At 47.4% G+C, this 142274-nt stretch overlaps 4 protein-coding genes across 24 annotated transcripts; 2 read left to right on the top strand and 2 right to left on the bottom strand.

Annotated features, from left to right (window-relative positions):
- Positions 1–27469: 27469 nt before the first annotated feature.
- Positions 27470–49325, top strand: Wnt8b (Wnt family member 8B). The gene is made up of 6 exons (NM_001106359.2): positions 27470–27665; positions 43815–43848; positions 44545–44683; positions 45501–45626; positions 46292–46434; positions 46599–49325. The coding sequence occupies exons 1-6, from the start codon at positions 27601–27603 to the stop codon at positions 47142–47144; spliced, it is 1053 nt and encodes a 350-aa protein (NP_001099829.2). The 5' UTR covers positions 27470–27600; the 3' UTR covers positions 47145–49325.
- Positions 48182–77880, bottom strand: Sec31b (SEC31 homolog B, COPII coat complex component). 20 transcript variants are annotated; one of them, XM_063264782.1, is made up of 26 exons: positions 77298–77442; positions 75770–75856; positions 75363–75486; positions 70924–71119; positions 70630–70725; positions 69590–69733; positions 69140–69282; positions 67498–67597; positions 67209–67373; positions 66595–66729; positions 63985–64215; positions 62402–62476; positions 62077–62175; positions 61727–61826; positions 60696–60874; positions 60356–60482; positions 59731–59876; positions 58942–59115; positions 58296–58457; positions 55291–55462; positions 54159–54473; positions 53868–53926; positions 53484–53633; positions 53151–53267; positions 52699–52770; positions 48185–49774 (listed from the first exon to the last, which is right to left on the bottom strand). In XM_063264782.1, the coding sequence occupies exons 1-26, from the start codon at positions 77350–77352 to the stop codon at positions 49631–49633; spliced, it is 3567 nt and encodes a 1188-aa protein (XP_063120852.1). In that variant the 5' UTR covers positions 77353–77442; the 3' UTR covers positions 48185–49630. The 20 variants fall into 20 exon arrangements, 19 of the variants coding, with proteins under 19 accessions (XP_063120873.1, XP_063120852.1, XP_038936271.1 ...); XM_039080338.2 differs by having other exon boundaries at positions 49710–49821; positions 77298–77441; XM_017589280.3 differs by lacking the exons at positions 48185–49774; positions 77298–77442 and adding exons at positions 51609–52513; positions 77686–77794.
- A 4098-nt stretch (positions 77881–81978) lies between these two features.
- Ndufb8 (NADH:ubiquinone oxidoreductase subunit B8) lies at positions 81979–87037 on the bottom strand. The gene is made up of 5 exons (NM_001106360.3): positions 86929–87037; positions 86548–86674; positions 85203–85302; positions 84256–84411; positions 81979–82156 (listed from the first exon to the last, which is right to left on the bottom strand). Exons 1-5 carry the CDS (start codon positions 87011–87013, stop codon positions 82064–82066), a joined length of 561 nt encoding a protein of 186 aa, NP_001099830.1. The 5' UTR covers positions 87014–87037; the 3' UTR covers positions 81979–82063.
- Positions 87038–92500: 5463 nt separating this feature from the next.
- On the top strand, positions 92501–109596 carry Hif1an (hypoxia inducible factor 1 subunit alpha inhibitor). Of its 2 annotated transcripts, NM_001113749.1 has the most exons (8): positions 92525–92712; positions 92946–93196; positions 95634–95782; positions 98392–98537; positions 99407–99513; positions 99907–99970; positions 100319–100429; positions 104443–104766. In NM_001113749.1, exons 1-8 carry the CDS (start codon positions 92536–92538, stop codon positions 104485–104487), a joined length of 1050 nt encoding a protein of 349 aa, NP_001107221.1. In that variant the 5' UTR covers positions 92525–92535; the 3' UTR covers positions 104488–104766. The 2 variants fall into 2 exon arrangements, with proteins under 2 accessions (XP_038936292.1, NP_001107221.1); XM_039080364.2 differs by lacking the exon at positions 100319–100429 and having other exon boundaries at positions 92501–92712; positions 104443–109596.
- Positions 109597–142274: the final 32678 nt, after the last annotated feature.

Genomic DNA, 142274 nt, shown 5'->3' on the forward strand with positions numbered 1-142274 from the left:
ATGGGACACAGACACACTGAGTGTAGAGAAAGCAACCTAGGCAATGATGCTATGATGAGTGAGAATAGAAACAAAACCACTAAAGAGCACTAGAAAGTGAAAACTAGGGGTCAGACAGGGGCATAGAGCCAAGACAGGAAGGCCAGTGTTGTGGGTTAGAGAAAGTGAACAGTTGTGGGGCTTAAAAGAAGAATAGAGGAGGGGCTGGGAGACGGTTAAGGGGGTAAGAGTAATAGCTGTTTAAGCTTCAAGAGGACACAGGTTCATCTCAGTGAGTTAAGAGTGCTTGCTGTACAAGCACGAGGACCTGAGTTCGAATCTTTCCTGCCCATGAAAAAGAGCAAGACCTGGCTGTGAGTGTCAGTCAACATCAGTAAGGTGGGTGGAGACAGGTGGGTCTCCTGGAGCTTGCTGGCCATTTTGGCTGAAAAGGCAAGCTTTCAATTGAGCAAGAGGGCCTGCCTCAGTAGAGTAAGGGACAGGGGCAAATGATTTAGGCAAACTCGAAAAGAAGAGGAGTGAATTTAGCACACCTGAGCAGCTCACTCATTCAATGGTCGGTTAGCAAGGTGATCCCCCCCGCCCCCATGCTAAAGATTTGAGATGGTAATGTGCCAGGCAAGACCTCTGACTGAGCCACGACCTAACTTTCAACTCTTACTTTAAAAGATTTTCTTCAGGGCTGGAAAGATGGCTCAGTAGGTTATTCAGTGAACTTTGGCAACTGGGAACATGGTCTGGAGTGACCGAGTTTTCACAGAGCTCTGTTCAGTAAGAACATTTGTGATCATGAGGATTAAGGGATTTAGAGACAGGCTCGAAAGTGTCCACATGCCTGCAACTTGGACAAAAAGACAAGTCTTCTTTCCCCCCACCCTTAGTCATTTCTTTTACCCAGAGATGGGTTTCTGAGCCCCATATAATCCTTGCGTTACACTTGAATGGATCACCTCCATGAAGCACATGGCCATTGGGCATGTCCCTGAAATGCATCTATTCAACAATTCTTACACTGTCTAGCTTCTCAGCTCACACTGCACACACAGTTGTGAACCAAACACATTTTTTTGTTGTTGTTGTTGGTTTTTAATTTGGTGGGGTTTTTTTTGTTTTGTTTTTGTTTGTTTGTTTGTTTTGTTTTGTTTTGTTTTATTTTTTTGAGACAGGGTCTCTTTGTGTAACAGAGCCCCTGGCTGTTCTGGAGCTCAGTTTTGTAGACCGGGCTGGCCTTGAACTCACAGAGATAGGCCTGCCTCCTGAGTGCTTGGCTTCTTGACTTCAGACAGCTTATGGTTTAGTCATGGTAAAAGGGAAAGATTTTTTTTTTTTTCGGAGCTGGGGACCGAACCCAGGGCCTTGCGCTTCCTAGGTAAGCGCTCTACCACTGAGCTAAATCCCCAGCCCCAAAGGGAAAGATTTAAAGGATCTGGAGACCTGGAATTTTCTGGAAGAGGAAGGTGAGTGCACTTCTGTAGGTGAGCGCCATCTTTGGTCTGCATGGTTGAAACCAAGAGTCTGTCCAAACACAGCAGCCGTACAACCTTAGATGCCTGCGCTGATGGGTTTAGACTGGTCCCTTAGGGGAGCGCTTTTGCAGGTTCCTGCTTCCCTGTCTGTGTCTGAGGTATTTCCTCAGAGGAGGGTACTCTAAGCACACTTGCCAATCATGAGGGTGAAGGGCACAACTTGTGCCTTATCTCTGTTTCCATGTTTTGATGGCTCTACTGGCTTTCCTGAAGGACTGTGCTAATTCTGCAGATGATGCATTGAAAAATTGCTGTCTGAGCTGGAGAGATGGCTCAACAGTTAAGAGCACTGACTGTTCTTCCAGAGGTCCTGAGTTTAAGTCCCAGCAACCACATGGTGGCTCACAACCATCTGCAGTGGGATCTGATGTCCTCTTCTGGTGTGTCTGAAGACAGCTACGGTGTACTCATATGCATAAAATAAATAATTCCTATTTTTAAAAAAAAAGAAGTAAGAAAAGAAAAACAGCTTTATAAGCTGAATTTTGCATTTTCTGTCTACTGTATTCTTGTGTGAATATCGCCAGAGTAACTTTGGTGGTGATGGTTGTTCGAAATTTGTTTGTAGACAGAGTCTTAAACCCAATGTTCTTGCCTCAGTATCCAACATGCTGGGATTGTATACATGTATCACCATGTCAAGCCTCCATCAAGTGCATTTGCCACTTACTATCTGGGTTCCTAATTAAAACCACTTGGTCCTTGAGTCTAACACACAGAAAGGTTTAAGATGCTTTACTGTAGCATTTACTTAGTATCTCTTTCTTTTTATAACTCTATCCTCAGAGTTTGAGGGCCCTAATTTTAGGTTTAGGAGCCTGTGTGTGTGTGTGTGTGTGTGTGTGTGTGTGTGTGTGTGTGTGTGTGTGTGTGTATGTGTTTGCTTTCTTTTCAATGCTGGGACACAAACCTAGGGCCTGGCACGAGCTAGACAAATGTTCTACCATTGAACTGTATTCCCAGCTCAGATATCGATTTGTATCTGTATTACCAATCTTGATGAATGTCCCATAAGTTACCATAGAGCTACGCGTCGTAAAACACAGGCTACAGGTTTCATTTGTTACACGCTCTAAAGTCAAGCTGCCTTGTGCATAATAAAAATCCAATCTCCATTTCATTCTTTCATGCACTTAGCATTTGTTAGGGGCTACTAAGGGGTAGGTCATTTCAGGAGCCAAGAGTACATCCCTGAGTGAGGTAGACACAAGCCCCGCCCAGTGGAGCGCTCGTTTTACTTATATCGATGGTCAGTGGCAGCTCAACACAGGGACAAGGCTTCTGGGTTTTTGGTCAGCGGACTCCTTTGTAGCTCCGGCTGTAGAGATTCCCTTTGCTATTTGTTGGCCTTGGGTTTTAAACTTTTTTTTTAAATGTTTTATGCAATGGTGTTAAATTTCATAAATTTGAAAGTCCCTGTGGGATGAAGGAATGGTCTGTTTTTTCAGACTATGTAACAGGCATTTGTTTGTCTATGACAAATTTACATACATTGAAAGGCACAAGTCATGTAGACTCATTCATTTAATATTTGTTAGCTTGTACCATGCTGAGCTTGCCAGCCAAGTGTTCTACAGCTGAGCCCCATCCCTAGCATGCACTAACATTTTAAAGTAGGGAAATGTGGAGGAACTGCCCGTAATTCCGGTCCCTTCTGCAGCTACAGTGCAGGGTAGAATCACACGTCGTGTTCAGGGCGATGATCCTGAGGCTCTGCGGGATGCAGAATCGGTGCGAGGAGATTTAATTACGTTCATTAGGCTACTTATTAAAGCAAGGAAATGGACCGAGGCGATCTAGAGAGATTTCAGACAAAAGTGTCTTCTCATTAACCCGTAGTTAATCAGAAACCCAATTAACCAATGCGTTCTGCTCCAGGATCTCACTCCTTCCAGACTTACTTCTTCTTCTTTACAACTGTGACTGAATCGCTGATCCAGATCCCACCCTCTCCCACTTATGCCATGGAAATCAATGGATTATTTTGCTCCCAACAGTATGAAAAGCTCCCGGAGAGAAACATTCACTTCAGAGGCTGAGGATTGTTCTCCTTAGAAACAGACATGACTGACACATAAGTGTCTGGATTTTGCTTTAAGACACTGTGAAAGTAGCATGTTGAGTCCTAGTCAGGGCTGCTGATGCTGTGATGAAACGTGATGACCAAAGCAACCTGGGGAGGAGAGGTTTGTTTGGCTTATGATTCACATCACCGTTCGCCCCTGAAGGAAGACAGGACAGGAACTCAAACAGGGCAGGAAGCTGGAGGCAGAACATTCTCCTGACAGGCTTGCTCAGCCTGCTTTCTGTCAGAACCCAGGAACACCAGTCCACAGATGGCAGCACCCACAATGGGCTGAGCCCTCCCCCATTCATCACTAATTAAGAAAATGCCTACGAATGATCTTAAGGAGACATTTTCTCAATAGAGTTTCCCTCCTTCAGATTGACTCCAGCGTGTGTTGAGTTTGACACAAAAATAGTCAGCACAATGTATGTGTACAAATACAAGTTAAACAGGCATTTTCCAAGTGCGTTTTTACGTTGGCATAAAATGGGGTTGCAATGTGCACCTGTACGTAATGCATTTGGCTCAGACTCACTCCCTGTAAACTACCCTCCTTGTGTTCCCTTGGCTTTCATATCCTTCCCCTTCTACTCCTACCCATATGAGAGAACAATGTGATAATTATCTTTCTGTTTGGCTTCCCTTACTTAACATGGTGATCTTTAGTTCCAGTTGTCTTCCTGAAAAATTACATAATTTCATTCTTTTTTTTAAAGAATTATTTATTTTATTTATGTGAGTACACTGTAGCTGTCTTCAGACACACCAGAAGAGGGCATTCTATTGCAGATGGTTGTGAGCCACCATGTGGGTGCTGGGAATTGAACTCAGGACCTCTGGAAGAGCAGTCAGTGCTCCTAACCTCTGAGCCATCTCTCCAGCCCCCTCATTCTTTTTTTTTAAACTGGACATTAAGTTTATATACCACATTTACTTTGTTAATGTTGTATTAACATTAACATGCATTCTGCTCCAGGATCTCACTCCTTCCAGACTTACTTCTTCTTCTTTACAACTGTGACCGAATCGCTCATTCCATTGTATCCAGCTATTGTAACTAGTACTGTAATGAGCAGAGTGTGTAGGTATGTTGGTAGAAAGCTGTGATTCTTGCGAGCATACCCAGTAGTGATATTGCTGGATCACCTGAAAGTTCTAGTTTAAGTTTCTAGAAGTTTCCATATAGCATTTTCTTGTGGCCAGACTTACTTACTGCAGCTTAAGATGTGTTCCCTCAGCTTCTGCTTCAGCCACCATGTTTGCTTGATGCTAGCTTCTCTACCATGATGGGCTCTTACCTCTCTGGAATTGTAAGCCCAATAAACCCTGCCTTCTATAAGTTGCCAGAGTCATGGTATCTTGTCACAGCAAAAGAAAACTAAGACAGAAGTTGGTACCAGGAATGGGGTGTTGCTGTGGCAGACCTGACTGTGCTGTGTTTTGGAGGAATATGGAAAATTTGGAATTTTGGATTAGGAAGGTGGTTGAACATTGTAAGTAGAGATTAATGGGCCATTCTAGTAGGAGTTTGGAAAACACTAGGGCTGTTAGCTTCATGGACTGAAAAGGCCAGCTCAAAAGGTTTCAGAAGGAAGACTACCCTAAACTCACCTATAGACCATTCTTATGATACTTCAACAAAACCTGTGTATAGACTTTTATTTTTCAAAACCTACTTTAATAGGGTTTCTTATACCCTCCAACTTCCCTTATAACCTACCAACCAAAGGTAGGGGAGGAAGATGGCTAATAAGACAATGGGGACATGGACCTGTTTAGAATAGTTCTTTGGGGGCAATCCAATCTTCATGGTCAGCGGTCTAGTCCACTAGCAAAACACCAAACAAGAATCAGCAGCAGCGACCTCAGTGTTTCTCCCTGTGAAGTCACAACAAGTAAAGATCAGAGAAGAAATAAAGGGGAACCAATGCAAGAGTGATGTCAGGGAAGGCCAGCACCAACAAAGCCCAAGGAAGACCAGCAAGAGGAACCAATGCCAAAGCACCATCCACTGTAGGCTGGTTTATTTTTACACTCTTTCCAAACATCACGTGTCCTCTCAAGCATCTGCTCCAGCAAAACATCGAATGCCCTTTCACCAGGAAGCTATTAGAAGAACACCAGGTGTCTGTTCTCAGGAAAACATCCTCTCAAGTACCTGTTTTAGCAAAACATCCTCTCATTAGACAGAAAAACTCACATGACACAACTGAGTCTCCAACAGAACTGGAAATTTCCACTCCGACGGTGGCTGCTTTCTGCTCTTATCCTAAGAACTTTCCTGGGGCTAAGTTTAAAAACAAAAGACCAATTTCTTTGGCAGAGGAGTTTTCAAGACAGCCTAATATCGACTCTGTTGCATGTTTATCAGTCGTCATTCCTATAGTTTACAATGGAAAAAAAGCAAGTAAGGCAGGAAATAACGTGCAATTTAAAAAGGAAATTGAATAAGGAGATGTTTAATCTGCACTGGCGTAAAGGGAGGGCTACCCTCAGGGAAAGACCTCACTTAGCCAGGCCTCCAACTTGGGAAAGGAAAAGGCCTAAGAACTTTCCTGACCCTAAATACAAAGCATCTAAAGACAGCTGCTAATGTGGTTCCATGGGGTGAGGATCCATTCCACACTGGCCATCAAACTGGGCAGTGTCATCTATGTGACAAAGATTTAAGAAAAAAAAAAAGGTTATGGATTCTTTCTTCATGGTTTTAGAGAGCTGCTGAGGCCAGGAAATGTGTGGTAGGGAAGTCCCTGTGTGAAAGACTTGAGAGGACTAGAGACTCTAGGAGGAATTGCATAAAGCTCTGGATGTGAAGCTTGGGTTGTGTTTGAAATAGTAACCAAGACCCTAAGATGCTGGAGATTTATTAAGGAAAGCTGCACATAAGGAGTGGACTCAGCTCAAGGTAGAGAAAGATATTTCAGGCAGCAGAGTTGGAAGACAAGGCCATCTAAGCCCTTTTCCATTGGACATAAAGCTATGGGATTTGGTGTTTACATTGCTGGGTTTTAGTCTTGTTTTGGTTCAATACTTCCTCACCATACCTCCATTCCTCCTTTTTGGAATGAATGTGTCTTATGTGCCATTGTATGGTGGAAGTTATAATTTACTTTTTGGTATTTTACATGGGCTTACAATGAAGATATTACCTTGACTCTCAGAGGAGACTTGGGCTGTGGACTCTCAAATGGTGTTGGGACCGAGAATTAGTAGAGGGACGGACTTTAGTAATTGAACTAAATGCGTTTTGCATTGAAAGATATTGCTACAAACCTGTGAGGGCCTAGGAAGGTGGTGGTTTGGATGAGGATGACTGCTTTGAATACTTGTCACCAATTGGCAAAACTGTTTGGAAAGGATTAGAAGGTGTGTCCTTGGTGGAGTAGAAGTGTCACTGGCTTTGAGGTTTCAAGAAACTCATCTGATTCTCAGTTCTCTCCCTCTTTCCCTCTCTCCCTCTCTCCCTCTCTCCCTCTCTCCCTCAGTTTTCTTTCACTTCTCATGGTTCTAAAATATCTTTCTTCCTCATTCAAATACCAACCTTAATATTTATATTGTGCAGGCAGAACAAGATCCACAATGTGAGTCAGGCCACGCAATGTGTGTTCTGAAGGTGTGAGACCTAGGCATGAGACCTGCAGTACAAAAGTTCAATCTGAATCAGAAGAAGCCAGTCAATGCAGCAGCTGTTACAGGAGCCCACAGGATCTTGGCTTTGAGGGTTCTTCTGCAGATCTGAGCAGCTAGAAGTGAGAACAGAGAAGCTGACTCACTGGCCCTCTGCCAGAAAAACATTCCAAGATTGAAAAACAATGACAGCCTTTTTAGCGCTTGTATTAGTCAGGGTTCTCTAGAGTCACAGAACTTATGGAATGCCTCTATATATTAATGGAATGTAGAGGCATGACTTACAGTCTGCAGTCCAACTAACCCAACAATGGGTAGCTGTGAAAGGGTCTAGTAGTTGTTCAGTCCTATGAGGCTAGTTGTTTCAGCTGGTCTTCTGTAGAAGTAGATTCCAACAGATGTGCTGACTAGTAAGTGCAAGCAGCTGAAGAAGAGTGAGCCCTCATTTTTTCCAATGTTCCTATATAGGCCTCCAGCAGAAGTTGTGGCCCAAATTACCACCATGCCTGGATCTGGAACTTGCTTTGTCCTATGCTGGCTTTGAACTCAAAGATCTGCTTGCCTCAGTCTCTTGGGATTAAAGGCATGTACTAACTTGCCTGGGCCTGAGCTTTTCATGGTCACTATGCCTCAAGATCTCCATGACAAGAACCAGGTCAGAAACTTGTATCTTTCAGCCTCAAGATCTGGATCACAGGTGTGCCCTCCATTTCTGGATTATAGTTCATTCCAGATGTAGTCAAGAAGAGAACCAGGAATAGCCATCACTGTGCTCTTCCCAAAGTATAGCCCAAGTACATCTATTAGAAATAAGGGCCTTGGGCTGGAGAGAAGGCTCAACGGTTAAGAGCACTGACTGCACTTCCAGAGGTCCTGAGTTCAATTCCTAGGAATCACATGGTGGCTCACAACCATCTGTAATGGGATCTGATGCCCTCTTCTGGTGTGTCTGAAGACAGCCACAGTGTACTCATATGCATTAAATAAATAATAATCAAAAAATGATAGTCTAGAGATACAGGTCAATGGTCCAATCTCATCTGAAATAGAGTTATAAAATAGGATCATTGATAGTGAAAATGAAAATTAGTGAGGTGCTAGGAAAATATTTTGGAGGTTCCTCAAAATTAAAAGCTAGGGGAAGGGTACTGGGGAGAAGGCTCAGTGGGTAAGAGGAGCATTTACTGCACAAATCTGAGAGCCTGAGTTTGGACTCCAAGTTGTCCTATAAAGAGCTGGGCATGCTTAGCACTGGAGTGTAGAGACAGGCAGATCAGCCGGGGGAAAACACTGGACACGGGCACACGAGCTTGTAACTCTCTTCAGTGTTATTACTGGGCAGAGACAGGTGGGTTCTTAGAGCTTGCTGGACAACCAGCCTAATCAAAATAGCAAGTTCCTTGTTCAGTGAGAGACTAAGACAGAGGTAAGGAAGATACCCAGCATCCTTCACCGGTTTCCACATGTACATGCACAGATGGGCTCATCAGCACACATGTACACACATGTGCACGTCATGCAATACATACACACAATTAAAAGCAGGCCAGCAATCCCAGCACTAGGCAGATAGAGGCAGGAGGATGAGAAGTTAAACGTCATTCTCAGCTATGTAGTAAGTTTGAGGCCAGTCAGGGGTCACAAGACCCTGTCTCAATAAAACAGACTAACAGACCAATGTACTGAAAGGCTCGACTGGGCTCTATCCAAATGAGAAAAACTTGGTTTGTCAAAGAGTCGCCTGCACTCTCATGTTGATAACATCATCCAAGCAACCCAAATGCCCATCAAGAGATAAATGGCTAAAACATTCAATCAGTCCAGTCAAAGAAACAAACCCAAACCCCTCCGGTAGCAATGAACTGTGGGATAACATTCAACTGAAAAAGGGTGAGATCCTGCCTTTTGTAACATGTGTGGGCCTGAAGGCCTTTATTCCACTCAGAATTGATTACTGTATATGGAGACCTAATTGCATTCTTCTGCTTGTGACTGATATGCACAATGTATAATGAATTCAAAAGCTGAACAACAAGAACTGGAGAGATGGCTCAGTGGTTAAGAGTACTTGTTACTCTTCCAGAGGACCCAGGTTCAACTCCCAACTCCCACATTATGCAGTTTACAACTCCCTGTAACTGGCTCCAGGGTACCCTCCACACTCCCTGGTCTTCTAGCCTCTGCAAGAGTCTATACAGCACACACACACACACACACACACACACACACACACACACACAGCATACACAAACACATATGCATGCATATAGGTGAAATAAACACACATAACTAAAAAATTCACCTCATCCAGTTATGATGGCCATTATCAAAAATACAACAAAACAAACAACTCCCCCTCCACAAACAATAAGAAGGTTGTTAAAGTTAGCATAAACTATAACAGTCATAAAAACAATCTAGAAACTTCTCACAAAACTGAAAATAGAAGCCACAGGAGTCAGCGACCCCACAACTGCTGTAAGTTCAAAGATGATGGCATTGTTACCCAAAAGACACCTGTGGTGCCATGGTCGTTGCAACGCTGTTCACAATAGTAAAACTATGAAATCACCCACATGCCTTCCAGATGAAGAATGGAGTTTGAAATGTGGTATATGCAATGGCGTATTAGTCAGTCACAAAAAAAGAATAAAGTCCTGTGACTTGTAGCAACATGGGTGGAACTGGAGGTCACTATGTCAAAGGCAATAAGCCAGGTACAAAAAGTTCAAATACAGTGCTCATGGAAACTATTGAGTTAATCTTTTATAGGATGGGATCATATTGACTAAAGGAGAAAATTTCTAACACACAAAAATAGCCAGCATTTGGGTCGACCAGATGGCTCAGTGGTGCTAAGTTCTTACTGTTTATGATCAATGACCTGAATTTGACCCCTCAGGTCACACAGAATGGAAGGAGAGAACCAACTCCCACATGAGCCTCTGATCTTCACTCATGTGCCATGGCTCATACATGCCACACACATACACACAAGAGATAAATTAATGTAATCACTCTAAAGGATAAGTTACACTTGAAGAGAAGGAAATGCTTATTATCCTGATTGGCCGTTATGCATTGTATGTATTGAATAAATTACCAGTTGTACTGTATTCAGATGTACAGCTATTATGCAGCTTTGAAGTATCTTGAGTTAGTTTAAAAAAAAAAAAAAACAACCGAGCCGTTGAATGGATAGATTTATGTATGTTTACTATGTAGTCGTTCTGGGTGTATTGATTTAGCCGAGTCACCAGGCGTGCCACTGAAGAGCTGTCCAGGTACAAACATCAGAAATGTAAAATGGGAGAGGAAAGGGGAGGGAGAGAACTTAACCAGGTGGGAACCAATAAAAACATGTATATTTCAGCCAGATGTGGTGGGGCTTGCCTTTAATCCCAGCGGAGGCAGGTGGATCTCTGAATTCAAGGCTAGCCTGGTCTATATAGTAAGTCCCTGGGACAGCCAGAGCTACACAAGGAAGAGGCGGCTTTCCTGGAGCTGGAGAGGTGGCCCAGTGGTTAAGTGTATCGCTGCTCTTGCAGAGAACTGGGGTTCAGTCCCCCCATTCATAAGCACTCACGAGCAGTTACCACACTCATACAGCAGCTCACAACTGTAACACCAGTCCCAGGGTATGTGAGCGTTTTGGCTTCTGTGGGCACACATATGCATTTGATACTCATAAACTCGTGTGTCCTCTTCACGCACATACAAATGAGTAAAGGCAATAATAAGCCTTAGACCAAAAAAAACCTCAACAACAACAACAGAACCAGTACTATTATGACCCAGCCCTGTCCCGCCAACACAGACCTACTAAGAGAAGCCTAGCGTGTTAATGTCTAACTCATGTACATATTTTTTAAAAAGTCTCTCTGAAGAAGTGTCTTTCAGTGGGCATGTCAGACCTGTATTTAGAAAGCCACCCAGAACGTTGGTGGTACATGGTGTCACACCAGCCACGACAGTCATACATGTTAAGTTCAAGACAAGGTTAGCTCCTGCCTCTGCACTTACTCTCTTCCAAGTTTAATCTAGTTTCACAACTTGGATGACTGAGGTTTCTGATCTAGCAGACATCTCCAACTCCATGTTCTCACCATGGACTTCCCTTGAAACCACACACCCATGCCCTCCATCCAGACAGCCTCTACGTAAACACGTAGGGACGTGCTGCCCCCTGCAGGACACCTAGGCACCTGCAGCCCCTGGCTCTACTGAAGCACCTTCCTGCGAGGTGCTTAGCGCTGTAGTACTTGTTCCTTTCCACTGTGAGGCGCTGCTGTTTCAAGTGTCACTGTCCTGCCTGCAAGGGACAGAAAAACTCCAAGACTGCAGGAACCAGGAATAAAGGGAGATGACAGGAGGTAAGAGAAGAGGGAGGTCGAGGAAGGAACCTAGCAGGCTTTCTGCCCACGGACCTTCCTTAGAATTCCCCTAACCTGACCTTTTCCATGAGGAAAGCCACTCCCACTCCCAACAACCCATTCTTGGGATGCTTGCAACAGTTCCCAAACCTGGCTTCCAACACTATCGCCAGGGAAACTGTCTTACAGACTTCCAGATTGCATCCTAAGGAAGCCTGGTTCCTAAATGTGGGGAGACACCTGGTCACCTCTTCATAAAATCTCACCAGATGATGTTGATGTGTGGTTTACAAAGAAATGGGAGAGCAGAGGCCATCTTAAGGGACTTGGTCCTTGCGGTGCTCTGTGAACACAGCTCCCTTTTCTCAGGTCAGGAACAACCAACAGAATTCTACTGTATCCTCTCAGGATCTGCATACTGAAGACAGCCTGTTCAGTTTCCCGAAGCCCAGATAGTGAGTGGCCCTGTGACTCACCTTGTCACTGATTCCAAGAACCAAGCTGCACTGTCCCCTTCAGTGTGCTGAGCGTCCTAGGGAGGGAAACAGGACAGGACATGGCTGTCCTCGGGTGTCATTCATATCTGGGTTTGTGTCCTGACTTAACGGTTTCCTCACTGTGTGATGATTTAAAATGACTTAATCCTGACTGCAAGAGATCAATCACCTGCCTCCGAGGCTGCTGCAAGCCTCAGATGTGATCCTGGGCTGTACTGGGCGCCCAGGCTGCCTGTGGTGTCTAGTGAGTGTCAGCTCTTCCCAGCATGAGAACAGCCTTACTACCCCTGTGATGCCTGATCAATACTCTCCACTCCCGTGAGCCCACTGTGCTTGTGGGTTTTTTTATGCTCCTCTCTGAAGACAGCTTCTTGGCCTTAGCACCACCATCCTGTGAAGAAAAGAAAGCAATGAAGTGTCCATCCTCTGGAGAGTCAGGCTCTTGGACAAGCTCACAGGGTCACTAGGCACTTCTCCATAGCAGGTCTTAAGCCAAATGGCCCACACTTGTTCCTGTGACGTAAGGGAAAAGTCACAACTATGACTCTCTTCCCTCCAGCCCGTTGTTGCTAACACAACAGCCAGATGTTACCACACAATTCTTTGCCCACTGCATCCTTCTTTTCTTCATAAAAAACACAATGTACTTTGTATCACCTTAGCCACTTTAAGTGCTATATATCCACATAGTTGTGAAACAAATGTATCTCCTACTTCTTTTACCCCCACCTTCTCCTTTTCAGAATCTTACTTCCTTGTGACAGAGCCTGGCATTCAGACTCAGCACCTCAGTGTCCATCCTTGAGCACTTCTGTCCCTCTGACTAACACTCATTGGTGCCATGGCACTCTGTGGTTGACCCGTTACTCCTTGTGCATTTCCAGCTCCACCATTCTAATCTAGACCCTTGTTATTTCTGGTTTGAGGGGTGCAAGAGTTTTCACAGTGATTTTCCTATCTCACTCTTCGTTCGATCTTTATTTTATACTGGGGCAGGGAACGAGGCATGACAGGAATCGATCCCAAGACCTCACCAACTTAAGTTAACTTCGTCCATACATACTTTTTATTGTGACATCCCTTCATTCATAAACATCTTCATTGAAGCTGGGCATGGTGGCCCTGCTATCTCGGCACCCAGGAGATTGAGGCAGGACAAACAAAAGTTCAAGAACAAGCTATCCTACACAAGGCCATCCTTGGCTACATGGCGAGACTGGGTCTCAATGGGACAAGGAGGTGGCTCAAAAATTAAAGGCACCTTCTGTTCTTCCAGAGGACCTGGATTCTATTCCCAGCACCCACGTGGTGGCTCACAACCATCTGTAACTCTAGTATAACACTGCGCATAAAATCATGCAGGGGTGTGTGGGGGGAGAGAGAGAGAGAGAGAGAGAGAGAGAGAGAGAGAGAGAGAGAGAGAGAGAGAGACTTAATCGTGTTGTTTTTAAAGCTTCATTTTTATTTGGTGTGTGAGTGCTTTCCCTACATAGATGTCTATGATTCATATGCATATGCATGCCTGGCGTGCACAGAGGCCAGAAGAGGGCATTGGATAGCTCGGTGGCAGAGTGCTTAGCTTGTACAAGGCTCTGGATTTCATGCCAACACTGCAAGGACACACTTTTAGTGACATGAAAAGCCTGGCACACAAGCTTCTTTTTGATGTACCCTAATGCATCCTTCTGACATTATTTCCAATAAGCATGGGATGACGTCAAGGAAATGACCAAAAGAGGGAGCCATTGCTGATGTAAACAGTGTAAACACAGCTTCAACAAAACTTTGCCCAACACCACAGAGGCACTGCTTTGATTAGAGCTCTCATTTCTAAGAATGTCCTTCCAAGCCTCCGATGATGGACAAACACATACCATTGGAAAACATTGATAAATATGGTTCTCACAAAAGCCTGATCTGGTGGCACATGCCTTTCATCTCAGGAGGCAGTGATGGGGAATTTCTGTGTGTTCGAGGCCAGCCTGGTCTACAAACCAAGTGTCAGGATTGAAATAAATTGGACAGTGTGGTCTGATCAGGCTTTCCCCTCCCCCAGCTCCTCCCAGCTCCTCCCAGCTCCTCCCAGCTCCTCCCAGCTCCTCCCAGCTCCTCTGGACTTCCACACTCACCCAACTCAAAGCCACCTTCTCTCTCTCTTTCTTTAGAAAACCAAGAAGCAAACAAACAAACAAAAAATACAACAAACAAGACAAAATAACTCCCCCCCCAAAAAAAACCAAAGGAAATTCACACACACAACATATACACAACAACTCAAACACTAAACTGGAAACCATAATGTACAAGCAAAAGACCAGCAAGACCGAAAAGAAAATGCTCAATCAAAGCAATGAACCCAAAAGTCTACAACAGAATCACTGAGTTTGTTTTGTGTTGGCCAGTGCTGCTGGCTGGCTGGCTGGCTAGCTGGCTGGCTTGCTTGTTTCACTGGTTCTAGAATGTGATAACATTCTTTTCTTTTGTATTTTATTGAAATAGGTCTGTCAGAAATAGTCAGTGTGTCTATCCAGTCTGAGGTGTTTTTTTTTTGTTTTGTTTTGTTTTGTTTTGTTTTGGTGTTGTTGTTGTTGTTGTTGTTGTTAGGAGCCTGTTCCTGTTTAAATTTCCATTGTTTAGATCCTTTATGATATAAACCCTATATCCTCCTCATTTAAGTTTGGTAGGTTATATGTGTCTAGGAATTTATCCACTTCTTCCAAACGCCTTTTCCCCCTGTTTTCAAACTGTCCTGTGAAGGTCCTCGGGGTTTCGCTAGGATTGATTGTAGCAAACCTTTTCTCTCCACTATTCTATACATTTCCCAACCCCTGCCCCAGAGTGGCAAGGGATTGTTTTTAAATCACAAGACAGGCATGAGGTAATTGCCCACTAAGGGGCATGAAACAAACTACCTGACCAGTCCTTCTGAAAATTGTCATAGTTATCCAAGACAAGGAAAGTCTGAGAAACGATGGGAACCAAATGTCTCAAAAGGAGGCATTCCCAGGCAGTGTCCTGTGATGAGCTGGATGGATCCAAACAAACAAACAAACAAACAAACAAACAAGATGTTAAACAAAAACTAGTCCTGTGGACTCCAGATAAATATTGTACCGTTATTGACTGGTCAAGCGCTTCCTATAAACTTAAGGTGTTTGTAACAGGGATGAGGGACTGCGGGGAATTTGAGGACTCTATACTACTTATGAATTTCTCCTATAAACTACATCTATCCTAAAAATAAAATCTATTTTTAAAAGCGAAAGACTTATATGGGGCCAAAGGGGTGGCTCGGTGCTTAAGAACATTGGCCGGTCTTTCAGAGGACCCAGGTCTGATTCCCAGCACCTACACAGTGGCTCACATCTGTCTGTAACTCCAGTTCCAGACTGGAGACCCTCCAGTATGATTCCCTCTGGTCCTCTGAGGGCACTGCATGCATATAGCACTCAGACTCTAGGCAAAACACTCTGTCAGACAAAGATGAGTGAATCTTTAAAAGAAAAACAATCTAAACACAAAAGTGCACGGAAGACCAGAAATGCAGCAACACATTTAAGAAGCGAGACCCGACTCTCATTTCTTTAGCACACGCAAACACTAACGTGAACAAGGACCCCACGGAGAACATCTGGAAATTGTGGATAAAATGTTTGCATCTTCTTATGAAGTGGGTAATCAACTGGAGGAGTAGTCTGAAGAAGAGGAGTCGAGTATAAAACCAGCATTTGGGCTATGAGATGGCTCAGCAGATAAAGATGCTGGCCACTGAGTTTGGCAACCAGAATTAGATCTTTGGGCTCCAGGTAGTGCAAAGGGTGGACTTCTGATCTCTACACATGTGCCCCGAGGTGTACTCCTCAAAAAACAAATAAATGAATGTAATAAAAATCTAAGGGCTGGAGAGAGGGCTCAACAGTTAAGAGCACTTGCTGCTCTTCAAGAGGACCTGAGTTTAGTTTCCAGGAACTGTTTCAGGTGGCTCACGACCAACTGTAGACCCAGCGCCAGGGATGCAATACCTTACTCCGGCCTTAAAGGCGCCCACACACATGTGGACACCCCCCCCACACACACACACGATCATTTTAGGAGGAGGGACTGGGGAGATGGCTCAGAGGTTAATAGCACTGACTGCTCTTCCAGAGGACTCAGGTTCGATTCCCAGCACCAACATGGTGGCTCACAATTGTCTGTAACTCCGGTTCCAGGGGATCCGATGTTCTTTTCCCACCTCTGCAGGCACCATGCATGCACGTGGTGCACAGATGTATGTTATACAAACAAAATAAGTTAATTATATTAATTTTTTTAAAAAGGCCATCGGAGGCCAGCGGCCAGTGTGGAAATGTGTGGGTGGATTAATCTTGTTCCTGCATCAGCTTCCACTTTCCAGGAGCTCTGTTTTGATACTTACTCTCAGAAATGAGGCCAAGGAACAAGTGATTGACAGCACTAAGTCCATTCCTTTTTAAAGTTGCTTCTCTCCAGTGTTCCATAAGAGGTATAGAAAGCTGACAGACATACAGTGGGCATTCAGAAAGCTGACAGACACACAGTGGGCGTTCAGAAAACCCAAACACAAAGGCAACAGGTGGCCATGAGTGAGAGCTAGGAAATGGAATGATAAAAATAAAAAAATTTAGATAGTTGAGGACTGGCAAGATGGCCCACTGGTTAGAGACCCTTGAGCACTGGCCTGATGATGTAAATTATTTTTAATTCCAGTTAACACTTTCTCTAACACTGGAAAAGTCCAATACAATCCATCAATTTACATATTAAAGAGAGATAATCTACTCCGTGAGTAAACTGAATAAAACAGAAAATTAATTCTTTTTTATTTTAATTTTTTAAATCACTATTTTGTTTTATGTATATGGGTGCTTTTTCTACGTGTAGGTCTGTGTCTCCAGACAGCGAGAGATCCCCTGGAACTCGAGTTTCAGACGCTTGGGAGCCATCATACTGGTGCTGGGAATTGGTGCTCAGGTCCTCTGCAAAAGCAAGTGCTTTCAATGACTGAGCTTTCTCGCTAATTCCAACTCATTAAGAGATATTTCTTGTAATGCTGGACACAGACGTGAACATCTTTAACCTGACACAGTATCTGCAAACCTCCTTGTACTGGTTACCCACTGGTGCATAGCAAATCGCTCTATAGCTTAACGGAGTAACTCAATGATAAACATCTGGGTCTGTCCCAGTTTTTATGGGATGGGATTAGGGCAGCCTAGCATGGCCTTAGCTCAAAGGTTCTCATGAAATCATGGTTGATAATGCTTGCCAGTATTGTAGTCACCTGAAGGTGTGGCTGAGGCTAGCCCCAAGGTGACTTCTGTTTGCTGCCAGCACATTGATGCTATCACGAGGCATCCTGCCTTGCAGTCACGTTTCCTGCTGTCTCCCCCTTAAATGAACAACTTCAGATTCAATACACTGAACACGACTATACGAATGAGTACAGACGGGGAAGCAAGAATTTTTGTACAACCCAGGAGAAAATAAACTGAGTAAGTAAACTACAATAGTCAAATACAAAAATAAACTCTCGTAAAAAAAAATCTGCTAAACCTAGTAAAACTAAAGGGCACATTTTAGAGAATTCCATCTGTAGTTATCTAGTCCGAAGCTTGAGGTCATTTGACAAGAACACGAGTAAAAGAAAACTAAATAGTCACCAAAAGATAAAACATTATGCATAGTACATTTTACACATAAGCAGAATGCAATGTTGTAGTCTAGAAAAGGGACCTGGGACTGGAGAGCGGGCTGAGCAGTTAACAATGCTCCCTGTACTTCCAGAGTTCGGTTCCCAGCACCCACATCAGGCTGTCCACATGATCTGACACCCTCTCTGGCCTCTGTGGTTAATACACACACACACACACACACACACACACACACACACACACAAACAGAGAGAGAGAGAGAGAAACAGACAGACAGACAGACAGAGAAATGTAAACAGAGAGAAAGAAACACACACAGAAGCACATACACAAAGAAAAACAGAAGCATGCACACACACACATACACAGAGAGAAATATACACACACACAGGAAAACACACACAGGAGCACATACACACACACACACACACAGAAACACATAGAAGCACACACACAGAGAAACACATAGAAGGACACACACAGAGAAACACACAGCACACACAAACAGACACACACACAAAGAGAAACACACAGAATCACACATAGAAGAACACACAGAGAGAAACACACAAAAGCACACACAGACACACACACAGAGAAACACATAGAAGCACACACAGAGAGAGAAAAAGACAGACACACACACAAAGAGAAACACACAGAAGCACACACAAACACACGCAGAAGCACACACACAGAAACACACACAGAGAAACACACAAACACACAAAGAAACACATAGGAGCACACATAGACACACACACAAACACACAGAAGCACACAGACAAACACACACACAAACACGCAGAAGCACACACAGACACACACATACACAAACACACACACAGGTTAAAATCAGAGAAACACTGAAATGAAGAAGCTGGGATATAATATGAGAAACTGACGAAGCAGAGCTAGGTAGGAATATGACTATGTATGTTTCAGAACAGACAGTGCTATACATTGGTTATTGGTACACATGTAAATTTGGACCATGCATGGGAATTATAGGCATCAAACTCAAGATGGCAATACATCTGGGGAGTGCATGACAGGAAGAGAACTGAGAGGAAAATGGCTGGGACTTCAAGTAAGCCTGGAACATCTATTTAGTTTTAGATAAGATGAAAACACACAAGTGTTGGGATTTAATGGAGCAGAGTAATGCATACAAGTATTTTATGCCACAGTTCTAAATGTGTTGTAATTTAAAATACTTAATACTGTGTAGAAAATCTGAAAAGGTTGATAGAGAAAGAATGTCAAGGTAGCGAAGACTCTTCCCCTCCCAACAATGGCCCGTGACCCAGATAACTTCATGTAAGAGTTCTCCAAGCACAAGTGTAGAGGTCAGAGGACAACTTTGTGGAGCTGGTTCTTTCTCTCCAGCGTCTGTGGGCCCCAGGGTTTGAACTCTGGTCTCCAGGCCTATGCAGCAAGCATCTTTAGCCACTTGCTGGCCCACCCTAGTGGGTTTTAATAGCTCTTTGTAGTTGATATTTCTTTTTAACACTATACATTGAATATATTCCCATTTCTGTTAGTCTTTGATTTGGTTTGTAAGAAGGGTTTTTTTGTTTTACAGGGAGTTATAAGGCCTGATTAATTTTTTATTTTTATTTTAATATTTTATTGAAAAATTAAAAAGAGACCATGGTACATCTCGGTGAATTCTTCTCCTCCTCCTCCTCGTCCTCCTCCTCCTCCTCATCCTCTTCCTCCTCCTCCTTCTCCCCACTTCTTTTTTACTTTTAATTGATTCTCTCTGCGATTTTCACATCATGCTCCTCAATCCCTCTCATCTCCCCGTCCTTCTGTATCTGCCCTCTGCTCTTGCAACCTCCCCCCCAAAAGGAAAAAAACTAAAAATAACAAAATAACAAAACGAAGCATAGAAGTATCTCATCGTGGCTGAAGGCCTCTGGCTTCTGCTGCACCAGCGACACTGGATCCTCACCGGACTCCGCTGGGATACCGCATTGTTGTCCTGAGTCATGGAGATCCTGCAGCTTCGGATCTGCTGGACTCATCCCTTCATGTGCTCCAGCAGCTCATGGATACGGTAGATAGTGGGGTGGGCCAACTCAAAAGCCCTGGGTCTGGGCCTGGGTGGTAGCTGAGTTGGTTCGCTCCCTAGCTCTTCCACACCCACACCACCAGGGTGCGCTCTTCCGCATCGTCCCAGCTAGTACACCCAATGCCACTGCAGCCAGGGGCGTGATCAGCTCTTCCACTCTCATGCGCTGGGCCAGCTCACCCGCACCACCGGAGCCAACTCTACTGTGGGGCCCACTCACAAGTGCTGCAGCCAGAGAGGGGCTGGGCCAACTCTCCCAGGCTCACGCCGTCTGGGTCAGCTCACCCACAGTCCTTGCCACTAGGACCAGCTCTATGGTGCTGCCCAAGTGAGTGAGGTTCAGGGCTTGCTTTGTGCCCATGCGCGTGCATGTGTGTGAGCCGTGTTCCTGTGTGCTCCTGTGTGTGCATGTGTGTGAGAGCATTCCTGCGTGTGCCTGTGTGTTCCTGTGTGTACATATGTGTGCATGTGTGTGAGAGTGTTCCTGTGTGTACATGTCTGTTCATGTGTGTGAGAGTGTTCCTGTGTGTGCATATGGGTGCATGTGTGTGAGAGTGTTCCTGTGTGTGCCTGTGTACTCCTGTGTGTACATGTGCATGCATGTGTGTGAGAGTGTTCCTGTGTGTGCATGTGCGTACATGTGTGTGCGAGTGTTCCTGTGTGTGCCTGTGTACTCCTGTGTGCCCATGTGCATGCATGTGTGTGAGAGTGTTCCTGTGTGTACATGTCTGTTCATGTGTGTGAGAGTGCTCCTGTGTGTACATGTCTGTTCATGTGTGTGAGAGTGTTCCTGTGTGTACATGTCTGTTCATGTGTGTGAGAGTGTTCCTGTGTGTGCATGTGCGTGCATGTGTGTGAGAGTGTTCCTGTGTGTACATGTCTGTTCATGTGTGTGAGAGTGTTCCTGTGTGTGCATGTGCGTGCATGTGTGTGAGAGTGTTCCTGTGTGTACATGTCTGTTCATGTGTGTGAGAGTGTTCCTGTGTGTGCATATGGGTGCATGTGTGTGAGAGTGTTCCTGTGTGTGCCTGTGTACTCCTGTGTGTACATGTGCATGCATGTGTGTGAGAGTGTTCCTGTCTGTGCCTGTGTACTCCTGTGTGTACATGTGCTTGCATGTGTGTGAGAGTGTTCCTGTGTGTGCATGTGCGTGCATGTGTGTGAGAGTGTTCCTGTGTGTGCATGTGTGTACATGTGTGTGAGAGTGTTCCTGTGTGTGCATGTGCGTGCATGTGTGTGAGAGTGTTCCTGTGTGTGCATGTGCGTGCATGTGTGTGAGTGTTCCTGTGTGTGCATGTGCGTACATGTGTGTGAGAGTGTTCCTGTGTGTGCTTGTGCGTACATGTGTGTGAGAGTGTTCCTGTGTGTGCATGTGCGTGCATGTGTGTGAGTGTTCCTGTGTGTGCATGTGTGTGCATGTGTGTGAGAGTGTTCCTGTGTGTGCATGTGTGTACATGTGTGTGAGAGTGTTCCTGTGTGTGCATGTGCGTGCATGTGTGTGAGAGTGTTCCTGTGTGTGCATGTGCGTGCATGTGTGTGAGTGTTCCTGTGTGTGCATGTGCGTGCATGTGTGTGAGAGTGTTCCTGTGTGTGCATGTGCGTACATGTGTGTGAGAGTGTTCCTGTGTGTGCATTTGCGTGCATGTGTGTGAGAGTGTTCCTGTGTGTGCATGTGCGTGCATGTGTGTGAGAGTGTTCCTGTGTGTGCATGTGTGTATGCATTTCTCTGGGTTTCCAGTTGTCTCAGTGATGATGAACGAAGCACAGGGCCCTCCCACCCCTGCACCCTACCTAGTGTTTCAGCCCACTCCTACGTGACACATACTTCAGTCACAGTGACTCACACAGCTGACCAAGAGCACTACTGTGTCACAGAGTTTATCCTCTTTCTACAAAGCCTTTTTCTCTTCTCTTCTTTTCTTTTCTTTTCTTTTCTTTTAAAATTTATTTATTCCATGTATGGGAGTACACAGTCGCTGACTTCAGACACACCAGAAGAGGGCATCGGATCCCATTACAGATGGTTGTGAGCCATCAAGTGGCTGCTGGGAATTGAACTCAGGACCTCTGGAAGAGCAGTCAGTGCTCTTAACTACTGAGCCATCTCTCCAGCCGCCCCCCCCCCCAAAGCCTTTTTCTTTATCACTGTCATTGAGCTCACATTCAATGTTTTTCTCTTAGACTCATTGAAACCTTTGCATCTTTTAGGCAGACATTCTGCCCTATGTCTCTGTTCCTTTAGGGAACCACTTCCAAGTCCCTTATTCTCCATGTAGCCCCTCCTTTGACTCTTCACTTGTTTGTTGTTTCTTTTTGTTTTTAAGATGGACTCTACAAGGGCCAAGCTGACCTTGAACTTGAGCTCTCCTGCCTCAGCTCCCGGAGTGCACCATCAAAGCTGGCATGCCCCTGCCTCAGCTCCCTGACTGCTCTGTGGTTAGGAGAGCTTGCTGAACAATCAGGAAGACCAGAGTTTAGATCCCCCAAACCACATAAAAACCTGCAAATACCTGTCGCTCCAGCTCCAAGGGACCTGACATCATCTTTTGGCAAACACACACACATATGAATAATTAAGATAAATCTGAGCAAAAACTTAGAACCAGGCACAAAGCATGCCTTCGACCCTGGCAGAGGCAGGTGGCTTTCTGGGAGTTTGAAAGCAGCCTGGTCTAGATGGTGGGTTGCAGGCCAGCCAGGGCTACACATTAAGATCCTGTCTTAAAAGAAGGAGAAACCAAACAATGTAGCCCAGTGTCAAGTATCAGTAATTTAAGAGTGACGTCACTAGGTGGGGTAGGATTTTTTTTTTTTTTTTGCTGTCTACCTTGTCATATTTTAAAGTCTAAACTACTTTGAAGAAAATATCTAAGGAAAGTAAACTAAAATAGACAAAGATTGAGAAAGCTGGTCATAGGGCACTAGGAAAAGAATCTGATACAGCACCCATTATACATGTTAGGGGATGTCTGAATGAAGCCCACTCTAGGCAACTACACAGTAATTACAATGCCTAAGTAAAAAAAAATGGATGGTAAACTATCTTAATGCATCGACTTCTGTATATCGCAGGAGATTAAAGAACATCTATGTTCTGAGCCAGGCGTGGTGGCCACGCCTTTAATCCCAGCACCTGGGAGGCAGAGACAGGCGGATCTCCGGGAGTTTGAGGCCAGCTTGGTCTATAGAGCTCCAGGACAGTCAGGGCTACACAGGGAAAACCTGTCTCAAGACAAAACAAAACAAAAAACAAAATGCAGCAACCTCAAAGAGGATATCTAATCTCTGTAATAGTGAAAACAATCAAGTGGGGTCACCACCGATGAATTATACAAATGGTTGTACTTCACTGTGGTATGAAGTCTGCCTTGAAGCAGCAAGGAGAATCTCCAGGTCCAGGACCAGGAAATGATGAGAGGAAATGTATGGGGTTATAAAGTCGGAACGAAAGTGCAGTGGTTCTCAGACCTTTATTGATAATCTATCATATCTAATCCACTGAGGTAGGAACCCTATCTCAATAGATTAGCATCTTTTTTTAAAAGAATTTATTTATTTTTATTGGATTTTTTTATTTACATTTTAAATGTTATTCCCTTTCCTGGTTTCCCGTCCATAAGCCTTCATCCCATCCCCCTCCCCTACTTCTATAAGTGTGTTCCTCCTCCCCAACCTGCCCCCCTTCCTACCTCCCCGCCCTGACATTCCCCTACACTGGTGGGGTCCAACCTTGGCAGGACCAAGGGCTGCTCCTCCCATTGGTTCCCAAAAAGGCCATCCTCTGCTACATATGCAGCTGGAGCTATGAGTCTGTCCATGTGTACTCTTTGGGTAGTGGTTTAGTCTCTGGGCGTTCTGGTTGGCTCGTATTGTTGCTCTTATGGGGTTGCAAACCCCTTCAGCTCCTTCAATCCTTTCTCTAATTCCTCCAACGGGGACCCCATTTTCAGTTCAATGGTTTGCTGCTAGCATTCGCTTCTGTATTTGTCACACTCTGGCCAAGCCTCTCAGGAAACGGCTCTATCAGGCTCCTGTCAACATGCACTTCTTGGCTTCATCAATATTGTCTAGTTTTTGGTGACTATATTTATTTGGGCTGGATCCCCAGGTAGGGCAGGCTCTGAATGGCCATTCCTTCAGTCTCTGCTCCAAACTTTGTTTCCATATCTCCTCCTATGAATATTTTTGTTCCCCCTTTTAAGAAGGACTGAATAGCTCAGTGGTTAAGAGCACTCACTGCTCTTCCAGAGGTCCTAAGTTCAATTCCCAGCAACCACATGGTGGCTCACAACCATCTGTAATGGGATCAGATGCCCTCTTCTGGTGTGTCTGAAGACAGCTACAGTGTACTCATCATATATAAAAAATGAAAAGATAAAACCTTTAAAAAGAGTACAAGGCCAAATTAGCAACATAGTACACGTACATAGATTGGCATCTTGTATTCTCCTACGACAAACTGATTGAGGAAGCAACACCTTAAACTGAAATGAGTTTAAAAGTCACCAAGTCCTTTATTAAATGAAAACGAGCCAAATATTCAGCAAAATAAGATTGCTTACACATGACGGTATCTGTGCATTCAATGTCCCAGCCTTAAAACACAAGGACACATGGACGCTGACCTCAAACAGTCAGCAAAATAAGATTATTTATGTGCTATGCTGGCTTGGACCTGTATCCTAGTGCTGAGGGGGCTGAGGTAGGAGGGTTCTGTGAATTCAAGGATAGCCTGAACTACAGTGGGAGACACTATCTCAAGAAGGAGGAGGAAGAGGGGGAGGGGGAGGAGGAGGATGGGGAGGAGAAGGGGGAGGAGGAGGAGGATGGGGGGAGGAGGAGGGGGAAGAGGAGGAGGGGGAGGAGGAGGGGGAGGAGGATGGGGAGGGGGAGAATGGGGAGGGGGAGGAGGATGGGGAGGAGGAGGGGGAGGGGGAGGATGGGGAGGGGGGGGAGGATGGGGAGAGGGAGGATGGGGAGGGGGAGGATGGGGAGGAGGATGGGGAGGAGGAGGGGGAGGGGGAAAAGGGGGGGGAGGAGGGGGAGGAGGAGGGGGATGGGGAGGAGGAGGGGGAGGAGGAGGGGGATGGGGAGGAGGAGGGGGAGGAGGAGGAGGATGGGGAGGAGGGGGAGGAGGAGGAGGAAAGAAGGAAGGAAGGAAGGAAGGAAAGAAAGAAAGAAAGAAAGAAAGAAAGAAAGAAAGAAAGAAAGAAAGAAAGAAAGAAAAAAAGAAGGAAGGAAGGAAGGGGATGGGGATAGGGAAGGGAAAGGGAAAGGGAAAGGAAAGGGCTGAGGAAGGAAAACAATCTAGTATTACTTGTAAATTTAGCCATTTAGATTAAAAAAATCAGCCAACAGAGAAGAGAGGCAGACATTAACCCCCCAGTATGGCTGCCTTCTTGAACAGGGACAGACAAACAGAGCCAAAGTTGTTAAGGTGCCTGAGCTCACTGCGATGTCAAGTGAAGACCTGGCTGGAAGCCTCCAAGGGGTCAAGAAATTTACAGAATATCCAGGACGGGACCTCCAAATCACGTGGCCCGAGGAACAGAGATAACAATTCAGCTCAACAACTCTTAGGTTTGCCAGGATCGATGTGGTCAGAGAGCTCAGAGGCAAGAGGAATAGGAATAAAAGAGGAGCGTAGGGTCTGGGGAGCCAGAGTGGCAGGATCACTCAGACAGAGAGCCCTCTGAGGAGCATCACACTAACACTGAGGTTGGCTCTTCCTCCCCAGAAGAGCACTCAGAGCAGTGTGAGCCAGAGGAAACCCCCTGGTCCCAGGGGAGCACTCAGAGCAGTGTGAGCCAGGGGAGCACTCAGAGCAGTGTGAGCCAGAGGAACACTCCTTGCCCCAGGGGAGCACTCAGAGCAGTGTGAGCCAGAGGAACCCCCCTGGCCCCAGGAGAGCACTCAGAGCAGTGTGAGCCAGGGGAGCACTCAGAGCAGTGTGAGCCAGGGGAGCACTCAGAGCAGTGTGAGCCAGGGGAGCACTCAGAGCAGTGTGAGCCAGAGGAACACCCCTGGCCCCAGGAGAGCACTCAGAGCAGTGTGAGCCAGAGGAAACCCCCTGGCCCCAGGAGAGCACTCAGAGCAGTGTGAGCCAGAGGAAACCCCCTGGCCCCAGGAGAGCACTCAGAGCAGTGTGAGCCAGAGGAAACCCCCTGGCCCCAGGAGAGCACTCAGAGCAGTGTGAGCCAGAGGAAACCCCCTGGCCCCAGGAGAGCACTCAGAGCAGTGTGAGCCAGGGGAGCACTCAGAGCAGTGTGAGCCAGAGGAAACCCCCTGGCCCCAGGGGAGCACTCAGAGGAGTGTGAGCCAGAGGAAACCCCCTGGCCCCAGGAGAGCACTCAGAGTAGTGTGAGCCAGAGGAAACCCCCTGGCCCCAGGAGAGCACTCAGAGCAGTGTGAGCCAGAGGAAACCCCCTGGCCCCAGGAGAGCACTCAGAGCAGTGTGAGCCAGGGGAGCACTCAGAGCAGTGTGAGCCAGAGGAACACCCCTGGCCCCAGGGGAGCACTCAGAGCAGTGTGAGCCAGAGGAACACCCCTGGCCCCAGGGGAGCACTCAGAGCAGTGTGAGCCAGAGGAACACACCTGGCCCCAGGAGAGCACTCAGAGGAGTGTGAGCCAGGGGAGCACTCAGAGCAGTGTGAGCCAGGGGAGCACTCAGAGCAGTGTGAGCCAGAGGAACCCTCTTGGCCCCAGGAGAGCACCCAGAGCAGAGCAGTTGAGCCAGATGAGCCTGGCACCAGCACCTGAGTTAAGAAGCTGGGAACTCTGGGGTCACTTCCACATATTTGTCGCAATCTCTCCTCTTACTTGAAACGCATGTTTTATGTTCTTCAAAAACACTTTCGCGTGTGATTTACAAGCCATCTGTGGCTGTGAACTTCTTCACTCACACAGCCTTTTATTATCTCGGGACTATGCATAAATATATTTTAGGTCGAAATCATGTGTATGTTTGGGTGTGTGTATGCATGTGTATGTGTGTGTGTATGCATGTGTATGTGTGTGTGTGTGTGCACGTGTATGTGTGTGCACATGCATATGTAATTTTCACAGTGTGCAGTACTGGGCTGAAAATGTAGCAGGTACTCAGTAAAGGAGCTCTCCCAACACTGACATCCCAAAGTTCCCAAACTTTCTTTCCAGCATACAAAGCTACAGAGCCAGCAACCCCTAGATCAGAGGGCCTGTGGCTCCCCAGGACAAGAGGAAACTAGCTATCCCAAATGCAAATCCAGTCTCAAAGTGCTACAAAGACTAATCAGGAAAGCACGACCTCCTCTAAATCCCTCTTGGGGACCAGTCTCTCCCTGTGTGGATGTGTCTGTGTGTGCATGTGCTTGGGAAGGGGGTCGGTTGTGGGGTGGTGGGCAGAGAAAAGCAAGAGAGGGGCCACTCCACGCAGTGAATCTGTGGAGGGGATTTGCTATGTCTCTTTCTCCCCCTCCCTCCTTTGTCCCCATTCTCCTCGTCCCCTTCTGCGTTTGTCGGTCCGGGAGGACCCTGGAGTGTTCTTTTGATCAGCTCAATCTTTGGCTGGCACTTGAGTTCTGATTGGCTGAAGGACTTAGAGGGAAAAACTTTAATTAAGTAGATAATCTCTTCTTTGGATGTAAGGTAGCTCCATTTCACCACCCCTTAACTCTGTTTGGGATCGCTTACACACCAAGGTAGCCATCCCTCTGCCTCTGAGGAGAATGCTTCCCATCTCTCAGTTTCTCAGATGTCCGCCCTGCGTTTCTCAGAAGACCATGTTTCTCATGAAGCCTGTGTGCGTTCTTCTAGTCACCTGTGTCCTTCACCGCAGTCACGCCTGGTAAGTAACCTGCTTGTGTGTGGGATATGCTGGAGAAAGCAAGGAGGCCTTGGGCTCTGTCTTGGGAAAAGACATTCTGTTCAGTAGGGCTGTCCCTAAGTGTGCGGCTGGCCTCAGCAAATCTCTAGGATTCTTGCCAATAAAAAAAAAATGGACTTAAGAGTGAGGGACTTTGTAAATTTTTTATAAATGATTGTACCACCAATTTCAAAGTGTTCTGGGGAGAAAGAGACAAGTAGCCTGGAGCATTAACTCCTGACCCTACTGTGGCCGGAGAGATGTTTCAGGACAAGCCCCCTGCTCCCTGTGCTCACGCTGCTGGAGACAGGATGGGCAGAACCTGATTCTACACTCTCTGACTTTTCATCAGGATTCTCTAAGAAATGACCCATATTAGCATCCCCTAGACCCTCTAAGTGCATTGTGGCTATTGGCACTGGGTTAAACAATCAGGTTTGCAAGCAAACATTCCGGCCGGTGCCTCTCTACAAACATTTAAGTTGTTCAATGTGCAGAAATTCCTATCGCGATTTCTCTGATAAATCAGATAACGTGCAAAGGCGACTGGCCAACTCTAGGACAAACGCTAGGTGATAGTGCCCTTGTTCTTGGAGCCACGGAAGCATCTGCATGTGCAAGTGTTAATAATTGAGAATATAATGATATAAGGCCAGACCTGAGGAGTGAATGTCGCTGGGCATTCGGGGCTTCTCCTCAATTCTGAGGCTATGTCAATCCACACCCCCACACACACCCCACCTTCAGTTTTTACTTCTCTACTCCAGATACAAACCCACCTGCTTCACAGCCTATCCAGGAAACCAGAATAGAAGTGGCTTTGCAGGAACCTGCTTCCTGTGCTAATTGAGACTATTCTTGTCGTAAATGAACCTAACGATCACTATTAAATTGCTGATTTCAACGTCCGCCAACTTAGCACAACTGCTCGAAACCAAACATAACGGGTTCGCAACATTCCTGATTATGAGCAAATCCACCAAGTAATTGGTCGGTTTTAATTGGCCCTTTAATTGAATATTTCAACATGAAAAGAGGAGAAGAGAGTGAGAGAAAAAAAAAAGCCATCTCCCGAGAACAAAACGACAAAAGGTCTGGGAGGCTATTGCAGGACGTTTCTACTGGTATCTCTCCTGCTCACCAGCTGATTCAATATCAGCAAAAGAGAAACACGAGATGCCTCTCCCTAGTCACCAGGGCAATGCGAAGAATTGTTCCATTAAAAAATACCTTTACTGTGTGTCTCCCTCCCCGCTGAAGGGGGTCATGTGCACTTCATTCTGACACTGACACAGACACACTGCTTGTCTGTCCAAATTCAAGAGTCTGGATTCAAAAAGAAAACAAGAGAAAAGAAATGTGAAAGTTCGTCCTAATTTAAACACGGGACTTAAGACCGTCTCTTTGCCTGGTCTGGTTTGGAGCGGGGGGAAATGCCCAATGCTCCAGCATTCCGCACTCAGACTTTAATTGCTTCTCCTTAAAAGTCTTGATTAGAATTCAAACTTACACTCCGCCACGATTCTGCTTTTGGGTAACGTCCAAAAGTGATTTTTTAAAAATTTAACGTTAAATGTTGATTATTCCATTGTGGGTTTTGTATAAGGTCGTCATCTTCATTGTCCCGGGCAGAGAAATTTGACCAACCACAGCCTTTGACACGTTTCTCTTAATACTTCATTATCAACCTTTTATGTAAGACCTCAAAAGCATTTAACAAACAGAGAAGCACAATTTCTGCTTGGCTGTTCAATTGTAGGGCCGCTTGAAATTACTGTCTGAGGGAGTCCGGCAACAAACATTCCTTGGCTTGAAAACAGATAATAGTGACTTTAGTGACTTTCACCTACCCACAAGCAGCTTTACTGAGGAAGCAGGAGAAGAGGAGTTTTTTAAAACCAGGACTTGCCACCATCTTTCAGTGGCAGAACGATCCTGAGGGGCGTTACTCCTCAGTAACTTGAGAAATGGTTTCTTTTGCTTTTTCCTAATCTTTATGGCTCCTTAAAACTGGAGAATAGGGATATGAGACAGGGGTAATGCCAAGGAGAAAGATGATGCAGCCGTGGTGGGGCAAGACGACCTGGTCCTGATACACCTTCTCATCAGAGAGAAACAGGCAGAACATACTTTCTTAACGGTTTGTCCTATTTCACTCCAAGCGAATGTCCCATAATAGCAGTGGGTGTGCTCCGGTCCCTTCCCCCCACCTCCCCTCTTCCTTTGCCTGGTCCTCCAAGGCCCGCATATATACACACACAGAGTCCGTTTCTATTCTGAACAGGGCAAGAGTTTATATGAAATTATTGGGTCGTAAGACAAACAAACACATTACCCCTTGGGTCTCAATATTTGGGTTTTTACAGTAACGTTTTAATGGATATTGGATCTGATGCTGGAGTCCTGGAGCCCTGACTAGGAAATGAACCAATTTGGAGTTTTGCTTTTAGTGATTAAACCCAGAGTCCCCTTGTGCTTGGTGGCGATTCCACCACTGAAGTCGGGCACAGGGCAGTCAGCTATTGTCAGAGAATCTTTACATGGATAGTCTCACCAAACACTGTATGTATGTAACTGATTTTATTGGTCTTTAAATACATGTCACCATTTTTAAATGGGTGTTATAGAAAGTAAAAATTCATGCTAGGTGTGATGGCCCATGCCTCAAATCCCAGGGCTCAGGAGTCAGAAGCCGGTGGATCTGTGAGCGTGAGCCCAGTCTGCTCTATATGAGTTCTAGGACAGCCAGGACTACATAAAGAGACCCTGTCTGAAAACAAAAATAAGAACTAAAAAATTCAAACATTTAAAATTGTTGAACTCTTAATGTTCTCCTAGTTGTATTATGTGTTAATCACGGTGAGTTTTCCCACTACCAGACCTGAAAAGAGGAAGTTCAGTCAAAGTTAGGCCTAGCTGGTCACGTCAGCAAGCTGTGCCCTTCCTCAGAGAGCTTGGAGATCTCTCAAGTCACAGAAAGAAGTGAGGTATGGGGAGCTGCTTTGGAATCTAGAAAACAGTGTTAACCTGAAACCTGCCCTCACTAGTAGCTTCCCTGGCCCGTCAATATATACATGGTTCAAAACCCGCTGGGATGCTGGAGCAGCCAGAGGTGGCCTTAGCTGAGTAGGCGAATGGCAGGGAACCTGGCTAGAGACAGGACCAGCAAAGACCAGCTTCCACTTACCCCTAATCTCCTCCACACTGGATGTCTTCTTTTACTACCTTTATCTCTCCTACTATGAGTGACAACAGTGATATTACTATTAGAATAACCTTGGCAAAGCTCATGAGGTCCTAAGAAAAGACAGGACTATTATTTTCCTTGTAATGAGTGTGTGTGTGTGTGTGTGTGTGTGTGTGTGTGTGTCTTTGTGTATAAGGAGGACCTTAAAAAGGAGCAGAAACAAAGGCCTTTCATCCAAGTCTGCTCTCTTCCATGGGAGGAGACTGTTGTTTCTTTCCTCTGGATGGACAGCTGGTTCGATTCCACTCTCTGTCAGTTAGTGAGTTTTCTCTTAGGGTGATTAATAAAGTCCCTTTTCTTGGGCTTTAATGACCCTTTCCTAGTCTCATCAGAAAATGGAGAATTCATATAGCTTAGAAGGTGAGACCCAGGCAATATTTTTTAGGATATACCCTTCTTTTTCCTGAAAGCAGATTTTTCTTACTGAGCAAAAGCCAGGGGGACCACTATCTAACTACTCCCCACTCACTGTTTTGAACAGTTTGTGTTTCTAGTGTCCCCATCTTCAGCCCCAACAGGACTCCATAAAAATGGCAGTCATTAGTCTTTCTGCCACACTCTGGGATGACATTCTTACCTTCTCTGGGCCAGACTTAAACCATTCCACAGAAGGAAGAATTTTCCCTCCATTCAGTCTCTTGACCACCTTCTGCTGTACTAAATCCCAGTCTTCTCTTCCCCCTCCTCCTCCTCTTCCTCCTCCTCCCCCTCCTCCTCTTCTTCCTCCTCCTCCTCTCCTCCTCCTCCTCCCCATCCTCTTCCTCCTCCTCGTCCTCCTCCTCCTCTCCTTCTCCTCCTCCTTCTGCTTTTTCTGCTTCTTCTACATCTCCTCCTCCCCCTCTTCTTCACACTCAGACTCCCTGGTTCCCTGTCAGACCCTGAGTTTCTTACCCTGCTAATTCATGACAACAGCAGGCTGTTTGCACTGTCCTGTCAGGAATTAACTGAGCTTCATCGGGGTGTTTGCAGAGCTCAGACTCCATAGTTGTTAGCAGTCAGGGGAGCTCTGCCTAACTGTAAGTTTATAATAATGGACTTTTCCTCCTCCTCCTCCTCCCCCTCCTCCTCCTCCTCTTCCTCTTCCTCCTCTTCCTCCTCCCCCTCTCCCTCCCCCTCCTCCTCCCACTCCTCCTCCTCTCCCCCTCACCCTCCTCTTCCTCCTCTCCCCCTTCTCCTCCATAATAGCAGAGTGAGCAGATATGAAGAAACCCCTATAACTCAGATTCAACCAGGGTCCACTCCTGTCCATGCTGTTTTACCTACACTTTCTATAGCATTTCCTGCTACATATGTTTCTCGCACTGAATCTTCCAAAACAGTTCAAAACGGGAGAAGAAAGGGCTTACATCTGAGAGATCGAGAGACAACAGGAAGAATGAATCTTGGGGAACCGTATACAGTTATGGTTGTCCTTGGGGGGAGGACGACCCAGTACAGTCATTAACAAAGCCAGGGATGTCATTCAGATACAGGCTTGTGTTTGTTTGCACTTTGAGTGGTTGGGGCAGACTGGGCAGGGTGTGTGTGTGTGTGTGTGTGTGTGTGTGTGTGTTTCACTATCCACTTGAATTTAGTCCCATTAGTTAGTGAAAGTGGTCCTCAGGTGCCTATTGGTTCTGCTACCTTGAACGGCTCAGCTGCTGGTTTAGGGGGTGGGGAGTAATTCCTACGGTTACACGGGACTTCTGGCTTTGGAAAGCGGTGGGCTTGTGTCCATCTATGCAATGGACAGGAATCATTTTAAATCTAGTCCACAGAGACCTAGGTGACCAAATCAGAAAACATCAAATGCCTGCACAGCAACTGGAAACGGAGCTGGCATAAATGCTAGGCTTCACAGGGACAGTGGCCTGGACTACCCTTTGGTGACTTTCCCTTAGAGGCCAGGGTGAAGGCTGCTGCTGGGTTCCTTCCCTCCTCCAAGTGCTGAGGGCTTTCCTGCAGCTTGGCCCTCTCAGCAGAGCTTGCAGCAATGCACAAAGAAGGGTGGAAAGGAGAGAGGACAGCCCTGGCTTTGTAAGGTCTCCTGGACTAACAGCATGTCCCTTGGCAGGGAAAAGAACTCCTTTGCAAACTGGTGACTTCCTCCGGGGAGGTGGGAAGAAATCCTCCTGAGCCTGCTTGGCTGAGCTTCATGGCTTGATGCTGTCCCAAAGCTGATCGCTGGCCTCTGCCAAGAATTATTTGGCAAGGCCTGGATTTGAACTGAGCTGGCGCTTTAGGGATCTTTACCGTAAGGATGAACTTTAAAATGGACACGCCTGCTTGGCATTTTGTTTTAGCCAACTGGTTTGTAGGACTAACATTCCTATACAAATATGTTCCGGTATCATATACAGTATTTGCATATTCATTAAAAATATTTTTAGACTTAATTACAGGGCTGAAGTGTATTTTAAGAGCATTTTAAGCCCTGAAATGGCTATGAGAACAGGACCCAAAGCTGTGAGCTCCCCAGTTCTGCCTTCAGACCCATCTTGAAAACAACAAAATTACACAACAACAACAACAACAACAACAACAACAACAACAACAGCTATAACAAGCCCTTCCTCTGTCCACGGTATCTGCCACAGTTCCGTCTCCTTTCTCTCATCTCTTCCGGCATTTCACTGCTCCCTGGAGTCCACACTTGCTGCTCTGAATCCAGGCCAGTGTCCTTTACCCCTGAACAAGACCTTGTCCCTATTAGCTCTCCCTTACCTCTGCCTCCTCCCCCTGCCTCCGCTGCCCAGTGGAGGGGGTGGAGCCTAGGGCTTGCACACTAGGCAAGTGCTCCACCATGGAGTTACATCCCCAGCCCTCTTACGATTTTTAAAAAATTTCTTCCCGCCACATTTGAAAGTAAGAGGAAATTGACCTTTGAAATTCTACATACTTTCTCCCCTCTAAGAGTTCAGATGTGTGTGCCTTCTCCTTTCCTACTCCCTTCTCCTGACTATAATGGGATCAATTTCCAGGATTTATATAGCTTACAGTGCATAAGAATTAGTCACCCAATTGATCTGTGGAAACCTTTTACTTTTTTTTTTAGCTCCTTGTGCAGCTTGGGGCTCCTGGATTAAATATCCCCAGGAATTGTCAGGGAAAGAAACTTCTGGAACTTTTGGTCCAGTTTCACAGTTATCAGTGAGACTCTGTAATTGTGTGAGCTGTTGGGGAACACAGAATCATAAGGAGAATCCCAAAAGCAATCAGTTCCCCAGAGCCTTCTCAGGCAACCTGTGAACTCCATGAAAAAGTTGCAAATGAGGCCCTCGGGCTGGAGCCCAGGGCGACGTTCTACTGTGGAGTCTCTGACCATCTTCTCTTAAACACCTCTGTGTCTGAGTGAGAGCTGTGATGGACACCATCGTGCTCCCTTCCCCTGGCCTGCTTTAATAGAACCCCAAAGTCTGAACCAAGAGAGACCAATGGGAACCTCATGACCTTCAGATGTTTGTGGCTGTTAAGAGTCGAAATTGAAGATGGTGGGAGTGGAGTCAAAGACTTAGGAGGAAATGGAAGGGAGGGTGCCTAAGGACAGTGGAAGGACAGGACCAAAGTGAGGCAGCATTATCGGACAGAGCAATGGAGGTCTGGTCTAAGCTGCTTCAACCATCAGACTAAAAAGCAGTTCAGCATAGCAGCCTCTCCCGGAAGCACCTGTGGGGAGCTCACTGAACCAGACGGAGTGGCCCGGAGTGGCCGCATGGGTAGGAGCATGGACAGGAAGGGGAGAGGGAGCAGACACCTGGAATTAGCCCAGTTGCAAGGCCCTAAGAGAAGAATGCCACCAGAGCTTCTACTCGAACACTTCCGGTCCAGGTCCATCAGTCCCACAGTGAGGCAGTATTCAGACCATGGCTGAGAACCTGCTGACCACAAAATGATGCTGTTACACACACCGCTTTGTATACTCTGCCAAGTGTGAAGACATCATCCTCAAAGGGGTGAGGGGATAGTGGCTTAACCCCTGCCCAGGAGAAGCTCTGATCCACAGAGACAGAAGTTTGCAGTTATCTCTTAACTCCTGAGATATTGAAAAAGCATCAGGTAGAGAAGGACTTTCAGTGTGTGTGTGTGTGTGTGTGTGTGTGTGTGTGTGTGTGTGCCCGTGTGCATGCGCGCGCGCGTGCATGAGAGTGATAATATCGGGGAAGGAAACATACATTCTTAGGAAAAACTACTTTAGAGACTTTGAGGCACTGACAGAGCAGCAGAGGTATTTGTATTTGAATTGCTCCAGAGTCTTCCCCTGCAATTCCACCTCCTTGAGAAAAACTTCCCACTGGGAACAGGCTGATTGTGGACTGGAAAGTCCAGTGGGTGAGCCAAGTTTCAAGTGTGGTGCTGTAGATAAAAGCCTCATGAACCATGTGGCTAGACCTGGCTACTGTCTAGTCTCTGAGATTGCTCCAGGCAAGAAGGTCCCTGAGCAGAGAAGCAATGGAAAGAGGGTAAACTTGGCAGGTCTCTGCTGTGAAGACCACCCACCCAGCCTCAGGTGAGAGGCACAGCCAGGATCCCAGATGGACCTTAAATGATAGATAATTAACTTGAGGAGCGCAGTGAAGACATGGAGGAGAGCCTCTTCTTCAGAGGCTGTGACAGGGGCTCTATAGCGGAAGGCAGTGCAGTCAAGAATGAGAAGACCGGACCAGGCTAAGGAGCTGGGCTTGGAAGCCTGTGTTAGCACAGTGACTCTGTGAGAACTGTGGAGAACAGGGTAGGGAGAGCTGCCTGCCCTCCCTAATTCTTGCTGCAAATTAACTTATAGAAACAAGGTGGCGGTAGGTGGGCATAAGAACAATGAAAAAGCAAATTTCGGGTTCAAGGTTCACCCCAAGAATGGTTACCGGAGTGCAGACATGTCCGGGGACATAATTGAGTAGCCACTGTATTAAAAGACTTTTAGATGCAGAGGCAGTGAGTGGAGACCAGAAGAGGGACGCGCCTTGGCCTCTGCAAACATTTTGTTGTGCTAAGAGGAAGAGGGCATGAGTCGGCCATGATATGAGGTACTAGGAGAGAGAGAAGCCGAGAATGGGAACAGAGCAGACAGTCCTCAGCCAGGCACTTCAGCCTCCCAGCAGCCTATGGGAGTTGGTGAAGAGCAGTGTTTGCTCATGCCCTCCTGCCCTCAGGTGCAGTGAAACAGTGGGGCTATCTGGGAAGATGCTGTCACCAAAGCCACCTCAGGCACCAGGCACTGACAGAGCTAGAATCTCTTGAGGAATTATCATGCAAATCTGGGAGACCCAGGAATCCATGGGTGAACTTTGAAGTCAGTGGATACTGTCAAGGTAGAGTCTTCTCTAGTCAGGTGGTCTTTGGGTGCCTGGGTTGGGTGAGGACAAGTGCAGATGAGTTAATAGGCTACGTGCCAAGGCTGACTGGGCATTGCTCATGCTGAGGAAGCCCCTGCTGTCCCAGGAAGGAAACAGCCATCACCACACGCTCCAATCACACCATATTCGGGATTCCCCCTACCCCCGTAAGAACAGCCATCTTTGAAAGGACTGCCCTTTGCGGGGGCTCTGAGGTGACTGAGGCACCGCTTGGCTAAACTGCAGAGCAAAGGAGCAAACCTCCTTAATACCCTCCTGCAGAAATGCCAGTATACAAACTCACACGGGAACATTAAGCTCCAGGAAGGATAAAAGATACTTGTCCTTACCTTTAAAAATCAACACAACAATTTTTTAGCAGTTTTGTGTTTATAGAGAAAGCTCGAGCAAGAAGTGTAGTTTCCGTAGAGCTCCATATCTTCTCCCATACAACCACTTGTTCATTTCTACTTTGTCTACACCAGAGCCGGTGTGAACAGTATCAGTTATGAGGAGGGTCTGGTAGTTCCCAGAACCAGTGGGTATGGAAGCTTCTAGAAAGGAGGGCCAGCCTGGACTACAAAGTGAGATCCTATCTTAGAAAAGAGAAAAGGCAGGCAAGGCCTGGGGTACAGTCTGTGGCACAGAAGTTGCTCTGGGTCATTAAAATTAGTAACTAGTTTTGTGGGTTCAATACCCACCCTAACTCCTCAAAAACACTTGCAGTGAGGCTTCGGGGGAATGCTGGCCACAGAGGCTGGAGAGATGGCTCAGAGAGTTTACTACTCTCACAGAGGACTCACCTTTGATCTCTGGCACCAATACAGCAGCTCACACCTACCTGTAACCCTAATTCCAGGGCATCGTGTGTCTTCTGCCTTTCCCGGGCTCCTGCATGCACGTGGTGCACAAAAGTTACCCAGGCACACACACGTGGACAGACATAAAATAAGTACACAAAATGTTTAAAAGAAGTGCTGGGCATGGCTTTTGAGTTAGATATTTACCCAAAAATAAGAAAGACTTCTAAATGGTGGCTTTTTTGAAATAGAATCCACACCATAAAATTCCCCCACAGAGGAGTAACTCCGCATACCTGTGCAACCCTCAACATGATTCATTTCTGATTTTTATCAATCCTGAAAGAAACTCCCTCTTCGTTAGCAGTCATACCCCAGTGTTCACCCCTGTTCCCCTGATAACTGGCAATCTAACTTCAGTTCCTACAGACCAGTCTTTTCTAGGGGCTGGAGAGATGGCTCAGTGGTTAACAACACCGGCTTCTCTTTCACCAGGTTCAATTCCCAGCACCCACACGACAGCACACAACTGTCCGTAGTTCCAATTCCAGGGGATCGGGCGCCCTCACAGACATTCATACAGGCAAACACTGATGCACATAAAAAGGTGAAATATTAAAAACATAAAATAAAACAAAGGCCCTTTGTGGCACATCTTGTAAAAATCAAGAGGAAGAAGCTATATAGTTGGCCTTTTGTGTCTGGGTTCTTTCACTTAGAGAGTTTATCTGGGTCGGAGCATGCTCAGTACTTCATTTACTTCTACGGTCAGCTAACATTCTACCGTGGATATAGCTGCTAGACATTTGGGCGGTTTTAGTTTGGGGTATTCTAATCAATGCTGTGTGAGCAAAGTGTATATGTTTTGTTGCATATATGTCTGACTAGGAGATCTGCTGTGTCATATTTAACCTGCGGAGAAATTGCTAAACAATTTTCAAAAGTGCATGCACTTTTTTTTTTAAATACTCTAACTGGCAGCATATGAGGATTCTGGCTGCTTCCCGGTTTTAATCAGTATTTCACTCACTCACTCATTCATTCATTCACCCATTCATTTTCGAGACAGAGTCACTTTCTGCAGCCCTGGCTGCCTGGAACTCACTATGTACTGCAGGCTGCCCCGAACTCAGAGAGGTCATGAGCATCTGCCTCCTGAGTGTGGGCTACCACATTGTCTTCTTATTTCAGCCTAGCTTCCCTAGGGGCCATGCATTCTCCTGATTCATGTTCTTAGATGACTAAGGATGCTGAGAATCTTTCTGTGTGTTCATTGGCCATTTGCACATCTGTAGTGGTGAATTAGTTAAACTGCTTTGGCTCCAGAGGGTCTTGCCAGTGCTGCACCCACCTAGGAGCCCTCTGGATTTGTGAAGGACAACACACACACACTCACACACATATACACACATTCACACACACACCACACACTCATGCATACACACACTCACACATATATACACACAGTCACACACACATACACACACTCACATACACGTACACACACTCACACACATACACACACTCACATACACATACACACACTCACACACACATACACACACTCACACACATGCACACACTCACACACACACTCACACACACTCACACACATACACACACACTCATACACACACTCATACACACATACACACTCACACATACACACATACACACACACTCACACACACACTCATGCACACATACACTCACACACATATACACACACTCATACAGACTTACACTCACACATCCACACAAATCTACACACCATACATACACACATACACACACACTCACACACACACACTCATGAACACATACACTCACACTCATACACACATACACACACACTCACACACACTCACGCACACATACACTCACACACACACATATACACACACACACTCACACATACACACTCACACATACACACACATCTACACACTCACACACACTACACACTCACACACACTACACACTCACACACACACACACACACACACACACACCAGCTAATTTACCTTGACTAGCTCAATGACTGTGCATTTTTTTTTTCCGGAACTGGGGACCGAACCCAGGGCCTTGCCTAGCAAGCGCTCTACCACTGAGCTAAATCCCCAACCCTATGACTGTGCATTTCTAAACCTCCCTACTGCTAGTACACATATCCCTCAGATATTCCTGGCTTAATACCTTCTATATTTATGTTCTATCTTTGCTGTCCTGTTACCTTCTGGGCAGCCCCCGCTCCCCCCATAGGGCCATTTTCTCTTTCCACCTACATTGCTGGATGATTTTCTTCTGAAGCTTCTAAATCCCATCCCTCTCCCTCCAAATCATGGCAATCCTCCTCTTCCTCCCCTCTCTCCCCTACCCTTGCACCCACAATCTAAAAGTCCCACCTCTGTCTCCCAGCCCAGCCATTTTATTATCAGTCAAAACCAGCTGGGGGCAGGGACCCTCGGGTCTAGAAGCACAGCTTTGGGAGCTGAATTAAGACAAAGCCTTAGAACCAACTCCCAACACACATCTTCTTTGGGAAAATGTGTGTTCAAGTCCTTTGTCTGTTTTTAAGCTGAGTTGTTCTGTTGTTGCTAAACTTAAGGGGTCTTTCATATAAACTTAAACTCAAAATCCTTCAGACTCACCCTCACCAGGGCTGGGAATATCAGTGTGTACCACCATAGCCAAGTAATTAAGGGACTTTCCCAGTAATTCAGACACGAGTTGGCGATGGTTCGAGCCAGAGTACAATTAGAGGAGATGTTGAGACTGCCTACATTATGAGCTACATGCACTCAAGAGATTTGAGGATACAGGATACGAGGAGGAAATCCAAGATGATCTGTGGGGTCTTTTATCTGAGCGAGGAGGGACTGCCCTGCTCTGAGGTGGAGAGAACGCAGACGGAGTAGGTTGAGGTAGCAACAGAGCGAGGGTTCATTTTGAGGCAAGTTAAGCCGGAAGCCTACCAGATCAAGAATGCAGTTGAAGGTGCGAGTCTGGAGATTGAACAGAAAGGTCTGGGAGTAGTTGGGAAGGTCCAGGAAGGTGTAAAACCCTTTGGCTGGTACTCAGTCTGGGCAGTGGCAGCAGCAAACGTATATCCCTGTGGGAATGGGAAAGTGTGCCCCCATCTGAGAGAATGCATCATGCCCCGCCCGTAGAAAAGGCGCCATTTATAAAGCAGACATTGCATCTTCCACATATGCTAGAAGCAGTGTCTTCTCTTCAATCCTGTGGCTGTCGCTAGATGGCACCCAGCCCATAGCAACACTAAAATGCTCTCTCCCCATTCTCTCCATCTCAGAGCCCTCCCGGTGTCATCTGCAGTCTTTATTTCTACAGACTCAAAGGTCATTACATCACTGTCTCATCAGTCAAAACTAGACTTTCCTGGTTTGGTGCTTGCCCCAAGGACACAGTTGGATATTTTACATACAAGTAAAGCAGTCATGTGGACCACTACAAATAACAGCATAATCATGGGAATGTCCAATAAGATCCACAGTCTTGTCCCATGACAGCTGTTCAGTTAAACCTGTCACTTTAACTGGCTCAATTGATGTGCATGTCATGCAATCTCCCCATATTATAGGTTCTCTAAGAAGGGAAATCCTCCAGGTCCTCTGTCACTCGCTCCCCCGTTGTCCTACCTTAGACTCTTTCATGGAGAGAGTCTTGACCCAGACTCAGCCTTGGCAAAGCTCTGCTTACTGTCATCATATGCTGCTTCACTGTCTTCTCTCCCAGTAATGTCTGCTCTGTAAAATGGTAATCATTCAATCTGGTCTGGTCTGGTGCCGTCTAGCTTTCGAGTTATTCCAAATGGAAAGATTGCTCTGTTGAGTCCGAGTAAGCGCCTTGCCTTTTCTGTTGTCTCTGGCACCAGGTTTTAAGGATCAGAAACTTATCACCTGAACCAAGCATGGCTTTGACAATTGTGAACGCATTCAAATCGTCTTGAATTGCTTTGTGAGTTCTTAGGTACAGCACCCTCAGTAGAGCGCTGGTTTTAGTTGAGCTGACTCTGTTTGCCAAGTTCCAATAGGCAGGCTTTCCTTTTGCTGGATTCTGTAAGTTCTGTGGTTTGTCTGTCTGTCTGTCTGTCTGTTTTCCTCTTTCAAAATCTCCATCTTTTCATATGGAAGCATTCCAATCTGCTAATACTGTTTCTCAAAATCACCCACATGTTGGATGTTGTGTCTCATGTGGAGAGTCCACCAAGTCCTTTTGGCCACCAACAAGAGAAAGACTCTCCTTATCTCTTTAGCTCACTACCTTCCCAGCCTTCAGACTTGCAAGGGGACGCCCACCTTTCAGGGTAAATCCATGAGCTCCCATGTTATTTTCCTCTGTTGGGAAGCTAATAGATAAAAATACTTCGACTATTATGTCTACCTTGAACTCATTTTCTGAGTCTCCAAGATTTCAGATCATAGATGTATTTAACTTTAAATTTTTATTTAACTATAGATTTGCAAAAGTTGCAAAGAAACAGTCAGGAAGCTTCTGCGTTCTTTCCCCCAATGTTCTACAATGTTTCCCTCTTATAATTCTTGTATAGTAACCTAAGAGCTCATTCAGACACCAGTTTACTGCACCTCCAACCTCAAATATTCGTGTGTGTGTGTTTGTGTGTGTGTTTGTGTGTGTGTTTGTGTGTGTGTTTGTGTGTGTGTGTTTGTGTGTGTGTTTGTGTGAGTGTTTGTGTGTGTTTGTGTGTGTGTTTGTGTGTGTGTTTGTGTGTGTGTATTTGTGTGTGTTTGTGTGTGTTTGTGTGTGTGTTTGTGTGTGTGTGTTTGTGTGTGTGTTTGTGTGAGTGTTTGTGTGTGTGTTTGTGTGTGTGTTTGTGTGTGTGTTTGTGTGTGTGTGTATTTGTGTGTGTTTGTGTGTGTTTGTGTGTGTTTGTGTGTGTTTGTGTGTGTGTTTGTGTGAGTGTTTGTGTGTGTGTTTGTGTGTGTGTTTGTGTGTGTGTTTGTGTGTGTGTTTGTGTGTGTGTATTTGTGTGTTTGTGTGTGTGTTTGTGTGTGTTTGTGTGTGTGTATTTGTGTGTGTTTGTGTGTGTTTGTGTGTGTGTGTGTGTGTGTGCGCGCATGTGCATGAGAGAGGGAGAGACGCTGATGCAGACTTGCCATGCCTCTACCCCTGTGTAACCACCACCATAGTTAAGGCAGTTAACCCTACCATCACTAAGGATCATGACTCTTAGCAACCACATCCATCTTCCCATTCACACGGATAATGAGCCATTGCTGCCGCCTGAGATAGACTTCAATCGAACTGCCTTGAGATTTATCCAAGTATTTGTGTTTATTACTACTGAGCGGTAGCTATTCCATGGTGTGCATGTGCCAGTTTGGTATGGTTGTTTTTTATACATGGTGATTTTTGTTGTTACTGTAAAGATTCTTATTGTTACGGTGTTAAGGCTTGAACTCAGTGGCCTTGTATGTGATAAGCAAAGTATAGTTTGTTGGTTGGAGATCGTCTCAAGTAGTCCAGACTGGTTTGCAACTAGCTCTGTGGCCCAGTCTGGCCTTGAACTCCTGACCCTCCCGTTGCCACCTCACAAGTGCCAGGATTACAAGTGAGCACCTTCAAGCCCAGCAAAGCCAATAGTTTAAACTTTCCACACTCAGAAGGTCACACACGTTCAAATTCCTAAGTTGAAGAGTCTTCATTTCTCTGGTATAAAGATAGAAGAATGAAGCCACTGGACCATACAGCAGGTCTCCATTTAGTTTGTCAGAAGCAGAGACCAAGCTACTTTTCAGATTTGGCTTTAGTTGGGATTCAGTTACCGAAACCCTGGACATATCTTCCACGGTTTACCTCTTCCATTAGACAGGCATCTGCCTACACTCCCGTGGAGACAGAGAAGCGTGGGGTCAGATCCTATCTCCTCGGTTGTCAGCTGGGCGAGCCTCACCATGTCGTTTGCTGTCTCCCATGGACAAAGCAGAGATAGTAATGTCTGGGGAGGAAATGATTTTAAAGAGCTGCGCATGAAAAGCCCAATAGTGTCTGGACCAAGAGTTAATGTTAGCTCTGCCCCCAGCTTGCGGCAAAACAATAATAAAGCGTTTCCATTTTTCATGGTACTGAAAGCTTTAAGTTTTTATGGTGTTGTAAATTATAACTGACTTTAAAATTCCAAAGAAATGGGGCCGGAGAGATGGTTTGGTGGGTAAGAGCACTGGTTGCTCTTTCAGAGGGCATGGGTAGAGTTCCCTGCACCCACACAGGAGCTAAGAACTCCATAACTCAACTCCAGTTCTAGTGGTCTGACTTCTCTTCGGGGCTTCTCAGGTAAGTGGTGTGCACACCATAGACAGGCAAACACTCATACACTTAAAATAATTTTTTTAATCTTTTTTACTCATAGCCTTTAAAAAAACTAAACGGGTTATCTTTTAAATTTTTAATTATTTTAAAATGTATTTATTTGGGGGTACACCCATGTGTTGGAGTCAGGGCATGTGCTACAGCATATGAGTGGGCTCAGAGGACCCCTGCAGGAGCTGGTTCTCTTCTACCATGTGGGTTCTGGGGATTGAATTCAGGTCGTCAGGCTTGACACATTTATGCGCTGAGCCGTCTTGCTGGTCCTGGGCAGGTTTTCTTTATCAGCCTCATGAAAACTGCCGTTTCTTAGGAAAACGAATTGCTTTTTCTTCGCCTTCATGATATTGTGGAAATAATCTCTGTGGCTCTTGGGAGCGGAAACAAACTGGCGTCTTTCCACTGCAATGCTTTTGTTTCCTTCTAGGTCAGTGAACAATTTCCTGATGACTGGACCAAAGGTAAGGGAAGTATCGTTAATTGACCTGGATGTCGCAGGTCTTACTCTGTGGGCTGAAGGTAACACAGGTTGGGTTTTGTTGTATCTACGACTTCCATTATGCTGTAGTGTATAGCATAGACGGGGACTTGCCTGAAGCAAATGGTCAGAGCCCAGATGAGGATTTGGCTGTGTTGTTACTGAATCTATGTCTGAAATCTCCCGAGCCAGGAATGTCACCAGCTTTGACAAGTGCACCCTTCTCTGTGCAGTATTCCCTCTAATATTTGGGAATGACAGGGCCTCTACACAAAAGGTATTCCCAGATACCAATCCTTAGCTAGCGGTGGGGTACAACAACCACCTGAAATTTCAAGAATTCTGTGATGGTGACTCATTTTGGAGAGACGGTTTGGTATAATGATTGAAGACTGGGGAGGTATGAAGTTTGACAGAAACCAGATGCAGCTCCTCCGGTTGCCTTCTGCTAATGCGAGGCCCTGGGCAAAGCACTTCTCTTTCCACCTCAGTTCCCTGACCTACAGCATAGGTCCTATCCACAAGGAAATAGGCACTGTTAAGTGTGATGGCATACTTGGACTGCATTCTCAGTTGGTATTACAGGGCTGGGGGAGTAGACAGTAAGAGAGCTGCTTGGCCAGTGTGAGGCAAATGTCTCCTAAGCGGAGGCTAAATTTTTGAGCTCATATTCCTGTAGGCTTACCTGGTCTACTCCAGCAGTGTGGCAGCTGGCGCCCAGAGCGGGATTGAAGAATGTAAATACCAGTTTGCTTGGGACCGCTGGAATTGCCCTGAGAGAGCCTTACAGCTGTCCAGCCATGGTGGACTTCGGAGTGGTAAGGAAAGCCTTGGCCTCAGCTCCAGGAGCCCTGGCCATAGCTTGGGTTCCCTCCTCTTCTGTATCCTCAACGTTCACCCAGTTTCTCCTCGGGACATCACTCTCCTGAGATCCCCTCTTCTCTGTCCCTTGGTTCCTGTCTATACTTTCTTTCTTTCCCTCCCTCCCCTTCTGTCCTCCTTCCCTCCCTGTTCAATACACCTTTTTTTAAAATTCATTTATTTTACGTATATGCGTACACTGTAGCTGTCTTCAGACACACCAGAAGAGGGCATCAGATCTCATTACAGATGGTGTGAGCCACCATGTGGTTGCTGGGATTTGAACTCAGGACCTCGGGAAAAACAGTCTAGTGCTCTTAACCGCTGAGCCATCTCACCAGGCCCCTGTTCAATACACAGCCTCATCTCCAGTCCTGTGCTGTCTTTGGCTGCCCAGTTGGCTAAAGGCTTTGTCAGGATCTAAGTAAGATATAGGTCAGGGTCATAAATCCTCATCCTGCTAGCTCGCTCCTTTGGCAGGCTTAGAGAGAGGTGTTGAGCTGGGAGAAACTTTCCACAGAAAAGATGAACAACAGTTTAGAAAGCTGCCCATTTGAGGAGCTTTTGAAGCCGACTGCTGGATTTCTAGATTTCAGTGTGTGGCTTGAAAAGACGGGAGGGAAGGAGGATGGGGCTGAGACGAGGGATGGGAGAGATCCTAGAAGAGGGAATGCTGCAAGACACAGGAGGAGTAGGGAGAGCAGGGAGGGGTGTGAGGGAGGCACTAAGGGACTGCCACCTCTTCTAACTCTTGAGGGACTTTGGCTCCCCCAGCTAACCGGGAGACGGCGTTTGTGCATGCTATCAGTTCTGCTGGAGTTATGTACACCCTGACTAGAAACTGCAGCCTTGGAGACTTTGACAACTGTGGCTGTGATGACTCCCGAAATGGACAGCTGGGTGAGTAGAAATGGGGGGGGGGGACCGAGGGGCACAGTCAGGCTGGGAAATTCATTTGCACAACGAAAAGCATTGTGGGAACTTGGAGGAATAAAAATGTCTTCTGTGAGGGGAATAGTGCTGAAGGAGAGTGAGCCAGGTCCGGCCCACACACTACCGTGACAACGCTGCCCTGTTAATGGAACTGTGTGCAGACTTGATCATCTGTTCCTCCCAGGGGACTTCCTTTCCCGTTGCTTTATACTCTGTTGACCCCCACCCCATGCTTTTCCACCACCTTGCCCATACTCTGTGCCCTGTCACTCGATCTCTGACTTCGTTCGGGTGCTCCACATTACTTCAGTTAGGTTCCTCGTCCTCTCTCAAAGGTGAACTCTGTCCCCTTCCAGACTTCAAACGCCCACCTGCCAGACACGTGCAGTCTCCAAGAGGAGCACAAGGGCGGAATCCATGTGACAACTAGTTATGTCATGAAGGCCTGAGCAAGGGATTGGCTCAGACTGAAAGAGGGCAGACAAGGTGGCAAAAAACAAGATTGAAACCAATCCAGAAACAGCTCACCCAACTATAACCCTTCCCCACCCCTCAACCCCACATCATCCAATTAGAAATGTGAGCTCAGGAAATTTTGGGCTCAATGACTTTTCCTGCTCCCGCCTTTTCAGGAGGCCAAGGCTGGCTCTGGGGAGGCTGCAGTGACAACGTGGGCTTCGGAGAGGCAATTTCCAAGCAGTTTGTGGACGCCCTAGAGACAGGACAGGATGCCCGGGCAGCCATGAATCTGCACAACAACGAGGCTGGCCGCAAGGTGAGTCCTGCAACCCACTAGCACTAGGCAGCTGGCTCCATCCACCACCAGCTCCAACGTTTCAGTTCTTCCACAGGCTTTACTCAATTCTCTGGCCACACACTAGCTAGGCGCCTTGCAACTCCGCCAGCCCAGGGCCACTTACGTGCTGCTCTCTCCCCCAGGCGGTCAAGGGCACCATGAAACGCACGTGTAAGTGCCACGGCGTGTCGGGCAGTTGCACCACACAGACCTGCTGGTTGCAGTTGCCAGAGTTCCGGGAGGTAGGCGCGCATCTGAAGGAGAAGTATCACGCAGCGCTCAAGGTGGACCTGCTGCAGGGTGCGGGCAACAGCGCGGCTGGCCGCGGCGCCATCGCCGACACCTTCCGTTCCATCTCTACACGCGAGCTGGTGCATCTGGAGGACTCCCCGGACTACTGCCTGGAGAACAAGACCCTGGGGCTGCTGGGCACCGAGGGCCGAGAGTGTCTGCGGCGCGGGCGCGCCCTGGGCCGCTGGGAGCGCCGCAGCTGCCGCCGGCTGTGCGGGGACTGCGGGTTGGCGGTGGAGGAGCGCCGCGCCGAGACAGTGTCCAGCTGCAACTGCAAGTTTCACTGGTGCTGCGCAGTCCGCTGCGAGCAGTGTCGCCGGCGGGTCACCAAGTACTTCTGCAGCCGTGCGGAGCGGCCGCCGAGAGGCGCTGCGCACAAACCTGGGAAGAACCCCTAAGGGTATCTATCCCTCCTGCCTCCATCCCTGTTCATCCCGAGCTTGGTTTAGAGACCCCGGAAATAGAGAACCCAGAATGGGGGACTCAAACTCCCCAGCCCAGAGATACTGACAGGGGGAGGCCACAGTCTCCCTACCGAGTGACACTTTCCGGATTCATTCGCATGGTCTTTGTAACCCATTCGTAGGTCTCAAAACTGTTATAAAATTCTGCAAGTTTTTCCTGAGAAAAGGACGAAAACAGACGAGTCTCCTCACCCCACCCTACCCTACTTTAGACTCCAGTAGTCATAATGCTGGACCTAGCTTATCAGGGCTAGAAGAAGAGCCCCCATCTCAGATATGCAGGGTCCAGGGAAAAGATATGGGCCTTCTCTTGTCTGTCACGGATGCTCCTCCCTCGGGGTGAGCTAGAACTTCTAGGCCTAGACTCCCTGCTGTTGACTATTCAAGAATCTAACACTTTGTCTTCATATTTCCCACTTGCCCTGGGGAAAAAACACCAAACAAAACCAAAACATCAACTAAACAAGAACAGAAAGGTAAAAAAAAGGAAGAAGTAAGCCTTTGAATATGGGGTAAGAGGGAACCTCAGAGCCAAACTTGCACACCAAATATTACTCCTCTGTGACATCGTGTCACTGACAGACTTCAGCTGAGCAGTGACCTTCCTAAACACCAAAGATACTCCAGACACACCCAAGGGGTCTAGGAGTGGTAGTGGTCCGCAGTGGACAGGTTGGCAATCATTTTTTGCTTATAGTGGTGTCGAACTTTGTCTCCTTCTCCACAGGAGCTTTGATCCCCTGAGCTGAGACAGGCAAATCAAGTCGATTCTTGCATCTGTACCTCTAAAGACAGGGCATAGGAAGGAGAAACCAGGCTCTAACACCTGGTTCTCAAATAGGCAGGATTCAGAACATTGGATGCTTTCCTGAATACGTAAACCTCCCCTACCCCAAGCCCACACTCTGAAACTGTTACTAATAGGATGTTCAGAACCTTAACCTTTTTAATTTATTGCAGCCTGATATCTGTCCCTTCTCCCAGGTCCTGAACTCACTGATGCTGAGATGCTGACAGAAAAGCACAGCGGAAACTTAACCTCTAAGCTTTCTCCTCCCTCCCACTCTGGCAGAATACCATCTCCCTGTAGCCTTCCTTGATGGCCTAAGTAGCTAGCTTGATTTGACTGAGGTTAATCTGCCAGGGATTAGTAAATCACCCCCATAAACCTTCCACTAATGCACTCACTTGGGAGCCCACAGCTCGCTGCTTCCAAGAGTCTGAGGTCTCTTTCTTGGAGAGGGGCAGTCCAGCAGGGACTTGTTTATGACATGGGGATCCAGAGAACAGAAGAGCCCAGATCTTCCCCATAGCTGCTCTTTGCTCTAGGCTAGTCCTGGGTGTGGGTATCCACAGCATTTCTGGAGCAAGGCCAGTCAAATTCTATACTTTATTCCTCTTCTGCTGAAAGTACAGAGCTGAGCTCACAATGCCAAAGCCCCAGCCAGGGGCCACCCCGGAAGAATGCAATGCCTCTGCCGCAGCCTGGTCAGACCTCTGTGCATCTTCTGGTCCTATTGAAACTTTGAAGGAGGGAGTGTTTCTCTTCTTCAGCCCGGGACAAACTTCCCTTCCCTTTAGGGTCTCTTGCCTGTGCCTTCTGAGTCTCCCCAGCTCCCCCTTTCCTAATCTTGCAGCCGTGGCTGTCAATCCCGGGTCTCACCCGACATTTGCACACTTATAGTGTACAGAAGAAAACCCAGCAATGCAATGAAAACCATAAAGGTTCCGCATTGGGACGGTAAGCTGCATTTCCCAGGGCCCTCAGCATAAAGGTGGAGGCATTGTGTTTCCATGCTCAGAACTTTAAAGTTGGACTCCAAATGCCTCAGGCTGTCATTTCATCCCCAGATTACTTTGTTTGCCAAATGGGTACGAGTGACATCCAGTTCATCCCACTTCTATAGCGAACATGCTCCCCTACCCATGTACTACGCCTTCATGCCTTTGTTCGAGCAATAAACGCCGGAGTGGAGACAGCTGACAACATGCAAGCATCCCTCAGTTCATGGCTTCCTGTCCTGCACTAAATCACTGAGGCCACGCGGACAACTCCAGAGCTGCTGACTGGGAGGGAAGACTAGACGTCCCTAGGGTCAGCTAGTCAAACTTTAAAACACACACACACACACACACACACACACACACACACACACACACACACACGCACGCATTTAAGTTGACGTTGAGAAAAATGGTGGCCCAGAAACCCAGACCCCTTCTCTCCTCTTGTGTGCTCTCAAGGAGCCCATCTGTCTCAGTCTGAGGACAGAAGGAGAGGGAGGTCCTGAGAAGTGAGGAGAACTCTGGGTAGGGTGAGCAAAACAGTCTCCTTCCTGCCCCTGGCTGCTGAGCCTACACATAAGCAAGGCTTTCTTTTCTTTAAAAGAATCCCACCCTCCCTTGGCCTTAGGAGCAGGTCAGCGCAGAGAGAGAAGGGGTCGTCCTTGGCACGCTGGTAGCGCCGGTGGTGGTGGGAGGGAGGGCAGGCCGGGGCGCTCGCCTATTGTAGGGCTGGATTGGATGCTTCCACTCATTCGCTTCCTTTTAATTAACCCACATTCCTGGAGGAGAAATATTTATGTTGGCTCCCATAGAGGCGGCCCTCAGACTGGAAAGAAGAGGGAAGAAAGCCTGTCTTAGCAAAACAATATCTCTAAAGAGCCCAAGAAGAGAAAATAGGGGGACAAAGTGCCATTAAAACAGCCTTCTACCCCCACCGGAGTCAATGAAAACTTCATTTCACATGTTAATCCGCCACTCCGCCCCTTCTCTTCTCACAACACCTTTTCGGAAAGTGTTTGGGAAAAGTCCTCGCAGTCAGTACACAGCTCCCTGCAGCTCAGACTTCTCCTTGTGTTAGTTCAGGGCCCCAAGCGGGGCTCTTGCTCCAGCAGCGGCTTTTCTCCCCCTCCCCCTCCTTTAATTTAAACAAAGACTTCAGAGTTCATCAACCTCCCACTGAAATTCACAGCTGCTGAACAAACTAATCCCCGCTCCCGGCCTTTCTTCCCTTCAATGGGCTCTTGGCTTCAAAGACACTTTGGGAAAGGACTTTGCTGGGGCTCACACTGCTCCATCAATAGAAGTTAGCACAAGTATTATCTGAAGAGCAAGTGGCTTTACAAACAAATACTGCCTAACAATCCCTCCCTCCCAAACACACACATCCAGCCTGCAGACATGATGGATCGACAACAGGATTAGGCCTGGTACCCCCTGGCTTCCCACCCAGGCCCTTTGTGCAGCTGAACTCAGCCCTGAAGTGGTGTGGGGGAAACCCTGCAGCTCACTGTCAGGCACAGATGGAGACAGACAGACAGACAGACACAGACAGGCCAGCGTGCGCGTGCACACACACATACGAGCACTCTCTCTCTCTCTCTCTCTCTCTCTCTCTCTCTCTCTCTCTTTCACACACACACACACACACACACACACACACACACACACACACACACACACGTACGTGCGCGCACACCAAGCAGTGTGGCTACAGATGTTGCAAGGAAAGGCCTATAGCACAAATCCGTTCATGAGCTTACACTTTAAAAAGTTATTTTCTTGGACTGCAGAGATGGCTGCTCTTCCAAAGGACACAGGTTTAATTCTCAGCACATATAGGTGTCCTCTTCTGGCCTCTATAGGCACCAGGTACTATACATAGTACACAGATATACATGCAGGCTAAACACTCACACACACACACACACACACACACACACACACACACACACACACACACACATTTCTTTGGTTTGGAGTTCTTATCTCTCCCCAGCCCTCTCTCTCTCCTGTCTTCCTTTACAGTACAGGAAGCAAGACTTCTCTGTTCTTGAAAGAAAGGCATCAGCAAAGTACAATCCAGGGGAGTTGAATTGGGAAACAGCTCTGGGAAACAGATCATTGAACGCCATTGCAGTTAAGAGGTCAGCATGAAGCCATGGCCAGCGGAAGCAGCTCAGAGACACAAGATAGTTGAGGGGAAGAAGGACCCTGGACCTTTGAGAAGCTAGGTTCTGATTCCTAAAATAATCACAGATAGTTTAAGTCCATGGGCCAGGCTCCAGCCTAGGTGGTGTCAAGGGTCATTCTTTAGAGCAGCAGCTCCTAATGCTGAAACTCTTTGATACACACCGGCTCATGCTGTGGGAACTCCAACCATAAAATTATTTTCTTTGCTACTTCATAGCTGTAATCTTGCTATTGTCATGAATATCTGTGTTTTCCAATCATCTTAGGTGACCCCCATGAAACGGTTATTGGCCCCCAAAGGGATCACGACCCACATGTTGTGAGTTGAGAACTGCTAGTGAAGACTCTAAACAAAAGGCACTCCACCCTTCTGCTCGACACCTAGCAGCCCACCCTGAGTGATGCTAATACACGAGAAGCCCCTTTTTATTTTATTTATTTATTTATTTATTTATTTATTTATTTATTTATGAGACAGGGTTGCTTTGTGTAGCCCTGGCTGTCTAGGAACTCACAGAGATCAGCCTGCTTCTGCCTCTCAAGTGCTGGGATTAAAGGCCTATGCCACCACCACTGGTAAAAAGTTCCATTTTTTTTTTTTAAAAGTCCAGTTTCCTCTCTTGATTTTATTCAATACCTTATGCCCATGACTTGTTAAAAAAGTAAATGTCAGCCAATTCTCCCCAATTCCATGGGGCTACAACAGAACATGGACTTTAAGATAGGAAGACAGCGGTAGAGGGAAAGTACAGTTAGACTCAAGCTCCAGAAAAGAGAAAACAGAAGACCTGTAAGATGAGTCGTGGCAGAGGCAGACTGACTAACAACACTGTTGACTCTCTCGGAAGCCATCTGAACAGAATATCCCGTGTAAGGCATGCTGGTGCAGACCGAGTTGGGCTACTACATTAGAGAAAGTAAGGTCCAACTCTGAGCATCACCTCTAAGCACCCAGGGGAAGCCTCAGGAGGCCAGGCATAAAGGGATAAGATGGAGACACTCAGCCGGGGTGGGACCAAGCCCCCAGCATCAAATACCTGGCAGCAAGGGAAGAGATAGGGGAAATACACTCTGTTGAAAACCGACTCCCTTTCTGCCACATATTAAATAGCAGCAGAGGTGGCCTCCTGGTAGAAGGGAATGCTGACTTAGCCCTGCAGCTTGTGCGCGATGGTGAGGACAGCCTTCAGGACAGGCATGAAGCTGGATACCTCGCTGAAGCTGCTGCAGCTCACTACCTGGGCATGCACTGCAAGGCCCTGTTCAAAGCTTCCTGCATCCACACAGCGGGCGACTTCATGGAGCCCAGCCAGGACATGGGGTGAGAGCTGCGAAGGGATTGACCCTTAGATTAGATGAGCCTACCCGAGCCCCAACTCTGACAGCCTGGGCAGTTCCAGACCTCAGTCCAGGAAGATGGCTCTGAGACTCGGGAAGAAAAGACACTGGGCTTTCTTTGACTGTGGGCTGTAGTAGAGAGGCGCCAGGCAGAGGGAGTAAGTTAGGTACTTACTGTCCCCTCGCACAGCTTCTCGTATAGACATTCTAGACGGTGGGCTGCCTCATCCAGCTTCCTTTTTGTTTTCTGCGGGGAGAAAAATGGCTCCTGACCCCACCAAAAAGGCTCTCACTGTCCAGCACTATAAACAGTCATGATAGAACCATCAGAAGGGATCACTGCTAGTTCCTTCATTTCACACACCAAGAGGAGGCCCAAGGATGGCCAGGGGCTTGGTCAGGTGACACGGCCAGTGAGCGACTGAATGTTGGCTTTCTCCTGCCAGCTCCACCCTCTCTAATGTGTCCTGCTCTTGTAACTCCCCGTCCTTTTGGTCCTGCTATTGAAAAGTGGGGCTCAGGGCAGACTCCAAGCCCTCCCCTACTTCATACAGTCACCATGTCAGGGACAGTGAGGGAGCTGGCCTATCTCTGAGGCTGTGAGGAGGCAGGTTCAGGGAGACTTACTAGGTCAGTGGCGGTCAGGGAACAGCGCTGAAGGAGCGCCTCAAAGCTGTCCTTCAGGCACTGATGCTCTGGGGGCAGCTCTTTCTGTGTCTTCTCAGGGGGCAGTGGCTGGAGTTGCTAACGAGGGGACAGTGAGGCAGAACTAGAGGTGAGCTGTCCTCATGGCCCTCATGTTCCCTAAGGCCCAGTTCCCTGTGACTCAAGGATATACTTGCCATTAAGGCTCAAGGATTACTTCTACCTTGAGCAAAAGAATCCAGTTTCTATGATCCCACTTTTCTTGCCCAGGTAGGATGGGAAAGCATCAGGGGAGGGGCCCATAGTTCTTGTCACCTGCAGGCTGCATTCTCTCGGGGCTCCAGGAGGAGGCAGGCTTGCACCGGAGACTAGGGACTGTGGCAGCAGGGCCTGTTGTGGCTCAGGGCCAAGGCTCATAAGTGGAGCTGTAATTATTGGTGCTGGAGGCATAAATGTCTCAGGCAACTAACAAGATAAAGAGGAGCATATGAGTGAAGCCAGAGACACCACAGGCTGATCCTGAACACGGAAACAGGGTGGTGAGCGGGGAACTGGAACACAGAATGGTATGTGTGGGAGGAAGGGAGGGAGGTTCCGGGGGACACAGACCGACTTGGAGAAGAGTATGTATGGGAAGGGTGGAACTGAGCTCTTAAAGAACTAGAAAGTGGGTCAGTGGGTAGGGGAAGATGCAGCGACCTTTTTCCTTTGGAGGTTTTCCTGGGAGGCTGGAGCAACTTTCCAGGTATCCTGGGGTCCTAAAGTACAAAAGATGGGGGACTTGGTCAAAAACCGGACTGATGATCTGTAATCTAGAAGCTGGAGAATTTGTTTTAGAGTCCGCCATGCCTCCGTCTGTAGGTCAGTTACACTCCTAACTGACAAAGGGCTTAATTCACTGGCTTGAGAAAAAGACTCCCAAAAAAGTGGCAGGAAGGGTAAGAGAAGTGGCAATGACCCCCAAGAAGAAGCTATGGAAAGAGGACTGACCTGGACGAGTGGCCAAGATGCCAGAGCTCGGGAGGGCACTAGAGCGTGGTGCTCCAGGGCCGCCAGGAGGGTGAGCCACAGAGAAAGTGACAGGAGAGGCTGCAGGTTGGGAGCTCAGAGGGGTGGGACCTGGTGGTCCCACAGGAGGCAGAGGGAGCAGTCTAGGAGTTTCAGGCAGGTGGGTAGAGCCAGGCTGCATGACATCTGGGGGTGCCATGACTGGAGTAGGACCAGGAAGAGGCCATGTTCCACAGAATCCAACAGGGTTTATAGCTTGGACACTTTGTCCTCCGAATGGCTGTGGCTGAGAGAAAGCTGAAGGGGCGTAGAAATAGGTAACTTATCACCCACCTTCATTTGGGAGAGACTCAGAGAACATCATGCAGGAACAAACCAACAGAAAACCAGAAAAGCAGGTGTGGTGGCATCTGCAGGGGCACCTGAGAGGCTGGGACAAGGTCTTCTAAGATCAGGAATTTGAAACCAAGTAAGAGTCCATTTCAAAAAAACCAAACATTTGTAAACCCACAACTAATAATAACAATGAAGGATTAGTATATGTAGAAGAAATTGACAATTTTCAAAGTATTCAAAGTACTTTTAACTTTATTCCTTATTTGACCCTCAAAATATTACTAGTGAATTGAAATGACAGACAGACAGAACTACTTTGGTATATTGCCAAAAATACAAAGCCTTTAATCAGAGAGAGATGGAGATAGACAGAGAGAGAGAGAGACAGAGAGGCTGAGAGAGACAGAGACAAAGACAGAGACAGAGAGAGGGAGAAAACATATGGGTAGGGATTCAATAAAGAACACTATTAGGAATTCAGACTTCAATCTCAAAGCATTTTTCTCAAAAATAGAACTTAATAAAACGTGTTAAAAAGACAAAGCAACCTGGTACCCGTCTGTGATTCCTGGGGGAGAGGCAGACAGATCAGTCTAAGGTTTTCTTCATCTACACAGCAAGTTGCTGGCTGGCCTGAGTTATACAAGATGCTGTCCCCAAACAAAACAATGGTCTCTCTGGGCAACCTGAGCATGGACTGGGGAGGCAGTATGTCTGTCTGTCTATCTGTCTTTCCTGAGACCTCCTACTCCACCAGAAGAGACAGTCCCTTACTCACCAGGCCTTACTCCAGGGACGAAATGCACAGGCAAGGTTGCTTGGGGTTTGGGGACCCTGTAGTCACTTGAGGACTGTGTCCACGAGCCCACAGAAGGGATGGGATGGGAGGGGAGGAAAGGCATCACTGACGGCTGAGCTGCGGCCCTCGGCCTCACAGATGGAGCTGGGACCTGTGAGGAGAGGAAAGGGTCAGGGAGCTGGTGTGCTATGCCCATATCTCCCATGTCTGTCTCTGCAGCAAAAGTCAAGCCAGAGTTCTTTAGTGCAAAATGCCAGATTCTCAGTTATCTGCTTCCCACGAGTCATTCTTTTATTGAACCCTGTCCCAAGACCACAACCTATTGAACTTTTATCAGTCTTTATCAGAAGGGTGCTGTCTCTTCTTTGTTCAATGTGCTTGCACATCCGTCCTCTGTGTCTGAGGTAGACTTAATGTACCCATTCCCTTGTCTAAGTAACTTAATCTTTAATATCCAGTCAAGGACTGGAGAGATGGCTTGATCCACATAGTAGAAGGAGAGAACTAGTTCCTGCAGCTGGTTCTCTGACTTCCACACATGCACCATGGCACACATGTATACACACATGTACACACATGTAATAAATTAAAAAATCTCTTTTTCAAGTTCAGTATGGTGGTGCAGGCCTTTAATCCCAGCACTCTGTAGGCAGAAGCTGGCATTTCTATGAGTTTAAAACCATAACACTATGCAGTTGGTCTGCACAGTGAATTCTAGGCCCACCGGAACTACATGATGAGATCCTGTCTGTCACACACACACACACACACACACACACACACACACACACACACACACACACACACAAAACCAACCTTTTAAAATGGGAGTGAGACCAGGTTGGGGGAGTGGAGGGGAGACAGAGGGATAGAATACTGAAGAGACAACTGGAGGGAGGACGGTGTGGATCTTTGGTATGGCCTAGAAATCTAGTGCAATGGAAGCCCCCAGGAATCTGTGAGGGTGACCCTAGCTAAGACTCCTACCAACGGGAGATACTGAGCCTAAATCAGCTATCTCCTGTAACCAGGCAAGTCTTCCAATGGAGACACCAACCCAGCCACAGAACCTTTGACCTAGGATGGTAAAGGTGGCACAGAAATTGTGGGAGTGGCCAGCCAATGACTGCTCCAGCTTGAGACCCATGCTCTGAGAGGGAGCCCAACCCTGACATTGCCTGGAGGACCAGGAACCAGAGGCTGGAGAGTCCAGAGACCTAAGATCGAACCAAACACAAAACAAAAATCAAAAATCCAAAGGCCACTGAAATGATTCCTAATGATTTTATGCTATGCTCATAGATTGGTGTCTAGCCCCGTTGTCATCAGACAGGCTTCACCAGCAAAAACAGATGCAAAGACCCACAGCCAAACATTAGGTAGAGCTAGGGGACTCCTGTGGGGAAGGGGGAGGAAGAATTGCAGGAGCCAGAGACGTCAAGGACACCACAGGAAAACACATAGAACCAACTAACCTGGACCCATAGGAACTCAGAGACCAAACCAACAACCAGGGAGCCCGCAAGGGACTGACCTGGGCCCTCCACACATAAGTTACAGTTGTCTAGTGCAATCTTCTTGGGGGATTCCTAACAGTGGGAGCAGGGGCTGTCTCTGACTCTGTTGCCTGTCCTTGGGACCCTTCCTCCTACTGGCTTGCCTCATCCAGCCTTAATAGGAGAGGTGTCCAGTCTTGTTGAACTCTGATATGCATGGCTGGTTGATACCCATGGGAGGCCTGCCCTTTTCCCAAGAGAATTGGAGGAGACATAGACGGGGTGGGGAGGAGTGAGAAGGTTGGAGGGAGGGCCTGGGGGGAGAGGTGGGAGGGGAAACTGCAGTCGGCACGTAAAATAAATAAAAATTGTAAAAGGGGGTGTGATAACTGGAGATAACTCCATGGTTCCGAGTGCTCTCTTAGCCCACTGGTATTTGTTTGCTTGCTTGTTTCTTATTCTCTGACCACAGCTTCCGCTCTCTCCTCTCTCTCCAATGCCCCACACGTGCACACCTACTCTCTCCCCCAGGTCCACCCCTCCTCCGTTCCCTTCAGAGAAGGGCAGGCCTCCCTGGACATCAACCTAACATGGCATATCGAGCTGCAGTAAGACGAGGCACCTCCCCTGGTTTTAAGGCTGAACAAGGCAACCCAGTGGGAGGAAAAGGGTCCCAAGAGCAGGCAAAAGAGTCAGAGAGACAGCCCTGCTTCTACTGTTAAGAGTCTCACGAGAAGAGCAAGCTACACAACTTTAACATATATACACAAGGCCCAGGTCAGACCCGTGCACCCCATGCCTGGCTGTCAGTCTTAACCCACTCTTAACTCTTCCATCCCTAGCACACACCTCAGGTGGCTTACAATCACCTATAACTCCAGTGCTAGGAACTCTGACACCAGCTGACACCTCTGTAGGCACTAGCACACGTGTAGCATACACACACAGACATACATACATGTGTGAATAAAAATTAAAAAGTAAATCTTTTAAAATGTAACTCATTTTTTAAAGTCTCAGACTAAATGATCAGCTTCATACCCATTCTAGAATATTCCCTGAGCTTCACTCAACACACACACACACACACACACACACGCACGCACGCACACACACGCACGTGCACACACATGCGCACATGTGCACACACACAGGTACACGCAATTTCTTTTCCTTCTATATAATCCCATGTGCCCTACCATATCAATCATGGCTATTCTAAATTCTAATACATGTTTTGAATACACTATCCTTCCACCTGATGAACTACATGAGAGCAAAGATTATAATGTGTGTCCTTTGTGTCTTATGTTCTAAGATCCTAGTGTTCGTTCAATAAACAGTTACTAGAAAAAGTAGCTGAATCTCGAAACAGTTCTACAAAGCTAGGAATTTTCATCCGGTTTTGGACACTAAAATATTCCAAGTGTCTAAGACCATAAATACTTTTGAATGGATAGAGGAACTAGTTAACAAAGGATGTCCTACCTGGCGAGGAGGCTGGAATCCCATTCTGTGTGATGATGTCTCTTTTGGGTGGAGAGCAGCTCCTACAGCAACGCGGGGAAACGGGAAAGCAGGAGCCTGTCGGCCCAAGACGGTAGAACCTTGGGCATGGAAAAGCCGATCTTTCAGCTGCAGGACTGCGGGCTAAAGTTGTGATAAGGAAGGGCTGCGTTAGGAAATGGGAAAAACGAGCAAATGTCTTCTCTTGCAAGACTCTTTTGTCAAACTTCGGATTACTGTTTATGCATGCCTTAGTAACGCAAGGAGACTCAAAGTTCCCTGATTCCTGCCAAACACTTGCATGCCTCCCCTCTGGCTAGCCTCTCAGCCGGGAGTGCGCCACACAGACTTCTCCCTGAAGGTTCAGTTCAGCTGTTTTAACCACTGGAAAGTCTTCCTCCACTTCTCCAGAGAGGCCGCCCCTTCCCTGCAGTCCCACAGTGCAATATTCTGCTATGCACTGTAAGTTACTAATAGGTGATCCCTCCCAACAGACTGTGAGCCGTTAAAGGAGAAAGATCTTATTTCCCCTAGGTGCTACAGCACTGGCATAGGATGTAAAACACGGATGCGTGTGCTGTTAGATGAATGAATCATATGGTTTGTTCTTTATCATGGCCACTCTCACCTGGGTACAGTCACTGGGTAGGACACTCATGGCAATGGCCAGGCTGCCCTGGGCTGCCAGGAGACTGGCATACTGGGTGAACCTGTGTGTTGTGGCAGGACCTGGGCTCATCTTGTGAGAACCCTGGAGGAGCTCCAGGCTCCTGCTGAGGACCGTCACCTGCTCCATTAGCTCCTGCAGGGACAAGGATGATGGCAATCACCTTTTCCAAGCATGCCTTGCTCTGTCCAGGGGCTCATTCAGGACATCATACCATGGAAAAGAGAGCACTTGGACACACCACGGCAACAGACAGTCACATGAAAGAGACATGACACTCCTTAAGATCAAGATTGGGATCGATGTACTGCACCAGGCCTTGGATTTCTGTGCATCTGTCTCTTCTTGGTGCCTCTTTACCTCCTCCTGTGTTTAAGGTATCAACTAGACTAGGAATTGTTTCATACGAGACTGTTCTCCCCACAAGCCTATGACTTCACCTTCTCTGATTACCCACAGAACACCTGATACACTTTAGGTGCATAGAATGTTTCATAGAAACTATCAAATATTGGATTGACTGATATGGTGAGTCCTTAGATGGGAAAAGTTTCTGAAGGCTCATACCCAACCTAGGCATCCTGAGGGAATAAGGCGATTATTCTTGACATTATGTACGGAGGGTCCTCTGCCTTTCCTAACACTTGGCTCTAGCTCACCCAGATGTCTCACCTCTCTGATCTGAACAACTCCTACCTCTAGTCTCTCCTAAGAGCCTGGGGTGGCCAGAGTGCTTTGGAGAAGAGGTACCTGCAGAGCCACGGGGCTCGAGGCTTGCTGGGAGTCTGCCCAGCTCTCTACCAGCCGCTCCACACTCCCTGAGCACACATAGCACAGCCTGGCTTCAGAGGTGAGCTCCCTGCCTCCCTCGTGCTCCATGCGAGCTCCCAGCATGTCTGTGGAGAGAGGCAACCTTGTTTAAGGACACAGCTTCCCTATGCTAGGCTTCCTGCACAGGTCTAGAAACAAGTGGAAAATAGAGAAAGATGGATCCGTGATGAAGAACACATACAGCTCTTTCAGAGGACCTGAGTTTGATTCTCACACCTAACTACAACTATATATGTGTGTGTGTGTGTGTGTGTGTGTGTGTGTGTGTGTATGCAAGCAAAATACTCATACTACACAAATAAAAATAAAAGTTAAATATTTTAAAGAAAAGTTAACTTAAGCTAACCTTGCTCTACAGGGACAATCAAAGAGTTTGCCATAAGATGTGACAGAGAAATAAGACAGAATATACATGATGCCTCCAGGAAACAAGAGGCTATAGTCCCCATCTCCTGACTGAGCCCTTCCTTCCAGAGTGCAGGCTGACCCACCCTCTGCCTCCTCTTTGCATCAATCTGTTGACATGGGCTGGAGCCACACCTACCACAGAGCTCAGGGAACTTCTCTGGCCCTGAATACGTCAGCAGCAAGGCCAGCGCCTCTCTCCAGTTCTTCAGGCTACAGGCACATACTAGGTCCTTCCAATTCTTCTTTACGACACAGGCTAGAAGCTGTACTGGGCAGAAAGGAGACCCTCAGGCTTCCATCTGGCACAGTTAGCAGGGATGTTCCAATAGAGCCACTCATGTTAGAACACTCAACATGGCTGGCAATGAAGTAGAGGCCATTAGAGAGGTAGATTTCACACACCAGTCCCAAGGGATGGGCCTCCACCCATCCAGAGCCAAGCCATCCCCTCCCTCCTTCTGTGTGATGGGCAGTACCGAGGAGGTTTTGGTTCTCCTCTTGGCTAGGTATCGTTCTTGTGTCCACTTGAGTAGCTCTGCGTCCCCAGCCTGAGCCAGGATGATGGCGTCAGCAAAGCGTTCCTCTTTCAGACAGAGCTCCACAGCAGACCGCAGTTCCCCGAGCAGCAGGGCCTGGCTCAGGAGCCCATCAGTGTCTGCCCACAGAGGCATCACCTCTTACTCACTGCCCTCACATACTCACTTCCTGCCCAAGACCCACAGTACTTCCCCCTCTGCTTCCAGCTCTTCAGAGAAGACTGAGACGTGCAGGCCTCCTCTGTGGTGTGTTGGGGGTATGTCTGCATAGGCAGCCTAGTTCCACGCAACCCCCAAGTTTCACTTCTGGGCAACAAAACGTAGTGTCCCAGGGATGCCCTGGTCTGACTGTCACTTTCTAAAACAGGAATCAAATCAGGAAGGGCCTGGTGTGCAGGATCCCAGGCTTGATGTGAGCTTGCTTAGTGTGGACAAGGGCACAGTTGTGTGTGTGGGTTTTGTTTTGTTTTAACAAGAAAACTAAAGAATAGGGGGAAAAAAAGCCCCTGAGGGCTGGAGAGATGGCTCAGTGGTTAGGAGCACTGACTGTTCTTCCAGAGGTCCTGAGTTCAATTCCCAGCAACCACCTGGTGGCTCACAACCATCTGTAATGAGATCTGATGCCCTCTTCTGGTGAGTCTGAAGATGGTTACAGTGTACTCATATAAATAAATAAATAAATAAATAAATAAATAAATAAATAAATAAACAAACAAACAAACAAATAAATAAATCTATCTCTTTTTTTTAAGGAAAAAAAGCCCTTAATAGAAGGCTATCCGGCTATCTGTAGGTAGGCCCAGTCATTAGACTCTGACTAGAGAGAGCACAGCACCCACTAGCTGGGAAAGACCCACCACCAGTATTTGAGATTTTAGGTGGAACAGGGGAGAATAAGGGGCTCTAAAACCAAAAACTCTGGGCCCATCTGTTCCCAGGCAGTGAGCTCCTCTCTCCCGGGGTCAGGGTACCTTCTGTGGTGGGGATCTCCCAGGGAGTCATGTTCTGAGGTATCAGCTCATCAAAGAAGGCTGAGGATGCAGAGGCTTCCTTGGCAGTGTGTCTGGAGGCCTGTACACAGAGGGACAGGAGTGACTGTAGGAACTGAGGCCAGCACACAGGAGCATGCTCTAAGCAAGAAGTCTAGTGGATAAAACGAAAAGGAAGCACCCTGTAGGCTCTGTTCTACTCTGGCTCCAAGCGAGCAAAGAGTCTCTGGGAGCTTACTGGGAACAAGCAAACGGACCAGCATGGAGGGTTTCCCTAGAAGGCAGGTCTTCTCTACTTCCAATGCCTCAGGCTCCCCGGCCTCCAGCCATACCTGGCTGCAAAGGGTGTGTGCTCTGTCACTTTTGAGGTCAACTGCCTCAAGCTGAGGGCTCTCCTGTGATTTCGAGTCACTCTTCAGGCATGTGTCCACCTATGTGGAGACCCTTATGAATGCCAGCCAGACTCCCACAAGTCTGATGCTCCCCATTTACCTGCCTCATACTCTCCAAGATCCTTCACCCACTCTTCCAGAGAAAGGCCTCATTCCAGGAGGTAAAATACACATCCAGAATGGATTAAGGCCAGGTCTCCTGGGGTAGAGCCCCAGCAGGGTTATTTGCTCTCAGGCAAACTCATTTCAGACCTGCGAAGCTTACCTTCTTCTGAAGTTCATCTCTGCTGTAACCTAACAGCCTGAGGAACTTCAGTCTGGAATCATGCTCCAAGGTCACCTAAGGAACCACAAATGCAGAAACATTTTCATCAAATGAATGTAAATGACCATTCTCCTCTACCGTAATGGACATCTGTACCAGTGTACCCTACATGGACCATCGAAGTACCCTCAAAACAGTGATGCCCCCTCAAACCTTTCTTCCTGGCTGGCTTTTGCTGGGCTGTGGACAGTAATACCACAACCCTTTGCTACACTGACGTGAGAACTGTACCTTCGGTTGACTTCCTAGCTTAGTTACCTTGGTACCCCAATAAGAATAAAACACTGGCTGTTTTGAGGTGTTACTGCTTGTGATTGATTGGTTATCGTACCTGGGCAAACCATAAATAACCTACATGGACACCATGTCAGCATTTCTGGCTTCGCACACTCTGGGCCCTGGACGTTTCCTATGGAGACTCTGAAACTGACACTGGGCTTTTCTATCGGAGCAGCTTCTAAGTCAGGGCACCTTACACCTTGTCAGTGTCCACTGGATCATCTCCTTACATCTGAGCTGTCTGGGGAGCTGAAGGGACCTCTGAACTGTTGCATGAAAACACACCCTGGGAGAGTGCCACCTACACTGCCCTGGTCTTCACACCCTGAGGAGACGGATGCCAAGTGTAACCTACAGGGGTCCTGGGCTCTAAATGCAGGGTTGAGAAGGCATTGGCAGAGGATGCAAAGGAACACTGCCCAAAGTCAGCTTCCAGCCGAATCGCTGACACCAAAGGCCCAGAAGCCGGACTGGCCAAACCCACTCTGTTTCTTCCATACTGAACCATGGACTCTGCCTATAGCCTTTCTTATGTCTCTTTCTTTCCTTCCTCCTTCCGTGTCCTTCCTTGGAAATAGCCCTCCAAAATTCTGAGTATATTAATTTACATTTATTTACTTTTTTGTGTGTATGTGTATAGGCACATGTAAGTATGTATGCTTTTGTGCATATTTACGTGTGTGTGTGTGTGTGTGTGTGTGTGTGAGAGAGAGAGAGAGAGAGAGAGAGAGAGAGAGAGAACAAGCAAGAGGGAGAGAGACAGAGAGACAGAGACAGAGAGATAGTACCAAGCCTTGTGAATGCTAGGCAAGTACTCTGCCACAAGCTCCCTCTCACATCTCCAACAAGCACACACTCCCCCATGTTATAACTTGACACCGTGAAGACCAGAACTACATCCCTGATGCTCAAGTGGAATGGCCTAACAGGGATCTGCCCTGGGTTACCTCAAACAAATCCAAAACTTGCTTATGTTCATGTATCTCCCCAGTGAATCCTTCCTTTGGTGTGATACTATGAAAGCATCTGCCTTGACTGGCAAAATATCCAGGACACCACCAACAGCAGCAACACCCCACCACCCCAGCCGTTACAGTGGGCTCTGAGCTTCTAGAAAAGAGTAACGATTCTGTGTCCAGAGGACATAAAAATACCAAGTCAGGGGAAAGGGTCACAGTGCACTTATTATGGAGGTGACAGGGGTGGGAGTTCTGGAAAGAGCAGCTAGCCTTCAGGCCTCCTACCTTCAGAAACTGCCAGAGCGTCTTCTCACTTGGCCGTGAAGCTTGCTGAATCTTGCTCTGACAATAATTAAGGAGATTTCCAGATCCCAAGGCCTCCTGCAGCACAACTGACCGAGTCAGGAATTCTGACTCTGTGATGACTTGACTGATGAAGACAGGGCGGGGACAAGGCTGTGGCACCTGCTGGACAGGGATGCTGGGAAGGCCAAAGGTAACCAGCTTTCCCCCAAACTGAGAAGGAAACAAGAAAGAAAAGGTTACATTTTCAAGCCAATAGCTAACAAGTTAAGATTCCAGAACAGGCTCTCTGTTGAGCAAGCCTTGGAGAGTACGGTGGTTTGAATGAGAATAGCCTCCACCTCTCCCTCGGGCTTGTATGCTTGAATGCTTGGTCTTTAAGGAGTGGCACTACTTGGGAAGGATCGCAGGTGTGGCCTTGTTGGAGTAGGTATTGTCTTGTTGGAGGAAGTGTGTCACTGTGGGTGGGTTTTGAGGTTTCAAGGGCCCAAGCCAGGCCCAGTGGCTTTCTCTCTTCCAGCTCTACGGACCCAGATGTCGAACTCTCAGAGTCCATGTCTGTCTGTATGCTGGCATACTCCTCTGCTGTTATCTTTTATAAGATTTGCTCTGGTCATGGTGTCTCTTCACAGCAACAGACTGATGACTAAGACATTGGTAACCAAATGAAAGTTGCTAGGATGAGACAGGGATTGGGTCCCTGCCAAACAGGGACTATAGCAATCTTTCCATCACCGGCTTAAAGTGTCACCACGTGGTACTCTCTCCCACTTCCCAGTTCAGTGCCACCATCTCTCGGCACGTGGTCTATGTTACTAGAGTGCTTGCTAGCCTTGCCTTTTTCCAGTCTTCCAACCAAGGTTTAGAGCCTTCCCTGTTGCTCACCGCACCCTGTGGCCACCCAAGACTGTATAATGGTCCCAAAATGTTAGGGCCAAACATGTCTTCCCCGGCATCTATCTTCTTGATCATTAGATGAGTGTCCCACATCCCCAAATTGCCCAGCTCACCCTCCTCCTGTGCCTTTACCTACACGCCACTCCATTTGAGGCGTCGGACAAGTCTGACACTTTACATCAAGCACATGGCACAAAATCAGGTCCAGGAATTCCTTCTCTGACCATTCTCAGTGCGGCCACACAGTACGAGTCCTGGAGAGCTCTCCAGTCCAGCAGGCCACACCCCAGACAATAATACCAGAAGCTGGATGAGGGGAGCATCAGTCATTTCAAAACCCTCAAGTTAGTCCAATGTGTTACCAGGATTGGCACACTGCTCTAGTCCCTAACTAGTCTATATTTCCCTTCATAAACCCCACTCCCTGAGTGAATTTTCCAGTCATGATCATATCACTTACAGAACAAATGTTAGAGTGCAGCTTTGTGATCAACAAAACCACTTAAATTATTAACATTTGTCAGCGTTTAAAGCATGCTGTGCTGGCCCTCCTACTGCTGTCTTACAGATAAGATACTCAAGTCCTGAGGGGGTAAATGACTTCTTCAGAGTCACCTCACTAACAGCAGAGCTATGACGAGAATGCTTCACTTCAGTGCTCATGCTAAGCAAGCCCTCTCTTGAGCTACATCTGCAGTGCTACTTTACAAAGTAAAGTAGCAAACATCTCCTGTTACTTTACAAAGGCATTCCTTCATGAGCATGCTAGTCGTTTCTTTATAATAAAACCACCAACCCTAAATGTGAGAACGTCTCCTCTTATACATCCTTTTCCTAATCAAATTCAGTGGCTAAAGCATTGTGTTAGGCACTTCAGGACCTTCTTACTCCTCAAAGCATTGGTCCTCAGATTAGCAGCAATGATAGCATCTGGAAACTTGCTGGGAAATTGGACATCAGAGCCACTGAACCAGAACCTGGTATTAGTAAGATCCTCAGGTGACCTTTATTCACACTAGAGTTTGAAAAGCTCTCTTCTGGGGTTATAAAAATCAACAAGGCAGAACCTTGCCTTACAGAATCTATTACGAGGGTCTCCAGACACATATGATACATTGTATTTGATATATGTCATATAAAATGGAATGCGGAACTACAGGAATATGAATCTCAGTAGAATGGAGCTGATGTTAACTGGGATAAGGCTGGAGGAAGAAGTGGTATTTAAGGAGGAGGTCTTCAAAGCCCACCGGGATTCAGTGGAAATGGGAGAGGCTGATGGATAAGAGACAAAGAGAGGTGAGGAGTTGTTCATGGAGTAGAAATGAAATGAAGCACATGTAACTGGAATACAAGGGACTTCTAAGATTGAGATGGGAAAAGTCTCTGGGAAGATAAATGGAGCTGAGTAGGTTTAGCCTTAGGTCTATTCAGCAAGGGAAGCCCTTTGAGTAGACGGAGGGCGGGATAAAATCTATGTTTTTCTTTCCTTCCCGTATTCCATGCCACCAGGCCAGACATCTAAGAGTTACAGCAACCTCGGGAAGAATCTCAGGCTCTTTATCATAAGCAGGAGGTCTAAAGCAGGTTGCAGAATGGTGACAGAATGAAGGGGGAAGCTAAGTTATGCATCGTGCCTTGCGGGGTGCGTGATAGGCCCTGCACACAAACACAGCACACACTGCCAGCACTTACAGCGAATGAAACGCCTGCCGGCCTTCTCATCCACTTGGGAGGCTTCTTCAAGGGAGGAATTAGTGATGCTTGGGCCACCTGCTCAGGCACCTGCAGTGGTGGGAGAGGCTGGCCTTGGCTAAAGGAAGAGGAAATCTAGAGGGAAAGGTCACCTGTGTCACCAGTATGGAGAGGTATCTCAGCAAGGAACTCTGCCTACAAACTCAATTTTGAGATGAATCCTTGTGAGGCCCAATTGACCCGGGAGGGGCAGACTCCCACAGTCTAGGACTGAGACTGGAAGTGGGTGGGAGACTCAGGTATCTGACCCTCTTGGACAGCACTATTTAAAGTCTGCATGGGAGGGTGGCACAAGGTAGATACTCAGCAGAGAGGGAGCTAGGTCAGGACATACTATGAGATAACAGACCCAAAGCAGAGTTCAGCATGAATAACAAGAGGTCAGAGGTTTCCTCCAAGGGAGTCAGGAACTAATACAAGTTACGGTCCTCTAAAACCCACAGCCTGGCCTCCCTCTCTTCAAGAGCTCTCATTTTTTCCCAAGCTATGTGACCTCTCATCCCTAAAACACAGAAAGCTCCTCCCTCCAGCACTCTCTACCAAGCCCTTCAAACCTTGTCAGCCTGCCTCATGTGCTGCTGGGCTTCCCAGCTCCTACCCATCACAGAGTACAAACTGATCCAGCCATCGAAGGAGACAGCAGAGAACGCAGGAGGGTTCCGAGGGCACCACTGAACGTCAAAGCACCAGCTGCTCTGTGTGGGTAGCTTGTAGACCACCTGCCGCAAGAGAGCACAGCATGAGGAAACACTGACGTAGATAACTCTGGAACGCGTAGCTGGGATCCTCTCTCCCCCATCATCAGATCTCCAGTACAGTATGCTCATAGCAGGACTAGCCTACCTCACTGCTTGACAGATTCCAGCAAAAAATCTGGTTGTCTTTGGCACTGCTAAGCAGCAGTTCAGCATCAGCCTGGCTCCAGGACACCGACAAGATGCCCCTAAAATTGGAAATAAAGAGGAACCAGTGTTTGTGGAATGCCAGCCCGAGTGGGCACCTTGCATGTCTTAGATTCGGCTCCCCTCCACAAAACGGATGATCTAACTTAATTTCTCAATGAAGAAAGCAAAGCTTTGAAAAGTGAGTATGTGTTAAGACGGTGGCCTAGAAAGGTCCACAACACAGCACTATGCACTGCACCACCCTGCCGACTTGAGCAATGAGAGTAGAATCGTGAATTAGAAGGAATCATACAAACGTCCATTTCTGGGTTGCTTTTCGCCCCCTAGTAAAGACCTAACTCTCAGAAGTCCTGAAGGAGGGGCTGGGGAGACACTTGAGTTGGTGAAGTGCTTCCCCTCCAGGCCTGAGGACTTGAGATGGATCCCTAGCACCATGTTAACAAGCTCGGCAAGGCAGTACACGTAATTCCGGGGTCAGAATCATGAGGATCTCTGGGCTTGAGTGGCTAAGCAACCATCCCTAGTTGGAGAGACTCAGTGATGACTGTCTCAATAAACATGTAGACATCTCCTAAGGAACAACACGCACACGCACACACACACACACACACACACACACACACACGCTCACACACACACACACTCTCACACTCACATGCACACACATACACACACGGGTCGGGGGTGGGGAAAGAGAGAGAGAGAGACCTACATTATGGATCTGCTTCCTTTATTGTGGGCCCAAGACCTACGGCTTCAGGGACAGGGCTTTCTGAAGAGATAGGAGCCAAGTTGCTTTTATTAAGAGTTCTGGGGGCTGGAGAGATGGCTCAGTGGTTAAGAGCACTGACTGCTTTTCCAGAGGTCTTGAGTTCAATTCCCAGCAACCACACATGGTGGTGCACAACCATCTGTAATGGAATCTGGTGCCCTCTTCTGATCCGCAGGGCATACATGCAGACAGAATACTGTATACATAATAGATAGATAGATAGATAGATAGATAGATAGATAGATAGATAGATAGATAGATAGATCTTTAAAAAAAAAAGAGTTCTGGCAGGAGGCTCCCCACTCAGAGAAATGAACACTGTTCTTAGAGCAGAATCTAGGACCCTCCCAGTGACAGGACAGGTATGATAGTGAGAGGTCTGTGGGTCTCTGAACCAAGGCTTTGAAGGAGATGCTGGGACCCTGACCTCTTCCTACTTCTCTTTTTCTCCCTGGCCGTGTGCTGAGTGACTTTTCTCCCTATACATTCCTGCCATAATTTGCTGTCACATCAAAGTCCCCAAAGTGAGGACAGTAATCAATCATGAACAGAGAACAAAGCTTCCTCTAGAAGTTAATTTCCTCAGGTAGTTATCGTAGTGATAGAAACTAACCCAAGGGTCAACTGGCTCAAAGGTTTCTCATGGCCCTTCGCTGGAAGCTGTACGGAATCCCAGCTCTTCCCCGTAAGCCCAGGCTCCGAAGGAATGCCTCCCAGTTAGACATACAGCTGTGTTCTCTGCGACGTCTTTGAAGCCATGGAAGATGTTAGTGGCTAAAATGAGCCCCATTTGAACAGGGTTTGCTACCTGCTGTGGCTCTCCAACACCTTCAGGGGTGAGGAAGCGAAGCGCAGGTCCCACAGCTGAATCACTGGGAGCCGGTCATCTTCTGAGCACAGCACTAACTGTGTGGCTATGTCTGGGTTCCAGGCCAGGCCTGAGCAGTTCATCTGTGAACAGAGAAGATCCCTCCCCGTTGGTGATATAACCTAAGCTCTAAGACTATGAACTGATTCTGCCCAGTTGGAATGAGACTACTGAGGGTACCGTGTGTCTCCTTAGTAATAAGTGAGAACCATGAACAAACAAGGAACGCGACCAGAATCCAGGTCAGCTTCTCAAGTACTCACTGTTAATGAGAACTCTGTTATGGGGCCGAATCCACACTTGAGAATGGATCCCATCCTGAACAAGAGTAGCTCCCGCTGTCTGACGTGAGGGAAGCCAGAATACAGGCCCGTGTTGGCCACTACTCACCCTGCTGCTGTGGTCGCTGACTTTGATGATGGGCTCGTTCTTCCTGAGATCCCACACAACTGCCTTGCCACTGGGGTGAGCAGAAGACAGAATGTGCTGGACTTGGCGGTTCCAAGACAATGCTTTAATGTCTTCCGGGGGGTTCTGAGACAAGATGGTGAAAGAGACAGCCTGCCATCCCCTGAATTAAGTGACAGGTACCATTTTGCTCCTCCCAACGGCCCACAGGAAGTTGAAAGGAGGCAAGAGGTTCCTCCCACTAATGGCCTCCAGACTTGGGACTACATTTTCCAAGAAGGATGCTTAAGTTACTGGGGCAGAAGTGGGGAGGGGGGAAACAGCTAAAGTCAAAGTTCTCTTGAAAGTAGAGAGTCCCGGTTGAAAAGTAACGCCCCCTCAGGACAGAGAAGGGGAGGAGGAGAAATCTGAGAGAGGAAACCAACCCGATGTGAGGAGAACCTGAGAAAATGAGGCAGAGAAAACACCTGACTTCCAGGGTATCAAGTGCCAGTCATCCCACATTTACTTCATGATAAAGTACGAGACAGAGAAAAGCAAAGAGATAATCCAAGCTACAGATTGGCGAAGGAGGCAAAACCAGAGATAAGGCTGCCCCTCCCACCCCCAACAAGGTGGTGGTATGTCCTGGGTTATGTTCTTGCTCCTCCTCTGCCGAGTACAGGGCCGAGCCAGCCCTCTCCCCACAACTATGACAAACATCACTCCTTGCCTGTCTTGGTGTTTTCTGACTGCCCTGCCCTTCACTTCCTTCCAGGAATTCTTTGACCAGCAAACGACCACCATGAACCAACTGCTCTGCGTGCCCCCTCTTGACTCAGGTGGCTAATAGTGTGTCCGTCTGTGGAGTTTTATTGCCCTCCAGTGGTAAAGCTTGAAATCTCTGCTACTCTGCTAGTCTGCTGGCTCCAGATTTCAAAACTTTACCTGGGGAAACCTGGCTCTACACCCTAAGAGGCAGCCCCAGGTCAGAGGGAGGAGGGCAGGTAGCCCCGAGTCAGAGGGTGGAGGGGGCCCCTCACCTGTGACTTGGATCCAGGTGTCATTGGAACAGTCAGGTGGTTCAAATCCCAAATGAAGATTTCAGAATCACTGGCTCCTGAGGCCAGGAGGTTGCCCTGTGTGAAAAAAAGATATTTTTAAAGACCCCTCCCCTACTCCCACTTCAGAAAGAGAAGGAGGGGAACTGCCTTTGGGAGACGCAGAGCCTCTCCCATTACAGTTCGGAGCAGCAGCCTGAAGATCACAAGAGAGTGCTTCCATTCAGGCATCCGTTGTCATGCCTTAGCCTTGTCTGATCAACTAAGACACAGTACCTGGAAAGGATTAAAGTCCAAGGCTCTGACAGCTCCTGTGTGCTTCTGTTTCTGGGCAATCAAGGGTTCCTTCCCCGGAGAAAGGATGTGGGTCACATTGTATAGGGTAAGCATGCCACTGTCTCCTCCACCAGCAATAACCCCAGTGTTCTCCAGAAGCCCACTGCTGGAGCTTCCCCAGATTAGCTTGTGAAACCTACAAAGGAAAAGATTCTGTATCAGCACCAACTTAGGTATAGACATCTTTGCCAACCTCTCCTTTCATGTGGGCTTTCCCAGCCTAAGCCTGTGTCTGCTTGTCTGTTTTCTTCTCTCTCCAGACCCAGAAGGAAGTCTCCTCTGCAGTTTTGTCCTTTCTTTAGAAAAAAAAAAAAACTTTGTCTATGTTAAACTAAAATCCGGAAAGCCACTGTCTGGGTTATATGGGAGTGGTTTGTTTTTTAATCTTAAAGTTAAAATCGAGCTACATAGAGACTGATAACTACTGCAAATAGACTACATCGCATAGTCCTCATTGCTCAAATAGTCACGTAGTACACCCTGGCCAGCATGGTGGCTCCTGCCTGTGATCCCAGTAATTGGGAATTAGAGGCAGGAAGATGAGGAATTCAGGATCATGTACTTAAGCAAGTTCAAGGCCAGCTTGGGCTACATGAAACCTAATCTCAAAAAAAAATCAATTTCATCTATTGACAACTTATCACATAATAGACACTATTTTATGGGCTTTACAAGTGTTCATTAGTTTAATATTTAACAATTCTATTACATCCAATTTCAAGTAGGGAAAGTGAGCTTGGAGAAGTTACAAAGCTGTTCACAGAGCTACTGTATCAGTTTGTGTCCACAAAACTAATTCAGCCAATGTTTAGGGTCCAGCTAATGCCAGAGCCTATCCCGTACGGGTCAGAATCAACTCCTTCAGACAACTGTTGTCCCATCTCAAACTCAAAGTGAGAAAATCTTAGGACCTCCCTTCACTCTGCCTTTCCTCTGTGTTGGCCCACTGGAATGGACACGTAGTTGCCATGGGTCCGCTTTGAGAAACAGAGGCACAAAATATTAAATAACCAACTGGGGAAACACTTCCCTGGCTTTCTGGGTGTGTTTCTAAACAAACAAACAAACAAACAAAGAAACAAACAAACAAACAGACAGACAATAATGCCAATGTTTTGCACAAAAGAAAAAGGCAAACTCTAGATCTCCTACAAAAAAGGTCTGGATCTCATGAAAAGCTCCCTGGGAAAACATCTGAAATCCCTAAGGCCTGAGAGTGTTGGGGGAGGGGTCCGGTCTCACTTTCACTGTGACTAACCATGAGAGAAGGTTGCACATCAAATTTGCAAGGATTTGTTTACCAGGCATTCAAGCGGGGGCCAGATTGGCAAGAGCACGAAGCTGAGTGGCGAACGGTCCAGGTGGGGCCGCATCTGAAGAACCAGGCAACTGACACAGCTTAACCTACTCTGGGGCTACCACCGACGGTGCATGTCTTTCTAAAGTGCCACCATCTCCATGGGGTAGAAGAAAAAGTCCAAACAGACTCAAGAGGGTCCTAAGGTCAACCAGGAACTAGGGATCTATGGGTAAACAACTACAGGGAGGAGGGGAAGACACGGGTCACACAGGAACCAGGGATGGGACATGGCAGAGGCTTTAGGTCAGAGCACAGGGCATGTAGATAAAAGTAAAGGGACCTGAACCCTCAGGAAGAAATCGCTGTATGGTAGGGAAGAAGGGAATTACCTCAGAGAGGCAGAACACAGAATATGATAGCTGGTTCTTTACACTCGAGGCAAGTATGTTTCTGCTGTTCACCTTGTTAGCAAGGTGAAGCAAACTCCTGGCGAGGCTGTGCTACAGAACTCCTGAGAGACCAGGGACACGTGGCCGGTTAATCACGGAGGGAGATTGTACACCCTGGCCTCAAGTGAAGGTGACGTGACTGCTCGTTATAGCTGCCCTATCCTCCTATAAGCTGGAATTTTGGAAAATGAAGCTAAGGGATGGAGAGATGGCTCAGTGGTTAAAAGCATGGATTGCTGTTGCAAGAGACCCGAGTTCAGTTCCCCTGCCTGTAACTCTGGCCTCTTAGGTACCACCAAGCACTCACGTGTACACGCCCACACACAGACACAGACACAGACACAGACACATAACTAAAACTAAATCTTTTTTTTAAAGGGAAATACAGTTAAAAGTAAAAAACGAAGGCATTTATCATGAAAACAGGAAGTGAGAGGTTAAAGAAGCTAGGAGAAGACACAGTGACATCCTCTGATAAAGGTGCTCTCCGAGGATTCTGATAGGCTACGTCTAAAGAACTCACGGGCTCACTTTTCCTACAAGGGGCCAGGAAGCAGAAGGTCCAGAGAAGAGACACACCACCAAATCTACATGGCAACAGACACTCCGAAGTGACTCAAAGAAGCAGGCCAGACTGAGAACCAGTGTACAGATGTATCAGCTTAGAAGAGGACACTAAAGTCCCTAGACAGGAGCAGTCCTAGCGACCAGCTCGTGGCTGTTGCTGACTAAATGAAAAGGGCCGGGGATGAGAACAAACTGAAGCCTATGTGGTCAGGAGGCTGGACCACCTGAGCTTCTCTAAGAGCAGCACTTAGCACATCATGACTGCGAACATCTGCTGTGTAACCCCCGCCTCCCCCAGCGTACTCACTTCTTCAACCTAGATTTGCTTTCATTTAACTGAGTTCCTTTTGAAAAAACCCAACCTCTCGACAGTTAACTAAAGTGAAAAAGAGCTTTTCCACATCTGGGGCCAAAGAACCGGGAGAACCCAGTCTCCTTAAGCAGCAGAGTGGAGAGAGCAGGCCCAGCTGGAGAATGGCAGCAACCAGAGGGGGCCATGGGAGAGCAGCGCACTCCTCCCTCCGAATGCCTGACATGTACAGGCTTTGCTTTGTTTCTGCTTCATATCCTGAATTCACAGTGAGGAACAGAGTCAGGAACGTTGGATTCTATGCCCAAGGAGACAGTAAATAGCGGAGCTGAGGTTCGAACCTGGATTTATGAAGGAATAAAGACCACATTGTCTGCTATACGACTTTGAGTCAGCTATAAGGAAGGCAGATCTTCAGGACAGACCCACTAAGCAGCACGTAGAGTAACTTTGTTTTCAGCTCGGTGTTTACTGCCCTCTCACACTCAGAGAGAGGCCAACTGTATTCTCCAAGCATCCAGAGAACTGAGATAAAGGTACAAAAGCAGATAAACCACCCACTTTCTCCTGGGTTGTTCCAGGATGGGGAGATTCCGCAGATATTCGGAGATCTGGAGAAGTAGTGATTTTTAAATACTACTGATTTTATATAACTGTTTACAGTAGTATAGTAATATATGTATCCTACTTATATTAAATATGAAGTAGACTATAAAGGATAGTCACACATTTTTTTTCTGACGGTACAGAAGCCAGAGACTACTGCATCAGGCAATGGACGCCATCTTCACAAAGCCCTTAGAAAAGAAGAGAGAGCCAGGGTCAGTGCCACGCATCTGTACCAGCTACTCAGGAGGATGAGTTGGGAGGACTGTGAGTTCAAAGGCAGCCTTCGAAAGACCTTGTCTAAAACTAAAAGTTGTGACACAATAGGAAGAATTAGACTTTCTGTGCTCAGACAGGAGTGCACTTCCATTCCAAGTCTAGCTTCCTAGGGTCTCCATTACCTATGTAAGATAGAAAAATAATGGCATTTATAATTTAGGCTTATTCTGAGGCCTGAGTAGAATCGAAAGGTCCCAATGGTAGTGCCCACAAGGACTTCTTGTAGATGTGTCTGCCGATAAGGGAGAGGACGAATGATCCTCTCTGCACTGCTGTTACACAATGCGGCCAAGAAACCTATGAGCATCTGGCTTGCCAAAGCCGTGAAATCTATGACACCCAATCAGCGCCTAAGAGGCATGGGGAGAGATCATTCGTTGTCCTCCTTGTTGGCCAAAGACTGTGATGTTGGTGATATTGTGTAAGGTTACTGTCTTGACAAAAGCCAAGGGCGGAAGGAATCAATATCTGTGGTACATGATATTGTTATATTGATATTGTTATATTGTTATATTGATATATGTGGTACAGAGACCTGGCACATGTGGTCCTGGCTTGTGCAAGGCAGCTCTGCACACTGCCTGATACTGCTGCTGCTGCTGGTGGTGCTGCTGCTGCTGCCATTGCTGCTGCTGCCATTGCTGCCATTGCTGCTGCTGCTGCCGTTGCTGCTGCCGCTGCCTAGTACGGTGAGAGGGATTGGTTTTCAAATCCCTTTGACCAAAATTAGCTCCTCTGAAACATCACGTAACTCCTGGCCCCCATACTTAATCACCGCACGATTCCCAGAGTGTACACACCACCCCCTAGGGCCCTCTATCATATCAGGGTCTGACCCGAATACCCACTCAGAGACCCAACACAGTACCTGCTTGACACAGAGAGGATTCCTTTGCGTTTCAAGTCCAGAGAAGGGTCCCTGAAATCAACCTCAAATATTTCCAGGGTGGCATTTGTGCTGAAGGAGGCATCTAGTTGCTGGGCGGATGTTCCTAGTCACAAGAAAAGGAGAGAAGAGGCAGGACATGAGCTACGATCTACGCACAGCTTTAGGGTATTGATAGGTTAGGGAGTGGAGAGGAAACAGAACGGAAGAGAGTTAGGAGTATCCTTTCTCCAGAGGTAACCGCAAGGAAAGCATGAGGCATCACCCTTAAGGCTTCCCCACCTGACACAATCTTACAGCTGTCTCTTGTGGTCATTAAGGAGTTCTAGATACTGTGTTTTTCTTTGATGTATCACTTCCATAACTCTGGGTCCATAGTGTCACCATACCTGTGGCCAGATACACAGGGTACTGCTTCGCTGGGCTCCATGCTTGGACAGCTGGCTTCTCAAGCTCCTTCAACTTCATTGTCTGCCCTGTGGGTTTCAGAAAACATACATGACCTTTGGCCCACTAAAAATAGAAATAAAAAAAATCTTAGGGCCAGTGATCCAGGGAGCATCTGTGGACACAAAGATTGTCTCTCTCCTCCACGAGATGAAGTATCCCGGCAAAATGCAGAATGAGAAAAACAAGCTCATCTGAGGAGTCAAGGACAGTTCACTTACACAACCGATAAAACTGATTATCTAAACCCCCAAGGTATTTAATCACATCGGTTACTACAGGCCTAATGATAATAACCACCAAACTAGATAATTTCCCAGTGATTTTGCCTATCTCCTTGGTTTTAAATATTGTATATGTGCCAATGAACCCTGTGTTTATGTCATCGACACACATCGGTCCTCTGAGCACCAATTCGCAAATGAAACTGATAATTAAGTATTTCTACTTGCGACGTACATCTACGGTCCTAGCATTTGGGAGGCCGAGGCATCAGGATCATAAGTTCAGGTAAACTTGGCCTGGACTACATACATAGTAAGACCTTATCTTAATATATTTGTAATATTCACAGATGTGTGTGTGTGTGTGTGTGTGTGTGTGTGTGTGTGTGTGTGTGTGTTGCCTGCATGTATGTCTCGGTACCTAATGCCTGCAGAATGTTGGAGCCCCTAGAACTGGAGCTACAGACAGTTGTGAGCTATGGTGAGTGCTGGGGGCCAGCTGGTGCTTTTACCACCAGAGCACCCTTCTCAGACCTGTTCCTTTAGGGGAGGGTGAGCATGGTCTCATGTAACCCAGACTGGCCTCAAACTTGCTATGTAAATGAAAATGATCCTCCCATCTCTACTTTGCAAGTGCTGGGATTACAGGTGTGAACCTCCACACCGCATTCATTTTAACTCTGTGATTTCCACTTCTAATATATATATATATATATATATATATATATATATATATATATATATATATATATATATATATATATATATATATATATATATATATATATATTAGAATATATATATATCCAAGGTCTCACCCTCACAGGCTACGGAAAGGGCAGAAAGGGAAAGGAGGGAACTTAGAATTTGTAGCCTGTTTAAGCAAGCCTGTGTCAGTCTCACTTATAAAGACGGTGGATAATATTACTTCATTTCTGTTATTCTTTCCAGCTTGAAGAAAGTTTGGAGTTGTCAGTTAAGTTTTTTCTGGGAGCTTCTAAACTAGTAAAGCTCAGCTGTATCTTATGACCAGCGAACTACACTATTCCGTCACCAGTGCCACCTGCTGGTCAGAACCATCCTGTACAGGAGCGCAGCGACCAGCAACAGTGCATTTGACCGGTACAACTGCTAACTGTCCCCGTTAAGAATTCTATAACTTGTCACTCCGTTTTACACAGAAAACAGCCGGCTACGCTGCAGTGTAAACCCCGTGCTTTTAACAATTATATTAATTTAAGCAAACCTTTCGTGACGTGCTTAAACCATTGACGAAGGAACCGGGGAAATGCGCTTTTCATTCACTTTGCTCTGAGGCATCGGTTTATAAGAAAAGCCCTCGTTAGGGTCAGAACAGCCAGAACAGTGGAGGGATAATGGGGTCGGGGAACCACGATCAGGGAGGACTACCCTTTGAAGGTCATCCCAGCTTCTCACCCGCCAACTGCCATACAAGGCACTTGACGATCAGTTACAAGTGGCCAGGGCGCCGCGACTGGGTGCGGGCTCCTGGCCGAGTCAAGTCAAGGCCTGGAGAAGAGGAGGCGCGCGCAGTGCCGCTGGACCTCGGCGGGGTTGGGGGACACGGCGTGGCAGGGGGAGCGGGACCTCGTCCATGAGGGGGGTATTCGTACGGCTGTTCCAGAGGCGCGGCAGCCCGGGTCGGGTCTCGGCGAGCGGCGAGCTCCCCGGCGCCCTCCCGCGGGAGGAGCGGAGCTCCGGGACCCCAGACCCGCGGGGGAGAAAACCCACCTGTACCGAGCGCCCAGGTCAGGGGTCACGGGCGACCTCCTGAACCGGTCCTGTCTCAGCCTAGCGCTTCAGAGTGCACCGCACTGCGGATGGCGGCTGCCTAGGGCCAAAAGTAAATTTGCCCTGGCCACAGCTGGCGACCCGCTTGCGCTCCCTCTGCTCGCTTAGCGGAGCTCCGCAACACTAATCCGCACCGACAGTGCAGAGATTTCCCAGTAGGGCCTGCCTCACTTGCTCTGTGATTGCATAGTTCTGGCGCCCAAAACCAGTACATTCTAGTCTATTCTATTTGAGCCAGGCTCCCCGGATAGCCTGTGTACCGAAAGGGAAAACACTAATTCAATTTATTATATAGTTATTAAAGCGATGGAAGCCCCGGCCCTTAGCCCATGAGCTCTCAGTGTGATCTATTTAGCAAAAAAAGCCATCGAGGCTGTAAATAGTAGTGATGCACACTGAAGTCCCCTAGTAGCGTGTGTCCATACACTGATTAAGGGCTGTGTGTGGAAAAAGAAACGATTACGGACCAGGGACTTCATGGAAGATTTCAGGCACATGACACGGGCATTACTCCTTGCGGCTGAAAGAACACTAGGTGATATTTCAACAAAAGGGAGGCTGAAGCAGCTAATGGGCGTGCTGGCATTTCCCACACAGTAAATCAAAAAAGACTGGGTGAGAATGAGTGCCGATATATAAATTGTGGGATACCAATTAATTCTGCGGTTAACAGGGAATTACTGAAAAATTTGAGTCAGAGGCACTAGTGGCAATTTTATTTTCTATCAGGCAGTATAGATCCCTTTAGAAAGAAGGGAAGAAGGCAGGGACCCAATTACAAGAGGAATAGAGTGGCCCAGGGACCAGGGAAGAAAGCCTGAATCAATACTGGTGATTGAAGAGAGCTGTATTGGCTCTCCTGATTGAGAAAGGAAAAGATTCAAGGGGCTCCAGAGCCAAGAAGACCCGGTGTGCTGATAACAGAGCTAGAAACCCTGAGGCATAGGAACGGGGATGTGAGGATATCACAGATGCTCTTCAGGTTGAAGGAATTGAAGCAGGTGAAGAAACCCAAGTTGATTCAAAAGTTCCACTTGATGCATTAATTGTATGGTGAGCCCTACCTGGGTCACCTCTGAAACTGGGATGCCCATTATCTGATGGGCAGTTCCGAAATCAGACAGAAACCCACGTGTGGCACCATCTATGCCAGGACCACACTCTTGTTACAACTAAACATTTAACTTTTTTTTAATGTCCTATCACAGAAACAGGTGAGCCGGTGGTGGCATGGAGTAGGGGAGTGAACAAGGTCAGTGGCTGACTGGACCTTAGGAGCTGGAGGTGTGGATTGGCTGAGAGAGCGAGCTTGTCCTAAGGCTTAGAACCCTGGTTTTATTTCCCAGCACCACAAAAACCAGTCATGGTGGTGGCTACCTTGTAATCCCAGTACTCAGAAGGTGGAGACAAGAGGATCAAAAGCTCAAGTCATCTTCAGCTACCCAGACTTCAAGGCCACCCTGGACTACATAAGTCTCTGTCTCTGTCTCTCTGTCTCTGTCTCTGTCTCTGTCTCTCTCTCTCTCTCTCTCTCACACACACACACACACACACACACACAGTATAGTACATATGCAAGGTCAGAGGACACCTTGTAGTAATCGATTGTCTCCTCTAAACATGTAGGGCCTAAAGATTTAACTCAGGTTGTCAGCCCGTATCTTTACCAACCAAGCCATCTCAGCAGCCTGCAATAAACCTAGAATTCTGTAAAAAAGTAGCATTCTCAGTCCCTCTGCCTAACTTTAACTCTTACAAGGTAGCCACCACCATGACTGGTTTTTGTGGTGCTGGGAAATAAAACCAGGGTTCTAAGCCTTAGGACAAGCTCGCTCTCTCAGCCAATCCACACCTCCAGCTCCTAAGGTCCAGTCAGCCACTGACCTTGTTCACTCCCCTACTCCATGCCACCACCGGCTCACCTGTTTCTGTGATAGGACATTAAAAAAAAGTTAAATGTTTAGTTGTAACAAGAGTGTGGTCCTGGCATAGATGGTGCCACACGTGGGTTTCTGTCTGATTTCGGAACTGCACTCTTTAACTACCCAGACAACCACTAACAGAGCCCACGTCTAAGTTGTGTGATGTGTGGTCTGAATAAGAATGGCTCCCAAAGGCTCATGCATTTGAATGCTTGTCACCAGGGACTGGAACTCTTTGAAAGGATTAGAAGGTAAGGAGGCGTGTTCTTGTTGGAGGATGTCCGTCAATGGGGGTGGGTTTGAGGTTTCAAAAGCCTATGGCAGGCTCAGTCATCTGTCCCCCACCCCTATCAGGATGTAACTCTCAACTATTTCTCCATTGTCATGTCTGCTAGGCTTGCCACCACGCTGATAATGGACCAAGCTTTCAAAACTGTAAGCACACCCCCAATTAACTATTCCTTTAGAGTTGTTATGGTCATGGTTTTTCTTTGGAACAATAAAACGGCGACTAAATCTGATGGGTTTATTTGTACTGATATAGGAGAAACACATTTTCTTATGGTTCAGGTTTCCAAATGAAATGATGCTAACTTAAGAAAACTTTAAATCACATCCATAGCTACATAGTAAGACTCTGTCAAAAAGCAAACCCCTAAACAGTTTGTTGACTCACTTGAGGCTGCAGATGCACTGACACCCAGGGGTGGGGGTGGGGTCACAGGAAACAGGCATTGTACTCACATCATACTCTTTGGACATTTCTAACACATAGTTCTACAAAATCCAGAAATGATACACCATTTCTTTTATTTGCTTGAGTCTCAGGAATGAGATACTGTGTTTCCTTCCACCAATTCTTACCCTCCTTGAAAGTTAACAAATGTCTGGTTGGATTCCCTTGAAGCCCACACACCGGAGACTTTTTAGTGGTTGCACTAGTCACTTCTACTCAGAACCTTATGGCTTAGACTACAATATGGCTACTTTGTCCATTATTCCATGAGCACCCGAATGACAGTTATTGCTTTCTTACAAGTTTTAATCTGATCGCTGAACTTTTGGGTTTTGCTGTTGTTTTTTGAGACAGGGTCTTCCTACCTTGGTCAGCCTGAAACTCATTATGTAAACAAAGAGATCCACCTGCCTCTGCCCCACCTACCATGCGCTATAATTAGAAGCATGTACCTCAACCAACCTTTTAAAATTTTATGAGTTTGCCTGAATGAGCACCACATGCAGTGTCCCTGGAGGCCAGAAGATGTCAGATCCCCCAGGACTGAGTTACAGATGGTTGTGAACCACCATGTGGGTGCTGGGAGAGCAGCCACTGCCCTTAAGCCATATTTCCCCATTGTAGCTAGCGTCTTGGAACAGCATCTCACTATCTGGTTTAGAGCGCAGAGATCTGCCTGCTTCCCCTCCTAATGCTGGGATTAAAGCCATCTGACCAAACACTATAAATCTGAGGACTTGTTAACTTACTAAGAAGCTATTTCAGAAAACTCGCTTTGAAAGGAGGAATGAAGAAATTTCACAGCTCCATACCAGGCATCTCCTACTGTCCCATCACTTGAAACATTACTTTCTTTTAAAACCTAATTATTTAAGAGTTTAAATAAATGGTTTTTGTTTTGAAACATCTTATTATATACAGTTTAGGATAGCCTCAAATTCACTAGATAGCCTGGACTAGTCCCAAACGCATGAGATCCTCCTGTGCTGGGATTAGAGGCACGCTATTGTTTAAAAGTCTTGGGTTGTCTTGATAGCTTTACTATAGTTGTTTTAAAGCCTTGCTGTGTAGCCCAGACTGGCTTCAAACTTGCAATCCTCCTGCCTCAGCTTCCTGCATGCTAAGATTATAGATGTGCTCCACAAAAATGGTTTTTTGAAGAAAATGAATCTTGTTCCAAATTGGCAGAGGAGCACACGCCTCCCTTCTTTGGCCCTATACATGGGAAAGGACTGACCCTTTACTACCTGCTGTGGAAATGCAGCTTGAAGCCACTTTCCCAGCCCCAGTGAGGTGACCTAAGACCTTCTCAGGCTCATTTCCTGATCCTCCTTCCCATCCTTCCAATTTCAGAGCAGGAAACAGGAATGCAGACAAGAGGCAAAGAGGAAGGACAAGCACCGGCTCCTTGTGGAAGTGACTATTCCTGGGGAAAGGAGACACGGATACCACAGTACTGAGCTTTATTAGGGATTTTATTAAGGTGAAACCTCTAGGAACAAGGAGTCCCATTCAGAGGGCACGAGAGCCCACGGAGCCTCCTCAGATCTCATAGTGAACCACGGGCTCAGGTTCTTTGGAAGGATCACCGCCTCGCTCCAGGTACAGATTATTGTACGGGTACTGCTTCGGACCCTAAGGAAGGACACAAGAGAAGAGAAGGTGCACGTGTCAGCAAGAACAATAGCCAGCCAGTCAGCCAATACCTGACTACACCCTACTTGAGTTCACAATCACGCAGAGCAAAAGGGGGTACAGTAGCCTCTGGTCAGACTCCGAGGAGCTAAACTGGCAGAAGGATGCTCTTGCCCTGCTCAACCCACAGCAGAGAGCGCCTCAGTTATGAGAGAAGTAGTGTCTGCCGGCAAGTGAGCAGTGGAGGCGGGAGGTCCAGGCCAAGGCTTTCTAAATGAGATGGTGCAGCCATCCATCCTGCTTGCGCTCGCGCGCTCTCTCTGTCTCTGTCTCTGTCTCTGTCTCTCTCTCTCGGGGTCGAGACAGACTCAATCTCCTAAGTCACTCAGCCTCTAATGGCTCCACCACTAAAGTGGCCTAGCAAATGAGGCGTGCAGGAGCAGTGGTGGGGGTGGGGGAAAGCAGAGGAGACGCGGCTGGGATGTGCTTTCGGGGCTGCTGGCTTTACCAACAAACAGCTGTCAGAGAACACAGCTCAGAGGGAGGAGAAAAGGGTGATGTGCTTACAGAACTGAAAAATGGAAGCGCCACACTGTTCCTTGCTCTCCTGAAGTGAAGTCAGTACTCACCACAGCCCCACATGCTCTCCAGGAGAGTCCCCAGGGCTTAGCAAGGCTCGTGTCAGTAAACATGCTCTACTAGCTCCCTCAGGACGCTCTCTCTGCAGAGGTAGCACTGGGCAGCCGACTGCAAACACCGCAGCCCCCTGCCTTCAGTTCGTCTCTTCCCAAAACGCCCTGGAGACAGCCCTAGACCAATCTTCCTAAGAACCTGGCCTAACATCATGTCAGGCTTCTAGTCACAAAGATGGCTCCCTGGTACTGGAGGCAGCTCAAGAAACCCCTGCATCCCTACCCCCCGGCGGTCTGCATCTGGTACATAGCAGAGGTTCTATAAATATTTGTTTGATTAATACACCACTCTGCTGTCAAGTTCAAATCCTCAGCTATGCAATAAAAGCTGCCCAATGGAGCTAATCAGTTCACCTCACAATCTAGACACTGTTGCAAATATTGAATCTAGAACCCTATTGTAGAACCATGGAATTAGGACTTCCAAGAACCAGGCCTGAGGAATATGAATGGATGGGAGTTCTCTAGGAAGACCATGTAGCTGGTTATCTAGGAACTATGTTTTTAATAGCTGATTTAAATTTTGGGATATTTTTATCACATTTATTTAATATCTAGGTGTGTGGGCACACTGAGACCATGGCACTCATGTGGGAGTTAGAGAGCAACTCACAGAAGTCGGTTCTCTCCCTTTTACCATGGGGGTCCCAGGGATTGAACTGAGGTCAACAGGCTTGGCGGCAAGTGCCTTTACCCACTGAGCCATCTCATTGGCCCTATTTTTATATACCACCTAACTCATCATCTGTCCCCCTCCTACTGTTCTCTCTTGTCCCTCATGGTTTCTGTGACCTCCTCACTACCCAGATCCTTTATTTCTTTGGCCCCTAGTTTTAATCCTGCTCCCTCAGTGCAGTTTACCCCACTCTACATTCACTGTGGTGGACACACACAAGCTGTGCCAGGCTCGCACACGTGTGCACGTGGTACTCATTATGTCTTCTACCTAATGGGGTCCTAATACTCCCTTTAAGCTGGGAATTATACTTTCTGATGTATAATGTCTTTGCTTATATGGACAACTCTTTCTAGTACCCTGCAGAAAGTCCCTTCATGTGTTCAGTACAGGATAAGGTTTCAGCTCTAGAGTCTTCGACTCAGCCTCAAATGGCCAGTCCCTAAAATATTATTTTATATAAATAGACTATCCTCAAATGGAAACTCTGAAGACTAGCTTCCACAGTCTCACCCACTACCCAGTGCTCAAGTCTGCCTCCTCAGTTACTGTGAACCGTGCAGTAGGACAGAGCAGCGCTCTGATGCCTCCTGTTGGGTAAGGCCCTTCCTCTTCCCCTTTTCTAAAACTCTAGGAAGCCAAACTTGGCATTGGCTAGTTTCCTACCCCTGCAACTTCACTCCCTCAGGAAAGGAGGAAAATGTGCTTTGGAGAGCACATAAGATACTCACCACAGGCTGGTAGGAAGGGAACATGTCCCCTACCCAGAACATGAAAACCATGAAAGCCACAAAGCCGAAGAGATGTCTACACATGACATCCCAGGAAACCGGTGTAGGAGATGTGTCCACACGATTCCTGATGTACATGTCTAGGTCCCAGTGTATCTGTGGCAGAAAGGCACATAACTGTCACAAACTGATCTTGCAAAAGACAGGTGTTCAACTTGATACAACCGAGAGTTATGTGGAAGAAGGTAACCTCGATTGAGAAAAATGTCTCTATAAGACCCAGCTGTAAGGCATTTTCCCAACTAGTGATCAAGGGTAGGAGGGCCCATTGTGTGTGGTGCCATCCCTGGGCTGGTGGTCCTGGGTTCTACAAGAAAGCAGGCTGAGCAAGCTATAGGGGGCAAGTCAGTAAGCAGCATCCTTCCATGGCCTCTGTATCAGCTCTTGCCTCCAGCTTCCTGCCCTGTGTGAGTGCCTATCCTGACTTCCTTAGATGGTGAACAATGATATGGAACTGTGAGCCCAATAAATCATTTCCTCCCCAACCTGCTTTTTGGTCCCGGTGTTTCATCATAGCAACAGAAATCCTAAGACAACATGCAATCTAGAATGGCCAGAGCCTGATACAAGGCTTCAAAGAAGCTTTACCCTTCTTAGGGCAATAATCTGAGAGCCAGGTCCAAAACACACAGGGCTAGTCTTAAAGATGAATGCTGGCGCCAATGAAGGCAGGCATGGCAGGCACAATGTTGACGGTACACAGACTTTGGGTATTCCTGTAAGTTCCATCTCACAGGCCACATGCAGAACTTCAGGTCTCAGATCACTGGACCTTGCTTCCTTGAGCAGGAAAGCTTAGCAAAAAAAGTACCATTTGCACTAAAGGAAGAATCCCAGGAAAACACAAGGAAATGGAGAATAATCGAAGCTGGTCATGGTTTTCTCACCGGTTCACCCCAGTTCAGCCTGAGGTCTGGGTGGTCCCATTCATACCACGGATCCCTCTCATGCTGTGAGCGGTTAGGGAGCATCGGGTAGTCACCATACCTGAGAGAGAGACAGCAACAACTTCTGGAAAGGGCTGTAGTAGTCCCTGACAGTTGAAAGCCCTCATCCCAAATATCAGAAACAAATCGACATACATAACTATGTCACTTAGGATAGAAGAACTTACCCCAAAATCAAGATGTCTAAGAACTTACCCCAAAATCAAGATGTCTTAGTACTTAGCACAGAACCAAAAAAGTCCAAAATATCATTAGAGGTTATGTCAAATCCTGAAACAACATGGCCTTAGCTTCATTTACAAAGAAAAGTCACACAACTCTAATTAAAACTAAAGGGGAATTTAGTAATCAATTACTCCAGTCTTTCACCAGACAACATGTAAATACAAAGCCATTCACATTTGTTGGATAAAACAAAATAGGTGCACATTAGAAAAGGCTTTTCTTTGCCACAGCTACTATGTTTCTGAACCACAAGTTGATTATTTACCCTCATGCATCAAACACCTCATTGGAGGTCTTGCTTAACTGGGTTCTCCCCCTAAAAATCCAAATTCACCTTATACAGACTACCACCCAGGTTGTTCTAGTCCACAACAAAGTAAAAAACAGAAAGTGATAAATGGACACCTGTCATAGAAAATGACTGGGAAAAAAAAAAAAGAAAAATGCTAACACAGGAAGTGAAGGTGATGTTTAACCACTATTCATAATTAACTATGTTACATGGATAGAGGGCCAGAAGGGACTAAACACCAACTGGAGAACGAAGGTTGACGTGTAATCGTGTAATTTGCTTAACTGTCAATGCCATTTTCATATTCCTAATGGCAAAAAAAAAAAAAAAAAAAAAAAAAAGCAGACATACACAAATATAGAGTACTCCATCCACAACAAGGTTCTCCTGACAGGAGTTGAGCTCTGGCCTGGTCACGTGCCTAGATGACAGCACCTGAGCCCAGCAGATGCTCAATCTAAATGAAACCCAGTGCTTTGGACGGAGCCAAGGAAGAATTTCACTATTCAGGAGTCCTCGAGGGAGCTATTAAAACCTCGGCTTCCTCATTTGAGGAAACAGCCTGAGCCAAGGAAAAAAATTGAAATCCTCTCGGCTGCAGCTGCTCACCCACCCACTCCCACCTCCCCGAACCAAGAAAAGCACCCACACTAATGACTCTGAGGGGTCACTAGAAGGATCGGGGAGAAAACGTCAGAGTCGCACCACCCAATCCAACCATCTTCACCCACCACTGCCCCTGATGCGAGTAGACTTCCTTCATCTCACCCCATGCCATCATCTGGGTACGGCTCGTAGTCTTCCACACGCATATTATACTTCTTGGCGGCCGCGGCCCGTTCTTCTGGGGTCCTAGGATATGACCCCGGCATCATGTCCTTGGTCATGTGGAAGGCTGGACACAGAGGGAAGCAGGTTAGATGGGTACGGTTCTTTAGACACCCACCCAGAAAAGGACTAAGCTGCAGTAACTGCAGAGGTTGCTGTTCCGCACCTGGCCGAACATAGCAACCTTGTATTCCTTCTTTGGACTCAGTAATTCAACTGTACCACCCCCAGCCCCAGGCAGAACACCGACGCCACCATTCCAAGGATGCCTCCCTCCCGAAGCAGCAAACATCAGGCACCCGCTTCCCACACCGTGCAGACCTCTCCGTGCCTCAAGTGGCACCACGCAGCGGGATGTCCTTTGCAGCCACCGGACTCCCAGGGCCGCAGCCCGGGACGCCGCCATCTTCACCTTCTCCGACGCTCGCCGTGCACATGCGCAAAGGCGGGTCACGGTGGCTGAGCGGGGACAAACGCGATCGTTGAAGCTAGCGCTGAAGTCCGGGTGTCAAGCTGGACGGGCTTTAAATACGCTGTAGAGCCTGCGCAGTGAGTGGCTGGTGAAGTGCCAAGATAGACAGCCAGCAAGGAGAGAAAACAAAGCTACTACTCATTTGATATTTCGAGTTATAGTGTTTCTTTTTTCAGGGCTGCTCCCGCCGAATATCTCAGACAGCTGAGCAAAGTAAAATCAGGCGTCTGTCCTCACACGCACTCATTTTTCACATTTAGCTCTTGGTTTTGTTTGATCCTCTCTCCAAATAGGCTCACCTCTTTCCTTATATACTCAAAGTTGGCTCCTTAGTCTCGGTTCATCTAAATGTCTCAGTCACCTCGCATCCAACGAAATACAAAACCAAGCCTATTACTGGAGGCGGCTCTCCTGACACAGCCCCAAACCCCCATATGTCAGGCAAAACAGATTTCAAAAAGAAAGACCATAATTAACAAGCTCATAATTAACAAGTAACACATACTGGAAGACATGTTTGCATACTATTAAAGTTTCACTTTATTTACAAAAGTAAGGTTTGGATATATTTATTGCACATTATGAATGTGCACCTATTTCCCTCAACTCTTCAGACACAATCACTGTAATAGAATCCGTTCTCAAATGTATACCAGAGCGAAAACATGGACGTGTAGTATTCAACGTATAGATTTGGGGAGGGTTACTGCAGTGCATTTTGTCCTCTTTGTAGGATTGTTAGATGTCATCAGAATTAATTTGACAACATCCGAATTTAACTAACAGCAAGTCTGAGCTACATGAGTTTAAGGCGAATCTGGGCTATCTGAGACTGTCTAGGAAAAAAAAAGTGTATAATGATTTCTTTTAATGTACATTACAAAGGTGTGCAGCCATTACTTCTATCTAGTTCTAAAACATTTCATCACTCCCCCAGAGAAATTGCATATCAATTAGAATATTTCCTCTACTTCCACACATTGAAAGCAAACACTAATTCCAAACACTAATCTACTTTCTGTTTCTATGTCTTTGCCTAATCAGCATATTCATAAAAATGGGATCTTCTTACAATAGCCTTTCTGTCTATCTTCCTCATAATGTGAATATGTTCCAATATGTATTAATATGTCATTTATTTTTTGAGTAGATGACAATCTATCGTGTACTCTGTACATTTATTGATTAATGAACATTTCGGTTGCTTTCACTTTGGGGCTGTTGTGAATAACGCTGCTATAAATATTCTTGTACACATCTTTTTGTGAGTTTACATAGCATTTTTTTTTTGTGGGTTTGTTTTGCTCTTTGGTCTTATTTGCTGGCTCCTTGAGGCAAGGTATCACTCTGTGACTCAGGCTGTCCTTGAACTCACTTGAAGCTCAGAATGGCCTCAACTTCAAGCCACTCCTGCCTTGGCCTACCAAGTGCTGGGATTACAGGGGCACACGTCATATCAAACTTGGACACACGTTTTCAACTCTCTCGGCTATGTCCTTAGAATAGATCTGTGCACTTGGGATACCTTGTATGATTTACTTTCTGAAAAACTCCCAGGTTGCTTTTCAAAGCAGCCGCACCATTTCCCATTCCGCCTGGCAGCACAAGACTCTGTGGCTTCCTGTCCTCATCAACGCTTGCTACTGACTTTTTTGTTATAGCTAGTTCTATGGATGTGGCTGGATCTTTTCTTGCTCTGATTGGAGACCAGGAACTTTTGACAAGGATGGAGATTTCTCTTTTACATTCCCAAATGCTGAGAGCTCCAAAGTTGAGGGGTCCATGCTTGGTGATGGTCTCCTGGAATGCCATTTGGTGGCACAAACAGGAGGTGAAGGGCAAGGGGTCACATACAAAAGCATCAGTCGAACTCCCAGTCTCAAGCCCTTTTATAATAAGGATCACTCGTTCATGAAATGGGGCCCTGGGGTTGGGGATTTAGCTCAGCGGTAGAGCGCTTGCCTAGCGAGCGTAAGGCCCTGGGTTCGGTCCCCAGCTCCGAAAAAAAAGAAAAAAAAAAAAAGAAGAAGAAAAAAATGAAATGGGGCCCTGTGACTTGAACTCTTCCCCTTAGGTTTCACCTCTTAATACTTACATTGGGGGGTAAATTTCCAATACTTATCTTTTTAGAGGAACACAAGTAAACCATAATAGTATCTCACTTTTCATTTGCTTAACATTGATGACTACTGAAGTGTAGCAAAGAGAATGAAAAACTAAAGATAAAAATGGTGTGTGTGTGTTGGGGGGGAATAGGTTAATCTTCAATTTGGTGGCATTTAGAATCAACTGTAAACAAGCCTCCGGGCATCTGTGGGGAATTGTCCAGATTAAGTTAATTGGGGCGGGGCATATTCTAAACGTAGGCAGCATTGTTCCGTGGGGTGGGACGGAGCTGAGGGACAACTTTTATCACTCTGTGTTTCCTGACAGTGGGGTGCAATGTGATCAACTCTCTCAAGCTCTGGACACCATAACTTCCTGCCCTGGCGGCCTGACCCTGAGAACTGTAAGCTAAAGTGCCCCCCACCTCTCACCCGGCATGCTGTCTTTGTCAGTTTTTTGGTTTTTTTTTTTTTTGTGTGTGTGTGTGTGTGTGTGTGTGTGTGTGTGTGTGTGTGTGTGTGTTCTTTTCCCCAGCCTTCAGTAACTAATACAGGAGGGAAGGAAGGATCCTTGAGACCAGTACCAAAAACATACGCTGATGTAAATGAGTAGACTATATGAGAAAGGACTCAAGAATCCTCTTGCTTTTTTCCCCCTGTGATTCTTTTCTTTCTGTGAAGAAAGATCTCACCACTCACCATGTGCCTAGGCTAACCTCAAACTCATTCTGCTCCTGCCTAAACTTCTGATGTGCTTGAGAATATTGGCCTGGGCCACCACTCCTAGATGGGAATCCCCTTTCTGTTCTCCTCCAAGAATTGGATTTTCTTTATATGCACCTTTTCTTTTTTTCAAAGATTTATTCATTTATTATCTATAAGTACACTGTAGCTGTCTTCAGATACACCAGAAGAGGGCATCGGATCTCTTTACAGATGGTTGTGAGCCACCATGTGGTTGCTGGGAATTGAACTCAGGACCTCTGGAAGAGTAGTCGGGTGCTCTTAACCACTGAGCCATCTCTCCAGTCCCCTATATGCACCTTGTTAAACAAGCCGTGTTTGCACAAATGATTCTTTTATTTCCTAAGAAATTCTACGACCTTTCAGACAGTTCCTTCTTATGTAACAAATTGGCCTCTTCTCCCCTGAGCATCTTTTCATATGTGTTTTGGCCATGATAGCTCTTCTCTGGAGAAGTACCTGTTCAAGTCTTTTGTTCATTTTTAACTGAGTTTTATTTTTTTATTGTTGATTGTTGTTGGAACTCTGGATACAGTTTCTTTATTAGATATATGATCTGTAAACATTCCCCCTAAGCACACTCTGCTTCCTTCCTTCCCTCCCTCCCTCCTTCCCTCCCTCCCTTCCTTCTCTTGTTAAGGCAGAGTCTCCAGTAGAGCAGACTGTCCTTGGACTTTTATAACTCAGGTTGACCTCGAACCTACCTCTTCCTGTGTCTACCTCCCAAGCCCTGAAGTTTCAGACATGCACTAACTACCATGGCTGGTTTGTATGGTGCTTAGCAGCAAACCCAGGACTTTGTGCATGCAAGCAAGCACTCTACCAACTGGGATATATCACCATTCCTTCTTTTTACTGTCTCCATGATGTGCCTTGGCACTCTGCTTTTATCGTGGAAAGTGTTGTGTTAAAGCCTGTTAAAAGACTGTACTCTTGAAAAGCTGGGCAGTGGTGGCTCATGCCTTTAATCCCGGCACTCAGGAGGCAGAAGCAGGCAGTACTCTGTCAGTTCAAGAACAGCCTGGTCTACAGAGCAAGTTCTAGGATAGCCCACCCTACAGGCCTTCCAAAAGTAAATCCATTTAGCTATGGTGTGTAAACCTTTTTGTATGGTGCTAGATTTGTTTTGCTAGGGACTTTTGTATATCTATTCATAAAGGATATTAATCTGCTTTCCCTTCGTTTTCTTGTTTTGATATCTGGGTAATGCTGGCCTCATAGAATGAATTTGGAAGTCTTCCCTCCTCCTCCGTTTCTGAAGGATTGTTAGAAATTCTGTTTTAAGTGTTTGGTAGAATTGATCAATAAATTCATATTGTTTCAGGATTTCTTTATGGGATTAAAAAATTCTTAATGAGAGGCCCTTGTTCCTGTGAAGGTTTGATGCCCCAGTGTAGGGGAATGCCAGGGCGGGGAGGTGGGTGGGTGGGGAAGCACCCTCATGGAGGCAGGGGGTAGGGGAATGGGAAGGGGGAGTTCTGGCGGGGAAACCTGGAAAGGGGATAACATTTGAAATGTAAATAAAGAAAATATCCAATGAAAGAAAAAAGATTTAAGTAAGAAAAAGAGTGACATATGCAGAAAAATCAAATAATACTAAACAAAGAGGATTATTTTCTGGTGTACTGGCTGGTTTCATGTGTCAACTTGACACAAGCTGAAGTTATCACAGAGAAAGGAGCCTCCCTTGAGAAAATGCCTCCATGAGACCCAGCTGTAAGACATTTTCTCAACCAGAGATCAAGGGGGGAGGACCCAGCCCACTGCGGGTGGTGCCATCCCTGGGCTGGTGGTCTTGGGTTCTGTAACAGAGCAAGCTGAGCAAGCCAAGGGAAGAAAGCCAGTAAGTAACATCCCTCCATGACCTCTACATTAGCTCCTGCTTTCTGACCTGCTTGAGTTCTAGTCCTGACTTCCTTTGGTGATGAACAGCAATGTGGAAGTGTAAGCTGAATAAACCCTTTCCTTCCCAACTTGCTCCTTGGTCGTGATGTTTTTGCAGGAATAGAAACCCTGACTAGGACGTCTGAAATTTATTTTACTATTTTTTTTTAAAGGGATGGTGACTTGTTGTGTTATCTAGACTTCTAGACTGGTGGTCTTCCTGCTTCAGCCCCTGGATTAGTTAGAACTATAAGCCCTTGATCTTCTCTAGATTCTGAATGAATTCCGTTTGCCATTTATCATCTCTCTAAACCTGCAGGACAGCTTTACCCAAGATCTATGTGCTAATTGATTTTTCTAGTGATTCCTTAAGTGTATCTAAGCGTTGGCTTCTCTCCCCACCCATGAGAGTAAAGTTTAAAGCTTAATTACACTTGTCTCTGTCTTTGCCTCTGTGGGCTTGAACATAGGAGGCAGCGCTATTTTGTGGGCTTGTTTGTCCCTTTTCTAAGGGACTGAGCGGTTTGGCCAGCATGGAGCCTAAGATGTAGTGCTGCAGGTTACCGTCAGGTGGCGCACCTTCAACCTACATCCCCCTCACCCCTCCAACTACTTAAAGGGCCTGGACCGGTTTCTCTTGCAGTTCATCTCTATGGTGTTCGTTGTGGTTGCTCCGGAAAGGGCGGAGCTCCCACTTCCGGTGGGGCCGTCCCTAGAGTAGAGATGGCGGCGACGGCAGCCGAGGTTGCGGCCTCTGCCTCTGGAGAGGCCCGGGAAGAAGCTGAAGCTCCGGGCCCGGCCTGGGATGAGTCCCAGCTACGAAGTTACAGCTTTCCGACCAGGCCCATCCCACGTTTGAGCCAGAGCGACCCTCGGGCGGAAGAGCTCATCGAAAATGAGGTGGGGGGCGGGGCTGCTGCTGAAGGGGTGGAGGAAGGGACCCAGTTAAGGGGAGAGGTGGGAACTGACCGGATTGTGGACAGAGACTTGTGAGGCGGGAAAGAGAGATGGTAAGTCAGGAGTGCTTGACAGGAGAAACTGTTGTGAATTTGACAAGTGCAAATACCGTCGAAAAGGACGCATTAGCTCCTTGGAATTACTTGGTTGATTTTTTTAAAAATGTTTTTGCTTAGGAGCCCGTGGTGCTGACCGACACAAACCTTGTGTATCCTGCTCTGAAGTGGGACCTCGAATACCTGCAAGAGAATATTGGCAACGGAGATTTCTCTGTGTACAGTGCCAGCACCCATAAGTTCTTATACTATGATGAGAAGAAGATGGCCAATTTCCAGAACTTTAAGCCAAGGTCCAACAGGGAGGAAATTAAATTTCATGAGTTCGTTGAGAAACTACAAGCTATCCAGCAGCGCGGGGGAGAAGAGCGGTAAGTTGCCCAGTCGGTAGAACTAGGGCATCCACTTTCCTGTAATTGTTTAAAGGTGTGGTGGAATTGGGTAAGAAGAGACTGGCATCTCCAGCCTCTAGGTTCCATGAATGAATATTCTACTCCGCTCTTCTGTAAGGGCTATGAGTTCTTGATGGGTCTTTCTAGCTTGGCGGATAAGAATAGCGTTAGCCTTGAACTGTGAATCGAATTTCCTGTCGTAGGATTTGAGAGTGACAGTTGCCTTGCAGGGGCAATCAGATGAAAGAAAGGCTTGACAATGCCTGGGTGGGACATATAGTAAGGCTGAAGGCATACATCCTTCAGAATTAGAAGTCATTGTGTTTCTGATGGAAGGGTCTATTCCAGGGTTCTAAAATTTCAAGCTCAAAGTGAACTTTCTTACTTAAAGTATTTTGACTTCTTGGGGGAAAATGTGTGTTATGTACACAGTGTTTGTTTCTTGTTGTTACTGTTCTGGGTTTTGGGTTTTGGTTTGTTTGGGGGGGGTGGGGCAGGGACTCACTCTGGAGCTCTGACTGACCTGGAACTTGCCACGTAGGCCAGGCTGGCCTCAAACTCACTAAGATCCACCTGTCTCTGCCTTGTGAGTGCTAGATTAAAGGCAAGCATGGGTGTTTGCCTGTGCGTTTTGCACACCATGTGTATTTAGTTATTTGGTGCCTGTAGAGGGCAGAAGGCATTCCATCCTCTGCAAAGGAGTTAGACAGTTGTGGGTCCTGGGAACTGAACACCACTCTCCTAATGGAGCTCTTACCTGATGAGCCTTCTCTGCAACCCATTTGACATTTACAACACAGACACACACACATCACACACACACACACATACACAAACATACCACACACATACACTACACATACACACATACACACACATAACACACACAAACACGTGCTTGCCATTTAAAACACACACACATGAATAAGACGATAATTGCTAGTTGGATTTAGCCCTGAAATTGAAAAGTTTGCAGTCTTGATTCTCAAATACTGCCTTGGATAGTAACAGTTCATGCTGAAAAGTTGAGTAGTCCGTCAGGATTTGGGTTAAGGGATATAAGAGTCCTCTAGCTTTGGGAAGATTAGAGCACATTGCTTGATACACTGTTTTGTTCCAGTGGTCATGAATCATTTGGAAGAGTGATCCTTTCTTCCTCTTTGTTTTTATCTTCATGTCTGAGGACAGCCCACAGGTTGCAGATAGCAGTCAGCCCCACATTATAACATTGTCTCCCAGAGAATTGCTTTCACCGAGTGCTTCATAGTAAATGACTGTCCCACATTTGGTGTCCGTTTCTGGAGTACTCTGTAGTTTCCTATCTTGATTCTCTTTTTGGCTTCTTATCATGAGAATGTAACTAAATGAATAGATTTTAAATGTCTGGGCCAACGAGATGGTTCAGTGGGTAAACATGCTAAGTGCCAGGCCTGACAGCTGAGTTAATCCCCAAGACCACCATGGCGGAAGAAGAGAACCAGCTCTCACAAGTTGTCCCATGACCTCCACATGCATACTGAGAGACATTTTGAGCTTTTATAACTCAGTTCTAATAGGAATATGGTTTAGATTAATGGCTTACCTTTTTTCCCTTTTTTTGGTAAATAATGTTATACCAGACAGGGTGGTATATGTGTGTAATTGTAGCACTCAGGAGGGTGGAAACAGAAGAATCGGGAATTCAGGGCCAGGCTTTCTTACCATGAGAGAGCCTAGGAGGTTCCTTGTAGCTAGTTTTTCCAAGTTACTGAGATTTCTAATTAGTGCTGCTATCACTGTTAGGATTAAGGCAGTGAAGCCCCTTATTTTCCCATGTTTGTCCTGGGTCACATCATCTTGTTGATTCCCTGACACAAATTGTCCCAGTAGTTACAATCTGGAATTTTGCAGTTGGATGTAGGAAAGGGAAAAAAAAACACAATAGTGTGGACTGTTTGCTAAAATCATACTTGAAAGCAACACGAGTCCCTCTGTAACATTTTATTGGTTAAGCCAAGTTCTCCCACAAAGAAGGGCAGCTGTTAGAATCAGCCACAGTGGTCATCCAGGGCCGGAGGAGTTGTGTCGGGTCTTGAGAGTCTGAAAGAAGTCAGATTTATCATAGACTTTGTAGATAGGTTTCCAGGGAATAAATTGTGTGAAATTTCCATGTGCGCTAGCCTTTTTACGAAACCTGAGTTCCTAGGTAGTCTGTACTGTGATTGGTGCACAGGGTTGAGAATCGCATCTTTGAAGAGCTGTTGTGGAGCAGAGCTCAGACAAGGACAAAGAATTTAGCTCTGTGACTGCTGTTCAACTACTGCATGACTACAGCCGTTCTGTTGGAGATGCTAACAGCAGCCTTGAGTTTCCACACAGAGGTGCTACCAGGGACCGGTCACATGTACTGACGGAACTTTTTTCTTGGGGAATGTAGGTTGTATCTGCAGCAAACACTCAATGACACCGTGGGTAGAAAGATTGTCATGGACTTCTTGGGTTTTAACTGGAACTGGATTAATAAACAACAGGGGAAACGTGGCTGGGGGCAGCTGACCTCTAACCTGTTGCTCATCGGCATGGAAGGTAAGAAATGCTTCCAGAACCATGGCTTTGCATCATGCAAATGGGTTTTTTTTTTTAAAAAAGACGTGCCATTACACCCAGACAATTTTTTTTTTGAGATTTATTTATTTAGTGTAATTGAGTACACTGTAGCTGTCTTCAGACACACCAGAAGAGGGCATCGGATCTCCTTACAGATGGTTGTGAGCCACCATGTGGTTGCTGGGAATTGAACTCAGGACCTCTGGGAAAGTAGCCAGTGCTCTTTACCTCTGAGCCATCTCTCCAGCCCACAAATCTGATTTCTAATTCTGTCTCCACTACTTATTAGCCCCTTGCCTATGAACCAGTGTCCTCATCTGCAAAAGGAACAAGATAGAATTTTATAAGTAGCTCTCAAAATTGTGTGAGCTAATGTGTATTTTAAGTCATTTAGACAGTGCCGTGCAGTCTTGAGGCTGTTCTTGTCCTTTCTCAGCTGCTCTGTGATTCATTGGATGCTGAGCTAGGGAGCCCCGGGGACTGCTGCTGTGTTTCATTCATTGCAGGATGTTGAGGGGTTTACCCTGTGCAAATGGAAACAGTTCTAAAAGACAGCCTCTCACTGTGTAGTTCTGGCTAGCCTGAAACTCAGTATGCAGACCAGGGTGGCCTTGACTTCACTGAGATCCACCTGAGTGCTGGGAGAAAAGAAAGGCGTGTACCACCATGCCTAGCAGAAACTATTTTTCTAGTACGGTGAAACCTTACCTCTTGAATACATGTTTATGGAGATCAAAATTGAAAGGATATAAATAGGTATTAGCCATCAGTTTTCTCCCCTTACTCCCAGCGTCTCAATTCTTCTCTCTAGAGACGCTTCAGGGCAAACTTGTTTGTGCTTCTTGCTGGGAATTTCTTTATATACACAGTAAATATGTAAATATTCTGGTTTTTTAGTGGTTTTTAAATTTTTAATCTTATGTATATCATGAACGGTTTGTGTGCATGTATGTGTGTGTATGCACTTTCTGTGTACCTGGTGCAGGTGGATATAAGAAGGGGGCAATGGATCCCCTTGAACTGGAGCTAGGGTGGTTATAAGCCATTATATGAATACTAGGAATTAAACCCTGGTCTTTTGCAAAAGTAACAAGTGCTCTAAACTGCTGAGCCCCCTCTCTAGCCCTTTGTTTTTTGTTTTGAGTAGAAAGAAATGTTTAAGTGCTGCTCAGGAGAAGGAACACTGTTTACAGGGCAGGGCTGTTATCTTTTGGTGTCCAGCACAGCCCAGCGCTAGACCATCAACAGCTGTGTACTGATTGCTGCGTAAACTTGGTGAACAAAGAAACAGAATGATGTCATTGACCTGACGGAGCCCCTTAGTCTCTTCTCCTTTGCTGGTATTTCCTCTGATTAAAGAGGTTTTGCACAGTGCAGTTTATAAATTGACACTCACCTGCCCCTTTAAAACCAACTTCAGCTTTTTAGAAAAAAAAACAGTCCTGCTTTGCCTGACTCTGGGCTAATCCCTAGCTTTCCTTTGCCGTGGCCGGGTGCTGGGAAGGCGGTACCTTTGGGAGAGGTGTGAGGGCACTTGAGGATGCACTTGGGACTGTCCACAGTAGGAAGGCGGCAGTTTGGCACACTAGGTGTGTAGTTTGTGACAGGCTCTCAATATATATTCCTGGCTGTCTATAAACATACTGTGTAGCTTGTGGTAGCCTCACAGGCATACAGTGCTTCTGCCCAGTCTCCCTAGTGCTAGGACTACAGCTGTGTACACCAAGTTCTCCAGGCTCAGATTGTACAGAAGGTAGAGCTGTGACCTTAGTTATACAGGAGTAGATGGAGTGTGCATTAGGGCAGAACTAATTCAAGGTAGCAATGTGTGTGAGTGTGTGTGTGTGTGTGTGTGTGTGTGTACACATTTTTAAACTTGTGATACTGGGGATTGTCATAGGTCCTTGTGCATGCTGGCAACTGCTGTACCATTTAGTTGTCCCAGCTGTTTTAAAAACATTTTCATGTTAAATCAGGGTCTCGATAAGTTGTCCGTGCTGGCCTTGAAATTATGACCCTCTTGCTTCAGGCTCTTAAGTAGCTGGAGTCACAGCTCCGCATTATAAGGCCTGGCCAAGGTGATATTCTAAACAATGTCTCTTAAATTCTGCAGCCCTCTCCAGTATTTTAATAATCTTTCTCTCCTTGAGAATCAGCAGCCCAGTGTAGCTCTGAGCGACGCTATATCCCACAGGTGTGCTGAGGTGAGAACAGCAGTTGCAAGTCTGGCTCCAGAAGAACTCCTCAGAGGAGAGCGTGCGCCATCAGTACCAGTCCTGTCAGTCGTCTCTCATTGTTTTGCTGCCCTTAGATTCTTGCCATAGTCAGGAAGAGTGTGAGCTTGTTGCCTGTCAGACTTACTTCATGAGCTCCTGCTGCCTACAAGGCATCAGCCGCCATTGAGCATAATTCCCTAGCTGATGACAGCCTTTGCCCAGTGATGGTTGTCTGAGTTCATTGCTCATGTTGACTACAAGCTAACACTTAACACGAGGACAGCTAGCAGCACAAGGCTGGATCTGCACTTCACCTGGGCAGTGGGAGCCACTACCTCAGCTAGGAAAATGTCTTTTTTGTTTTTTTTGCAGGGAATGTGACACCTGCTCACTATGATGAGCAACAGAACTTTTTTGCCCAGATAAAAGGCCATAAGAGATGCATCTTATTTCCTCCGGATCAGTTCGAGTGCCTCTACCCATACCCTGTCCATCACCCCTGTGACAGGCAGAGCCAGGTGAGCTTATGTGGTCTGAAGAGGGTGCAGAACTCCGGGTTCTAGGAATGCCTTTGAGATCAGAGGCTGGAATATCTTGACCCTTCCTTTTTTTGGAGGTGTGTCAGGTCTGCTTTACCTCTGGTCTTGTCCTACAAACAAGCCCAGAGAAGAAGTTCAAAGTGTAGCCTACATGTTCCAGGCTCCTGTGGTGATCCCAGATATTTGTAAGTATAAACAGAGCTAATTGTTGGGGGACAAACCCCATCATTAATGTTGGAAGACTTAAGTTCCTTAGTTTGGTTTTGGTTTGTTTTTTGCCTCAGTTTCATCAATTACGAATGCCCACCAACTTTTAACAACTGTTCTCTTTTATTGTGTAAGCTTCTTTTTGATGGGGAGATAGGTAAATAAAATATTTTCTGTGTATAAGTGTTTTGCCTGCATCTATGTATTAGTACCATATATATGCCTGGTGCCTGTGGAGGTCAAAAAAGAATGTTGGATCCCCTGGAACTAGAGTTACAGAGGGTTGCAAGCCACCATGTAGGTGTGGGTCCTCCTGGACAGCAAGTACCCTTAACCACTGAGCCATCTCTCCAGCTCATGACATCCTCTTGAGGGGAAGATGCCTTGCTAATCCATCTGGTGAGAATTTGTTTGGGAGAAAAGGTTTGGGTGATGGCTTTTAAGGAGTTGTTCAGAGCTCAGGAGCACTGAGTCTAGAATTCTTCATAGTGGAGCATATGAGCATGGCCTCCCTTAAGTTGTTCTCTGAGGGTCAGTTAATATCCATTGTAGCCTCTGCGTACAGACTCTGAAATTGTCTTTTGTTTAAAGTCCATAGCAATCACTGGATTGACTTTTTTTTTTTCTTTCTTGACCCTTAGGTGGACTTTGACAATCCTGACTATGAGCGCTTCCCCAACTTCCGAAATGTGGTTGGCTATGAAACAGTGGTTGGCCCTGGTGACGTTCTTTACATCCCAATGTACTGGTGAGGAGACTAGGGGTGGGGCCTCTTGAAATCCTTCATTCCCTGTTTCCAGAGAGCTTGATCTGAGTCCCTTCTCAGTTGTGGCAGGATTATCTATCTGCAGGAAGATTGGCATGTCCAGACTGAGCACACTGAGCATAGAGGACAGCTGTCTCTTAAGGAAGACAATTCCCCACATCCCAAGAGATCTGTAGTCCCTTTACCATCCATCCATTATTTATTTGGAGACTGAACGCAGCAGCCCCCAGCCCACTGTGTACCTCACAGTATGAGCATAAAGCACTTGCCTTCACTCTTTTCCTTTAACTGGTCTACATGAGGTTTTCATCTTTGTCTCTGGAAAGTAAACCGGAGTTCCCCCCCCCCCTTTTTTTTTCTTTTTCTTTTTAATAGGTGGCATCACATAGAGTCGTTACTAAATGGGGGAATTACCATCACTGTGAACTTCTGGTATAAGGTGAATATTAGTGGGGTTTTGTTGTTGTTATTGAGATATATATATATATATATATATATATATATATATATATATATACAGAGAGAGAGAGAGACATAAATTGTGTGTATGTGTGCGTGCATGCGTGTATGCGTGTCCCCATATGGAACTGGGGCTGGGGTGAAGGAGCCCTAGGAGTGTAAGTGGTTTGGGCTGGGCTGGGATTGTTGATTGTCCCCGGAAGTGATTTGTAGGGAGATGGAGAAGAGTAAAATCGAACTGTTCTTGTTTTTGTGGGTAGGCTGGGACTAGAAAGGTGATGCTGCAGGTTGGTTAAAGGTAGTTCCTGGGCTCTCACTTCCTTTGTAGGGGGCTCCCACCCCTAAGAGAATTGAATATCCTCTCAAAGCTCATCAGAAAGTAGCCATCATGAGAAACATTGAGAAGATGCTTGGAGAGGCCTTGGGGAACCCACAAGAGGTAAGGTCTGATGATACCCTCTTTAGCTCCTCTGTCTCAGTAGCTGCTGTCTTCTCCATAGAGCTGATCTGTCTATTTAGGAACTGAGAGTGGGGCTTGGCTGGTGGATCCACTATAATAGACTGATCTGTCTATTTAGGAACTGAGAGTGGGGCTTGGCTGGTGGATCCACTATAATAGACTGATCTGTCTATTTAGGAACTGAGAGTGGGGCTTGGCTGGCGGATCCACTATAATAGACTGATCTGTCTATTTAGGAACTGAGAGTGGGGCTTGGCTGGTGGATCCACTATAATAGAGCTGATCTGTCTATTTAGGAACTGAGAGTGGGGCTTGGCTGGCGGATCCACTATAATAGACTGATCTGTCTATTTAGGAACTGAGAGTGGGGCTTGGCTGGTGGATCCACTATAATAGACTGATCTGTCTATTTAGGAACTGAGAGTGGGGCTTGGCTGGTGGATCCACTATAATAGACTGATCTGTCTATTTAGGAACTGAGAGTGGGGCTTGGCTGGTGGATCCACTATAATAGACTGATCTGTCTATTTAGGAACTGAGAGTGGGGCTTGGCTGGTGGATCCACTATAATAGAGCTGATCTGTCTATTTAGGAACTGAGAGTGGGGCTTGGCTGGCGGATCCACTATAATAGACTGATCTGTCTATTTAGGAACTGAGAGTGGGGCTTGGCTGGTGGATCCACTATAATAGACTGATCTGTCTATTTAGGAACTGAGAGTGGGGCTTGGCTGGTGGATCCACTATAATAGACTGATCTGTCTATTTAGGAACTGAGAGTGGGGCTTGGCTGGTGGATCCACTATAATAGACTGATCTGTCTATTTAGGAACTGAGAGTGGGGCTTGGCTGGCGGATCCACTATAATAGACTGATCTGTCTATTTAGGAACTGAGAGTGGGGCTTGGCTGGCGGATCCACTATAATAGACTGATCTGTCTATTTAGGAACTGAGAGTGGGGCTTGGCTGGTGGATCCACTATAATAGACTGATCTGTCTATTTAGGAACTGAGAGTGGGGCTTGGCTGGTGGATCCACTATAATAGACTGATCTGTCTATTTAGGAACTGAGAGTGGGGCTTGGCTGGCGGATCCACTATAATAGACTGATCTGTCTATTTAGGAACTGAGAGTGGGGCTTGGCTGGCGGATCCACTATAATAGACTGATCTGTCTATTTAGGAACTGAGAGTGGGGCTTGGCTGGCGGATCCACTATAATAGACTGATCTGTCTATTTAGGAACTGAGAGTGGGGCTTGGCTGGCGGATCCACTATAATAGACTGATCTGTCTATTTAGGAACTGAGAGTGGGGCTTGGCTGGTGGATCCACTATAATAGAGCTGATCTGTCTATTTAGGAACTGAGAGTGGGGCTTGGCTGGCGGATCCACTATAATAGACTGATCTGTCTATTTAGGAACTGAGAGTGGGGCTTGGCTGGTGGATCCACTATAATAGACTGATCTGTCTATTTAGGAACTGAGAGTGGGGCTTGGCTGGTGGATCCACTATAATAGACTGATCTGTCTATTTAGGAACTGAGAGTGGGGCTTGGCTGGTGGATCCACTATAATAGACTGATCTGTCTATTTAGGAACTGAGAGTGGGGCTTGGCTGGCGGATCCACTATAATAGACTGATCTGTCTATTTAGGAACTGAGAGTGGGGCTTGGCTGGCGGATCCACTATAATAGACTGATCTGTCTATTTAGGAACTGAGAGTGGGGCTTGGCTGGCGGATCCACTATAATAGACTGATCTGTCTATTTAGGAACTGAGAGTGGGGCTTGGCTGGCGGATCCACTATAATAGACTGATCTGTCTATTTAGGAACTGAGAGTGGGGCTTGGCTGGCGGATCCACTATAATAGACTGATCTGTCTATTTAGGAACTGAGAGTGGGGCTTGGCTGGTGGATCCACTATAATAGACTGATCTGTCTATTTAGGAACTGAGAGTGGGGCTTGGCTGGTGGATCCACTATAATAGACTGATCTGTCTATTTAGGAACTGAGAGTGGGGCTTGGCTGGCGGATCCACTATAATAGACTGATCTGTCTATTTAGGAACTGAGAGTGGGGCTTGGCTGGCGGATCCACTATAATAGACTGATCTGTCTATTTAGGAACTGAGAGTGGGGCTTGGCTGGTGGATCCACTATAATAGACTGATCTGTCTATTTAGGAACTGAGAGTGGGGCTTGGCTGGCGGATCCACTATAATAGACTGATCTGTCTATTTAGGAACTGAGAGTGGGGCTTGGCTGGCGGATCCACTATAATAGACTGATCTGTCTATTTAGGAACTGAGAGTGGGGCTTGGCTGGCGGATCCACTATAATAGACTGATCTGTCTATTTAGGAACTGAGAGTGGGGCTTGGCTGGTGGATCCACTATAATAGACTGATCTGTCTATTTAGGAACTGAGAGTGGGGCTTGGCTGGTGGATCCACTATAATAGACTGATCTGTCTATTTAGGAACTGAGAGTGGGGCTTGGCTGGTGGATCCACTATAATAGACTGATCTGTCTATTTAGGAACTGAGAGTGGGGCTTGGCTGGCGGATCCACTATAATAGACTGATCTGTCTATTTAGGAACTGAGAGTGGGGCTTGGCTGGTGGATCCACTATAATAGACTGATCTGTCTATTTAGGAACTGAGAGTGGGGCTTGGCTGGCGGATCCACTATAATAGACTGATCTGTCTATTTAGGAACTGAGAGTGGGGCTTGGCTGGCGGATCCACTATAATAGACTGATCTGTCTATTTAGGAACTGAGAGTGGGGCTTGGCTGGCGGATCCACTATAATAGACTGATCTGTCTATTTAGGAACTGAGAGTGGGGCTTGGCTGGCGGATCCACTATAATAGACTGATCTGTCTATTTAGGAACTGAGAGTGGGGCTTGGCTGGCGGATCCACTATAATAGACTGATCTGTCTATTTAGGAACTGAGAGTGGGGCTTGGCTGGCGGATCCACTATAATAGACTGATCTGTCTATTTAGGAACTGAGAGTGGGGCTTGGCTGGTGGATCCACTATAATAGACTGATCTGTCTATTTAGGAACTGAGAGTGGGGCTTGGCTGGCGGATCCACTATAATAGACTGATCTGTCTATTTAGGAACTGAGAGTGGGGCTTGGCTGGCGGATCCACTATAATAGACTGATCTGTCTATTTAGGAACTGAGAGTGGGGCTTGGCTGGTGGATCCACTATAATAGACTGATCTGTCTATTTAGGAACTGAGAGTGGGGCTTGGCTGGCGGATCCACTATAATAGACTGATCTGTCTATTTAGGAACTGAGAGTGGGGCTTGGCTGGCGGATCCACTATAATCTGTTCCATGCTAGTAGTAATGTCTGCCTTGGGGCGTATTTGCCATCTGGGGACCCTGAGTGACTTCTTGTGGAAAGTGTGTAATAAGGCGTCTCCTTGTGCTCTCCCAGCTGGGCCAAGGCTGCTCTTAGGTAGTTTTGAGTCCTGCTTCTTACCCAGGTACATTACTGGTCCACTGGGTGAAGGGAGGAGGTGTGTCTTTTCCTGGCCTTACCTCCTTCCTATGGTTAGCCTCAGCATCAGAGGTGCCGTGGGGTTGAGAGCACCAGTCAGTACTCACGGCAGGTGCTCTTGTTGAGGGTGGAGGGAGAAGCATTTAAAGTTCTTTAGGCACTGGAGAAACCTACAGACACACTTTCAGGGGTTCGTTTGGGGGTTATTGGTGCCTCAGACCATTTTCTGTCTGATGGGAGTTGCTTGTAGATACACATATTATAAAAGGGAAGGAAAAATAAACTGAGCCTCCAAAGGGTCTTTGCCCTAGAATACTAAGTTGACATTCAGGAAAGTTGATTAGAAAACTTAACTAGATGTGAAGATCACTTGTCCCCGCCCTTAGCTGATTATCGCCTGTCTCCAGGCACACACAGTCTTACGCCTATCAGGAGATAGGCGGTTCTGACTGTCTTCTCTTATCTCTTTACAGGTGGGGCCTTTGTTGAACACCATGATTAAAGGCCGCTACAACTAACCTACCAGAGGTCAAGGCCTCCCGCCAGGTGACTGCTATCCTGTCCACATGCTTCTGCGATGAGGACGGGACACTCCAAGCACTAGTATTGCACGCTGCACTTAATGGACTGGACTCTTGCCATGGCCCTGGAGGCAGGTGTCTGAGGCGAGGCAGGGTAGTTGACTCCACTTCGATTTGGAAAGGTTTCTCACCCTTGCCTCTTGAGCCCCGGACCTTCCCTCATTGCCCCCTGAAGTCCTGCAATTAGTGTGTGGAGTCCCAGCTTTCTGGTTGTAATCATGTCTGTGTTAGTCTGTTAACCTCAGGGTGTGTGTGTGTGTGTACATGTGTGCATATGCATGTGTGTATACACACACATGCATGTATCTGTTCCTTGTTCCCTCTTCCTGGGTCAGGATGTCAATTCGGGCCCTCAGCTCCTGTCTCCTGGAGCCTCAGGGCCTCGGCCTGGGAGGGGAGATGCTCCTGTGTCCCACAACATCTGGGCTGGGGTGCCAGGAGGAATCTGCACATCAGTCTGCCTTCTGCCAGTTTTTGCAGCACAGTCAGACTACAAACCAGGTGGCAATAGCTGCTGGGACCCATTGGGGACACTGAGAAGGGGGCTTATCTTTGGGAGCCTTCTAGTGGAAGAGGATTAGATAGGATTCCGGTTGAGAACAACACGCTCAAGCCATACATAGAAGGAAACTTGGGGACCTAAAAGCAGAGGATTGTGGCATATGTCCAAACACAGGCAGATGCAGCTGGTCTCTTTCAGTACCAGCTCTTGTCCTGTACTGCATTGTACTAGCTCTGACTTCTCTGGGCTCCAGGGGTATGAACCTCTGCATGTGTGTGTACACATCTGCACACTTATATGTATGTGTGTTCACACTTGCCATCCTTCTTGCTTACTAAGGTTCTCTCCTGCTTACATTGTCCAGTGTGACAGTGTGGTGTGAACCCCAGATACTGCCCGACTTAGCCTTTAGCTTTTAAACTCGGATTTTAGCCATCCTGTCCTGGTCAGATCTTACTGCAGTCTACCTAAAGCTGACTGGCTCAAGCCTCCAGGTCCCTGTCTTTCCCTGTCCAGGTCACATCCCCTGCTCCTGCTGAGCTTCCTGGCTGAGTAGATGAAATGGGGTCAGACTTAGGCAGCTAACTCAGTACCTTTCATCCACCTCAGGGCAAGGGGAAATGTCCTCTTGCCTCTTAGAGCCAGTGCCTCTGCCAGACCCAACAAAGTGTCGCATGTCAGCTGGAGCAGAACTGGTAGAGCTTGGAGATAGGATTTACTTTCCTGTTGGTAGCTATTTATGGGAACCCTCCTCGGGGCTGCAGCTTATCGCTGGGCAGCTCAACGTTACACAACACAGAGCCACCATTCACATCTGTTAAGAGGGAATGGGGCCCTGCAGCTTGGCAGAGTGGTGGCCCTGTATCCACTTACCTCAAGTCCCTTCTCCAACATCCTTTTCTCTAAAAATCTGAGTTACAAGTCTGATTTTATTCTTTTCTTTGTCACCTTTTAATCCCCTTCCCTGTAGATTTGACCTCTGGTGTCCAAGCTGTGGGTCTTAGCCCCGAAACTCAGCTTGCAGTGCCCCATGGACATGTGTATGCTTGTGCACCCCTGTGTGCATTTAGGGGAGGGATCTTTAGTACCCCATTCTGGGCGCTCTGATGCAGTGTGGGTGTGCAGACCTGGTGCCTTCTTGAGTAGAGCTCTAAATACAGCCAGTGCTGAGCACTGCACTGTGACTACAGTAAACTCATGCCTCCATCTCTGGGGAAAGAGCAAGGCAGAGCGGTATCAGTTTAGCCACCATGGCAAATTTTCATTCTCAGCAGATCCATGTTCCTGGCTCTGCCCCCAGAGGTGTCAGGGATGTGTAGAAGGGAATGGGGATCTGCTTGGTTGATCCTTCAGTGTACTCTGCCTCTCAGAGGTCTGACCTAGGGTGGCTGGGGGCAAGGAGAGAAAAGGTGAGCTTTGGGACCATCACAGGATTGGCCCTGATTCTGGTATGATGTAATAACTGTTCCTGATCTCTAGTCACCAGATGTGTACCTATTGCTTTTAGCTTTGTCCTTCACAATGCTACACAGTAGCTTACTTCACAGATGAAGAAACCTCTCAGAGTAGATGAAGAGTGGTAGTCTACATCAAACCTAGTGCTGTTGGCTATAAACCCACCCCTCCCCTGCTCCTCCATTTCTTCCAAATGCTGTTAGTTCTCTACCTCACAGCAAGCCTTGTTCCCCAGGCAGTGTGCAGGCAGGCTCAGGCAAGAGAGTGTGGAAGGGTGAGAGGCTTGGGGGTTCCAGCTAGAGACCTGGAAAAGCTGCGTGGAAAGCATCTTCACAGTCGAAGGGTTCTAGGGAAACCAGAGTAAGCACTGACTCTACTGGGGAAAGGGTGCTCTGTGCTCTTGAGTGTCGGTCCCATAGCTCTCCTCAGTGCCTCTGCATGCCAAGAGGTAGCTCTAGGTCACTTGATTCATGTTCCGCTGGGCCACTTCCTCCTGGGGATGTCTTGCAGGATCTCACCTAGGTTAGGGCTATTGAGGCTCCATTTCTACTTGCAACAGCGAAAGCGTCACTACAGTGTCTGCCCATTCTAGCCAGCAGCATGGGAGTCAGACGTGCCAAGGAAGGTGGAGATTTGGGCTTGTCCAGGGGTCAGCCATGTTGCAAGCCCTCATGTTTATAGCAGCAGTACAGTGAAAACTACTGTTTTGTGAAGTCAAATATTTGCTGGGGGGTTGGAGTTATGGGGTGGAGGAGGGGCTGTTCTGGGCATCAGTTGAGCAGATGCCCAGGATGCCTGGGGGAGACCAGCTTCCCCTACAAATCAGAGCTCTAAATTACAAGGTTTTTACCAACGCGAACAGTTGGGGGAAGTCGTCTGCTCTCATTTGCGTAATGGTTTCTGTCACTGGTGATTAGACACAGGATGAAGGAAAAGAAATTTGACAATTAGGAATGAGCCATCATTAATCTGAATCTGTTAGGAGACAGAGAAGGGAAGGATCCTTACTAGTGGGCCAGCCCAGTATGGGGAGACACTCCCTATCTCTGACCCCAGAATCTTCTGGGCCAAGTACCCTTTTGGGGTTCCCACAAGTGTGGGTAGAGTTTGCATGCCTTCATAGACTAGGAGTCCAGTCCCAGCTTGAGATGGATTTGCAAACAGACATCTTTCTGCATGAGCCAGTGAAGTTATTGTAGATAAGTAAGTGGTGGGCACAAGCCCTGGGACAGTAGCAGTAGGCTAGTTGTGATGTGTGCTTAGTTACAGGAAGTGTTTCTGTAGTAGTCGACACTGTTGCGCTCCACCTGTGGCAAGGTTCTGTCACTTCCCAGCACTTGACCTTGTGCGAGAAACCTGATCTTTATCAAACCCCAGACACTAGTGGAAGTTGGAAAGGAAACCATATGAAGAGTAGCAGAGCCTAGGTGTGTGTAAGGAGGGGCTGTGAGGAAGAGCAGTGCACACAGGCTGTCAGGAGGAGACTCATCCTCAAGCCTCAGCATTGACTTACTCTGGATCAGTGGGCCATTGCTGTGGGGAGCATTGAGGTTCCTGGCTCAGTGAGTGACCCAGTGATGTGTGGAGAATCCAACTTAGATCTTCCAGTGTTTGAGACTTACCTCACCACTCACCCCGTCCCTTCAAAAGCCTACGAGTATTAATCTGTACCAAGTAGTAGTCCTTACCATTAGTGTGTTCCTTAGACCCCAGGCCCCTCAAGGCTTGGGGGAGGGGCTCCTCTGTCTCCTTTCCTGATGTGAACTTGTCAAGGATGGTGCTATCTCAGTCCTTGGTAAGTCCCTACCTCTGTTGTCGTTCATCCACCAGACTTGGTGCAGAATTTAGCAAGGGCTACCAGCAGGGACCCTCTGCCAGTTTTACCTAGATGGGCAGGTTGGGGATGGTAGAAGTAGTCAGGGTTCTGGAGGCCCAGGCCTTTCCAGTTCCTCTTCCTCTTGGTGTCCTCTTAACCCATCTCTTAAGTGGATCCTTGAGCTTTCTCCTACCCAGGCTCTCAGTGGCTTCTTTACCAAGGCTCTTCTCCTCAAAGAAGCTCTCTGGTTCCAAGTGCTGGACAGCTTGGCTGGAGGATCCCTCTCCACTGGGCTTCTCCCTGTCCCTGCTTCACCTCTGACCTCAGGTAGCTCTGTTGCCCTGTGTCCTCCTCTGCCCTCACCATCCATTGTCTTTCCGTGCTGGTTCACTGTCTCCCTCTGGCGGCTCCTCCTTCAGCCAGCTCTGTTTAGTTAGAGACACATAGGGAGCCCAGTTGAGCAGAAACTTTTGGGATGTTTCCGGAGGAACAGGCTCAGAAACTGGTGTCCTCGAGGTCCATGGGCCTGAGATTACTGATGCCTTGGAGACAACTGGGGAGGGACCTGGAGAGTGAAGGACTTAGTGAGGAGACAGAGAGGCCAGGCTTGGGAGACTAGGGTGGCAGGAGCCAGCTCTGTGTTTCCATCTGAGTGTGTCCTCGTGCCTTAGGGTCCAGCAGTTCAGGGATGAGGGATGTTTTCTGAATGTCTCCTAATTTCTCTCAGGTCTTTGGCTCAGTGTCACCAAATTTGACAGACCCCTACATTCCTGAGCTTTCTAGAAGGGAAGCAGCATGTTGAGTAGTCTGGTGTCAAGAGTGGAGGCCTCCGGTGAGAAAGGGTGGATGGTAGAGGCCAAGGAGAGGCCCCAGGGGTCAGCTTGTCCCCATGACTCCATTCCTCCAAGAGAATAAGTTCTATAGTTGATTCAAGAAGTTATTCTAAAACTGCCCACCCTCCTCACCTAAAATCTGTTCTCATTTTGGGAAGGAATATGTGTCCTTAATTTTCAAGGGAAAAGTCTAGTGTTTAAAAGCATGTGTCTGGGGTCTAGTCCCTTTGGTACATTTCTAGCTTGCTACTTACCAGCTGGGTTTGACATTGGTTGATTCTTTTAACCTGAGTCTCAGTTTCCTTTACTATAATGACTTGTGGGGGTGGGGGTTTGAAAATATCTACCTCAGGGTTGCTGGATTAACTGAAATAATGTCTGTAAAGCTTTAGCACAGTGCCTGGCAAGCACTTAATAAATGGCTGTGGTGGTGGTTTATAGTATGTGACTTATTTTTAAAACTTGGCTTCAGTGATGAATAAGATTCCCAGCGACTCATCCTCTCTAAACCCAGGCCTCTTCTGCCCGGTCAGCTAGGCTCCTGCTCAGCCCTGATGAGGTGCTCTCAGGTCTGAGCCCCTCACTGGCCTACTGTGGGAGCTCAGTTGCTCCTCATTCCACCTGGAGAAGCTATTGCCTCTCATGGCATAGGCGTGAGCACCTACCCCTGCGCATACAGGTCTCCCCTGGCTGTCACAAGGACCTGTCACCACTCCTAAATTCCCCTGGAAGAGAGTATGACAGCGGAGGCCCCTCTGGTTCACTTTTATAACATTTAGTGTTTAAATGACAAGTATGTTAAGATTGCTTGAGGGCATAGGGAATTCAAATTGAAGAAAATGGGTGGGTGTTTGTTTAAGTGCTTGTTAAGTTTGTTAAGTGCTTCTCTTCTAGGCACTGTGCTAATCCCTTGCACTGAGTGCTCTCAGTTCAGTAGGGGAGTTAAGGATGCATGTGGACAAGCACCTCACTCCACTGGGATACTCATAGTAGGCTAGGCCTTCGGAGTGATAACAGCCTGAACTGATAGTGGAAGATACATAGCTACTCAGGGTTTGCAGGAAAAGTAGAAGGCTTGTCTCTGCCTGGCTCTCTCTTATACCTAGTCAAAAGAGTTTGCCAGAGAAAGTACCAGGTGCACTAACACGAAAAGAATAAAACCCTTTGGTTGGTCACAGAAACATGGCAGTCTGGTTGCTGGCCCGAATTTGTTGTGAAGGGCAGGTAGACCGGATTGGACCATTTGAAGTGCCCCACCGTTCTCATGTACAGCCTAGCCACTAACCAGGTTACTCAGACTTCAGTCTGAAATTTTCGTGGGTGCATGGGATTCCCAGCACCTCCCACAGTGGGATCCCACTGATCTGGACTCTGCACTACACCTGGCTACCTCCCTTTGTCTCACGGTGTCAAACTTCGATGGTTTCCTCTATAGCCGTGCAGCCTCTCTAAGCTCTGGCACCAGCACCATTGGGGAAGATGCTTTATGCCAAACCATCCCTCTAGGCAGCGGGGCAGTTAGAGTCACCTGCAGTCACCTCTTTTATGTACCTCTGGCCTCGGCCTTGGCTGTCTTCCCCATTATACCAGCCAAATTTATTGGTTTATTCTTTTTGCTTAAGACCTGTTCACTTGGTCATTAAGGTCAATCCTGTCTTTAGGGAAACTCTGTACATTAACCCAAAATTGGTGTGTGTGTGTTTGCCCACGCATGCGCCAGGTTTTTATTCTGTGTACATGGTGTGTAGCACATGTAGGGGAGAGGTTTAGAAGGATGAGTGCACACTGTGTCTGCCATTTGGCATGACTGTGGAGAAATGACAAGTGTGATGGTTACACAAAACAAGGTAGGTGAAGAAAGGCTTAGCAGAGGAATGGTGGTGGTGAGAGCTCAGCCATCCTCCTTTGCCTCCAGGGGTCCAGGCTCTGTCCTTCCCAAGGCGGGTCTCTTCTCCATCTAGCTTCCCAGCTAAGTCCCGTTAAGGTGTTCGCAGTAGTCAATGCCTGAGCAGGGCACAGGGGTGAGCACTGACTCCTGCTCAGGGCTCCCTCCCTCGTCAGTGACTTCCAGCTCTATCAAGGACCTAATCACCCTGGCCATCTGTGGGCAGTGACTTTAAATAATTCATTTTCTACACTATAGAAATACAGAACTGCGAAGTCAATATATGAGACCGATTTTCTTCTCTTCAGAAATAAAGATAATTGCAGAGGATGGAAGGAGACCCTGCTGTGTGCACGGTGTCACAGTAGGGCCACAGTGGTGCACAAAGTTGTCTCAGGCTGTCGTGCTAGTCTGCAGGCAGATCACCCCAGGCTAGGAGATGTTGCTTCTGCCCATCTTTGAAATCTCACTTCTGACTGTTCTTTATAGTCAGTATAGCCGTTGCACTCCCAGTAACTTGCATGATAGACTGCTGTGGACACCATGCATGAGTCTGAATCCCCACTTAACCACTTCCTAACTCTAACCTTAGTTAAGCTTTCTGGGCCCCAGCTTCCTGGTGTGGTCTGTGAAGTAACAGGTGGCTTGCAACATTGAGGGTTTGTGAGGCGAGCTTCAGACCCAGCTCAGGGTGGGCCCTTGGGAAATGTGCTTTAGTATGAAAACTATAGTGCTTTGTGGGTGCAGGAAGAAAATCTGCTGATTCTAGAGCTTTTCTTACTCTACCCTGATTCTCCAGGTACAGTTCTCAAAGAATTTACACAGAAGAGGTATACTCGGGGTGAAGGAAGGAAAGTGAAAACTGTAAGGTGGTGGAGGGGACTGGAAGTTCGTAAGGCAGGGCTGGGGTCAAAGCTGGTTCTGCCAGGACAGGATCTCAGGGATCAGGGATGGAGACCCAGACCTGTTGAAGGGGCAAGAGGGTGTGTGTGTGCAGGGCACAGCTACTGGGTGGGAAGAACTTAAATGTCAGGGGTGGTGACTAAAGCAGAGGGTAGGTGGCTGTTTAGTCCTGCTATGCCCCAGCCCCTCATGTTTCTTTTTAAAGATTTTATTTTATACATGTGAGTACACTGTCACTCTCTTCAGATACACCAGAAGAGGGCATCAGATGTCATTACAGATGGTTGTGAGCCACCATATAGTTGCTGGGAATTGAACTCAGGACCTCTGGAAGAGCAGTCAGTGCTCTTAACCACCGAGCCATCTCTCCAGCCCCCCCTCATCTTTAAAGTCAGTACTTCCACTGCTTTTCAGAGTTGCTGGAACACTTGCGTGAAAGCCTTACATAAAATGAACACTGTGAAAGCTCCTTCCTGAGTTGTTACTGAGAGTGAGGGTTTAGGGGACCTTTTATAGAGAGGTGGGCCACAGAAGTTCAGAGGTTTTCAGATTACAGTTTGTCAAGGCTTTGGCTGGAAATCAGCAAGGGAGCATTTCCATCAAAATACTGCCATTCTGCCACATGTGACTGGCTGGAGTTTTCTTTCAGAACTAAAAGCAGTGTATGCCAGAGAGAGTTTTGAAGTTGTGTAGACTAGGTTTGAATTTTGGTTTCGCCTTTGCCTTACGTTTACTGTTAAATTATTATCTCTGAGCTTGGTTGAGTACATTAACAGGTGTCCTCATGTGACTACTAGAAATAATGAAAGGAGATTGTGGACTTGGTGCCTGGTGCCCATTAAGTGCTGAGTGTATGTTAGCTTCCTTTGCTCCTCTGGAGGCAGGTTGTTTGTGTCTTAGCATGAACAGTGCCTACGTTTCCTTTCTCTTTTGGGGATATCTGTGGTCCCAAGGGAGTATGAATAGAGTCACAGGAGGGAAGTGTAGAACTCTACAGTATTGAACATGGGGTGGGGTGTCTTTGATCATCTAGTCCTCTTGAAGATGGGGTGCATACAGCAGACTGAGAGGAGAAGAAAGAGGGTACCACTGTGTGCTTTAAGGAAAACCCAGGTAAAGACAGACCTCAACTAAGGGTGAGGGGATGAGAACTGTCAGCAGAAACGTGGAAACTGTGACCACAGGTTAAGACTGTGAGAGATCCTACAGCCAGAAACAGTAGAAAGCAGACACTATTAAAGGGGGAAGATGTTTTGATTATTTTTAGAGCCAAGCAGTTGCACCACCTAGTCAAGATGTCCGATAAAGCATCTGAGGTGGGCTCTAGGCTTTCGTGAGCAAGTACGGTGGGTGCAGAAGAGCGTCAGACCAGCACATGGGCCAACAGCAACTTTGGTTTGTGCTGGGGACCCAGGAAGTGCTTTCCATATCCAAGTAGGAGTTTCTAGGTCCCTGAACAATCCTGTCCATGCCTAACCAAGGTTTCTGGCTGTTTTGCAGTCCCAGGCATCTGAATTAGTAGACCTAATACATGGGGTGATTTCCTTGCATTCTTGCTGGACAAGCATCTAGCCAGGGTGGAGGAGGCCTTAGAAAAAAGGGTAAGCACATTTAATTGGATCAAACCCGTGTCTCTACTGTTTGCTTCAACTAATCTGTAGGTTTGGGGGGTTCATTTTGGTTTTGATTCGTTGAACTCACTCTCCAGCCTGCCGCCTGAACCTGTAAATGCTGGCTTAAGTGCGTGTATTAGCACATGTTCTCTTTAGTTAAATCCCAGGTTTGCTGTGCAATGCCAACATTTTAAAAGTACTGAGTGCTTAAATTGATTTTTTTTTAAAGCTGAAGTCTCACTTCTTTCTGTGTAGTTTGAAGACATTTAAAATGACTAAGACCTACCTTAAATCCTTACAAAAGTTAGTTTGGGTCAGACGAATGAAGTACTTAAGAAATCAATTAGGGTGTGCTGGCATGTGCCACCCTAATCCTGGCATTTGGGAGGCTTTGCTGAAAGCCATAGCAAGACCTGTCTCAAACAAAACAGAAAGTAAATACATCAGATAATATTTGCCATTTTCATACTTAAGGGGTTTAAATGTAATCGGGATACCCTGTTTTATAAGCAAATCAATTCAGAGACTAAGCTAAATTTAAGCGCTTACAGAAGGAACTGGAGCTTGAATTACCCTCTGAGTAGTTGTTTCTGTGGAGCAGACAAGCCATCCCCATGGCCTGAGAGTGCTCAGGAATGGATTCTAGCTATGTTATTATGTGTATTGTGTGTATTATTATGTGTCAGTCCACCTCCCAAGGACACACAACTGGCAGCCAAGAGGGGGCACCACTGTTAGAGCACAGGGCAGCCAAGAGGGGGCACCACTGTTAGCCAGAGCACAGGTGTTTGGCCAATAATTGCTTTAAAGGTCTTCAAAATTGATAGCATTTAAGTTAGAAATTCCCCATCTAAAGAGATTTTTGACTTTTATGCAAAATCTAACGCTGACCAAGTCAGGTTTCCCACATGACAGCAATCGACTGGAGCTCAGTAGCAGCTGTTTGCACTCCCGCCATATTTGTATTCCTTCCGGGCGGTCAGTCTTCATTCTTCATATAGGACCTTAACACCTAATTTGTCTCATGTGACCTGTGTGCCCTATATAGACACGAGTGAATGGGTGACTCCCGAATTTAAGCTCTCTGGGATTCCTAACAGCTGATACTGTCTAGCCAAGGCTAAGAGCCCAGGAAGAGTACAAGCCCTGCACATCTCTCTGCTCTCATATTCTCCAACTAGGCTGTCTTTCCATCTCATCTGGGTCTAAGGCTGCTCCAGCTTGTGTGGGAAATGCTCCCTTGCTTAGGATAGTGCTGCTCCCATCTATGACCTGACAGCTCAGTGGACTTCTGGCCACCTGCCTAGTCGGTGTAGCCTGACTGACCTGAGAGTTAACAGGCTCTCCTGGTCTACCTGGTCTTCCTGGGCTTGGGACTCTTCTTCCTCCATCTCTGTCCTCAGCCCACTGCATCACCTAGTTTAGAAGGCAGACAGCTGCAGCTTAGGAGACAGGAAGTGGATTTGGAAGTGTTTGATAGTGACCACTTAAGGGGCAGCTAATAGAGGACTTTTTAGTTTGTAGGCAAGGGAGGCCACTGCACAGCTCTAAGTAGATCTCCAGAGGCGCAGAGTGGTAATATGGAATAGCAGACACACATCCTGAAGCTCAGAATATAAACTAGCAAAGATGCTCCCAGGGAGATGCTGAGGCTCAGAGTCACCAAGGAGAGGCACCACATTAGTCTATAATCCCCTGAACACATGCTTTGGGGTACACAACGGGGGCAGGTGCGATCCTCGAGCAAGAGAAATCTCTAAAGCAACTGACGGGTTCCTCGTGATGTCTGTAGATGTGGCAGATACTTCTGAGCCAGGTGGCCGTGAAACTTGGACTAGATGCAGCGAGAGCTGATTAATGGATCCACATCAGTCTGAATGGGAAGGAAGTCTCCAGAAGTATACCTTAGGGCCCAGTCTAGGCCTGCATCCTGTCTGACATGTTTATTGACAGCTGACTGAGGCAGGAGGCTCATCAAGTTTGCAGGTGAGAGCTAGGAGGTAGGAGGGGCAGCTAATACTTTGCATGAAAGAGTCAGGATTCAAAATGATTTCAACAGGCTGGAACACTGGGCTGGAACCAACAAGATTAAATTTAACAGGGATAAATGTAGAGTGCTGCACTTAGGTTAAAACAAAATCAATGGCATAAGTACTGGATAGGGGGGCGGATCCAGCGTGACAACAGTTCACAGAGAAAAGACCTGGGGGTTTTAGTTGACGGAAAGCTCAATATGAGTCAACTGTGTGACGTGATTATTAAAACCCTAACATAGTCATGTGTAGTATTAACCAACACAACAACTGGACGGTGCGTGTGTCACTGATTGCTGGGATGGTCAAGCCACCTCTGGAATACAGGGTCCAATTTTATGATTATTGCATTCTGTTCTGTTTTCCAAGGGTGGGTGCAAAGGAAGGAATTCAGTTGACAGGCAGCCAGCAGGACAGTGGGCATGGACACTGTTAGATGCTTGCCAGAGGCTCTGGGGTGCTGAGATTTTTGGAATGGACAAGAGTCTACTCTGACCCTACAAAGGCACTGTAACTGAAGCACGAGAGAATGTGAGCCTGCAATCCCTTACGTCCAAAGTCAGGATGAGGGAAGGAAGGGAGTCTAGGAGGTAGCGGGGTGGGAGAGAATCTCTACATCCAGACCTCAAGCACCCTATCTCCAATGTGCTCCCTTGGGGTGAGCCGCCCCCGCTGTGGCCACAGTGTGGCGCACTTGCTCCATGCAGGGATCCCGAGCCACCTTGGGTGTTGAATGGGCAGCAAGGATGCCACTACACTACCCACACTAACCACTTGGGGGCGCTTGAGAGCCCACTCTGCACTGGCCAGCTAGTCCTGAGATTCCTATGTGACAAAAAGACAAAAGTCTGAAGATGAATCCACAGCCCTGACCCTGGCCCCTTGCTGTGGCACCTCCTGGTGCCATGCTTCCCAATATGAGCTGCATTCCATATGGCCCACCATGCTAGGGGCCACTCTTCTCACAGGAGAGTCCAGAGATCAGGGGCACCACAGCTGTGGGGTCATGCAAGGCCCTAAATGTCATTGACAGGTTATGTGACTGGCACTAGCTCACCTCAGCTCTGTTATGTCTCGGAGTCTTTAATCGTGGTCGTTCAATAACACTGCCAAGAAGTCCACACTCTTACAAGTGAAGAGTCATCATTTAGGGCAGGGCCTGCAGGAACAGGGACCTCCAGAGGAAGGGCTGGGAAATTCGGATTTCTAGTTACATCTGAAGAATCACTTCAAAGTTCTGGCTAGAGCTTAGGAGACTGAAACCTCACCAGTTTCCAGCTGATTCTAATGTGCTCTGACTACATTGTCTCAGAGCCCAGCTGGGTACAGTGAGGCCATCATGGGTCTGGGCTGATAAAAGGAACACAAGCTTGCTTTCCAGGCAGCCAGGTAAGTCTGGGCATGGGGACAATCTCCCAGCTTTGAGCCCTGGCAGATGGAGGAGCCATAGAAGAACCTGGATGTAGGCATCGAGAGAGGGGGACACTTGATGGCTGGGTGATGGGACTCTGGTTTGTTGGGTGTAATGAGTCATTGAAAGAAATGTGGTCAGAATGTATTAGGCGAGAAGCAGGAAGAGAGCAGAACCGGAAGGAAGTGAGGGGTAGTTTGGAGGACTGAAGAGGAAGGTTTGCCATGTCCCCATAGTGCCAGGGGCACAGGGAGAAGAGATAGCATGTTTACTGAAGCCCCCGGGGGCAGCCATTCACTATGGTCGGTGCAGAGACTTTGAGCCCCAGGCTGCTGACTATTTAGTGTTCTGGATTAAGAGGGGACAAGGATGCTCTTGAAGAGTATCTAGGAGAACTCACCTGGTCACCCTGGGAGTAGTGAAGCTGAAGTGTTCTGGAAGGCGGGCTCATGTGAGAGGATCTCCAGAAGCCTCTTCCCGGATTTGCTGATGGACTCCAGGCAAGGGAAGCTGCTGCCGTGTCCTTTGTCCACTGCTGCCAGCTTACTCTCCTAGTTTCTTGTCGGGCTCAGCCCCCTGGAAGGCGAGCACTCACTCCTTCAGCAGTTCATGAACACATGGCCATCTGCTGAAGGATGACACCTTCAAGAAACGGAAGACCAAGGCAGGGCAACATCACGGGAAGATCCCCTGATTTCCAAGTCACTGATTGATGAGGCTTGCAAACAAAGGGAGCCTGGTATCCCCTCTGATGGATGCCACTCCTGCTTACCCTTAGGAGTGAAGCCCTCCCAAACACACAACCTAGTTCACCTCCAAGGATTGCTCCGCCTGACATGGGAGGTGAGACACATTCTCCACAGAAGGGGAGGCGTGATGGCCAAGTAGAAAAGTTCTGAGAGTCTGTTGGCAACGGTGTGAGGTGAGCAACAAGCCCTACAAAAGAGGGCGGAGGGCAGTTAGGAGCACTTGCTGCTCTTCCAGAAGAGCTGAGTTTAGTCTCTGCACCCACATTGGGTGGTTCAAAGCCACCTCTGATACTGTTATCTGTGTCACCCTTACACATACATCAGGCGCACACATACCCACATAAGTAAATCCTGTGGGGTAGAGGGGACGCCTAGGAGGAGGGCAGCTAGAGCTACGCCTGCAATGGGTAGGGTTTATTGCAGGAGGTGTTCCAAAAGGGAAGAAAGCACCACAGAGGTAAAGGACAGTATGATGTGCTACAAGAGCAAAACGACGGAAGCTAGGATTTACCCGAGGACTAGAGGACAGGGAAGAGAGCAGCTTTGATGAGAGCAGAGACCCACTGTTGAGGTGGGGTGAGGGAGAAGGGCCTAGGGGGCTGGCTGCAGACACTGTATGGCTAGTACCACAGGAGACTCAGGGTTGGCCTCAGCCCAGTAGGAATGGAGAACACTGGACAGGTGAAAGTACCCAAGAAAGAGACGTTTTAAGCACAAAAGAAAAAAAAAAGCAAAAATGCCCAAGAAGCATTTGCCAGGTAAGTGTGGGAGTGGAGAACCTTCATGGCCTGATGTATGGTTCAGTGTAGAGCACTTGCCCGGCATACCCAAGGCCCTAGATTCAGTCCCAACCACCACTGAAAAAAAGTAGAGGTCACCGAGACAGAAGGAAGGGAACAGGAGGTCTGTACATCAAGGTCGACTCAGAGTTTATTGAGATAGGGTCTCACTGTGTAGACCGGACTAGCCTAGAACTCGAGATCTGCCTGCATCTTTCTCCCAAGAGCTGAAATTAAAGGTGTCCCTAGCCATGCGCTGTCCAAGGTCAATTCTGGGGAGCAGCTTGGGTCAGCAAAGAGCACTGGAGTTGGTGACTGGGAGGGAAGTCAGCTAGATGGAAGGCAACTGGGGGTGGAGAGGAACGGAGGCCGTGGCAGAAATGGTTGCAGGCTGCCCTTCCAGACGTACAGAGGACCGGAGGCAGGTGGGTGTTTTGAGAGGATTAGTCAGAAGGAGCCACTGGAGAGGGAAAAGGTCTGGACGTGGAGGATTCGAGTTCTGGAAAGGGATGGAGGCTGGAAGACATCAAAGGCTGGGATAGCCGGGAAGAACCCAGGCTTCCATCTCTAAACCTCAAGGTTGAGGTCAGCCCTTTCCAGTCAGGCAGCCCAGGCTGAGGCTGGAGGGTGAGAGCAAGGGGCAGAATTGATGTAAGGAGAATCTAGCTGAGAGTCAGAGAAGTCTGCCCTGTTGTGGGGACATGGGGCAGGAAGATAACAGTTGGGCAAGCAATCATGGTCAGAGGTGGTGCCTCACACGGGCTAATGTGTGCAGCCAGGAGCAGCTCTGCGGAGAGGAACAGGAGACACAAGGAGGGACCCCCGCATTGTGCTGAGTGCTGTTTATATATTACCAATTCTCAAATACCCGTGAGTCAGATGGCATCTCATTCTGACCAGTTTACAAATAAGGCAGGTGGAGTTCAGAGAAGAAGGAAGCTTGGCCAAGACCACACAGAATCATATGGGAAAGGTTTCTCTCAACACCCAAGTCCATAGGTGACCCTGGGCAGGCCGTGGTGTAATTTCTCCTCCTCCTCATCCGAAGGTAAAGATGTAGCAGTAGCAGCTCCATTTAAGGGAACGTCATGGTTACCACCTCACTTCTGGCCAAATCTAAGGATGAGGAGGCAGGAGGTAATTAAGAGAGGGTCACAGGGGCAAGGTATAGAGGGCCATCCACTGGTGTTCCAACCAAGGACATTTTTTGTTGTCACAGTTTCCAGAAAGAGCTTTTGAAGGACAGGACCCAGGAGTGTTAGTGATCAGCTCTACCTTAGTCGAGGAACTGGGAAACAGCCAGAAGCTGTTGGGATTTAGCTCCCTGGAAGAGTACCAATCCCAGTTCCTGGAGCTCCTGGGTTAAAGTCCACATTGACATGAACTTGGGATCCAAGGAGAATGGGACCCAGCTGGAGACAGAACAAGACTGAGGGCAAATCAGATCTAAGAAGGGCAGACTCTAATCTCAGAGCAGAAGTGGAAAACCCGGGGCTCTAGGTGAGGATTCGTAGGAAGCCAGGGAAGAGGGCAGATTAGAGGGGTGAATCTAACACCCGTTCATAGAGTAGAACAAGCCCTGTCTACGATGCCACATGAGCTGGTCTGGGGTTTGGATCAGAGCGTGCAGAGAAACAGCAGTGTGAGAAGCTTACAGGAAAGTGGCCAGTGTGAGCAGAATTTGGAGTAGTCTGGGCAGATCTATCAGCACATGGTGGGAAGGTAAGGGAGTGTGGTTCTGACAGAGATGGGCGTTTGGAACTCAAGGTAAATTTAAAGTCTGAAAGGTCCTCTTGGGGGAAATGTCCAGTGGGGAACTGGAACTGCTGGTTGGAACTGAAGTGTCATTTGGGAAGTCAGTCCACATTCACCAAGTACCCTATGTTCAATTCACTGTTGGGGTAGGGCCCTTTGAGGACTGTTCCTATCATGCAATTGCTAGCTGAGTTTAAAATCCTGCTTATAGATAGCGGTGGGAGATGTATGGAGGGGGGAAGTGCTGAAAACCCTCAGACTGCACCTAGACTTTTGCATTCAAAAGTTCCACTCAGGGAGAGCTCCTGTGGCTCTACAAGCCACCACTCCCTGCTCCCTCGTACCAGCACAGTTGCTGCAGGAAAAGGCAGAGGATCCTACTGTCACCAGAACCCAGGAATAGAAGCGTGGTGGCTGCAAACAGTGGAGATGAGCCAATGAGGGGAGAAAGAGGTGGAAGAAGATGAATGGAGGTTGGAGACAGACAGAGCTGTAGCCCAAGAGGCTGCTGAGGCTGAAGTAAAAAAAAAAAAAAAAAAGGCAAGAGTCCTTCACACCAAGCACACAGTAAGACCCAGCTTGACTTCCTTTGCTGGAGACCCAAACCCAGAGAAAAGCAGCTAGCATCCTGTGCCATCCACATTTCCCAGGTTTTCCTGGTACTTCCCTGCCTTTTAGCTCCCTAAGGTGCGTGATAATAAGAGTGCATCTTGTTTGTCATCTTCAGTGTGTGGGCTTCTCAAATAGTTCACAGCTCCCACCCCTGTCTCTTTCCCCCCATCATCTGCAGCTCTTATTCAGCACCCTGCTCCCTGCTTGCCTTTTTTTTTTTTTTTTTTTTTTTCTGGGAAGTGCCCCTCCACCCATTAGGGCGCTGGTCTCTGGTGTGTCACCAGGATTAGGAATCTGCTTGGGACAGATGAAAACCCGTCCTAGGAATCCCCTCCAACTAGGCTCATCCACTGGGCATTGCTCCTTCCCTCAGCTGAGTCTGCCGGTGGGGGTTTACCGGAAGACCCTTGCAGAGAGAAGACAGCATGCAGTCTGCTCTGTATTTGTTTCCATTTCGACATCCCAGAGGGGAAACTAGAGATCACCCAGTCTACAGGCGCCAAGGTTCCCTTTAGCTGTAAACCTTCTGTTTAGTCCTGAGGGCATCAACACATGATGGTGGGAGGGCTGGGTGTGGTGGAGCATGCATGGAATCCCAGCACTTGGGATGGTGAAGGCAGAAGGATCAAGAGTTCGAGGTCATCTTGAGCAAGTTCAAAGTCAGCCTGACCTGCATGAGACTCAACAACAACAACAGAGTACTATGGCTGAAGTGTGCTAACCCTTGCTCCATCCTTACATGTATAGCTCTGGTCTGAAAACGCCCAGAGCATCACAGAGCCCTACTGCAACACCAAGTGCTTCACAGATAGGCAAGGAAATCGAAATCTGCACACGTGAAGGGATTCATTCAAGGCTACACACCGAGAGCAAATATGGAGTTTCACTAACCTCCCTCAGATTCTCGAACTCTAGGACTTACACTGTGGTCAGTGTTCTCTCTGCTGTTCTTTTATGTGCAGTGCGTCATGTTTGCCACTCATGCTCTCAGCAGACTTTGTTGAGGACCTACTGTGTCCCAAGTAGGCAGAATGCTCTCTTGAGACTACTAGGTGCCAGTCCTGACAGTTAGAAGCAAAGGCAGACACCATGGAACCCCATAGTACTCATGGTCAGGGTGCTGTGCTTGGGGCATCAGGAAAGCTCTGTGTCAGACATGTCATTGAGGAAGACTGAGCATGCATTAGGGAAGCCATGGGGTAGAGCTCACCCAGCTAGTACGTGACCCACACCGAGGGTCAACCAAGAGAACAGAAGAGAAAACCCTATGCCTAGTCCCTGTGGCTGGAGCCCCGGAGCCATGGCAGACACGGAGATTTATTTTAGTATTAAATTTATGTTTTAAAAGCTGTTGGCAAAGGTAACTAAGTATCCTGTCCCAACTCTGTTTAGTTTAGGCTTCTTCTGGGGAGTGTTCGAGAGATAGGGTTTCTCCGTATAGCCCTGGCTGTCCTGGAACTCGCTGTGTTGACCAAGCTGGCCTCAGACACAGAGAGATCCACCTGGTAGATCTCTGAGCTGGAACTAAACGTGTACACCACCACCCCACCCCCGAGTCCACACCTTTATTTGTATTCTGTTTTCCTGGCCGCAGTCCCGTGCTGCCTGGGGTGTTCTTCGCTGGATCTGTCCTGATTTTTGTGGGAAATGTATGTTAGTTTTAGGATATATGTGAGTCATAGTGTGGGTATTGTTTCCATACCGTGGAGGTCAACACGCGTGCCTACCATAATGCTTGTATTATCAGGTGCAAATGTGTGGCCACCACTACTCATTTAATAGTAAGTCGTCAAGGGCGGCTGTGAACTGAGCATATTACATTATGAGATGGCAAGCCAGCATCACTGGTAGTGGTGTGCCTGTGTGGTATTAGGGTACCATGTCAGTGTGTGTAAACACGTTGCTATAGCGATAGCCTCTACAGTATCGTGTGTGTCCATCACGGAGAATGTCGTGGGTAACTATATGTGGTGATATCCGTAGTGGCTCAGGGAGCGGGTAGGTGTGTGTATAGCTGCTCAGTTCCGTCTGTGTGCTGTGTGTGTCCCGGAGAGAGGTTTGAGGTTTGCCCAGTGTGCTGCATCCTTGTGACTGTAGTGTGGAGAGTCCTGACTCCCGCTGTTAATGCAGAGAAGGGTGAGCTTCCTGGGACTGCTGGAGGCTTTTCCTCTGTGGCGCCTGTGGTGACTGAAGGGCCTCTACCTTATCAGCTTTGAGAGGCTGAGGAGAGGGAGCTTTGCCTATGGGCACTGGGGGCAGAGAGGAGAAAGGGGTGGTCAGATGGGACAGATTAATAAGAAGGGACCTGGAGGAGGGGGAGGTGGGGCAGATGTCTGTGGCTGTGGCGGGCAGGAGGCCTGGAAGATGAAAGTAGCCTGGCTGGCGGGTAGGCAGGCGGCCTCTCCCCTGCCCTGTCAGCACTTTTTAATGTCCCCTTAGGGTGTGTGGGAGGGGTGGGGCAGGGGAGCTGGGGGCTCACCTTTCCCAGGCCCCAGGAGGTGTGGTTTGGGTGGGGTAAGAGAAGGTGGGAGAGCCCTGCGCATGCCCTGCCTGGAGGAGGCGGGAGCGAAGCAGGAGGAAAAGGGAAACAGAATGCCGGGGTTCCATGGAGGGGCGGGGGGGGGGGGGGGGGGGCGGGGGGGGGGCGCCGGGGCAGTCTTGCAGGCTACTGTCTACAGATGTATCTGAACCTGAGTAAACACCCGACAGGCTTACTTCACAAGGATGCCTGAGCCTAGACCATGTGTGTCTGTGTGTCAGAATCTGAATTTTAAAACCACCCCAGGTTTTGGCTTGGCCTGCTGCTCATGGATGGCCCTGGGCAGGTTACTTAACCCACTTGAGTTCTGTTGTCTCATCTCTAAAGATGAGCAGACTAGCTCACAGGAGGCTTGTGGGGCTTAAATAGATGGAAATGTCCGACGGAAATGGCTGCAAATGTGCTCTCTTGCACATGCTCAGCAAGTACGCTCCCACTGGACCCCACCCCTGGGCCCAACCTCATCGTTAATAATTGTACGTAGGATGTGTTGGGTAACCATGAGGTTGGAGGGCTTGGAGGTCTGAGGCTCTGTGGACCAGTCATGGGGGCATCTGGCCAAGAGAGTAGGAGGTATGAGGCTGTGGGGTCTTTGGGGGTGAGTCAAAGTGGGGGTACAGGTGTGGAGGTGTTCATATTGTGGCTGTTCTGGGGTGTATGAGCCTATCTGTGGGGATCCAGGGTGGTGAGTGTATGTGACCGGGGGCTGTATCACTTGTCACTGTGAGTGTGAGCTCGTGCTTGTGAGATTCCTTTGTGTCTCTTGTGGGGGGTCCATCTGGTTACCCGGGAACCTTAGATGGACATGCGTACCTCAGAGTGTGTAGTGCTCACCCGGGGCCTGTGTGGGACAGTGCGTCTTTGTGTCCCAGTGTGAGTCTGGCTGAATGTGCCTTTGTCTCAGTCATGTGAGTGTGATGGGGTTTGGTGTGGCTGCGTGTGCCTGTGTCTGTGACAGTGTGTGTGTGTGCGTGCGCGGGCTTGAGTGTGTGTTTGGTGAACGGCTCTGCTGCCTTAAGCACCTTTCGAATACATTGGCCACAGCTCATTGAGTCCTTTAACAATCTGACTCTGCTCTTCCTTCCCGTTTTTTCTAATTCAGTTCCTCTTATTACAAAAATAAAAAATAAAGCGCTGCCCCTTTCCAGTGGCTGGCCCTGCGGAGCCCCTGCCTCGGGACCAGCCTCGTCTCACTCCATTTCGGAGAAAACGGGAAGTCGGTAATTTTAAAAAATATTTTCTACTTTATTTGGGATTTAATGTTCTCACAGAATCCTGCTGCCTCCCTCTGTCCCCCCACCCATCCTCAGCCCCGCACGCAAGAGGTGTAATGGCCCGTTCAGCATATTAGGAGAGCCAGGCATGTACGTGCCTGCATGTGTGAATGTGTGTGTGCATGTGCACTTGGATAAAGCCACACAGGGTTCCACAGCAGACAGACATACAAGCACACAGCAGTCCAAATGTACACACAGACATGACCCCAAGCACTTCACCCCACATTGACAGAGAGCCAATCCTAGATCTAAAGATTCACTCAATGGAAACAAAACTCAGAACAGTCACAGGGGACCTTCTGGAGACATGTGGAGTCAGGCAGCCAGAGACAGGAAGGAGAAAGACGCACTCCCAGTGAGAGACACAGGGAAGTAACTCCTGTGTCACAAGTGGACCTGAATAGAGGAGAGAGAGAGAGGATGTCTATTCCATGAGTTGCCCGGGTTATACCTATGGCTATTCAAGGGGTGGGAAAAGAACAGGGTGGATACATTTTGTACCCTGTTTGGAGGTCTCATGGCAGTAAGCATCCTCTCGCACATTTTTTTTTTGTGTGTGTGTATGTCTCTGTATATCAGTCTCTGTGTCTGTGTTTCCATCACCCGTGTGTGTGCTCGTGTTTGTGTATGTATGTGTGCTTGTGTGTGTTCACGTGTGTGTGCAATATGCATATGTGTGTGTGCATGTGCATGTATGTGTGTATATATGTGTATGCAGCATGCATATGTGTGTACACATGTGTACTTGTGTGTGTGCATGTGAGTGTATATGTGTGTATGTGTGTGTGCAGTATGCATACGTGTGTGTGTGTTTGTGTGTGTGTGTGTGTGTGTGTGTGTGTGTGTGTGTGTGAGAGAGAGAGAGAGAGAGGGAGGGGGAGTGCTTTGGAACAGCCCCGAAATGCCATTCATATATTGAGGCTCAATATCGGCAGGGGCTGACACAGACTGAATGTGGCTATGCACTGTAAGTGAATATCTGGAAAACCGATCTCTAAAGCTGTCTAAGAGTCAAGTGTAGAGATCTGTGCTTCTAGTCATAGCATGTGGAGGTCATAACTTCAAGCCCAGCCTTGGCTATGTGGGAAGTTGTAGACTGCAGAGTCAGACGCTGACTGCAAACAAAGAGTCATAATAAGATTGGACAAGTGTGTCCACATCTGTGCACAGAGTGTAAGGTGAGCCTATCTGGTTCACCTCTGAGTCTCCTAACCTAACAAAGAGCCTAGCACAGGGTAGGCCGCCAATAAATATTTAAGAATAAATGAGTACCCTGTTGAAACCCACTATTTTGGGGAAAAGCAATTAAAAATAAAATATGAAAATCCGACCACCCCTCCCCCCAACACACATACACACACACACAAACAAAAAAAGAATGACAGGACTCTCCAGGAGCTCCAGCCTGGGAAGACCTGACCAGAGAAGCTCAGCTTTTGGACAGGACAGAAGGGGGCCATGAGCCGTCTGGTAGGGAGATAACTATGGGGCCTCACCCTCCGCCATCCTTCCTGCTTGGGCCCAGTGGTCTGTGGTCTGATGAGGGTAATGAGTTTCATGAGTTATTTTAGAGTGTTCCATGGGAAAAGAAACAAAAGAGCCGTCTACTTGTTACATGTGGGGCAGGCAGAAGAAGGAAGGACAATAGTGGCCAGAGACACACAGCAGATAGATGGGCATGCCAACTAAACACACAGTTGATGAGTGGATTTATTTCTAGATAAACCAAAAGACAAATGGAGACACAAAGAGGTGTGCAGATAGACAGATAGACTGACATGGGTAGGCAGGCAGGGAGACAGTCCTGAAGACTGATTGACAGATGGGACAACCAACAGGCAGACCAATCAATCGACAGATGGATGGATGGACAACTGATTTCTCTGAGGATGGATCTACTGCTTGGTGTACAGAATGGAGCAGGCTGTACAGGTGGCCTGCCCAACAGCACTGCCTCACTTTCTGCCTTCTCCTTGCCAAAGGACCCCATTGGTGTTTGGAATCCAAATGCTTGAAGAAGAGCGAATGGCTCCCTTGCCCCAAACATGAATCTTAGCTGCTCGCTGGAGTATCCCTATAATTCCATTTCTGTTGCTAGGGACTTTGAATAAATTAACAAGACTCGTGTGGTAGGGCCCGCCTTTAATCCCAGTACTCAGGAGGCAGTACTTGGTGAGTCAGAAGATCTCTGTGAGTTCAAAGCCAGCCTGGTCCACTTAGTGAGTTCCTGGTTAACCAGGGCTATATAGTGAAACCTTATCCCAAAGAGCAAACAAAAATACATAAATAAAAAATGGAATAATGGGGTCTGGAGAGATAGCAGTTAGGAAGCTGTTTTTGCAGAAGATCTGGGCTCAACTCCCAGCACCCACATGGTGTCTCACAACCATCTGTAACTGCAGTTCCAGGGTATCTCATGCCCTCTCTGACCTTCTCTGGCACCAGGCACACACATAAAATAAAACTTTTTTTAAAAAAAGGAATAATAGGGCTGGAAAGATGGCTCAGGGGTTAAGGACACTGACTGCTCTTCCAGAGGTCCTGAGTTCAGTTCCCAGCAACCACGTGGTGGCTCACAACCATCTGTAATGGGATCTAATGCCTCTTCTGGTGTGTCTGAAGACAGCTACAGTGTACTCATAAAATAAAATAAATCTTTTTTGACTACTGAAATATGGGAGGTTGTCAGTATAGGAGACCTTTGAGAAACTTGACCTCAGTCTTAGGAATGGCCACTGGTCTAGGACTGGGGAGGTGAGGAAGTGGGAAAAATGCTTTGAGTAAGTAGGAGGACCTGAGTCTGGGATCCCAGAATCCACATAAAGTGATAGTGTTTATCAGTAATTCCAACATTCAAGAGATAGCTCAGTGGTTAAGTGCACTGGCTGCTCTTCCAGAGGTCCTGAGTTCAATTCCCAGCAACCACATGGAGGATCACAACCATCTATAAAGGGATCCGATGCCCTCTTCTGGTGTGTGGGTGCACATGCAGCAGAGTACTCAGATACATACATAAATGAATCAAAGATAAAAGACAAGAGCAGAGATTGGAGCCTGCCTGGAAGCTCCCAGGCCAGCTTGCCTGCCACACAGTGGTCAACGGTGTGGAGATGAAGAACAGAGCCCAAGGCTGCCCTCGACTTCCCCATGAGCACTGTGGGGAAGCTCATGCACACACCAATGGTCGCACACACAGAGATTGTTCAAAAAGTCACGTGGGAGACCCGAGCCCTTTCTCTGTCTGGGGACTTCGTACTTTGCTATTTGTGTTGAGTTGTTGCAGCCTGATTGGCTTCCTGAGGTCAAAACCCAGGTTTGGCCTGAGTTCAAAAACTAGTGGGCCAAGAACAACAGAAGAGCTAGGTGAAAAGAATCCAGGTGCTGATGGTACCTTTCGGCTCCATTAATGAATTTGAGGACCTCTCTATCCCCAGATATCTTGCTATATTAGAGAGCATTTTTCTGACTAAAGTTTAAGCTCCTTTTGGAAGTGCTATTTGCTTATTGTAGCCGAGGGCATCCGAACACTGCACAACAGTTTGGTAAAGAACAAAAAATGGAGAGATGGCTGAGTATGGAGAAGACGTATGGAAGGAAGATGGGCTGTACAGACTAGGAGGAGACTGGCATGAGCGATACATAGACTGAAGCAAGCTCTCCACCTGACAAAGAGACAGCCCTACCACAAATAGATAGATTCTAGGCAGAGTGGCCACAGTGGGTGAATAGTAACATGGATTGGAACATGGAGGCTGTCTTAGGGTTTTACTGCGGTGTACAGACACCATGACCAAGGCAAGTCTTATAAAGGACAACATTTAATTGGGGCTGGCTTAGAGGTTCAGAGGTTCAATCCAGTATCATCAAGGCAGGAACATGGCAGCATCCAGGCAGGCATGGTGCAGGAGGAGCTGAGTTCTACATCTTCATCTGAAGGCTGCTAGTAGATTACTCATTTCCAGGCAATTAGGACTAGGATCTTTTTTTTTTTTTTTTTTTTTTGGTTCTTTTTTTCGGAGCTGGGGACCGAACCCAGGGCCTTGCGCTTCCTAGGTAAGCACTCTACCGCTGAGCTAAATCCCCAGCCCCTAGGACTAGGATCTTAAAGCCCACTCCCACAGTGACACACCTACCTCCAACAAGGTCATACTCACTCCAACAAGGCCACACCCACTCCAACAAGGCCACACCTCCAACTAGTGGCACTCCCCGGGCCAAGCATATTCAAACCACGTGGACAGAGGACTGACAGATGGAGTCATGGGTAGACATCTGGGTATTGCCACTGTCTCCAGGAAACCTTCAGTCTGAGGAGGACTCTCCTCTGTGTGCCTGTGCTCAACCCCATGTCAGTCCTTAATCACTGTCATTCTTTTTGATGATACCCCCCAGGTCACAGACTCCGAGAGGACAGAAGTCGCATCAGATCTACCTTCAATATCTCCCTTTAGGTCTGAAGAGCTAAGCCCTCAGTAAGTTCTCACTACTCAGTTTTGGAATGAACGGTCGTAGATGGAAGGAAGTAGAGGCAGAAGGAAAGGAAGGAGAGAAGGCCAAGCAACAGGAAGGTAGACAGAATCCTGTACAGAACCGTGGATGGACAGATACTTTGGCGAGGAAGTTGACAGGCCATCAGGGAGGGAGATTGATAGCTGAGTCATGTATGTACCGACATGTCAATTTCAGTTGGGCAGGCGAAGAGAGAAACAGGACAATCAGTACACAGATAAATCAAATATGGTGTAGGGAGGATGAATAGAGACGCGTAGTTCGCTAACAGGCAGGCAGATGTATTATGGATGGGTGAATGGATGGCCAGCCAGATGGTTAAATAGATCCGAGAACAGGTAGGGAAATAAGTGGGCAGGTGGACAAAGGCAGGCCGGTGGTCAAGCTGGTCGATGTAGATACGTGGCGAGTTAGACCAATTAAAAAGCAAAAGGAGAGAAATGGGCACGTGACTGTGTGGACTCACACGTGGCCAGAGAGGTAAACCAAGGAGCAGAGGGTCGGAAGGCTAGCCAGAACCCACAGATCCTGAGGACTGTGTTTATTGCCTATTAAACATTTCTATTAACTATGCCGTTTTTTTGCTTGGAAAAATATCACTCTAGCTCTTTCTGTTTACCTCTAATTCCTCTTCTACCCCCCTCTCTCCTTGGGGGTCTCCTCTTTCCTCTTCCCTGTCTTCATCTGTCTCTCATTGTCCCCACAGTGATGGGTCAAACCCCATCTCCCACGACATTAGACAGCTCACTATCTGAGTGACTAGTCTAGCTGTTGAGCAGGGCCTGGGTGTGGGTTGGTGAGAGCGTGGGGTCAGCTGTTTATCTCGAACCCCGATCTGAGCACTCCAGGTAGCCCTCTGCATCTGGAGACTGAGTCTCAGCCTGGGTTTTCCTCCTGATGGTCTCTCCTGCTTTCTTCCTGCCAAGAGTTCAGGAACCTGATCTTAGACCCCTGGAGTAAGTTGCCTTCAGCTCTGCTCAGCCACAGGTCAGAGAGCAGAGCCTGATCAGCCTCACTGTCTTTACAGGAAGTGGTTGCAATTTAGTGCCACAGGCAGCAGGGAGGACCCCCCTCCCTCCCCACCTAAACCTGCTGCCTCCATGTTTGTATCTACCTCAGGTACTGAGGACTTTGTGAATGTACTCCAAGTCTCTAATGGAGACGATTTGAGCCCCTGTGTGTCTCAGGGAGCAAGCACCTGGTGCTCTGAGAACAAGAAAGCTGGTGGAGCCCCACTTCTGGGTTTCCCTTTTCTCTTCCCTACATGGATCCCTCTTGGGGTGTGTCTGTGTTTCAAGGGATGTTCGTGCAGAAGTCTCCCTGCAGACAGGCTCTCCCTCCCCTCCAGCTCTGCCTGCTGCCCCTCCCCTCCCCTCCTTTTAGCAGTGTCCTGCTCACTACAGGCACCAAGAGAACTGGTTTTGTGAAGTAGGTCCCTCCTAGGGCCATCCCAAGAAGACTCTGGGCCCCTGAATGTTTCCACGGGATGATGGTGGTCAGGGACCAGTAAGTGGCAAAGGAGACTTGACAAGGATGCAGGCAGCAGACATCCTCACGTGCTCCCGTGAGAGCCTAAGGCCTCTTCTTTGCCCCATCCCTCAGGCTGCCGTTTCTTTATGTAGCATCGATCCAGGAAGGCCTCCTGTCAAGATGGATTAGTGTGGCTTTTGGAGCTCTGCCCAGCGTGGTCCCACCTCTGCCATTTCCATCCCCACAGCTGTTGGGGCTAGCTATCTTCCCCAAGAGGGGAAAAGTCCCACCAACTGGTTTGGGACTTTCTAGGTTCCCAGGCACAGTTCAAATCTCCACTCCACCTCTTCCCAGCTGTGTGACCGCAAGTACCTTATTTACCTTCTCTGTGACCTTGTGTTCTTCTCTGCGTGTTCTTCATCTGGCAAAATGAGGTTACCAATAACACAACCTTACAGGATTGTTGGGAGGACTGAAGTAGTCCGTATAAGAAGGGTGCTTAGAACAAGCCGGCATACAGTCTGTTGACGTCACTTTTCTGCTGTTCTGTTCTGTTCTGAGTTTGCAGGGAGGGAGCCATTGCTACTGAGTAGCTCCGGGTTCGAAGGATCCTACTGCAAACAAACCCTGGGGAGAGAGGGCTTCTGGCAGCTGAAGGGACACGCCTGAGGCCCCAGAGCCAGCAGGTAGGAGGTGCTGGGTAGACCTCTGGCTTCTGTGACTCCAGCCCTGACAAAGCCCTTCTGGCTGCAGGACTAGGGCCTGGCGTTGGAGACTGTAACTCAGAGTTGCCTTGGCTAAACGCCCTTTGAGCATGAGTAACTTGCTCTCAGAGTGGTCACGGCCCCTTGACAGACAGGGTGCTGAGAGCTCACTGCTGTGCACCCCGCCTCCCACCTGCGGAAATCAATCCCCTGGCCTCACAGCGTGGTTTGGGGGGTATAGGGAGAAGGGGGTCAGTGGAGTACAGGAGAACAACGGTCACCAAATTAATGACTCACCTGGGGTCAGGAAGTCCAGGACCACTTGGAGATGAATTATCTGGTTAAGAAGCCATGACCGGGTGGATCAATGGAGTCTGGCTTTGTGGTTTATTGCCATGCTGTGCCCCTGGGGCTAGAGCTCCCAGGAATCCTGCCTTAGAGGACTGCTGCCATTTTCAGGGGATGCCCAGCACTCATTCTCTATTTGGGGATCTTAGAGCCTGTCTGGGGAGACAGAAGCCCTGACGCTCCCCCTCCCCTCAGGATCAGATGCTGAGATCGAGATTAATGTGAAGGGACCCCCTGGGGTAAAAAGCCATGGAAGGGAGGCAATCAGAGCTGGGCCCAGGCACAGTGTACCCAGAGCAACCTCTTAGCTCTTCCCAGTTAGGGCTGGACAGCTCAGCATTTATACCCAACACAGAAGCATCATGGGATGTGGTGACCACAAGAAGCAGGTGTCATCTTGGACAAGGCCAGTCTCTGTAGCTGAAGCTATTCTCCTATCTATGGAAACACCTTTGGCCAGTTCTCCCAATACCTGAGGATAAGGACCCGCATGACCGGTGGGCGTGTGGGTGCGCTCTTAGAGCATCCCCCACAAGTGCCTTCCAGAGCTGGGGAGAACAGGGCAGACATAGAAGATTTCCATCTGAGGCCTTGCCTACCCTGGTTTTAGAGGAAGGTGGGAGGGTTATACAGGCAGGAGCAGGGCACATAGGGAACAGAGCTTTCCAACAAAAGTATAACAGGTATGACAACCCAGCAGCCAGGGCGCCACAGAAGAGGGAGGGGGAGGGGTGTGGCAGCTTGCAAATGTCTGCCACCCTGCTCTGCTGAAGAGCTTGAGTTTTTAATCAAGGAGATTTCGAAGACGTATGGCATTGTAATTGCAAGTTGGGCACTAGAATACTTTCCTTAGCTGTCTCCCAGGTTATTCAACCACGCTCTGCCTCAGTTCCCTAATCTGTAAAGTAGAGATAATAGCAGTGCTTCTGCAAGACATCGAAGTAGAAGGACAAACACAGCAAGCAAGAAACAAAGAAGGGACAGGGTCCACCCTTCCAGGCCCATCTCCTGCTACCTACTTCCTCCAACGAGGCCCTACCTCCTAATTTTTAGCTCCAATAAATTTATCTAGATATGACTCTACTGAGGGCGTCGATCACAGTGCCGCCACCTCCTTAAAGTTCTACCTCTGAGTGTTGTGTTGGGGGATAAAGCCATCAATGTGTGAGACTTCATATACAAACCCAACACTGTGCCTGACTGGATCGACAGGAAACAACTTGTGGCAGTGGGTGCTGAAGACATGGTAAGGCAGAAGTGCCAGAAAGGGTCAGTTTAAACACTTTTAAGGGCACAACTCACAGGCCTCGGTGATTTCTCGGATGGGGGACAAAGAGAAGAAGACGTTGGCAATCACAGTGACCCCGAGCTCACACCTCAGATGACCAACTCCAGTTAGCTGAAGGGTGAAGTTCGCCTGTGTGAGGTGAAGCTGACTTTTTTGGGGGGAGCTTCACGAGGAAATATAGTGCTTCCTTGTCCACTTCTGAGCTGAAGGAAGGAGACAAGTGTGTTTGTATCCATGGGCACGGGTGGCTGTGGGCCTGCATGTGATCGCCAGGAAGTGTGGGAAGGAAGGAATTGGGACCAATGCCACAGTCCCATGGAGAAAGTGGGGGAGATTGACAAGACACTGGGGAGAGGAGGAAACAGAGCTGCAGCTGACACAGACACCAGTGGGAAAAGGAGACTCAGAGAGGTACCAGCCAGCACCGCTTAGACGCCACAGATAGCAAGAAAGATGGCGGTGTGTGTGTGTGTGTGTGTGTGTGTGTGTGTGTGTGTGTGTGTGTATAAAATATAAAGATTCTACTCTATTCAAGAGTAAATTTGTCCTCGTTTTGAGAACAGGGGATGGGGACTTTTGGAGAAATGTGAACACACATAAGTAGAGGCAGGATTCCATCAACCACCAGGAGGAGTACATCCTCATCGGCAGGCCGTGTGTGCTGCCCGCCAGGAATGTCTACCTGGCCACCCTGCCAGGGTTAATGTACTAGTGTGTGGAAAGCAGAGAAAGGCCCGAGTGACTGTGTAAGGGAGGAAAAGTCCTGACTGAATGCTTATTTTTGGCACAAGCACAGTTATGTCAAGAACCCCAGTGCCTTAGACCCATGGAAATGACAAAGCTTTGGTTGACCCGAGCGTGAATGTTGACGGCGTGTTCAGAAAGCACGACCTCAGCTTCCTCAAGGATGTTTCCAGCCGAAGACTGCTCTCCTTCAGCGACCTCACACTGAGACGAGCTAACCTCTCCCTGTGCTGTATAATAAATGCCCTGAGTTTCCGGTTTGAGAAGTGCGCGCCCTCCACCAGAGTGAGCATGACTCACACGATCCCAGCTTTTCTGCCTGTGTGTCTTGTCTTTCCCACATCACCTGAGTGAGGTTTCCTGGACCACGCTGTCAGGATGCGGCACTACTGGGCTTGAAAACCGGCTGAGACTAGAGAACACTTGTGTAAATAGCAGACCGTTATCAATGCCCTGGCTCTTGGAATCCTTCCCTTGACATCTGTTATAGTTCTCCCCTGACATCAGGCTGCAGCCTCCCTGTGTCTACCTTGTTCTCCCTTTTCTAAATCTCTCCACAACGTCAACATCTTACAACCTTAACTCATGATGTCCACACAAGCAACTCAATGCTTTGCTTCGAGCATCCACTGCAGTTTAAACCGAAATCCGGTTTTCGGGACCTTGCGGTGCACCAGAAACAACGGCGCATGCTCCTTATGCAGGTTCCTGGGTGCCACTCCCAGAGTCTCTGACTTTGGCTTAGTCCCAAGGTGGGGTCAGAGAGCACACTTCTGCAGCATCTTAAGATATAACTGGTGTGCAACAAACTGCATGAGTTTCAAGTCAGTGATCCCCGTGGCTGGAGGCGTGAACACACCCGTGAAAACAGCGCCGCAATCGAGGCGATGAGCGTTCTCACCCCACCAGCTCATGTTTCCTTCGCGATCCTTTCTCCCTCAATATCCAACCCCGCTCCTCAGCATCTGTGAACCTGTTTCTTTTCTTTTTCAAGATTTAATCTCCTTTCATTCGTTTATTCACTCATTCATTCATTCACTCACTCACTCATTCTGGAATTGGTACGGTGTGTCGCTGCACGCTTGTGGAGATCAGAGGACAACTTAAAGGAATGGGTTCTCTTCTCCCACCGTTTGGACTCCTGGGATGGAACTCCGGTCGTTGGGCTTGGCTCTTGGCTGCCGGTGCTTTTACCAGCTGTGCCATCTCTCTCTGCTCAAGATTTTTTTTAAGAGTGGTGTGTGTGTGCCCATTCAGAGCCTGCCCCACATGTGGCCCATACATATACAGCCACCCAATTAGATAAGAGGGATGAAGCAAAGAAGTGCAGGCCGACAGGAACCGGATGTAGATCTTTCCTGAGAGACACAGCCAGAATACAGCAAATACAGAGGCGAATGCCAGCAGCAAACCACTGAACTGAGAACAGGACCCCCGTTGAAGGAATCAGAGAAAGGACTGGAAGAGCTCGAAGGGGCTCGAGACCCCTTATGAACAACAATGCCAAGCAACCAGAGCTTCCAGGGACTAAGCCACTACCTAAAGACTATACATGGACTAACCCTGGGCTCCAACCTCATAGGTAGCAATGAATATCCTAGTAAGAGCACCAGTGGAAGGGGAAGCCCTTGGTCCTGCCAAGACTGAACCCCCAGTGAACGTGATTGTTGGGGGGAGGGTGGTAATGGGGGGAAGATGGGGAGGGGAACACCCATATAGAAGGGGAGGGGAGGGGTTAGGGGGATGTTGGCCCGGAAACCGGGAAAGGGAATAACAATCGAAATGTAAATAAGAAATACTCAAGTTAATAAAGATGGAAAAAAATAAAAATAAATAAGAAAAAGAGTTGTGTGTGTGTGTGTATGTGTGTGTGGTGTGTGTGTGTGTGTCCGTGCACATGTGTGACATGTATGCAGAGACTATAGAACAACGTCCAGGAGTCACTTTTTCTCTTTCCATCAGCACAGGCATGTAAGTGCAGTGCCCATGAGGCTAGCAGAGGCTGTCTGCTCCATGGAGCTGGACTTGTGAGCCACCCAACCCCGTCAGTGCTGGGAACTGAGCTCTGTTCCTCATGAAGAGCAATACAGAACCTTAACCTCTCCAGCCCATGAGCCTGTTTCTGCCCCTGTGGATTCATTTGTAGTTTCTACCTGAATAGAATGATATGATATGTACTACTGATTCTTTCTGGATCCTCTGGCGCAGTCACAGTCATACCGAAATCTCCCTCGGGACGGCACCCTTTTTATTACTGAAGAGTGGTCCCGTCACATGAACGTACAAGGAGGTGTGTCTCCATTCATCTGTCGACTTAGAGTGTCTCCAGCCTGAGCCATTAACCAAAAAAGCTGCCGGGGCCATACCAAGTGCACGGCACGCTCAGTGGCATTTGTCAGACTGTTTTCCAGATTGATTGAACCATTTTACACACTCAACGGCTATCTGTGAGATTCTAACTGCTCGTCACTCTCACCAACATCTAGTGTGGCCGGCACATCCCGGTGAGTTTTTAGTGCATTTTCTATCTATTTGTTTAGTTGTAGCTGGGGTGACATCTCAGTGGGTACGGTGCTGGCCTCCCATTACAAAGCACGGAGTTTGATCCTCAGATCTGGAGTTGGCGCCCAGGCCCAGTCATTCCAGGAGAAACAGGAGTTTAAGGTCATGCTGGCTTTAGCTAGCTCCAAGCTCACCTAGGCTACATGAAGGAACTCCTATCTCAACTCCAACAGCACACCAGAAAAGTGAAGTTGCTGCACAGGAGAGATGGCTTTGTGAGTAGACACGCTTCCCATACAAACCTGGTGATTTCCTAAGTTCGATTCCCAGACAGAACTGACTCCCGGAAGTTGTCCTCGAACCTCCGCACATGCCATAGCATGCTTGCACCTGCATGTCTACAGACACATCATATACGCACGATAACAATCATAACAAATGCAATTTTTAAAATACTGAAAATCATAATATATCGCAAACATTGCAGGTGAACAGGGGGCGGGTGGTAACTAGAACACTCCCTGCCTGTAACTAATTCTGTCAACATTTCCAGTTATTAACTTATTATTTAAGTTAATTAATGGAACAAAACATTCCGGGTGTATTTGCTCTCTGCTTATCTTCTTAGAGTTACGCACTCAAATCTGTGCTTCTGAAAAACAGACTATCGGGCAGGGTGTGGCTCACTTAGAGTGCAGTCCTGGAGGCATGCAGTCCTAGGTTTGGTTCCCAGCGCAGCATAGAGAACTGGCCTACAGCAGTTAGCAGTTGGATGTTCTGAGCTGTTAGCACACCCTTGACACCCACACCACACCCAGTTCTCCTTGTTCCCCTCCATAATCTCTTCTTTGACTACCTAGGAAGTTTGAGGCCAGCCTTGAATACGTGAAGCCCTGCTTTGATATCATAATAAAAATGAGTCATCTTGTGGTTTTATTGTTCTCTCTTTAATGCATATGTGCATATGTATGTATGTGTGTGTATCTTTATTGTATGTGTGTGGTATACATGCACATGGATGTGGGTGTGTGCATGTGTTCACACAGTTGTGCACAGGAGGTCTCAGCTAACGGTGTGGGTCTTTCTAGATTGTTCTCCACCTTATGTTTTGAGGCAGGGTTTCTCAATAAACCAGGAGCCCATTGATTCTGCTAATGAGTTGAGGTATCCACCTGCCTCCCCTGCCCCCAGCACTGGGGTTACATATACTACAGTGCACCCGGATTTTCATGTAGTTACAAAAGATCTGAACTCAGGCCCCCGTGCAAGCAGGGACTTTTTTGACTGAACCATCTTCCCTGCCTCTCACAGTGTTCTTACGTTAACAAGTGTTTTGCCAGGTGCGCATTTCACAAATAATTTTTCCCTCATGTGGTTCACACCTTCAGAATTTATTTTGTTTGTTTGTGACAGGGTCTGACTCTACAGTACAAGCTGATCCCTTCCTTGCACCCCCCAAGTGCTGAGATTATAGGTAAGCACCACAACACCCAGCTTACCTTTTTAAAAAGCAGTATCTTTTGAAAAACAAACGTTTTAAATTTGATTAAATTCAATTTATTGATTTTTTTTAAAAAAAATAGTTTATCTTTTTGGTCTTAGTGAGAAAATCTTTACCGAACTTGAGCACTAAGGTTCTTTTCTCATCTTCTTATGGAAGGTTTCTGGTTGTTTGTTTGTTTGTTTGTTTTTTGGATAAGGTTTCAAGTACCCCCGTCTGGTCCCAAACTGGTGTAGGGAGGGTGGCTTTGAACTTCTGACCCCCGGATTGAGTCCTCTTCTTGAGTTTTGATGTTCTAGGGCTGTGCTACCATGTGAGCTGGTGTGTGCTCCAGGGAGCAAAGCTGGAGGTCCATGCATGCTGAATAAACCCCGTGCCTGCTGTGTGAGAAACACCCCCAGCTCAGAGCCCATAAGTCTTGCTTGTCGTCATGAGTGGTTATCAATTGTCCCAGCATCGTCTGTTGAAAACGTTATCCTTCCCCCACCAAATGACCCCCAACTTTATCCAGAATCAGTTGATCGTTTGTGCAGTTTCTATTTCAAGGCTCTGTTCTGCCAGTTGGATCTTTGTCAATATCAGACTGTGTTGCTTGAAGTCAGGTAATAAACACCTTTCCACTTTGTTCCCTCTCCGAGTTCTTTGTCTGTCTTGCTATCCGAGGGCTTCGTCATTCCCATACGCATTTTAGAATCCGTGTATCAATTTCTAAAAATAAAAAGTCTGCCGAGACTTTGAGATGGAGTTGGTTACACACATCCATTTGTAGAGTACGACTATGTCAACAAGAATGAGTCTTACCTCGAGTAGACATACCACGTTTCCCGGCTACTTGGGTAGTCTCTCAACAATGTTTTCATATTATTGGAATTAATTTGTTTCTCAAGCGTGTATGTTGGGGAGGGTACACATGTGAAGGCATGGGAAGGCCACAGGTCAACCTCGGATGTTCCTCAGGAATATCTGTCGTTTATTAAGACAAAGTTTTTCACTCTATCCCGTGGCTCACCTTGTATGGCTCTTCCTCTCTCCGCTTCCTGAGTTACAAGAGTACAACGCTGGCTTCTATGTGTGCGCTGTGGATTGAACTCAGGTCTTCATGACTGCACACCAAGCTCTTTACCAACTGAGCTATCTCCTTGGCCCCAGAAATGTTTGTTTTGTTTGGACCAGGGACTAGTCCATGCTAGACAAGTTCTAGACTTGTTGAGCTGTATCCCCGACTAGTTGGTGGGTTTGGGAGCCTAGGCCTTTCATATTTTTTATCTAATTATTCTCTAATATTTAATGTTTCTACTTTTAAGTGTTGTATTATAAGCTCTCTATGTCCTATTCTTTAAGGCTGATACCTAGACACACAATATATGCTTCTGGGTCCCTGCCCCAGCTTTTTTATTCAGTATAGCCTGTGGGCTAGGGCGAAGGCTTTGCATTCCCCACTATTTCCATTCTGTTATCTGGGGAGCTCCCTTGGTGAGCCATTGGTTCTCCATTTTCAATCTCTGAACCTCTTGTTCCAAGTCAAGGTGCCTGGCTCCAAATGAGTCCCTCCTCTGATCCCTCCTGTCCTAGACATATCCCCACCGTGCAGCTCCACCATCACTGGTCAGCTGTCGGCCACCACCCACGTGATGCAGTCGTGAAACGCGTCTGCCCTGTGCCCTCTGCTCCCCACTTCCTCTTGCATGGCTACCTCTGCTCATAACTGAACATGCCTTTTAACTGACGTCCCAGGGTCTAATCTCTTCTCCCACTGTTAAGTCTGCTTCATAGTCTAAGATGCTGACTGGAGCTCCCGCATCCCAGACTTCAAGGGAAGAGAGGGAGTCCACCCAGCTCTCTGCACAGCGTGAATGGAGTCTGGTTCCTGGCAAAGAATCCACCACGGGGCTCTCACGTCCTTCTGAATGGAGTCTATACACCTCGTTCTGATGCCGCATGACCTTACAGCTGTCTACTCAGTATCCAATCACTAGTGGGTCTTTGGCAACAGAACTCATATCCACAGGATAAAATGGTCTGGGGCTTTTTAAACTCTATTTCTCAGTATGCCTTAAAGATAAGCCACCATGGGATTAAATTATAAGCAAACACAAGATTCACAGAAAGTCAAAGGCCTTGGGCTTCCTGCCTTCCCTTTGATTCTGGTGCACTGAAGTTTCCAGAGGTGTATGGGACCATGAGGCAACCTTAAAATTGCAGGCACTTGCTAAGGCTATGCAGAGACTGCGCTCCTGGTGACATAGAAATCCCAGGTTACCAGGCTCTCAAATGATTTCACTTACAGAAATATCAGCCTCTTATGTTTAAGCCACTGTAATCCGGCTGCATACAGTGATCTTCAATCCAGACTGATGCATCTGGCGTTTACAGCTCTCTATTGGTGCGCTTGCCATTCTCTCTGATTTCCTCTGATCCTAGCACCCTGCAAAGACTCTGCAAAGACCCTGCTCTTGCCAGGCCGTGATGTGTCTTATCTTCATTTTGTGGTTGGGGGAGAGAGTGCACGCGTGTGTGCACAGTGTGGACACATATTTGGAGGCCAGAGGACAAGCTCAGGCAGGCACCACCCACCTCTTTTTTATTTTATTTTGCTTTACTTATATCAGTGTTAGTATGTGTGTGTCCGTGTGTGCAGGTACGCACATGCTTTAGCATGTGGAAGGTCAGAGGACAGCTTTCAGGAGTTGGTTCTCTTCCACAGTGGGTTCCAAGGGCCAGACTCAGGCCATCAGGCTTGTTCAGTAGGGACTTCCCTGCTGAGCCGTCTCACACCTTGAATTTCCTTTATTTGTTTGTTTGGCCAATTGGTTTTTTTTCTTTTTGTTTTTTCAAGACAGGGTTTCTCTGTGTAGCCCTGGCTGCCCTGGAACTTGCTCTGTACACCAGGCTGGCCTTGAACTCAGAGATCCGCCTGCCTCTGTCTCCTGAATACTGGTTGCCACGGCCCCTGGCTCTATTCATTTTTATTTTGTGTGCATGATCTGAGTGTTTTGTCTACATGTATGTATGAGTACCAAGTGCATGTCTGGGCTTCAGAGGCCAGAACTGGGTGTCAGATCTCTTGGAACTGTAGGGACACTCTGTTGGCAGCTGCCTTGTGCATGCTGGGAGCAAAACCTGGGTCCTCTGCAAACGTTCATACCTACCGATCGGAATCTGCAGTCTCACCATCTTGCTTTTTGAGACAAGGTCTGCAACTGGGGTCTACTTGCCTTTGGCTGTCAGTCCTGGGGTTGTAAGCGAGGACCGTGCACCATGCCTAGCTCTTTCCATATGGGTACTGGGGGTCAAGTTAAGGTCTTTGTGCACAGCAACCACTCCACCAAGGGCTCCATCTCCCCAACCTCTTTCTGTTTTCTGAGGGTGAGGGATGCCTTTCTGTCTGTTTCTTTGCTTCCTACCAATTGAAGTCAGTCTCAGATGCCCTCACCACCACGAACCTCTGCTGACTCTGCAAACCAAGCGTGATTTCTTCCTGTCGTGAACACGGGAGGGTGTTTTGATTGCTTCCTCAGCACTGAGACTCCAATCCCAGAGCTCAGATATTTGCCCCCACGAGACTCAAAGCGCCGAGCATAGGGTTAGCATTCAACACGGATTTCCTGAACTGATGCATGGGTACATGAAGGAATGAAAACAAACAGAACATTCTGTCACCCCTCGGCCCGCACATCTGTCTGTCTCAACCCTTCCAAGGAGACTAAAGGTTATGAAGGTTTTCATAACCATTAATGGAGGAGCGAGAGAGGCATAGTCACAAAGGCAAGAGGCTGCCTCTGTCTGGAAAGGACAAGGCTAAGGGAGAATTATTACACTTGGCACAGGCTGCCTTGTACGAACAACAACAACAAATATTTACTAAGCACTTGCTACATGCTGACACCATGCGACATGATTTGTGCGCACAATTCCGTCAAATCTTCTAGCAGCTCATGAGGTTGGTAGTAATTGCCCTCCTGTTTTAAAAATGAGATGGTTTCAGACAGGTTAACTAACTTACCCAAGGTCACAGAACTTGGAAGAGACAGAGCTAGAACTGGGAATCCATCCTGACTGATTCCGAGTCACGTCCTTAACCGTGCATTAGGCTGTGTGAGACATGGCTGTCTATCCTACAAAACGGTGTGTACCCCACCATTCAGGAGCCACGGTTGGTTTATTCCCGTTCACTCTGCAGCACCTACACACTGTATCCAGAAGTCTCCACTGAGTCTGGAAGTCTCCACAGAGTGTTTAGTATCAGATTGACCAAAAGGACTCTTTCCTTCCTGGGAAGATGGACATACTTTAGTTTCTCCACCAACTACCACTAAACTACTACTGACAACTTGCTGGTGAATTTTCCACGTTTTCTTCTTGACTTACAGCAATATCCCAACTCAAAGAAACCAGCACTGCTCAGAATAAGTAAATCAATAACGGCTGTCTGTTCTTTTCTCTCTCGTCAAAAGGTTATGAAGTGAGTAACCAAAGGAGACACCTTTTAGACAATA

The sequence above is a fragment of the Rattus norvegicus genome, chromosome 1, assembly GCF_036323735.1.
Source record: "Rattus norvegicus strain BN/NHsdMcwi chromosome 1, GRCr8, whole genome shotgun sequence".
In the NCBI taxonomy this organism is placed as follows: domain Eukaryota; kingdom Metazoa; phylum Chordata; class Mammalia; order Rodentia; family Muridae; genus Rattus; species Rattus norvegicus.

What these genes read in the sequence shown, in the direction of transcription:
- Wnt8b (NM_001106359.2), top strand. Translation starts at nt 27,601, where the DNA reads ATGTTTCTCATGAAGCCTGTGTGCGTTCTTCTAGTCACCTGTGTCCTT. An exon ending in TCCTGATGACTGGACCAAAG is followed by an intron (nt 43,849 to 44,544) that starts GTAAGGGAAGTA and finishes ATATTCCTGTAG; the next exon opens with GCTTACCTGGTCTACTCCAG. An exon ending in ACAACGAGGCTGGCCGCAAG is followed by an intron (nt 46,435 to 46,598) that starts GTGAGTCCTGCA and finishes TCTCTCCCCCAG; the next exon opens with GCGGTCAAGGGCACCATGAA.
- Sec31b (XM_039080316.2), bottom strand. Translation starts at nt 77,352, where the DNA reads ATGAAAAGCGCATTTCCCCGGTTCCTTCGTCAATGGTTTAAGCACGTC. An exon ending in ACATGAGGCAGGCTGACAAG is followed by an intron (nt 66,730 to 67,208) that starts GTTTGAAGGGCT and finishes CTTTCCCTCTAG; the next exon opens with ATTTCCTCTTCCTTTAGCCA. An exon ending in GATTCCAGCCTCCTCGCCAG is followed by an intron (nt 55,463 to 58,295) that starts GTAGGACATCCT and finishes CTCTCCTCACAG; the next exon opens with GTCCCAGCTCCATCTGTGAG.
- Ndufb8 (NM_001106360.3), bottom strand. Translation starts at nt 87,013, where the DNA reads ATGGCGGCGTCCCGGGCTGCGGCCCTGGGAGTCCGGTGGCTGCAAAGG. An exon ending in GCCACTTGAGGCACGGAGAG is followed by an intron (nt 86,675 to 86,928) that starts GTCTGCACGGTG and finishes CTCTGTGTCCAG; the next exon opens with CCTTCCACATGACCAAGGAC. An exon ending in TCCCTTCCTACCAGCCTGTG is followed by an intron (nt 82,157 to 84,255) that starts GTGAGTATCTTA and finishes GTCCTTCCTTAG; the next exon opens with GGTCCGAAGCAGTACCCGTA.
- Hif1an (NM_001113749.1), top strand. Translation starts at nt 92,536, where the DNA reads ATGGCGGCGACGGCAGCCGAGGTTGCGGCCTCTGCCTCTGGAGAGGCC. An exon ending in CAGCGCGGGGGAGAAGAGCG is followed by an intron (nt 93,197 to 95,633) that starts GTAAGTTGCCCA and finishes TGGGGAATGTAG; the next exon opens with GTTGTATCTGCAGCAAACAC. An exon ending in CCTGTGACAGGCAGAGCCAG is followed by an intron (nt 98,538 to 99,406) that starts GTGAGCTTATGT and finishes CTTGACCCTTAG; the next exon opens with GTGGACTTTGACAATCCTGA.